The sequence below is a fragment of the Aptenodytes patagonicus genome, chromosome 1, assembly GCF_965638725.1.
Source record: "Aptenodytes patagonicus chromosome 1, bAptPat1.pri.cur, whole genome shotgun sequence".
Classification (NCBI taxonomy): Eukaryota; Metazoa; Chordata; class Aves; order Sphenisciformes; family Spheniscidae; genus Aptenodytes; species Aptenodytes patagonicus.
Genome location: NC_134949.1, coordinates 211,983,019 through 212,126,547, shown reverse-complemented (window position 1 = coordinate 212,126,547; position 143,529 = coordinate 211,983,019). Strand labels below are relative to the sequence as shown.

At 42.5% G+C, this 143,529-nt stretch overlaps 4 protein-coding genes, 2 long non-coding RNA genes and 1 pseudogene across 8 annotated transcripts; 2 read left to right on the top strand and 5 right to left on the bottom strand.

The window, feature by feature from the left end:
• Positions 1-28,331: 28,331 nt before the first annotated feature.
• Positions 28,332-31,078, top strand: LOC143156272 (uncharacterized). The gene is made up of 3 exons (XR_012994598.1): positions 28,332-28,480; positions 30,695-30,808; positions 31,048-31,078. It is a non-coding gene; the product is annotated as an uncharacterized LOC143156272 (long non-coding RNA).
• A 6,267-nt stretch (positions 31,079-37,345) lies between these two features.
• On the bottom strand, positions 37,346-41,817 carry MMP7 (matrix metallopeptidase 7). Its single transcript, XM_076329395.1, has 6 exons — positions 41,586-41,817; positions 40,831-41,054; positions 40,576-40,724; positions 38,803-38,928; positions 38,108-38,269; positions 37,346-37,552 (listed from the first exon to the last, which is right to left on the bottom strand). The coding sequence occupies exons 1-6, from the start codon at positions 41,691-41,693 to the stop codon at positions 37,530-37,532; spliced, it is 792 nt and encodes a 263-aa protein (XP_076185510.1). The 5' UTR covers positions 41,694-41,817; the 3' UTR covers positions 37,346-37,529.
• A 14,935-nt stretch (positions 41,818-56,752) lies between these two features.
• LOC143156162 (uncharacterized) lies at positions 56,753-103,149 on the top strand. 2 transcript variants are annotated; one of them, XR_012994579.1, is made up of 3 exons: positions 56,753-56,853; positions 72,530-72,594; positions 103,045-103,149. It is a non-coding gene; the product is annotated as an uncharacterized LOC143156162 (long non-coding RNA). The 2 variants fall into 2 exon arrangements; XR_012994577.1 differs by lacking the exon at positions 103,045-103,149 and adding an exon at positions 76,081-76,469.
• MMP20 (matrix metallopeptidase 20) lies at positions 76,915-93,833 on the bottom strand. The gene is given in 11 exon segments (XM_076328561.1): positions 76,915-77,003; positions 82,473-82,572; positions 84,693-84,829; positions 85,470-85,634; positions 88,646-88,807; positions 90,625-90,687; positions 90,690-90,868; positions 92,670-92,721; positions 92,724-92,834; positions 92,837-92,894; positions 93,723-93,833. Coding segments are annotated over 11 exon segments (1,227 nt in total).
• A 1,879-nt stretch (positions 103,150-105,028) lies between the features above and the next one.
• Positions 105,029-112,782, bottom strand: LOC143155456 (matrix metalloproteinase-27-like). Of its 2 annotated transcripts, XM_076328228.1 has the most exons (10): positions 112,599-112,782; positions 112,003-112,241; positions 111,238-111,386; positions 111,012-111,140; positions 108,815-108,976; positions 108,519-108,642; positions 107,671-107,801; positions 107,285-107,444; positions 105,623-105,726; positions 105,029-105,414 (listed from the first exon to the last, which is right to left on the bottom strand). In XM_076328228.1, exons 1-10 carry the CDS (start codon positions 112,758-112,760, stop codon positions 105,314-105,316), a joined length of 1,461 nt encoding a protein of 486 aa, XP_076184343.1. In that variant the 5' UTR covers positions 112,761-112,782; the 3' UTR covers positions 105,029-105,313. The 2 variants fall into 2 exon arrangements, with proteins under 2 accessions (XP_076184343.1, XP_076184344.1); XM_076328229.1 differs by lacking the exons at positions 105,029-105,414; positions 105,623-105,726 and adding an exon at positions 106,982-107,115.
• A 5,250-nt stretch (positions 112,783-118,032) lies between these two features.
• LOC143156110 (interstitial collagenase-like) lies at positions 118,033-124,260 on the bottom strand. Its single transcript, XM_076329125.1, has 10 exons — positions 124,134-124,260; positions 122,892-123,136; positions 122,467-122,615; positions 122,251-122,376; positions 121,359-121,520; positions 120,882-120,999; positions 120,070-120,203; positions 119,555-119,714; positions 118,532-118,632; positions 118,033-118,324 (listed from the first exon to the last, which is right to left on the bottom strand). Exons 1-10 carry the CDS (start codon positions 124,236-124,238, stop codon positions 118,224-118,226), a joined length of 1,401 nt encoding a protein of 466 aa, XP_076185240.1. The 5' UTR covers positions 124,239-124,260; the 3' UTR covers positions 118,033-118,223.
• A 10,260-nt stretch (positions 124,261-134,520) lies between these two features.
• Positions 134,521-142,509, bottom strand: LOC143155455 (stromelysin-1-like; annotated as a pseudogene).
• Positions 142,510-143,529: the final 1,020 nt, after the last annotated feature.

Here is a 143,529-nt window from a genome sequence, read left to right as displayed (position 1 = left end):
CACCTGAGCAGGAGAGAAGGAGCTGCAGACTTAGGCACAGAGTGGGATAAACTGCATCTATATCTGCAGGATGCTCTGCGTCTACCACAAGGTGTGTGTGTGAGCGGAGTTTTGAATTTTCATATGTGTTTTAGGTCCATGTTTACGCACAGATATCATGCCTACGTTCAGACGCGATGAGACTGAGAGTTTTTTGGTAGCCCATTTTAATGGGCAGAATAGAAACTGAAAATATCATAGCTTTTGAAATCCTTCCCTACAGCATACTTCCCAGAAGGCATCAACAGTTCACGATCCCGAGTAAACGCATGTGGTCTATCTATAGCACGCTCTTTTCCAGCCATACGAGCAGGAGAGACCGGCCCAGAATTTCAGATATTGCACCTCCAACCCGGACTTCCCTTAATAAGCACTGTACAGGAAGGCGACCAACACCTTGTCAGTGCTTTGTCTAGGTAAACCCCACCACGAGGGGTTTTTAAGAGGCACGGATGCAAAAAGAACTCCACCCTGATTTCTCAGGTCCTGCTGAAAAGAGGACATTGCCGTGAAACACAGACTCCTAGAATCACAGAATCAAAAGTTGGCTAACGTACTTTGGCAAAACTTTGATTCTACCGTGACCTGGGGAAGTTCCCAAGATATTATTAAGATACCAGTATTGTCTTAGCGTCATTGGCTGAGAATTATGGTTTTCTGAGAATTTGAGGGGTTTTAAAATCTATTTTTTTGATTGTTTTTTTTTTTTAAATTTAAAATAGAATGAAAAGTGGGGGAAAAAATCGTTAGTAATAAAGTCTGCCCCAGATTTGATGCAATATATGGTACTAGGACAATCAGTTACTTCAGAATGGCAGAACTCTGCATCTTTCTGTGCATCTATAGGGAATTCCATGGCTAATGAATGTTTTCTAGGAGAAAACAGGTAAGAGAGTGAAATGTTTTCCTTTGATGGCCTCAGGTGAAAATTCCCAGGGACAGAGCGCAGAACGTCCCGGTTGCGCACTTGACAAGAAATGCGCTCGCGGTGAGGTCTGCATGGAGCCCGTGTACCACGGGCTGACCTCTGCCTCCTGCCTCATCCCACTGACCCAAGGACACGGCTCTCGGCTCACACCCGACGTGTGTTCATCCTGCTGTGTGATTGGCTGGTTCCCGTGTCTTGAAGGCATCATAGCCACGTGATCTCAGAGCAGGCTCTGATTGGCTCCCCACTTCCTTCCCATAAGGAAGATACAGGTACGCTTTCTATATGTGTGTGTATATATAAAGATATACATGTATCTTGATAGGTATCTAAAGATCTAGACATTCAGTGTAATAAGGACAATAAGGAAGAGGCCCAGGAGGTTTCCCCCAAAAGGCCACACAAACCGGAAGAACCAGCCAACGGTTCATGAATCAGAGACTCTTATGTCAAGGTCAGTTTCAGAGAGAGAGGGCGGGTGGCGCGGAGCTCCCCTTGTCCGGGGCCGTGGGGAGCCTCCAGCTGCCTGTGGGACCATGGCGCGGTGCAGACTGGGGCTGTGTGCGCTTCCTTGTCCTTAGGTCAATGGCGTTGTCAAAAGCTGCAGAAATCTGTGGCTTAGTGGCTGCGGAGGGAGGGGACGGGAGTGCGCCGTGGTGTGGTGCTGTCCCTGTCTGGGGCTGCGGCTGGAAAAGGCAGGAGAACAAACACTGGCGCAGCCGCCCTGGCTCACCATGGGCAAGCCCTGCCCAGGGCTCCGTCAGACTCGTCATGCCTTAACTTAGTGTCAGCGTCCTTGTAGAAGTTAGAAAATCTCTCTGGCCGCCTGGCCGAGGACCGGAGTGCACCGTGGTCTGGTGCTGTCCCTGTGTTTCAGCCTGCGTCTGGAAAAGGCGGAAAAAGAAACAAAGGGAGCAGCCACCCTGGCTAACCATGAGCAACCCCTGCCCAGGGCTGTGCCAGACTCCTGACGCCTTAACTTAGTGTCAGCGTCCTTGCAGAAGGTAGTGAATCTCTCTGACTGTGGCCGAGAACAGGAGCGCGCCGTGGTGTGGTGCTGTCCCTGTCTGGGGCTGCGGCTGGAAAAGGCAGGAGAACAAACATTGGGGCAGCCACCCTGGCTCACCATGGGCAAGCCCTGCCCAGGGCTGTGCCAGACTCTTGATGCCTTAACTCAGCGTCCTTGTAGAAGATAGCGAATCTCTCTGGCTGTGTGGCTGAGGGCAGGAGCGCGCCACGGTCTGGTGCTGTCCTTGTGTGAGCCTGCGGCTCTGGAAGACAAAGGAGGAGCAGCCGCCATCTGTCGCGCCACGGGCAACCCCTGCCTCCCTGCCCAGGCCCAGCAGCCCTGCCCTCCCCTCCTTGCCCTCCTCCCTGCCCTCTCGCCTCAGCCCTCGCTCACCTGCCTGCTCGCCTCCAGTCTGGGCCGGCTCACCGCGCAGCCGTTTCGATACCCGTCCTGGGCGGCTGTGTCACCAACCCCCTGTGACACGGCCACCACCAACGTTCTGCCCGCTGTCACGTGGCCACCGCATCACTGGGGGAGCCAGGGCTGATGGAAGGCCCAGCACAGTACAACATTTCTTTTAAAAACCAGCTGCATTAAGAAAAGCACACTGCAAGCACTCCAAAATTCCAAAATTGAGGTTGTCTCTGCCAAGCCTGACTTGTCCCACCTTCTCTTCACTCCCATCCCTGCCTCTGCTGTTCAGGCTTCTCATTTCACTCCCAAACGCCTCCCAAACGTAGTATTCCCTCTGCCAACTCCTCATCTGACCTGAGCTTCCATTTACCTGGTAGCTGCCAGGCATTACCCCTGAGCAGGCGCCAGCTAATTCCAGTCTCCCCTGGACCGGGCTTCTCTGAATTTCGTGTATCCTGGCCCAGCTGATACTGTTTTGCCTCTGTCCACTGCCGACATCCTTTATTTCATAACAGCCTACGTACATCAGTCGACCTCCGTGCTCCTCACAGGCCTTGCTCTTCTACTTTCTGTATTTAAATCGGGTTTCTCCGTTCCTTGGGCCCAGAAGAACAAACGCTGAAAGAATGGAAAAGAAAGGTTCCTTGCTCTCATGCCATGCCGACTCAGCTCTACGAAGTCGCTAAGCTCATCTAGGCCTAAGGCTTTAAGGATGAAACGTGAATTGAAACGCTGGCTATCATAAGCACGGTAAAAGTCCTACTTTTGACATAAAGGATGCTTCTGCCAAACCGTTTCCAAGTCCCAAGTGTTTGTGGATGATAATTTTGCGAAAAAAAGGGTCACGAGTTTAATTCAGCATAGGTGAAAGGATGAATATGCTTTCTCCTCAGAGGCAAAAGGTCTGTTTTGAGTGGCTTTTTTCAGCAAAGCTTCGTTTTTGTCAGGCACGCCTTGTGGAACATCTCCATCCAAGGCTTTGCCAAAGTAGTGGGTTCCTGCACCGGGTATCTGTGAGTAGCCGTCCTCCTTAGTAACTGCCAGGGCTGTCAGGTTCTGTATCCTAAGCTTGATGCCTGCCTTTGGCCATAAAAGGCTCAAGGAGCTTCTTTCTTTTTTCCTAAGACGGCTGTGAAATGGAAGTGAAATCGATGCTGAAAGTGATGATCGCTACAGTTTCACGGGAGGAGGTTTGATCATCAGCCACCCCAGCGAAAGGAAGGATTCTGGACAGTATCGGTCTTTAACCACCAGCACGTTTGGCGGTCTGTTAAGCAGAGAGGCTGTTCTTCAGTGGTGGTGGCGGTGGCGGTGGCGGTGTTGCATGTGCGTAACAATTTTTTTTTAACGCAGGTAAATGAGATCGTTCCGTTGCTTGATAAGGTTCTAAGTTGTAGTTGGAATACGTTACACAAAAGTGACGCTGTCCACTGACTTTATTGGTTTAGGATCTCCGGATCAGGAACAAAATGCTTAGTGGGAAAGAGTGTTTTTCTGTGGACTTTTGACTTGGCAGAGGAACAGAACCAGCTAATAGGGAAAGCGACTCTAGTACAGGATCCCAAATGCTGTCCCTTACTGATGTACTTGAATACTCCCCAGTGATGTATTCACTCATTGCGGGTTTCCTGAAACACGTTATCATTTTGCCACACCACCTGAGCAGGAGAGAAGGAGCTGCAGACTTAGGCACAGAGTGGGATAAACTGCATCTATATCTGCAGGATGCTCTGCGTCTACCACAAGGTGTGTGTGTGAGCAGAGTTTTGAATTTTCATATGTGTTTTAGGTCCATGTTTACGCACAGATATCATGCCTACGTTCAGACGCGATGAGACTGAGAGTTTTTTGGTAGCCCATTTTAATGGGCAGAATAGAAACTGAAAATATCATAGCTTTTGAAATCCTTCCCTACAGCATACTTCCCAGAAGGCATCAACAGTTCACGATCCCGAGTAAACGCATGTGGTCTGTCTATAGCACGCTCTTTTCCAGCCATACGAGCAGGAGAGACCGGCCCAGAATTTCAGATATTGCACCTCCAACCCGGACTTCCCTTAATAAGCACTGTACAGGAAGGCGACCAACACCTTGTCAGTGCTTTGTCTAGGTAAACCCCACCACGAGGGGTTTTTAAGAGGCACGGATGCAAAAAGAACTCCACCCTGATTTCTCAGGTCCTGCTGAAAAGAGGACATTGCCGTGAAACACAGACTCCTAGAATCACAGAATCAAAAGTTGGCTAACGTACTTTGGCAAAACTTTGATTCTACCGTGACCTGGGGAAGTTCCCAAGATATTATTAAGATACCAGTATTGTCTTAGCGTCATTGGCTGAGAATTATGGTTTTCTGAGAATTTGAGGGGTTTTAAAATCTATTTTTTTGATTGTTTTTTTTTTTAAATTTAAAATAGAATGAAAAGTGGGGGAAAAAATCGTTAGTAATAAAGTCTGCCCCAGATTTGATGCAATATATGGTACTAGGACAATCAGTTACTTCAGAATGGCAGAACTCTGCATCTTTCTGTGCATCTATAGGGAATTCCATGGCTAATGAATGTTTTCTAGGAGAAAACAGGTAAGAGAGTGAAATGTTTTCCTTTGATGGCCTCAGGTGAAAATTCCCAGGGACAGAGCGCAGAACGTCCCGGTTGCGCACTTGACAAGAAATGCGCTCGCGGTGAGGTCTGCATGGAGCCCGTGTACCACGGGCTGACCTCTGCCTCCTGCCTCATCCCACTGACCCAAGGACACGGCTCTCGGCTCACACCCGACGTGTGTTCATCCTGCTGTGTGATTGGCTGGTTCCCGTGTCTTGAAGGCATCATAGCCACGTGATCTCAGAGCAGGCTCTGATTGGCTCCCCACTTCCTTCCCATAAGGAAGATACAGGTACGCTTTCTATATGTGTGTGTATATATAAAGATATACATGTATCTTGATAGGTATCTAAAGATCTAGACATTCAGTGTAATAAGGACAATAAGGAAGAGGCCCAGGAGGTTTCCCCCAAAAGGCCACACAAACCGGAAGAACCAGCCAACGGTTCATGAATCAGAGACTCTTATGTCAAGGTCAGTTTCAGAGAGAGAGGGCGGGTGGCGCGGAGCTCCCCTTGTCCGGGGCCGTGGGGAGCCTCCAGCTGCCTGTGGGACCATGGCGCGGTGCAGACTGGGGCTGTGTGCGCTTCCTTGTCCTTAGGTCAATGGCGTTGTCAAAAGCTGCAGAAATCTGTGGCTTAGTGGCTGCGGAGGGAGGGGACGGGAGTGCGCCGTGGTGTGGTGCTGTCCCTGTCTGGGGCTGCGGCTGGAAAAGGCAGGAGAACAAACACTGGCGCAGCCGCCCTGGCTCACCATGGGCAAGCCCTGCCCAGGGCTCCGTCAGACTCGTCATGCCTTAACTTAGTGTCAGCGTCCTTGTAGAAGTTAGAAAATCTCTCTGGCCGTCTGGCCGAGGACCGGAGTGCACCGTGGTCTGGTGCTGTCCCTGTGTTTCAGCCTGCGTCTGGAAAAGGCGGAAAAAGAAACAAAGGGAGCAGCCACCCTGGCTAACCATGAGCAACCCCTGCCCAGGGCTGTGCCAGACTCCTGACGCCTTAACTTAGTGTCAGCGTCCTTGCAGAAGGTAGTGAATCTCTCTGACTGTGGCCGAGAACAGGAGCGCGCCGTGGTGTGGTGCTGTCCCTGTCTGGGGCTGCGGCTGGAAAAGGCAGGAGAACAAACATTGGGGCAGCCACCCTGGCTCACCATGGGCAAGCCCTGCCCAGGGCTGTGCCAGACTCTTGATGCCTTAACTCAGCGTCCTTGTAGAAGATAGCGAATCTCTCTGGCTGTGTGGCTGAGGGCAGGAGCGCGCCACGGTCTGGTGCTGTCCTTGTGTGAGCCTGCGGCTCTGGAAGACAAAGGAGGAGCAGCCGCCATCTGTCGCGCCACGGGCAACCCCTGCCTCCCTGCCCAGGCCCAGCAGCCCTGCCCTCCCCTCCTTGCCCTCCTCCCTGCCCTCTCGCCTCAGCCCTCGCTCACCCGCCTGCTCGCCTCCAGTCTGGGCCGGCTCACCGCGCAGCCGTTTCGATACCCGTCCTGGGCGGCTGTGTCACCAACCCCCTGTGACACGGCCACCACCAACGTTCTGCCCGCTGTCACGTGGCCACCGCATCACTGGGGGAGCCAGGGCTGATGGAAGGCCCAGCACAGTACAACATTTCTTTTAAAAACCAGCTGCATTAAGAAAAGCACACTGCAAGCACTCCAAAATTCCAAAATTGAGGTTGTCTCTGCCAAGCCTGACTTGTCCCACCTTCTCTTCACTCCCATCCCTGCCTCTGCTGTTCAGGCTTCTCATTTCACTCCCAAACGCCTCCCAAACGTAGTATTCCCTCTGCCAACTCCTCATCTGACCTGAGCTTCCATTTACCTGGTAGTTGCCAGGCATTACCCCTGAGCAGGCGCCAGCTAATTCCAGTCTCCCCTGGACCGGGCTTCTCTGAATTTCGTGTATCCTGGCCCAGCTGATACTGTTTTGCCTCTGTCCACTGCCGACATCCTTTATTTCATTAACAGCCTACGTACATCAGTCGACCTCCGTGCTCCTCACAGGCCTTGCTCTTCTACTTTCTGTATTTAAATCGGGTTTCTCCGTTCCTTGGGCCCAGAAGAACAAACGCTGAAAGAATGGAAAAGAAAGGTTCCTTGCTCTCATGCCATGCCGACTCAGCTCTACGAAGTCGCTAAGCTCATCTAGGCCTAAGGCTTTAAGGATGAAACGTGAATTGAAACGCTGGCTATCATAAGCACGGTAAAAGTCCTACTTTTGACATAAAGGATGCTTCTGCCAAACCGTTTCCAAGTCCCAAGTGTTTGTGGATGATAATTTTGCGAAAAAAAGGGTCACGAGTTTAATTCAGCATAGGTGAAAGGATGAATATGCTTTCTCCTCAGAGGCAAAAGGTCTGTTTTGAGTGGCTTTTTTCAGCAAAGCTTCGTTTTTGTCAGGCACGCCTTGTGGAACATCTCCATCCAAGGCTTTGCCAAAGTAGTGGGTTCCTGCACCGGGTATCTGTGAGTAGCCGTCCTCCTTAGTAACTGCCAGGGCTGTCAGGTTCTGTATCCTAAGCTTGATGCCTGCCTTTGGCCATAAAAGGCTCAAGGAGCTTCTTTCTTTTTTCCTAAGACGGCTGTGAAATGGAAGTGAAATCGATGCTGAAAGTGATGATCGCTACAGTTTCACGGGAGGAGGTTTGATCATCAGCCACCCCAGCGAAAGGAAGGATTCTGGACAGTATCGGTCTTTAACCACCAGCACGTTTGGCGGTCTGTTAAGCAGAGAGGCTGTTCTTCAGTGGTGGTGGCGGTGGCGGTGGCGGTGTTGCATGTGCGTAACAATTTTTTTTTAACGCAGGTAAATGAGATCGTTCCGTTGCTTGATAAGGTTCTAAGTTGTAGTTGGAATACGTTACACAAAAGTGACGCTGTCCACTGACTTTATTGGTTTAGGATCTCCGGATCAGGAACAAAATGCTTAGTGGGAAAGAGTGTTTTTCTGTGGACTTTTGACTTGGCAGAGGAACAGAACCAGCTAATAGGGAAAGCGACTCTAGTACAGGATCCCAAATGCTGTCCCTTACTGATGTACTTGAATACTCCCCAGTGATGTATTCACTCATTGCGGGTTTCCTGAAACACGTTATCATTTTGCCACACCACCTGAGCAGGAGAGAAGGAGCTGCAGACTTAGGCACAGAGTGGGATAAACTGCATCTATATCTGCAGGATGCTCTGCGTCTACCACAAGGTGTGTGTGTGAGCGGAGTTTTGAATTTTCATATGTGTTTTAGGTCCATGTTTACGCACAGATATCATGCCTACGTTCAGACGCGATGAGACTGAGAGTTTTTTGGTAGCCCATTTTAATGGGCAGAATAGAAACTGAAAATATCATAGCTTTTGAAATCCTTCCCTACAGCATACTTCCCAGAAGGCATCAACAGTTCACGATCCCGAGTAAACGCATGTGGTCTATCTATAGCACGCTCTTTTCCAGCCATACGAGCAGGAGAGACCGGCCCAGAATTTCAGATATTGCACCTCCAACCCGGACTTCCCTTAATAAGCACTGTACAGGAAGGCGACCAACACCTTGTCAGTGCTTTGTCTAGGTAAACCCCACCACGAGGGGTTTTTAAGAGGCACGGATGCAAAAAGAACTCCACCCTGATTTCTCAGGTCCTGCTGAAAAGAGGACATTGCCGTGAAACACAGACTCCTAGAATCACAGAATCAAAAGTTGGCTAACGTACTTTGGCAAAACTTTGATTCTACCGTGACCTGGGGAAGTTCCCAAGATATTATTAAGATACCAGTATTGTCTTAGCGTCATTGGCTGAGAATTATGGTTTTCTGAGAATTTGAGGGGTTTTAAAATCTATTTTTTTGATTGTTTTTTTTTTTTAAATTTAAAATAGAATGAAAAGTGGGGGAAAAAATCGTTAGTAATAAAGTCTGCCCCAGATTTGATGCAATATATGGTACTAGGACAATCAGTTACTTCAGAATGGCAGAACTCTGCATCTTTCTGTGCATCTATAGGGAATTCCATGGCTAATGAATGTTTTCTAGGAGAAAACAGGTAAGAGAGTGAAATGTTTTCCTTTGATGGCCTCAGGTGAAAATTCCCAGGGACAGAGCGCAGAACGTCCCGGTTGCGCACTTGACAAGAAATGCGCTCGCGGTGAGGTCTGCATGGAGCCCGTGTACCACGGGCTGACCTCTGCCTCCTGCCTCATCCCACTGACCCAAGGACACGGCTCTCGGCTCACACCCGACGTGTGTTCATCCTGCTGTGTGATTGGCTGGTTCCCGTGTCTTGAAGGCATCATAGCCACGTGATCTCAGAGCAGGCTCTGATTGGCTCCCCACTTCCTTCCCATAAGGAAGATACAGGTACGCTTTCTATATGTGTGTGTATATATAAAGATATACATGTATCTTGATAGGTATCTAAAGATCTAGACATTCAGTGTAATAAGGACAATAAGGAAGAGGCCCAGGAGGTTTCCCCCAAAAGGCCACACAAACCGGAAGAACCAGCCAACGGTTCATGAATCAGAGACTCTTATGTCAAGGTCAGTTTCAGAGAGAGAGGGCGGGTGGCGCGGAGCTCCCCTTGTCCGGGGCCGTGGGGAGCCTCCAGCTGCCTGTGGGACCATGGCGCGGTGCAGACTGGGGCTGTGTGCGCTTCCTTGTCCTTAGGTCAATGGCGTTGTCAAAAGCTGCAGAAATCTGTGGCTTAGTGGCTGCGGAGGGAGGGGACGGGAGTGCGCCGTGGTGTGGTGCTGTCCCTGTCTGGGGCTGCGGCTGGAAAAGGCAGGAGAACAAACACTGGCGCAGCCGCCCTGGCTCACCATGGGCAAGCCCTGCCCAGGGCTCCGTCAGACTCGTCATGCCTTAACTTAGTGTCAGCGTCCTTGTAGAAGTTAGAAAATCTCTCTGGCCGCCTGGCCGAGGACCGGAGTGCACCGTGGTCTGGTGCTGTCCCTGTGTTTCAGCCTGCGTCTGGAAAAGGCGGAAAAAGAAACAAAGGGAGCAGCCACCCTGGCTAACCATGAGCAACCCCTGCCCAGGGCTGTGCCAGACTCCTGACGCCTTAACTTAGTGTCAGCGTCCTTGCAGAAGGTAGTGAATCTCTCTGACTGTGGCCGAGAACAGGAGCGCGCCGTGGTGTGGTGCTGTCCCTGTCTGGGGCTGCGGCTGGAAAAGGCAGGAGAACAAACATTGGGGCAGCCACCCTGGCTCACCATGGGCAAGCCCTGCCCAGGGCTGTGCCAGACTCTTGATGCCTTAACTCAGCGTCCTTGTAGAAGATAGCGAATCTCTCTGGCTGTGTGGCTGAGGGCAGGAGCGCGCCACGGTCTGGTGCTGTCCTTGTGTGAGCCTGCGGCTCTGGAAGACAAAGGAGGAGCAGCCGCCATCTGTCGCGCCACGGGCAACCCCTGCCTCCCTGCCCAGGCCCAGCAGCCCTGCCCTCCCCTCCTTGCCCTCCTCCCTGCCCTCTCGCCTCAGCCCTCGCTCACCCGCCTGCTCGCCTCCAGTCTGGGCCGGCTCACCGCGCAGCCGTTTCGATACCCGTCCTGGGCGGCTGTGTCACCAACCCCCTGTGACACGGCCACCACCAACGTTCTGCCCGCTGTCACGTGGCCACCGCATCACTGGGGGAGCCAGGGCTGATGGAAGGCCCAGCACAGTACAACATTTCTTTTAAAAACCAGCTGCATTAAGAAAAGCACACTGCAAGCACTCCAAAATTCCAAAATTGAGGTTGTCTCTGCCAAGCCTGACTTGTCCCACCTTCTCTTCACTCCCATCCCTGCCTCTGCTGTTCAGGCTTCTCATTTCACTCCCAAACGCCTCCCAAACGTAGTATTCCCTCTGCCAACTCCTCATCTGACCTGAGCTTCCATTTACCTGGTAGCTGCCAGGCATTACCCCTGAGCAGGCGCCAGCTAATTCCAGTCTCCCCTGGACCGGGCTTCTCTGAATTTCGTGTATCCTGGCCCAGCTGATACTGTTTTGCCTCTGTCCATTGCCGACATCCTTTATTTCATAACAGCCTACGTACATCAGTCGACCTCCGTGCTCCTCACAGGCCTTGCTCTTCTACTTTCTGTATTTAAATCGGGTTTCTCCGTTCCTTGGGCCCAGAAGAACAAACGCTGAAAGAATGGAAAAGAAAGGTTCCTTGCTCTCATGCCATGCCGACTCAGCTCTACGAAGTCGCTAAGCTCATCTAGGCCTAAGGCTTTAAGGATGAAACGTGAATTGAAACGCTGGCTATCATAAGCACGGTAAAAGTCCTACTTTTGACATAAAGGATGCTTCTGCCAAACCGTTTCCAAGTCCCAAGTGTTTGTGGATGATAATTTTGCGAAAAAAAGGGTCACGAGTTTAATTCAGCATAGGTGAAAGGATGAATATGCTTTCTCCTCAGAGGCAAAAGGTCTGTTTTGAGTGGCTTTTTTCAGCAAAGCTTCGTTTTTGTCAGGCACGCCTTGTGGAACATCTCCATCCAAGGCTTTGCCAAAGTAGTGGGTTCCTGCACCGGGTATCTGTGAGTAGCCGTCCTCCTTAGTAACTGCCAGGGCTGTCAGGTTCTGTATCCTAAGCTTGATGCCTGCCTTTGGCCATAAAAGGCTCAAGGAGCTTCTTTCTTTTTTCCTAAGACGGCTGTGAAATGGAAGTGAAATCGATGCTGAAAGTGATGATCGCTACAGTTTCACGGGAGGAGGTTTGATCATCAGCCACCCCAGCGAAAGGAAGGATTCTGGACAGTATCGGTCTTTAACCACCAGCACGTTTGGCGGTCTGTTAAGCAGAGAGGCTGTTCTTCAGTGGTGGTGGCGGTGGCGGTGGCGGTGTTGCATGTGCGTAACAATTTTTTTTTAACGCAGGTAAATGAGATCGTTCCGTTGCTTGATAAGGTTCTAAGTTGTAGTTGGAATACGTTACACAAAAGTGACGCTGTCCACTGACTTTATTGGTTTAGGATCTCCGGATCAGGAACAAAATGCTTAGTGGGAAAGAGTGTTTTTCTGTGGACTTTTGACTTGGCAGAGGAACAGAACCAGCTAATAGGGAAAGCGACTCTAGTACAGGATCCCAAATGCTGTCCCTTACTGATGTACTTGAATACTCCCCAGTGATGTATTCACTCATTGCGGGTTTCCTGAAACACGTTATCATTTTGCCACACCACCTGAGCAGGAGAGAAGGAGCTGCAGACTTAGGCACAGAGTGGGATAAACTGCATCTATATCTGCAGGATGCTCTGCGTCTACCACAAGGTGTGTGTGTGAGCGGAGTTTTGAATTTTCATATGTGTTTTAGGTCCATGTTTACGCACAGATATCATGCCTACGTTCAGACGCGATGAGACTGAGAGTTTTTTGGTAGCCCATTTTAATGGGCAGAATAGAAACTGAAAATATCATAGCTTTTGAAATCCTTCCCTACAGCATACTTCCCAGAAGGCATCAACAGTTCACGATCCCGAGTAAACGCATGTGGTCTATCTATAGCACGCTCTTTTCCAGCCATACGAGCAGGAGAGACCGGCCCAGAATTTCAGATATTGCACCTCCAACCCGGACTTCCCTTAATAAGCACTGTACAGGAAGGCGACCAACACCTTGTCAGTGCTTTGTCTAGGTAAACCCCACCACGAGGGGTTTTTAAGAGGCACGGATGCAAAAAGAACTCCACCCTGATTTCTCAGGTCCTGCTGAAAAGAGGACATTGCCGTGAAACACAGACTCCTAGAATCACAGAATCAAAAGTTGGCTAACGTACTTTGGCAAAACTTTGATTCTACCGTGACCTGGGGAAGTTCCCAAGATATTATTAAGATACCAGTATTGTCTTAGCGTCATTGGCTGAGAATTATGGTTTTCTGAGAATTTGAGGGGTTTTAAAATCTATTTTTTTGATTGTTTTTTTTTTTTAAATTTAAAATAGAATGAAAAGTGGGGGAAAAAATCGTTAGTAATAAAGTCTGCCCCAGATTTGATGCAATATATGGTACTAGGACAATCAGTTACTTCAGAATGGCAGAACTCTGCATCTTTCTGTGCATCTATAGGGAATTCCATGGCTAATGAATGTTTTCTAGGAGAAAACAGGTAAGAGAGTGAAATGTTTTCCTTTGATGGCCTCAGGTGAAAATTCCCAGGGACAGAGCGCAGAACGTCCCGGTTGCGCACTTGACAAGAAATGCGCTCGCGGTGAGGTCTGCATGGAGCCCGTGTACCACGGGCTGACCTCTGCCTCCTGCCTCATCCCACTGACCCAAGGACACGGCTCTCGGCTCACACCCGACGTGTGTTCATCCTGCTGTGTGATTGGCTGGTTCCCGTGTCTTGAAGGCATCATAGCCACGTGATCTCAGAGCAGGCTCTGATTGGCTCCCCACTTCCTTCCCATAAGGAAGATACAGGTACGCTTTCTATATGTGTGTGTATATATAAAGATATACATGTATCTTGATAGGTATCTAAAGATCTAGACATTCAGTGTAATAAGGACAATAAGGAAGAGGCCCAGGAGGTTTCCCCCAAAAGGCCACACAAACCGGAAGAACCAGCCAACGGTTCATGAATCAGAGACTCTTATGTCAAGGTCAGTTTCAGAGAGAGAGGGCGGGTGGCGCGGAGCTCCCCTTGTCCGGGGCCGTGGGGAGCCTCCAGCTGCCTGTGGGACCATGGCGCGGTGCAGACTGGGGCTGTGTGCGCTTCCTTGTCCTTAGGTCAATGGCGTTGTCAAAAGCTGCAGAAATCTGTGGCTTAGTGGCTGCGGAGGGAGGGGACGGGAGTGCGCCGTGGTGTGGTGCTGTCCCTGTCTGGGGCTGCGGCTGGAAAAGGCAGGAGAACAAACACTGGCGCAGCCGCCCTGGCTCACCATGGGCAAGCCCTGCCCAGGGCTCCGTCAGACTCGTCATGCCTTAACTTAGTGTCAGCGTCCTTGTAGAAGTTAGAAAATCTCTCTGGCCGCCTGGCCGAGGACCGGAGTGCACCGTGGTCTGGTGCTGTCCCTGTGTTTCAGCCTGCGTCTGGAAAAGGCGGAAAAAGAAACAAAGGGAGCAGCCACCCTGGCTAACCATGAGCAACCCCTGCCCAGGGCTGTGCCAGACTCCTGACGCCTTAACTTAGTGTCAGCGTCCTTGCAGAAGGTAGTGAATCTCTCTGACTGTGGCCGAGAACAGGAGCGCGCCGTGGTGTGGTGCTGTCCCTGTCTGGGGCTGCGGCTGGAAAAGGCAGGAGAACAAACATTGGGGCAGCCACCCTGGCTCACCATGGGCAAGCCCTGCCCAGGGCTGTGCCAGACTCTTGATGCCTTAACTCAGCGTCCTTGTAGAAGATAGCGAATCTCTCTGGCTGTGTGGCTGAGGGCAGGAGCGCGCCACGGTCTGGTGCTGTCCTTGTGTGAGCCTGCGGCTCTGGAAGACAAAGGAGGAGCAGCCGCCATCTGTCGCGCCACGGGCAACCCCTGCCTCCCTGCCCAGGCCCAGCAGCCCTGCCCTCCCCTCCTTGCCCTCCTCCCTGCCCTCTCGCCTCAGCCCTCGCTCACCCGCCTGCTCGCCTCCAGTCTGGGCCGGCTCACCGCGCAGCCGTTTCGATACCCGTCCTGGGCGGCTGTGTCACCAACCCCCTGTGACACGGCCACCACCAACGTTCTGCCCGCTGTCACGTGGCCACCGCATCACTGGGGGAGCCAGGGCTGATGGAAGGCCCAGCACAGTACAACATTTCTTTTAAAAACCAGCTGCATTAAGAAAAGCACACTGCAAGCACTCCAAAATTCCAAAATTGAGGTTGTCTCTGCCAAGCCTGACTTGTCCCACCTTCTCTTCACTCCCATCCCTGCCTCTGCTGTTCAGGCTTCTCATTTCACTCCCAAACGCCTCCCAAACGTAGTATTCCCTCTGCCAACTCCTCATCTGACCTGAGCTTCCATTTACCTGGTAGTTGCCAGGCATTACCCCTGAGCAGGCGCCAGCTAATTCCAGTCTCCCCTGGACCGGGCTTCTCTGAATTTCGTGTATCCTGGCCCAGCTGATACTGTTTTGCCTCTGTCCACTGCCGACATCCTTTATTTCATTAACAGCCTACGTACATCAGTCGACCTCCGTGCTCCTCACAGGCCTTGCTCTTCTACTTTCTGTATTTAAATCGGGTTTCTCCGTTCCTTGGGCCCAGAAGAACAAACGCTGAAAGAATGGAAAAGAAAGGTTCCTTGCTCTCATGCCATGCCGACTCAGCTCTACGAAGTCGCTAAGCTCATCTAGGCCTAAGGCTTTAAGGATGAAACGTGAATTGAAACGCTGGCTATCATAAGCACGGTAAAAGTCCTACTTTTGACATAAAGGATGCTTCTGCCAAACCGTTTCCAAGTCCCAAGTGTTTGTGGATGATAATTTTGCGAAAAAAAGGGTCACGAGTTTAATTCAGCATAGGTGAAAGGATGAATATGCTTTCTCCTCAGAGGCAAAAGGTCTGTTTTGAGTGGCTTTTTTCAGCAAAGCTTCGTTTTTGTCAGGCACGCCTTGTGGAACATCTCCATCCAAGGCTTTGCCAAAGTAGTGGGTTCCTGCACCGGGTATCTGTGAGTAGCCGTCCTCCTTAGTAACTGCCAGGGCTGTCAGGTTCTGTATCCTAAGCTTGATGCCTGCCTTTGGCCATAAAAGGCTCAAGGAGCTTCTTTCTTTTTTCCTAAGACGGCTGTGAAATGGAAGTGAAATCGATGCTGAAAGTGATGATCGCTACAGTTTCACGGGAGGAGGTTTGATCATCAGCCACCCCAGCGAAAGGAAGGATTCTGGACAGTATCGGTCTTTAACCACCAGCACGTTTGGCGGTCTGTTAAGCAGAGAGGCTGTTCTTCAGTGGTGGTGGCGGTGGCGGTGGCGGTGTTGCATGTGCGTAACAATTTTTTTTTAACGCAGGTAAATGAGATCGTTCCGTTGCTTGATAAGGTTCTAAGTTGTAGTTGGAATACGTTACACAAAAGTGACGCTGTCCACTGACTTTATTGGTTTAGGATCTCCGGATCAGGAACAAAATGCTTAGTGGGAAAGAGTGTTTTTCTGTGGACTTTTGACTTGGCAGAGGAACAGAACCAGCTAATAGGGAAAGCGACTCTAGTACAGGATCCCAAATGCTGTCCCTTACTGATGTACTTGAATACTCCCCAGTGATGTATTCACTCATTGCGGGTTTCCTGAAACACGTTATCATTTTGCCACACCACCTGAGCAGGAGAGAAGGAGCTGCAGACTTAGGCACAGAGTGGGATAAACTGCATCTATATCTGCAGGATGCTCTGCGTCTACCACAAGGTGTGTGTGTGAGCAGAGTTTTGAATTTTCATATGTGTTTTAGGTCCATGTTTACGCACAGATATCATGCCTACGTTCAGACGCGATGAGACTGAGAGTTTTTTGGTAGCCCATTTTAATGGGCAGAATAGAAACTGAAAATATCATAGCTTTTGAAATCCTTCCCTACAGCATACTTCCCAGAAGGCATCAACAGTTCACGATCCCGAGTAAACGCATGTGGTCTGTCTATAGCACGCTCTTTTCCAGCCATACGAGCAGGAGAGACCGGCCCAGAATTTCAGATATTGCACCTCCAACCCGGACTTCCCTTAATAAGCACTGTACAGGAAGGCGACCAACACCTTGTCAGTGCTTTGTCTAGGTAAACCCCACCACGAGGGGTTTTTAAGAGGCACGGATGCAAAAAGAACTCCACCCTGATTTCTCAGGTCCTGCTGAAAAGAGGACATTGCCGTGAAACACAGACTCCTAGAATCACAGAATCAAAAGTTGGCTAACGTACTTTGGCAAAACTTTGATTCTACCGTGACCTGGGGAAGTTCCCAAGATATTATTAAGATACCAGTATTGTCTTAGCGTCATTGGCTGAGAATTATGGTTTTCTGAGAATTTGAGGGGTTTTAAAATCTATTTTTTTGATTGTTTTTTTTTTTAAATTTAAAATAGAATGAAAAGTGGGGGAAAAAATCGTTAGTAATAAAGTCTGCCCCAGATTTGATGCAATATATGGTACTAGGACAATCAGTTACTTCAGAATGGCAGAACTCTGCATCTTTCTGTGCATCTATAGGGAATTCCATGGCTAATGAATGTTTTCTAGGAGAAAACAGGTAAGAGAGTGAAATGTTTTCCTTTGATGGCCTCAGGTGAAAATTCCCAGGGACAGAGCGCAGAACGTCCCGGTTGCGCACTTGACAAGAAATGCGCTCGCGGTGAGGTCTGCATGGAGCCCGTGTACCACGGGCTGACCTCTGCCTCCTGCCTCATCCCACTGACCCAAGGACACGGCTCTCGGCTCACACCCGACGTGTGTTCATCCTGCTGTGTGATTGGCTGGTTCCCGTGTCTTGAAGGCATCATAGCCACGTGATCTCAGAGCAGGCTCTGATTGGCTCCCCACTTCCTTCCCATAAGGAAGATACAGGTACGCTTTCTATATGTGTGTGTATATATAAAGATATACATGTATCTTGATAGGTATCTAAAGATCTAGACATTCAGTGTAATAAGGACAATAAGGAAGAGGCCCAGGAGGTTTCCCCCAAAAGGCCACACAAACCGGAAGAACCAGCCAACGGTTCATGAATCAGAGACTCTTATGTCAAGGTCAGTTTCAGAGAGAGAGGGCGGGTGGCGCGGAGCTCCCCTTGTCCGGGGCCGTGGGGAGCCTCCAGCTGCCTGTGGGACCATGGCGCGGTGCAGACTGGGGCTGTGTGCGCTTCCTTGTCCTTAGGTCAATGGCGTTGTCAAAAGCTGCAGAAATCTGTGGCTTAGTGGCTGCGGAGGGAGGGGACGGGAGTGCGCCGTGGTGTGGTGCTGTCCCTGTCTGGGGCTGCGGCTGGAAAAGGCAGGAGAACAAACACTGGCGCAGCCGCCCTGGCTCACCATGGGCAAGCCCTGCCCAGGGCTCCGTCAGACTCGTCATGCCTTAACTTAGTGTCAGCGTCCTTGTAGAAGTTAGAAAATCTCTCTGGCCGCCTGGCCGAGGACCGGAGTGCACCGTGGTCTGGTGCTGTCCCTGTGTTTCAGCCTGCGTCTGGAAAAGGCGGAAAAAGAAACAAAGGGAGCAGCCACCCTGGCTAACCATGAGCAACCCCTGCCCAGGGCTGTGCCAGACTCCTGACGCCTTAACTTAGTGTCAGCGTCCTTGCAGAAGGTAGTGAATCTCTCTGACTGTGGCCGAGAACAGGAGCGCGCCGTGGTGTGGTGCTGTCCCTGTCTGGGGCTGCGGCTGGAAAAGGCAGGAGAACAAACATTGGGGCAGCCACCCTGGCTCACCATGGGCAAGCCCTGCCCAGGGCTGTGCCAGACTCCTGACGCCTTAACTTAGTGTCAGCGTCCTTGCAGAAGGTAGTGAATCTCTCTGACTGTGGCCGAGAACAGGAGCGCGCCGTGGTGTGGTGCTGTCCCTGTCTGGGGCTGCGGCTGGAAAAGGCAGGAGAACAAACATTGGGGCAGCCACCCTGGCTCACCATGGGCAAGCCCTGCCCAGGGCTGTGCCAGACTCTTGATGCCTTAACTCAGCGTCCTTGTAGAAGATAGCGAATCTCTCTGGCTGTGTGGCTGAGGGCAGGAGCGCGCCACGGTCTGGTGCTGTCCTTGTGTGAGCCTGCGGCTCTGGAAGACAAAGGAGGAGCAGCCGCCATCTGTCGCGCCACGGGCAACCCCTGCCTCCCTGCCCAGGCCCAGCAGCCCTGCCCTCCCCTCCTTGCCCTCCTCCCTGCCCTCTCGCCTCAGCCCTCGCTCACCCGCCTGCTCGCCTCCAGTCTGGGCCGGCTCACCGCGCAGCCGTTTCGATACCCGTCCTGGGCGGCTGTGTCACCAACCCCCTGTGACACGGCCACCACCAACGTTCTGCCCGCTGTCACGTGGCCACCGCATCACTGGGGGAGCCAGGGCTGATGGAAGGCCCAGCACAGTACAACATTTCTTTTAAAAACCAGCTGCATTAAGAAAAGCACACTGCAAGCACTCCAAAATTCCAAAATTGAGGTTGTCTCTGCCAAGCCTGACTTGTCCCACCTTCTCTTCACTCCCATCCCTGCCTCTGCTGTTCAGGCTTCTCATTTCACTCCCAAACGCCTCCCAAACGTAGTATTCCCTCTGCCAACTCCTCATCTGACCTGAGCTTCCATTTACCTGGTAGCTGCCAGGCATTACCCCTGAGCAGGCGCCAGCTAATTCCAGTCTCCCCTGGACCGGGCTTCTCTGAATTTCGTGTATCCTGGCCCAGCTGATACTGTTTTGCCTCTGTCCACTGCCGACATCCTTTATTTCATTAACAGCCTACGTACATCAGTCGACCTCCGTGCTCCTCACAGGCCTTGCTCTTCTACTTTCTGTATTTAAATCGGGTTTCTCCGTTCCTTGGGCCCAGAAGAACAAACGCTGAAAGAATGGAAAAGAAAGGTTCCTTGCTCTCATGCCATGCCGACTCAGCTCTACGAAGTCGCTAAGCTCATCTAGGCCTAAGGCTTTAAGGATGAAACGTGAATTGAAACGCTGGCTATCATAAGCACGGTAAAAGTCCTACTTTTGACATAAAGGATGCTTCTGCCAAACCGTTTCCAAGTCCCAAGTGTTTGTGGATGATAATTTTGCGAAAAAAAGGGTCACGAGTTTAATTCAGCATAGGTGAAAGGATGAATATGCTTTCTCCTCAGAGGCAAAAGGTCTGTTTTGAGTGGCTTTTTTCAGCAAAGCTTCGTTTTTGTCAGGCACGCCTTGTGGAACATCTCCATCCAAGGCTTTGCCAAAGTAGTGGGTTCCTGCACCGGGTATCTGTGAGTAGCCGTCCTCCTTAGTAACTGCCAGGGCTGTCAGGTTCTGTATCCTAAGCTTGATGCCTGCCTTTGGCCATAAAAGGCTCAAGGAGCTTCTTTCTTTTTTCCTAAGACGGCTGTGAAATGGAAGTGAAATCGATGCTGAAAGTGATGATCGCTACAGTTTCACGGGAGGAGGTTTGATCATCAGCCACCCCAGCGAAAGGAAGGATTCTGGACAGTATCGGTCTTTAACCACCAGCACGTTTGGCGGTCTGTTAAGCAGAGAGGCTGTTCTTCAGTGGTGGTGGCGGTGGCGGTGGCGGTGTTGCATGTGCGTAACAATTTTTTTTTAACGCAGGTAAATGAGATCGTTCCGTTGCTTGATAAGGTTCTAAGTTGTAGTTGGAATACGTTACACAAAAGTGACGCTGTCCACTGACTTTATTGGTTTAGGATCTCCGGATCAGGAACAAAATGCTTAGTGGGAAAGAGTGTTTTTCTGTGGACTTTTGACTTGGCAGAGGAACAGAACCAGCTAATAGGGAAAGCGACTCTAGTACAGGATCCCAAATGCTGTCCCTTACTGATGTACTTGAATACTCCCCAGTGATGTATTCACTCATTGCGGGTTTCCTGAAACACGTTATCATTTTGCCACACCACCTGAGCAGGAGAGAAGGAGCTGCAGACTTAGGCACAGAGTGGGATAAACTGCATCTATATCTGCAGGATGCTCTGCGTCTACCACAAGGTGTGTGTGTGAGCGGAGTTTTGAATTTTCATATGTGTTTTAGGTCCATGTTTACGCACAGATATCATGCCTACGTTCAGACGCGATGAGACTGAGAGTTTTTTGGTAGCCCATTTTAATGGGCAGAATAGAAACTGAAAATATCATAGCTTTTGAAATCCTTCCCTACAGCATACTTCCCAGAAGGCATCAACAGTTCACGATCCCGAGTAAACGCATGTGGTCTATCTATAGCACGCTCTTTTCCAGCCATACGAGCAGGAGAGACCGGCCCAGAATTTCAGATATTGCACCTCCAACCCGGACTTCCCTTAATAAGCACTGTACAGGAAGGCGACCAACACCTTGTCAGTGCTTTGTCTAGGTAAACCCCACCACGAGGGGTTTTTAAGAGGCACGGATGCAAAAAGAACTCCACCCTGATTTCTCAGGTCCTGCTGAAAAGAGGACATTGCCGTGAAACACAGACTCCTAGAATCACAGAATCAAAAGTTGGCTAACGTACTTTGGCAAAACTTTGATTCTACCGTGACCTGGGGAAGTTCCCAAGATATTATTAAGATACCAGTATTGTCTTAGCGTCATTGGCTGAGAATTATGGTTTTCTGAGAATTTGAGGGGTTTTAAAATCTATTTTTTTGATTGTTTTTTTTTTTAAATTTAAAATAGAATGAAAAGTGGGGGAAAAAATCGTTAGTAATAAAGTCTGCCCCAGATTTGATGCAATATATGGTACTAGGACAATCAGTTACTTCAGAATGGCAGAACTCTGCATCTTTCTGTGCATCTATAGGGAATTCCATGGCTAATGAATGTTTTCTAGGAGAAAACAGGTAAGAGAGTGAAATGTTTTCCTTTGATGGCCTCAGGTGAAAATTCCCAGGGACAGAGCGCAGAACGTCCCGGTTGCGCACTTGACAAGAAATGCGCTCGCGGTGAGGTCTGCATGGAGCCCGTGTACCACGGGCTGACCTCTGCCTCCTGCCTCATCCCACTGACCCAAGGACACGGCTCTCGGCTCACACCCGACGTGTGTTCATCCTGCTGTGTGATTGGCTGGTTCCCGTGTCTTGAAGGCATCATAGCCACGTGATCTCAGAGCAGGCTCTGATTGGCTCCCCACTTCCTTCCCATAAGGAAGATACAGGTACGCTTTCTATATGTGTGTGTATATATAAAGATATACATGTATCTTGATAGGTATCTAAAGATCTAGACATTCAGTGTAATAAGGACAATAAGGAAGAGGCCCAGGAGGTTTCCCCCAAAAGGCCACACAAACCGGAAGAACCAGCCAACGGTTCATGAATCAGAGACTCTTATGTCAAGGTCAGTTTCAGAGAGAGAGGGCGGGTGGCGCGGAGCTCCCCTTGTCCGGGGCCGTGGGGAGCCTCCAGCTGCCTGTGGGACCATGGCGCGGTGCAGACTGGGGCTGTGTGCGCTTCCTTGTCCTTAGGTCAATGGCGTTGTCAAAAGCTGCAGAAATCTGTGGCTTAGTGGCTGCGGAGGGAGGGGACGGGAGTGCGCCGTGGTGTGGTGCTGTCCCTGTCTGGGGCTGCGGCTGGAAAAGGCAGGAGAACAAACACTGGCGCAGCCGCCCTGGCTCACCATGGGCAAGCCCTGCCCAGGGCTCCGTCAGACTCGTCATGCCTTAACTTAGTGTCAGCGTCCTTGTAGAAGTTAGAAAATCTCTCTGGCCGCCTGGCCGAGGACCGGAGTGCACCGTGGTCTGGTGCTGTCCCTGTGTTTCAGCCTGCGTCTGGAAAAGGCGGAAAAAGAAACAAAGGGAGCAGCCACCCTGGCTAACCATGAGCAACCCCTGCCCAGGGCTGTGCCAGACTCCTGACGCCTTAACTTAGTGTCAGCGTCCTTGCAGAAGGTAGTGAATCTCTCTGACTGTGGCCGAGAACAGGAGCGCGCCGTGGTGTGGTGCTGTCCCTGTCTGGGGCTGCGGCTGGAAAAGGCAGGAGAACAAACATTGGGGCAGCCACCCTGGCTCACCATGGGCAAGCCCTGCCCAGGGCTGTGCCAGACTCCTGACGCCTTAACTTAGTGTCAGCGTCCTTGCAGAAGGTAGTGAATCTCTCTGACTGTGGCCGAGAACAGGAGCGCGCCGTGGTGTGGTGCTGTCCCTGTCTGGGGCTGCGGCTGGAAAAGGCAGGAGAACAAACATTGGGGCAGCCACCCTGGCTCACCATGGGCAAGCCCTGCCCAGGGCTGTGCCAGACTCTTGATGCCTTAACTCAGCGTCCTTGTAGAAGATAGCGAATCTCTCTGGCTGTGTGGCTGAGGGCAGGAGCGCGCCACGGTCTGGTGCTGTCCTTGTGTGAGCCTGCGGCTCTGGAAGACAAAGGAGGAGCAGCCGCCATCTGTCGCGCCACGGGCAACCCCTGCCTCCCTGCCCAGGCCCAGCAGCCCTGCCCTCCCCTCCTTGCCCTCCTCCCTGCCCTCTCGCCTCAGCCCTCGCTCACCCGCCTGCTCGCCTCCAGTCTGGGCCGGCTCACCGCGCAGCCGTTTCGATACCCGTCCTGGGCGGCTGTGTCACCAACCCCCTGTGACACGGCCACCACCAACGTTCTGCCCGCTGTCACGTGGCCACCGCATCACTGGGGGAGCCAGGGCTGATGGAAGGCCCAGCACAGTACAACATTTCTTTTAAAAACCAGCTGCATTAAGAAAAGCACACTGCAAGCACTCCAAAATTCCAAAATTGAGGTTGTCTCTGCCAAGCCTGACTTGTCCCACCTTCTCTTCACTCCCATCCCTGCCTCTGCTGTTCAGGCTTCTCATTTCACTCCCAAACGCCTCCCAAACGTAGTATTCCCTCTGCCAACTCCTCATCTGACCTGAGCTTCCATTTACCTGGTAGCTGCCAGGCATTACCCCTGAGCAGGCGCCAGCTAATTCCAGTCTCCCCTGGACCGGGCTTCTCTGAATTTCGTGTATCCTGGCCCAGCTGATACTGTTTTGCCTCTGTCCACTGCCGACATCCTTTATTTCATTAACAGCCTACGTACATCAGTCGACCTCCGTGCTCCTCACAGGCCTTGCTCTTCTACTTTCTGTATTTAAATCGGGTTTCTCCGTTCCTTGGGCCCAGAAGAACAAACGCTGAAAGAATGGAAAAGAAAGGTTCCTTGCTCTCATGCCATGCCGACTCAGCTCTACGAAGTCGCTAAGCTCATCTAGGCCTAAGGCTTTAAGGATGAAACGTGAATTGAAACGCTGGCTATCATAAGCACGGTAAAAGTCCTACTTTTGACATAAAGGATGCTTCTGCCAAACCGTTTCCAAGTCCCAAGTGTTTGTGGATGATAATTTTGCGAAAAAAAGGGTCACGAGTTTAATTCAGCATAGGTGAAAGGATGAATATGCTTTCTCCTCAGAGGCAAAAGGTCTGTTTTGAGTGGCTTTTTTCAGCAAAGCTTCGTTTTTGTCAGGCACGCCTTGTGGAACATCTCCATCCAAGGCTTTGCCAAAGTAGTGGGTTCCTGCACCGGGTATCTGTGAGTAGCCGTCCTCCTTAGTAACTGCCAGGGCTGTCAGGTTCTGTATCCTAAGCTTGATGCCTGCCTTTGGCCATAAAAGGCTCAAGGAGCTTCTTTCTTTTTTCCTAAGACGGCTGTGAAATGGAAGTGAAATCGATGCTGAAAGTGATGATCGCTACAGTTTCACGGGAGGAGGTTTGATCATCAGCCACCCCAGCGAAAGGAAGGATTCTGGACAGTATCGGTCTTTAACCACCAGCACGTTTGGCGGTCTGTTAAGCAGAGAGGCTGTTCTTCAGTGGTGGTGGCGGTGGCGGTGGCGGTGTTGCATGTGCGTAACAATTTTTTTTTAACGCAGGTAAATGAGATCGTTCCGTTGCTTGATAAGGTTCTAAGTTGTAGTTGGAATACGTTACACAAAAGTGACGCTGTCCACTGACTTTATTGGTTTAGGATCTCCGGATCAGGAACAAAATGCTTAGTGGGAAAGAGTGTTTTTCTGTGGACTTTTGACTTGGCAGAGGAACAGAACCAGCTAATAGGGAAAGCGACTCTAGTACAGGATCCCAAATGCTGTCCCTTACTGATGTACTTGAATACTCCCCAGTGATGTATTCACTCATTGCGGGTTTCCTGAAACACGTTATCATTTTGCCACACCACCTGAGCAGGAGAGAAGGAGCTGCAGACTTAGGCACAGAGTGGGATAAACTGCATCTATATCTGCAGGATGCTCTGCGTCTACCACAAGGTGTGTGTGTGAGCAGAGTTTTGAATTTTCATATGTGTTTTAGGTCCATGTTTACGCACAGATATCATGCCTACGTTCAGACGCGATGAGACTGAGAGTTTTTTGGTAGCCCATTTTAATGGGCAGAATAGAAACTGAAAATATCATAGCTTTTGAAATCCTTCCCTACAGCATACTTCCCAGAAGGCATCAACAGTTCACGATCCCGAGTAAACGCATGTGGTCTGTCTATAGCACGCTCTTTTCCAGCCATACGAGCAGGAGAGACCGGCCCAGAATTTCAGATATTGCACCTCCAACCCGGACTTCCCTTAATAAGCACTGTACAGGAAGGCGACCAACACCTTGTCAGTGCTTTGTCTAGGTAAACCCCACCACGAGGGGTTTTTAAGAGGCACGGATGCAAAAAGAACTCCACCCTGATTTCTCAGGTCCTGCTGAAAAGAGGACATTGCCGTGAAACACAGACTCCTAGAATCACAGAATCAAAAGTTGGCTAACGTACTTTGGCAAAACTTTGATTCTACCGTGACCTGGGGAAGTTCCCAAGATATTATTAAGATACCAGTATTGTCTTAGCGTCATTGGCTGAGAATTATGGTTTTCTGAGAATTTGAGGGGTTTTAAAATCTATTTTTTTGATTGTTTTTTTTTTTAAATTTAAAATAGAATGAAAAGTGGGGGAAAAAATCGTTAGTAATAAAGTCTGCCCCAGATTTGATGCAATATATGGTACTAGGACAATCAGTTACTTCAGAATGGCAGAACTCTGCATCTTTCTGTGCATCTATAGGGAATTCCATGGCTAATGAATGTTTTCTAGGAGAAAACAGGTAAGAGAGTGAAATGTTTTCCTTTGATGGCCTCAGGTGAAAATTCCCAGGGACAGAGCGCAGAACGTCCCGGTTGCGCACTTGACAAGAAATGCGCTCGCGGTGAGGTCTGCATGGAGCCCGTGTACCACGGGCTGACCTCTGCCTCCTGCCTCATCCCACTGACCCAAGGACACGGCTCTCGGCTCACACCCGACGTGTGTTCATCCTGCTGTGTGATTGGCTGGTTCCCGTGTCTTGAAGGCATCATAGCCACGTGATCTCAGAGCAGGCTCTGATTGGCTCCCCACTTCCTTCCCATAAGGAAGATACAGGTACGCTTTCTATATGTGTGTGTATATATAAAGATATACATGTATCTTGATAGGTATCTAAAGATCTAGACATTCAGTGTAATAAGGACAATAAGGAAGAGGCCCAGGAGGTTTCCCCCAAAAGGCCACACAAACCGGAAGAACCAGCCAACGGTTCATGAATCAGAGACTCTTATGTCAAGGTCAGTTTCAGAGAGAGAGGGCGGGTGGCGCGGAGCTCCCCTTGTCCGGGGCCGTGGGGAGCCTCCAGCTGCCTGTGGGACCATGGCGCGGTGCAGACTGGGGCTGTGTGCGCTTCCTTGTCCTTAGGTCAATGGCGTTGTCAAAAGCTGCAGAAATCTGTGGCTTAGTGGCTGCGGAGGGAGGGGACGGGAGTGCGCCGTGGTGTGGTGCTGTCCCTGTCTGGGGCTGCGGCTGGAAAAGGCAGGAGAACAAACACTGGCGCAGCCGCCCTGGCTCACCATGGGCAAGCCCTGCCCAGGGCTCCGTCAGACTCGTCATGCCTTAACTTAGTGTCAGCGTCCTTGTAGAAGTTAGAAAATCTCTCTGGCCGCCTGGCCGAGGACCGGAGTGCACCGTGGTCTGGTGCTGTCCCTGTGTTTCAGCCTGCGTCTGGAAAAGGCGGAAAAAGAAACAAAGGGAGCAGCCACCCTGGCTAACCATGAGCAACCCCTGCCCAGGGCTGTGCCAGACTCCTGACGCCTTAACTTAGTGTCAGCGTCCTTGCAGAAGGTAGTGAATCTCTCTGACTGTGGCCGAGAACAGGAGCGCGCCGTGGTGTGGTGCTGTCCCTGTCTGGGGCTGCGGCTGGAAAAGGCAGGAGAACAAGCATTGGGACAGTCACCATGGGTCATAGTATCATAGAATCATTAAGGTTGGAAAAGACGCCTAAGATCATCAAGTTCATCCGTCTTCCCAACACCACCATGCCCACTATAACCATGTCTGTAAGCACCGCATCTACACGTCTTTTGAATACCTCCAGGGATTTTGACTCAACTGCTTCCCTCGGCAACTTGTTCCAAGTTTTAACCACTCTTTCAGTAAAGGAAGTTCTCCTCATGTCGAAGCTAAACCTGCCCTGGCGGAACCTGAGGCCATTTCCTCTCGTCCTATCGCTGGTTCCTTGGGAGAAGAGACCGACACCCACCTCGCTACAACCTCCTTTCAGGTAGTTGTAGAGCACGATAAGGTCTCCCCTGAGCCTCCTTTTCTCCAGGCTAAACAACCCCAGTTCCCTCAGCTGCTCCTCATAAGACTTGTTCTCCAGACCCCTCACCAGCCTCGTTGCCCTTCTCTGGACACGCTCCAGCACCTCAATGTCCTTTTTGTAGTGAGGGGCCAAAACTGAACACAGTATTCGAGGTGCGGCCTCACCAGTGCCGAGTATTGGGGTAGAATGGACATTTTTAGGATATTTTTTGTTAGTTTCTGTTGGAGCTCTGCTTTAGGATGAGATTAACTGCTCTTGAAAGTACCAAGTAGGGAAAGAATGCATCCTTGGTTGCATTCTTTATAGACAGCCTTTATTGATTTTAATTTATTACTTTTGTTTTAAAGCCCACCTCTAGTGATTTCAATGTTTTTGTGTCACTTGGCTGAATCCCTTCAAGGGAAGATTGACAGTCCTGATTCAGGCTCTTCCTGATCCCACATCCAATCACAAATGAGAAGAACATTGTGTTTGATCTTTTGCAAAGCTTATTTTCGTAATGAATAAATTGTTTGTTTATCGGGTAACTATTGATTTCAGAGTAATGGTTGAAGTCTGAGTGAATTATTTGTGTGTAGCATGTAATCAGGAATGCCATCCTGACACTGCCCTGTAATTGAAAATAAAAGATATTTAACATTAGTGACTCCAATTTGTGAAGAATTTTTGCACAAACAGCAGTTAATGGAATGGGCAAATGCTTTTGGCAATGTACTGTATTCTGTATTCCGTGCTTGATCTGGGTAAATTGGTGTTGAATGGAAACTGGTTTTTTGAGACCACCTTACTTTGCTCCTAGATATCTCCGCTTTGAATGTAAAGGTTCATCTAGAGAAAGCCCATAGTAATACCACAGATCCCTTTCGCCCTGACATGGCCTTTAGGGCAGGATGGTGTCTCTAGATGATAGGACAGTGATTCTGAAAAGGACTTAGAAATGTTGGTAGATAGCTAGTTGCACATGATCTTCCAGTGTGAGGCAGTAACTAAAATGTTTAATGCAATCCTTATGTAAATATATAAGGATGTCTGAGAAAGGAGCAGGAGGGGTAGATGGGGGGGTTCTGTTTTTTTCACCCTTTTATTTGACATTATAAATGACTGCTGGAATATATCCATTTCTGGGGCCTACAAGTTAAAAAGGATGTTGATGAATGGGAAAGGACTCAGTGGATTGAGTAGAAAACTGGAAAGTTTATTAAAAATTTTGTTTTGTTTAGCACAACAGAAGGTGAGCTCTAGAGTGAAAGGAGAGAAACCACCACCCACATCATCAACTCCTGGGAAGGACTTGGGACACTGGCGACTCACCGTAACACTCCCCTCGGACTGATGTCGAGAACTGTAGGATGCAGAGGAGCTGGGGAAGGGTGAGCAGAACAGCAGAGAAAGGGGTAAATAGTAGGAAGTGTGCTAATCATTTTGGCTATATCATTATTGAGACTTTTTCTGTATTAGTATTCTTTTCTTTCTTTTCCTCCCTCCCCCCTTTTTTTTCTATAATAAGTACATCTACAATAATAGTAACTCTCTGAAAGTTAACAATTCCTGGCTTTGCAGGAAAGGTGTTTCCTTTTGCCTATAGCAAGGTTTGCAATGTTAGCAAAACTGGTTAAATTTAGATTGATCCTTCCTTTGGTATTCAGAAAGATAGTGAGCCCCCTTTGCCACCACGCCCTCATGTTTAATAGCTGTTAGGCTGCATAAATATATCTAAACATTTCAGAATCCATTTATGAATTTGGGTCTCCACAGTCAGTGAATATCCTATGTTAGTGAATTCCACAACTGAGTTATTTGCTGTGTAAAAAAAGTACACCCTTCTTCGTTTAAAATCTCCCATAACATTTAATTGGCAGTACTTTACTTTTTGAGTTACAAGAAGTAATGAATAACTCACTACACTCAGTATATCAGCTCTGTCAGATCCCTTCATGTGGCCAAGCTGAAGACCTCTAGTGTTTTCTGTTTTTCTGATGTGAATGGGCTTCCATATATTCCTATATCCCTGAGCAGTCTGCTGCTTTTCTCTATGCTTCTTGTTTTATTGCCTGTGAACTTTATTTTTAGGGCTGACAGAAAACAGTAACAATTTGCACCCCCAGATAATTTTCCTCAGTCTTTTCCAATGAACAGTGATTATCTGTAGTTCTCTGGCTTGTGGTGGTTCCTGCTGTAACAATAATCAAAACAGATAGTAATTTCTCTAGTCCTTTTCTAATGTTTTTACTCTTATAGATAAATCCAAAATAGTTCCATTGATGTCAATGGAGCCACTTCAGATTGACATTGCTGAAACTGAAAACATAATTGTGATACCATTAAGAACATCCTGTTTGAGGTGGGTTTTGTTGAAGATATAATTTTATAAAAACAGGAAAAAAAAAAGCGCGTTTTCAAATTGGATGAAATTTCCAGTTAACACTACCAAGGAAAAACCAAAAGGATGGTACTGTGACAGGATATAGTTCATACTTTTGCAGCTCATCAGTTCTTTCCCATCATATATCCATGAGCTTTTTACCTGTGGCAGCTTTAATATACATTGCTAAGGCTGGAATTGCTGCTGCTGCTGTAATTAAATTTATTCTCCAGAGATCTTATTCCCCTGTTAATACCAGGTATCACTGACCCTCATCTAGATTATGTAGCAATTAAGCCCCATTATAGAATTAAAAGCTGAAACAACAGGAGCCTTTGTGTGAAGCCAAGTTCCTGCACAGAGCTGGGGTGGGAGCTCAGCTGCCTGATGGCAGGGTTTACTCTTGATCTGAATGCATCACAAGCAACAAGGTGCCAAGGCCAGTACCCTTGTTTCTCTTAGGAACAGCAGCCAGTAAAGGCAAATATATATTTTTACTATTCATCTGAGAAGGAAAAAGGGCCCTAGGTGGAACTGTATATAAATGAGAAAGAAAACGGAGAAATATTCGGAAAGCAGTGAGATAGACAGTTATTAAATAGCCAGATGAAGATAGGGTTGGCAAAATAACCTTGTAAAAGAAGTGTAAGAGAGAGCACTTGGGCAGATTGCAAAGCTTGGAAAAGCAGGTTGGATTTAAGGATATATCCTGTAGAAAGGAAAAAAAAAGTAGAACATAAGGACAGCTATACTGGATCCAAAAAATGTCTGTGTAGCTCAGTGTTTGGTCTCCCATAAGGACCACCTAGACAAGAATATAATAATAGGACAAACATACAGTAGTAATTCCCAAGAAAAACATATTAGCTTATAGTAATTTGTAGGTCAGGAAGTCCATGAGGTAGGGACCCATGAGGAATCATTTAATAGATTTTTTTTTCTCCATGAAATTGTTCAGACAGTATTTGAACCATATAAACTTTAAGTACTCAGTTTATAAAATAAAAGGAACTTCCTCAAGAATTATGGCCCTTTTGGAAGTGAAGGGTTATGAATATTACAGCACCAGGAGTGGATTCTCATGTGATGAAATCAGACAAGCTCCACTGAATGTCACTGTTAACACTGTGTGCAGAAATACCTCACTGCAAAACAAAACAAAGCTCTGGGAGCATGTACGGTTCATGGCATGACCTCTTTTTTTTTATTTCTTTGATCTCAGACACGGAGATACAGAAAATGAAGAGTTACAGGCTGCTATATAAACTTTAGAGCTGGACTGACTGTCACTTCATGTGTTGGAGGACCATTTTCGAGCTGGGAACTCTAAATGAAGGTGTATTTCTTACCTTGAGATGTTTTATCTAGTACTCTTTGTCCATCGTTGCAATGTCAAAACGGCCATCTCACTTCATTCCTGATGCACTGTCTTTGTATTCTTTTACTATTGTTTCTCTTTTTGGTACGCTGTTCATTGGGGAAATGAATAAATTAAAAGGTAAATGAAAGTGTCTTTATGCCCTGTATAACCTTCTTCCTGGCTTTCTTTGTATAATTAAATGTTTCCATTTCCAGGATTCCAGAAGAAACTAATCCCAAGGACACCATGCCATGCATTTCACAGAGAAGCTCTGGATTAAAGATGATTCTCCCTTGTCGGGTAGGAGAAATGGTAGACTGAAAGAAAGGCCTGAGGTTGTGTTTGAATGTGCATTTCCCCAGCATAGCCAAACGCTGTTACAATCACCAAGGAGAAGAGGAGACAATGCAGACACAGTAATTAAAAAAAAATCTAAAAATACCTAAAAAGAAGAAGGGATGTTATGTAAAGAGCTTAACGTGAAAGGAGAAAGCAGTGACATAAGACTAGAAAAGGGGGATTGGCAAGTCCCCCCTGCTCACCTTGAAATGGTATGTATTTAAACTGTAGAAATTGCTAGTGCTTTGAGTAAAATGCTGTTTCTGCTGTATTTGGCAAAGGCAGATGAGAAGAGACAAGGATGCTTCCTGCAGTATTTCTGATGGCTCAGGAAACAACAAGCTTCATCATTTTTTTTATGTCTTCAGATTTACAAACTGTTTCAAAACCTTATAAAATAATAAATATTTAAAAACTGGATAATGAAAAAAAGCTAAAGCATAGCATTGGGCTTTTATTCAGATGAATAAAATTACTAACCTGTGATACTGATTCAATTTATACTAATCAAATCTAATCTATACATACATCTATATGGACAGATAAATTTATATAAGATAATTATATTTAAAAGCACTTCTTAAAAGAAAGAAAAATTAATGAATGGTACAATTAAAATTATCCAAATGTGTATTTTGTCTTAAACTTTTATTAGCAGATGAAGTAGACTCAATAGTGTAGCGTAAATTAAAACTAGTATTTTCCTACAGGTCCTGTTCACCTCTTGTGCACAATTCTATCACATTTATATCGACTTTGCCCTCTCAGAATATCACTCTGTGTTTGATGGAGTAGGCTCAGGATACCTGAATGACTGCGTAAGTCCCAATAATAGCTTCTCTAGGGTAGCAACCATGACTTTTTTAAAACAGGAGTAAAGCTCATCCTTTATATGTGGATGGTCAAAGGACCCATCAGAAATGTTAACATGTCTTTTGCTGGGACTCAGGAAAAAAAGGAGAGTTTACCGCTTGTGGAAGAAGGGGCAGGCGACTCAAGAAGAGCACAGGGATCTCGTTAGGTCGTGCAGAGAGGAAATGAGAAAGGCAAAAACCCAGCTAGAATGCAATCTGGCTGCTGTTGTTAAAGACAACAAAAAAAGTTTTTACAAATATATTAATGACAAGAAGAGAGCCAAGGAGAATCTCCATCCTTTATTGGATGCAGGGGGGAACATTGTCACCAAGGATGAGGAAAAGGCTGAGGTACTCAATGCCTTCTTTGCCTCAGTCTTTAACAGGCAGGTCAGTTATCCTCAGGGTACTCAGCCCCCTGAGCTGGAAGACAGGGACGGCGAGCCCCCCCATAATCCAAGAGGAAGCAGTCAACGACCTGCTACGCCACCTGGATGCTCACAAGTCTATGGGGCCGGACGGGATCCACCCAAGGGTGCTGAGGGAGCTGGCAGAGGAGCTCACCAAGCCACTCTCCATCATTTATCAGCAGTCCTGGTTAACGGGGGAGGTCCCGGACGACTGGAGGCTTGCCAATGTGACGCCCATCTACAAGAAGGGCCGGAAGGAGGATCCGGGGAACTACAGGCCTGTCAGCCTGACCTCGGTGCCGGGGAAGATTATGGAGCAGTTCATCTTGAGGGCGCTCACAAGGCATGTGCGGGACAACCAGGGGATCAGGCCCAGCCAGCACGGGTTCATGAGAGGCAGGTCCTGCTTGACCAACCTGATCTCCTTCTATGACCAGGTGACCCGCCTAGTGGATGAGGGAAAGGCTGTGGATGTGGTCTACCTGGACTTCAGTAAAGCCTTTGACACTGTCTCCCACAGCATTCTCCTCGAGAAGCTGGCGGCTCACGGCTTAGACAGGTGTACTGTGCGCTGGGTAAAAAACTGGCTGGACAGCCGGGCCCAGAGAGTTGTGGTGAATGGAGTTAAATCCAGTTGGCAGCCGGTCACGAGCGGTGTTCCCCAGGGCTCAGTACTGGGGCCGGTCTTGTTCAATACCTTTATCGTTGATCTGGATGAGGGGATCAAGTGCACCCTCGGTAAGTTTGCAGACGACACCAAGTTGGGCGGGAGTGTTGATCTGCTTGAGGGTAGGAAGGCTCTGCAGAGGGACCTGGACAGGCTGGATCGATGGGCCCAGGCCAACTGTATGAGGTTCAACAAGGCCAAGTGCTGGGTCCTGCACTTTGGCCACAACAACCCCATGCAGCGCTACAGGCTTGGGGAATAGTGGCTGGAAAGCTGCCTGGCGGAAAAGGACCTGGGGGTGTTGGTCGACAGCCAGCTGAACATGAGCCGTCAGTGTGCCCAGGTGGCCAAGAAGGCCAATGGCATCCTGGCCTGTATCAGAAATAGTGTGGCCAGCAGGAGTAGGGAAGTGATCGTGCCCCTGTACTCGGCACTGGTGAGGCCGCACCTCGAATACTGTGTTCAGTTTTGGGCCCCTCACTACAAGAAGGACGTCGAGGTGTTAGAGCGTGTGCAGAGAAGGGCAACGAGGCTGGTGAAGGGTCTGGAGAACAAGTCTTATGAGGAGCGGCTGAGGGAACTGGGACTGTTTAGCCTGGAGAAAAGGAGGCTGAGGGGAGACCTCATCGCTCTCTACAGCTACCTGAAAGGAGGTTGTAGTGAGGTGGGTTGTGGTCTCTTCTCCCAAGGAACTAGCGATAGGATGAGAGGAAATGGCCTCAGGTTGCACCACGGGAGGTTTAGATTGGACGTGAGGAAAAATTTCTTTACTGAAAGAGTGGTTAAACCTTGGACCAGGCTGCCCAGGGAAATGGTTGAGTCACCATCCCTGGAAGTATTTAAAAGACGAGTAGATGAGGTGCTTAGGGACATGGTTTAGTGGGCATGGTGGTGTTGGGTTGACGGTTGGACTCGATGATCTTACAGGTCTCTTCCAACCTTAATGATTCTATGATTCTATGATTCTATGTTTGAGAGTTCATTTGCAGCTCATTGTACTACCTGGAACAGTAAAGCTGCATTTAAGTATATTTTTATTTAAAAGAACAGTAGTACAAGCAAACAAAAATCACTGTGTGATTACCCATTTCTTCTGTATAGAGGAGGAGGGAGCAGATGCTATTTAAGTGACATAATGCACTTTGATGTCCTCAGATATGTACCAGAGAGAGCATGTAAAAACACAGAATGCAGTAGAATAAAGTGAAGAAGGAAGAGGCAGCAGCACCCTTGCTAAATTTGCTCTTGTCCCTTATTTCCCCTAATGGTGGGATGTATAGTAGTAACTGCTGTGGGCTTGTGGACATGTAAGATGCATGTGTAAACATAACACGTAACAGTGTGTAAAGCCAGTGCAGTTTGCCGAGCTGTACCACTAGATGGAGGCAGATATTGCATAGTTCACATCCAGTAAGCAGGGTGAGGTGTGCCAGTGGCAGCTGTTTTCCCCAAAGGAAAGGTCCTGTATGTGAATGGAAGTGCAACAGGAGCTTGGCAAGAGGTAAGATGCTGCTGACAGCTCATCAGTGGTACCTTTGCCCTCTCTGAGGACAAAAATCCTGGCTCCTACTTTATTTCATGTCCTGTGGAGATGCTAGCCGAGTGCTGCTGCCTTTCAGAGATTCCTCCTTCAAGACAAAAGGGTGCCTCAGTCCCACCTTGTGCTGGCCCCTCTGCAGGCCAGTCAGCTTGTGTGCTTGCTGGAAGCTGTCTCCCAGATGCGTCCAGCTGTCAGGACAGTCTTCCTAGGAATACAGCTGTGGAGTTTTAGCCCATTCATCTCAGTTCATATGGAGATTAATTGTATACTAGAAAACAGATCTGCTACTTTCAGTCAAGTATTTGTTCTCGTGCCTTCCTCATTTGTCAGTACAGAGCCTCCTCCAGCATGGTGCATCATGGATTGTCCCATGCATCCTTAGGAATGGTTCTTTCTGCACAGTCTTTCCTCTGATGATGTCTGTCTTCTATGTCTGTTTTCTCTTTAAGAAGCACTAGCAAGTGACTTGAGCTCAATAAAGAGCATGGTGTGTCTCTGGTTTGTGCTATGCTCCCTGTGGGGACTTTGGCCAAGAGAACAGGGTACTTTCTGTGAACATTGCATCTTTCCAGGATCCCTCAGGTTGACCCAAGTTGGTCGAGCATCCACACAGGCCGTGGAGCTCACTAGTCCCATTCTTCATAGTCTTTAATGCAGTCTGGGATCTGACCCTCTATTCTGGGACTTCCTGTTTTTCTCGTACCTCAAGACACCTGTGCCCTCAGAATAATACCCACTTAGCACTAGCTACTTCATCTTTGAGCTTCATGTGGAAGAAAAGGCTAGTAACTGATGGGAATGTTTTCAAACTTCTGTCTTACCACAGGTGAGAAACCTTTCTGAGGGGGAAGCACTTGAAGGAACCATGCTTCATACCCTATCCTTACATATTCTTGACAGTCTGGATGTCTCAGTCAGTGACTTATTTCAGCCATCCCACCATCTGGTGCTGCTTCTTGCAGCAGATATTAGGTTAGACGGACTGGACTAACAGGAATTCTTTATGGAATAAACTGCTGTCCATCTGGCAGGTCAGGAGCTCTAATTCTCTCTCCTCCCCTCTTCAGCTGGTTGCTCCCTCTCCTTATGGAGGAGGTAGCTGTAGGGTTGCTGTCTTGCCATTGCTGGAGGCAATTCCAAGGCAATCACAGAGCAGTGGCGATCCCATGGATGGTGAAGATCCTTTTTCTGCTGCAGTACCTTGAAGGTAAAGTGTCAGCTAGTAAGGGAGTGATTAGAAGAGGTCAGACGGAAAGCATGAAAAGGTAGTTTCCCAGTGTGACAGAGAGGAATTGACCTTCCTTCCTTACAATTTGTTTCACATCCCTTCCAGCTCCAGGGAATCAGGAGAAGCAAACTCCAGAGATCAGTTGGTACCCAGAAACTTGACGGGGAATTAGCCTACCTTGGGAAGTGTATTAATGTTTAGATGCTATCCTAGGAAATGTATGTCTGGTGGCTGAGAGAGCAGGACATGAGTCTTCTGAGTATAGGTAGATGAAAATTGCTTCTCCTCCTTTCCACCCACCCTTTGAATTGCAAAAGATGCCACCACTTTCTTGTGTCCCAAGTTGCCCATCAGCAGACTTCCTTCTCTCAGGTGTCCTGCACCAAACCTGGGCCTGGGCAAAACTTTTTCCCAGTTTTATGTGGACTCAGACTCCTTGCATCATCAGGCAACAGCTCTTGAACTGGAAAAGGCTTTTGGATAAAGGCTGGGAAATACTGTCAAGCTTTTGAGAGACTAGACCTTTGTTCACATTTGACAAATGTGTTGAGGTAGAAGAAGCCTTCTCTCCCCATCAGGGAGCATAAAAAACTCCTAATGGAGAAACCATTGGTCCCATAAGAGTTTATCCTGTTAAATATGCAAAAAAGCTCCAGTGTTTGTAGACCAGTGCCTGTGTGCAAAGTAAGCTATTTTCATCACATCCTTCCCAACCTCTCCAAGGACTGAGCCCAGTGGAGAAGTTTCTCAGGTGATGCTTTGCTCAGGGAGCCAAGAAGGCATAGCCATTTTCTCCTGGGATTGAGAGACATGAATGCATTTTCCTGTGTCATTTCAGCTCTTCAGTTATGGCAGGAAGACAGGCATCACACCCTGCAGCAGAGAGCAGCTCAGGCCCCCAGGACAACTGACCAACTCCAGCAACCAGGAGGTCATCCTAGTTTTTCCAGGGTTACGTGTGTCTATGCTTGGTTTTGTTTTCTGTTTTCTGGCAATGTGGGATTAGTTTTCCAAAGGAGAGAAGGAGAATTCCTGTTTGTTTTCTTTTTTAAATTTCAAAATACTTGAGAGGTGTTTGAATATCACAGTGGACAATGGGAATCCTAGTTCACTACTTCTTAATCCTGCTTCTCTGGCAAGCCGGGGAGGGGACAAAATTGAAAAGCTGTTCCCTTTGGGAAAGCATCCCAGCCCATGCTGAAGGAAGCACTGTGGAGACCTTCTCCTCTATGTGTGAACCATATGGGAAGCACACTGTGATTCAGAGGAGGCAGCAGTAGGTACTGTGAAGGGCCAGAACTGAAAGCAAGCCAGGAACAGGGTTTGTAACTCCAGCAGTAAATGCACATAGGCCTTTTAGGTACCTATGCCTCTATTTGGAAAGTTATTTGTCTGTCTGTCTATTGCATATGCAGGAGTTATTTAACTCCCCAGTGAAATGCGAGAAGAAAAAAAACATTAGACAACAGAGTATACAAGTTTGGGGTTTTTTTAATTGTTAAGTGAAATTGTATAAAGTGCAAATAAATCAATACAAAAATTCAGGGAGAGAAAGTGCAGTCCAGGAGTTTACCACTTTATTTAGCTAGAGGATTAAAATTGTTTTGGAACACCAAAACAACCAGATGTGAATTCTTTGGTCTTTTTGAAGCACTTTCTTCAAGAGTTTGATGACTTTCTCCCTGTGGGAAAGAAGCACAAAACATAGAGACTGTACTGGAAATGGACAATGCAGACAACTATGTTTTATTCCTAGTGTTCCTCTAGTGTGCCCTGAGGAAGGTGATGCCTAAAGAAAAGCAAACCTGGCAAAGTTTACCCCGTGGGGTCAATTCTGGTTATGCTCCACTCCTACTGCTGAGTAGTTTCTGCCTTCACTGAACTGTCCCATTGACTTGGTAAGTGGCACAGTATCTCTCATTTCCCTGCCAGTAGCCCCACTCAGTGAAACAGCTCATTTGCAGAGCAAGGTCCACAGGATTTTTTTGGCAATATATAGGTGTGCAGGAAGACAGTGTGCCAGACCGCTGCACTGCTGCTCCATCACCTCTTGGTTGCAGTGGGGACACACTACAGAAGGAACATAGTGGATGGAGTATATGAGAATGTGTTTTTCCCAAGTTCGTTCCCCTTCTTTCTTTTTGGTAATATGACAAGGCCCTTGCAATCAGGGAGAGTAGTGAAACCTGTACACCTTTAGGTTTTATCTTGAAAATCAAATCTCATCATGAATTTACCATATAATTTCTGAATTCCTCGCCTATCGTCCTCTGAAAGTCTGAAGGTTGCTGGGTTCACATATGAGTAGATAGGGTACATCAGAGCTTCACGGACATTTGAATGAGCAAGTCCCAAAGAATGGCCAAATTCATGAGCAGCAACAAGGAACAAATTAACTTCTGCAACACAGAAGCATAGAAAAGTATGTTAAAGGTATGGCATTTCTTTTTAGCATACAAAGAATTGAAGTAGCAGGAGAATTTATATCTTTCATTCCCTTGGAATGAAACCTCAGAGTTTTGATCAGTTATTACTGAACTTTCTTATGTAACCAGTAATATTTTAATAAAAACATTACTGATCCCTTGCATACACATCTAGAGACCCTAAGCCTCTTTCCAACTCTGCTTTTAGTCAATCTTATTCCTACAAGCAATTCATTTTACCTTTTCATAATTTATGTAGAAAACAGAGGCTCATAGTCCTTGTTTAGCTTGTGAAAAGTGCTTTAAAATATGGACAGAACAGGCATTATGTAGCTGCTAATGATAATGAAGCACAAGTACTTAGAAAGGTAGTTGAAAAGAACAGAAATGTTTGTACTGAAATAGTACTGAAGCATGAGGAGTTATGGAAAGCATTTTCTATGTCTGTGTTCTTCTAACATGTACAATATTTGCCTTTCCCCTTCATACACACATGTGGGTTTTACCTCGATTGGACTCTGACCACCTTTCATCATCATCAAAATGAGCATCTCCACCCAGCCCTTCTCCAGGTGCAAACGCATGAGCTAGTGTGTTACCTCTTCCATCAAAAGGATATCCATCACCATGCTCTGCATTTGAAAAGAAATAAATGTCATCAGATGGCATCAGCTGTAATGTTTAAATTCAGCAAATTGAAGCATGTTGCTTGTTTGTGCTACTTTTGTTCATTAGCAATCCTTAAAAATAATCCTATGATAGCAGCAACATTGTAAAAACGAGGAGCAAGGCTTAGGAAACACTCTCCAAATTCATGACTTAAGTTCAAAACTTGTATTTGATAATTCAGGCTGCTGCATGTGTCAGAAAGAGCTGAACATTTTTTCTGAGCCTTTGTCAGAAATGTGTTTCTGAGGCAGCAATCAGGGATTATTTCAGAATAAATACTTAATGCTTGACAACATTATAAGCACCTGAATGTTTTCAATGTTGGAAAGTGCTGGGCAACATTAAGTTGTAGACATTCTCACTTGTACTGATTTTAGTGGAAGACAATGATTTGGGATAGATAACCACATTCCTGAAGAGCTAAGTTAATTTGTCCCCAGCCTTGGGGTACGGTCTATTACCTGCTCCTGTCACAGTGCATGTGGAATGTTACTGTTTCCTGTCTCGAGTGCAAGAGCTGACAGGATGGTATATTTGTACCAGCTCTGAAAATTTCCCCCTACCCCTTAGTGAGCTTCTGACTTGATTGAGGAGTATTTGGGGACTCGAATGCCATTCTGTGTCCTTTCCCTTGGACCATGTGGATGGACCTTGGGGCAGGCCTAACACAGGCAGAAGGGACCTAGTCCTAGTGTGTGATGAAGGATTAAAACCCATTCCAGCTTGCAGGATCCATTCTCACTTTGACTGGCACATTAGTTGACTCTTCGTGGCAACATAACATGCTTCCCATCAGTGAAGCATGAGCTTGGGACATTTTGGTGTTTATATGCAGTCATCTACATGTAAGCCAGGTGTCTGATCTTCACTTACAGTCAATGGAGATCTAGTAAATATTGTCAATGGATCTAGAGAACAAGTCAGCTAACCTTAAAGTAGGCATTTAGTTTGGCTAAGTTGAGTCAGTTTAGGTGCCAGGCACAAGTTAAAGGTATAGCTACATTCATGTATTAGTCTGGATCACAGGTGAGCTTCTGAAGTGACTCTACTGGTCATCCGCATTTACCATGCTTTGGCTTGCGCTTTGGTGCAATCTTGGAGTGCACCAATGGGATTCCTTCTAGAAGAAAATCAACCAGAAGATACTCTTTATGGCCAAACCTAATGCACCCCAGCTGACAAAGACTTTAGTCCAGGGAACCAGACTAGATCTAGACCAAAGTAAACCTGCCTGAACCTGCCTAAATCCAGCCTATGGAGGCTGGATCTTCAGAACCAGCTGGTTTGCTCTACAGATCTGTTCCCATTAGTTTGCACTATTTGGCAAGGCAGACAAAGCCTTGAACATCTAAATTTAGGTGTCTCATTCTGGAGCTGAATTCTCCCTCCATTTCACAGCTGTAACTCTGAAAGGATTTTCTAATGGTTTCATAGGAGTAAAACTGAATCATAACATATAAGTTTGGTGGCATGATAAAGAGAAGATAAAATTTATGCAGACTTCAGAATAATTTGAAACTCTTTGTTCTTTCTTAAAGCTGTGGCTATAAAAATACATGCTTTGAGTCAAATATGGACCATTGCATTTTAAAAATGACAGGTATTCTTACCACGACGTGCAAATCCAATCACAATGTCTGCATGTCCCTTGAATACTCTTCGGAACTGCAGTGGAGTCACATCACTCCATACCATAAAAGCCCTTCTAATTGCATCATCCACTTTCTTTTGGGGTAGATCAGGTGTATAATTGACAATCCTGTCAGCAAAAGAAAACAGATTAATGTCATTTAGGGTGTGAAGGAAATCCACATAGTTAAATACAAAGCAACCCCTTTCCTTGTAAAACCTGAAACATCACTAACTTGTAAGTCAAATGTGTCTTTTTCCATCTTGGATTTCCAGGAAATGTTTTGTAACCTGCTATATCAGGGACTCCACATCTGGGCTGTTTCATTATTTCTTCTGTTTCTGCATTTAATTTTCCAGTTACAGTCAGGTGGAAAAACCTCTGCATTTCTTTAATCCTCTCTTCTAAGCTTAGGCTTTGTGTTTTTGTAAGAAGTGGAAAGAATTTATCAAGATATGCCTGGAAGAAGAAAAGGAAAATAAAAATTAATACGTATATCTGTGATCTTTTGGTGATTGCATTTTACATTTGGTTGGATTGTTTCATCATCCTGCAGCCATGGCTAGTTTTAGATGTATTTTTTCTTCACATTTCAGTTTACCAAATGCAGTTCTCTCTCATAGATTAGCATATATGAAAGGAATTGTAATAGCAGTGAAACACTGTAAGCAAGCAATCATTTTAAGTAAACACAATTTACTGAGCATTCAAATCCACAGCCTTCCAACATAGTCTACATAATATTTTTGAGGTGTTTTACGAATGACATGCTCCCCTTTATTTATGAGGTGGAACTTGGTCTCTTTTGTAAGTTAGACTTAGGGTGTCTAAGCTAGTCAGCAAGTTTAAAATCTTTTATGTCACCTCTGCAAAAACTGTTGTGGTAATGTAAGATAAGAAGATAATATAAACAGATAGGAAAGGAAGTAGAAGCTGAATCAAAAATCAGGTTATTCATAATGCAGTTACATTGTCCCCCTGGTAACATACCTTTACATTCTCAAAGTCTGCGTTGCTCCATGATTCTGGTTTAAGTTGTGCTGGAAAAGCAAGTCTCCCAGGTAGGAGGATGGCAGCACAAAGTAGGAGGTACAGCATAGTACCCAGCTTGCCAAGGAGCCTTGCTACAGCAGAAAGGGTTTGACCTTCTGTGTCCCAAGACCACAGCTAAAATGCTTATATAGATCCTGATAGCTCCAAGCAGCAATTACATATGTGACTCACTTTTTGGTGGTGTTAATCTAATGTCATCACTATTCTAGGAAGTAAATGAAGGCATGTTAAACAAATCTTTCCTTTGACTTCCCTGTTGATGTCATGTCATAGCTAGCAGCCAGCTTTGGCTCTCTCTTTTCATATTATTCCAGTAGTGAAACCACAGGGTCATAGGGAAGTTCACTTTCTGTAACTTCATCAGTACAGTTACCATATAATCACTTCTTACTGTGCTTCCCCAAGCTCCTTATACACAAAGGCATTTTGCAACAGCCTTTTGGTCAGACAGCCTGCCTGTATTAGTTGATGCAGAGGCAGAGATGAGATGGGTGGGAGGGCTATCTCACTGAAACTACTGGCATTTCCTAGGGAGCATGCATAACACTGTCTAGGTAATTTTTCTGATTCAAATTCTCTTGTGAGGTATCCTATGCTGCAGGAAATCCAGTTTGGTGAAGTTAAAGAGGTTTCTGCTGTTTTTACAGAGATCAGAAGAGAGCTCTTTAAGTGTGCCCTCTAGAAATAGGAGGCCATGGGAAGCCTTTGTCCCTTTCTTCCCAAATGAGATGGCGTTTCAGGAGAGTCTCTTTACATTGGAGAACTAGATATAAAACATAATTTAAAAGAATGGGTGAAAGCGCTCAGGAAAAAAGAGAGGAACTTACCCTAACAAACGTGGAGCTATCTTCTACCTCTGGCTGTACCAGTACAATCTCGCAGAGGTCCATGAAGCACTGGCAGAGAAAACCAAAGCTAAGCAGGGCAGCCCCAACCTCCCTGGTCTGCTGAGACCAACACTGGTCTCAGCTTCACTCCACCAAACCCCACTGGAATTGATAGTTTCTGAGGACTGGAAACACCAGTCCACAGGCTGGCTTGTGATTTTTTTCAGGCTGTGCAGTTTCGTGACCATATTGCCTCTAATCTGAAAGGAAAGGCATATAAATGGGAAAAGACCATTACTGTTTCTCACAATAGGACAGCTCATATGGGTATAGCTGAACATGTATGGAAGATTTTGTGGATTACTAGCTTAAGTCCAATGTACTTCTGACTGATGTGACAACAAAGACTTTGATTTCAGAGAGAGATTTCTCTCTAAACTGGAGAGGTATGGATTTGATGGGTGGACTGTCCGGTGGGTGAGGAATTGGTTGGATGGTTGCATCCAGAGGGTAGTGGTCAACAGCTCAATGTCCAGATGGAGATTGGTGACGAGTGGTGTCCCGCAGGGGTCCGTACTGGGACCAGTACGGTTTAATATCTTCATCAATGACATAGACAGTGGGATCGAGTGCACCCTCAGCAAGTTTGCAGATGACACCAAGCTGAGTGGTGCGGTCGACATGCCAGAAGGACGGGATGTCATCCAGAGGGACCTGGACAAGCTGGAGAAGTGGGCCCGTGTGAACCTCATGAGGTTTAACAAGGCTAAGGGCAAGGTCCTGCACCTGGGTTGGGGCAACCCCCGGCATCGGTACAGGCTGGGGGATGAAGGGATTGAGAGCAGCCCTGCCAAGAAGGACTTGGGGGTACTGGTGGATGAGAAGCTGGACATGAGCCAGCAATGTGCACTCGTAGCCCAGAAGGCCAACCATATCCTGGGCTGCATCAAAAGAAGCGTAGCCAGCAGGTCGAGGGAGGTGATTCTGCCCCTCTCCTCTGCTCTGGTGAGACCCCACCTGGAGTACTGCGTCTAGCTCTGGAGCCCTCAGCACAGGAAAGGCACGGACCTGTTGGAGCGGGTCCAGGAGAGGGCCATGAAAATGACCAAGGGGATGGAACACCTCTCCTGTGAAGAAAGGCTGAGAGAGTTGGGGTTGTTCAGCCTGGAGAAGAGAAGGTTTTGGGGACACCTTCTTGCAGCCTATCAGTACTTAAAGGGGGCTTATAAAAAAGATGGCGGCAAACTTTTTAGCAGGGCCTGTTGCGACAGGACAAGGGGGAATGGCTTTAAACTAAAGGGGGGTAGATTTAGACTAGATATAAGGAAGAAATTTTTTACGCTGAGGGTGGTGAAACACTGGCACAGGTTTCCCAGAGAGGTGGTGGATGCCCCATCCCTGGAAACATTCCAGGTCAGGTTGGAGGGGGCTCTGAGCAACCTGATCTAGTTGAAAATGTCCCTGCCCGTGGCAGGGGTGTTGGACTAGATGACCTTTGGAGGTCCCTTCCAACCCAAACTATTCTATGATTCTATGATGATCTGTACCAAAACACTGCTGAATTATGCAGGAGAGGACTACATTACACAGTAATGTCTGAAACAGTTGCTAAAGGAACGATGCTTCCGCCTGATATTGAACATAGCCCAGCTAGATACCCACCACGTGATCATTTCTGTATATTTTGGTAGGCTTAGAGGAAATCTATCAATGTGCAAATTTTGAAGCTTGATGAAAAAAAGCTGGTTTATTGTTAGGAGCAGCTTCATCTTTTTCTTCCTTGACAACTGACTTTATGTCTGATTGCGGCAGTAAAGTAGGATCTGGACCAGTGTCTGGGTGGCAGGAGATGAGGATGTGTTTAAACCACTTTGAACGTCATGACTCTAGTGTGTGGTACTGATTATTTCCTCATATACACAAGAGGAATTTGAAAGCCTCCAGAGCCCCATTCCAGTTGACAGATTATTGAGCAACTCACATATATCTTTAACTGGGCCATGGGCAAAACTGAAAAGGAGAATTTAAACACAAAAGCTTGCTGAGAAAGGACAGGCGTCATGTTCCATTTTATTTTCTGCTGGAAATTTGTCAACTTCCCTCCTATTTTTTTTTTTTTTTCCAAAAAAGAGAGAGGGTTTTGATGAACATTGGGCTTGAGTTGAAATAAAAAAATTTCCATGAAAAGAATTTTCATTTCTTTGGGCTCAAAATCAGCAGGAATCAATCTAATTCTAGTAAGATCAATATCAAAATAAAGTGGATGCTGATTTTTAGATTTAGCTGTATGAATTTTGCAGACTTTATCTTTTTGTCTTGATCTTGAATGACAAAAGCTGTTGTGGGTCAGGAAAAATAATTTCCTGCCCAAACATCATAGTCATATCATTAACATTCAGCAGAGAACCTGTACCTATGCCAGAGAGTATGGCTTGTGTAGAGAAAGTTCAAGGAGGTCAGAAGAAATGCTGTTAGAGACTTTTAATAATAGAAGTTACTGTAGCCACACAGTGAACATAAAAGCACTCCATGATGTAAAATTCTATTAAGAAGACTCACAATATTGCCACTGAAATGTTCACACTGTGACATTTTCTGAGGTGAGTAACCCTGCTGTGAACAAGGATGCTTCATGAAACTGTGCCCTATGCGGAACTCATTGATGGGCATCAGAGCTTTTGTGGTCTAGAGAAAAATACATATATAGAAACTTAGACCTGAGCCTCCTTTGGACATGAGTGGGATGAAAAAGTGAAGTAGAACTGAATGATTCAGTGGTGAATGATCACTGTTTCTTGGTCATTTGACTTGGACAGGAGGCTCAGCTGGATTCTGCCCAACCTGAATGCAGCCAACAGTGGAGTTAATGCAAGTCAAGAGCTGCTCAAATGTCTTTGTGAATGTTATGGGTCTAGCTGGGATGGAGTTAACTTTCCTCATAGCAGCCTGTATGGTGCTGTGTTTGGATTTGTGGCTAAACCAGTGTTGATAACACAACAGTTTTTTGGGTATTGATGAACAGTGTTTGCACAGTGTCAAGGCTTTATCTTTTTCACACTCAGCCCCCACAGTGTATGGAAGAGGCTGGGTGGGAAAGAGGCTGGGAGGGGACACAGCCAGGACAGCTGACCCAAATTCTCCAAAAGGATATTCCATATGATATAATGTCATGCTTAGCAATAAAAGTGGGCTAGCAGAAGAAGAAGGTGGAGTGAGGGTTGTCTTCCAAGGTAGTCATTGCCTGGAGGCTGGCTGGACATCAATCTGCTTGCAGGAGGTGGTGAGCCCTTGCATCACTTCCCCCCCTCCCCCGCTGTCCCTTTCTTTCGCTTATTAAACTGTCTGTATCTCAATCTGTAAGTTTCCTCTCTTTTGCACTTCCTAATCTCTCACCCATCTCACTGTGCATGGGGAGTGAGTGAGCAGCTATGTGGGTGATTAGCGCTGGCTGTGGTCTACCTACTACAGTGAACATCAAGCAAAAAGAATGGCAAAAAAATCCTGGGAAATGTTTTGTTTGGGTCACTTGTGAATTGTGCAATATTGTATTTAAGGTCCTACCAAACCGGATATACCTGGATTCTTAAGGTCTCCAGGACACCTGATTTGTTTTGTTCTGTTATCTGATTATTCAATTTGACTAACAAAAAATAAAACTCAAACATGGCAAATATTTCTGCAGAGTAAAATGTTTTTTTGCATTGCGATTTCTTGAGGCTAAGCCCAGTGAAGCACAGTCTGCTTCAGAACCTTCCTGGTATTTTTCCACAAAATGAACCTTAATCCTCCTTCTTGTCTCAGCTTCATGTGGCACACTCCTTTTGGATGCAAAATGGCCTCTGAGCAACACAGATCTGAAGTCCCCTCATGGTTGTTATGGGCCATTTTTCTTGGCTGGGGCCTAGGCTATAGAGGGAGGCACATCTCCGTGGCTTCTGCACTCCATTTCCATAGATTTTACCCCTGAGGGGTCTCTCTTCAAAGGAGTCCCTTGGCACCTGGAATCCAGGGCTACGTATCCCCTTTGCAGGCTGTGTGAGGGTAAAAACCTCCAGTGATTCCTGCCTGGGTACTGAGGTCCTGCTGAGGCCCCTCGGCACTGCGTCAGCCCATCCCTGGAGAGAGGCAATCCAGTTCTTTCTTCCTGTTTGGCTGGATCAAGGTGCCTCGAGCTATTTCCCAGCAAGATCTACCTCACGTCCCACTGCTTTAGGGGAAGAAAGGCCCGAGGAAGGGATTAAATGTTCAGGTTCAGCACAAACAATGTGACAAGAACTAACACGTCTAAGTTACTAATAATGAAGCAATCAAACTTAACATATCTCAGCTCCTGGGTTTACCATCTTCTTACAGTGTCTAGAATAGCTTTGCATTTAATGACTTTGTATTTACAACAGTTTATTTCGGACATCGTGTGGGAAAAAGATGTAAATATAGAGATAAGTTTTTACAATCATAATCTTGAGCAATAAACCACAAGGGAAATGGCATTCCTGTAAATGTTACATTCCTGTGTTAGTTTTGACATCCTCCATTTTTTAATTTGTCTGCTCCTTCGGTGAATGATCAGCTCTTTCCTCCAGTTAACAGACACATGTGGATCTCTCAAAATTTTCCATATAATAATTTGCTTTATTCAGTTTAAATTGAAGTCATAAGATACAACCTTTAAGTGCATGCAGTCTTTCCTTCCTCCAGAAGCACATGTACAGGACAGGGGGAAGGGAAGAGGGCAGGAGGTCAGTCAGCTGCATTTCACTGCAGTGTGGGTCCAAACCTTGCTGGGCAGGAGCAGTGGCATAACCTCCTATAGCCACCTTTCATTTGTGAACTCCCTTTTTGTAGCTGTCTGTCCCCATCCATTTGTAAGTCTGGCTCAACACTGTCTTTAAAGGACTGAGTCAAGATGCAGTCTAAAGCCCTGTGTACATCTTGTTGTGACAAAACCATATCCTTTCATGTAGGAAACCTTTAACTTAGTACTTGGACTAAGGCAACCTCAGACTGCCTGTAATCCTGCAGCAAATCTCCGTGGTAAGCAGCATAGTCCCATCTAAAACAGACTGATCATGTAATGGTGTTGCAAGGGCAGGCAGAGTAGCTGTGACGGCATGGGGATGCATGCTGCACTCGGTCTGTCCACACTAAATGTAACCCAAACTAAGGATCAGTCAATGTCTGAAGCTTTTCCTGACTCATCCTGAGGATCTGCACATGTCTGTCCATGCTGGGACAGCACACTGAGTTTGGGCTCTGGTGATGACAGAGGCCAGGGTTTGAAAGGCAGGGTAGACACAGCAAGACTTTACCTTCTTGTGCCTTTACCTTCTTGTGCCTTTACCTGTGCTGAGCCTCATGGACTTGTATAGGTCTTTGGAAAAAGTGCTGGGACTATAAATAATGTTAATAAAAATTTTGCATTTAGCCTAATTTGCAAAATCCTATTTCTATCAAAAAATTAAACAGACCCGAAACACCAGAGGGTTGATAGACTTCATTGTAAACTGACATGCAGTAAAGCAATTCCAGAGGAATTACAGACTTACCACCAGGGTTTTATGCTCTAGTATAAAAGGTGTGAGATTGAATTTGAATGCAGTCAACCTAAGACCAGTGCAGAAGCTTGATTTACCTCATGTGTATTAGAGAGAACTGAGATTCAGCTAGGAGGATTGCAAAAAACTAAAACCAGCCATATGTGAACACATAGGTAAAAAAATCTTTTACACCATTTTTTCCCCCCTAGAAATTGTCAGGTATGATCATGTTATTGTCTCTATTCAAATGATTCCTGATTCACAGCACTGATTCATGGCTGGAAGCTGTCTGCTGGTCAGACAGGTCCTCTGGGTGTGGGACAGGTCCTTTTCTATTCCTCTGTCTGATTTCCAGTAACTGAGTATAAAGAGAATAACATCACCTTGTCGGTAAACATGGTTATACCACTGAGATGTTCTTTCACTAAAAATTTCCTTCCTTGAGCAGAGTTGCAGCCTCTGTTTCACACAAAGCGAGTTATGCTGAGTTTTCCAACATGGTGGATTTTGACTTTGGCACCATTAAAAAGCAACACAACCATTAAAAAGCAGCCCAACCAAATAAGGACCATTTACGCTCGGGTGGTGAAGAGTGAGTCACAAAGAAACCTCGCTAACTTTAGAGCAGTTATTCACGTAGCTGCTTGCCAGCCTGAGTGGTTGCTTAACCAAACCCCATGTGAGAAACTATTTTTCACTCCATTTGTTTGAAACTGAAGGATAACACTGGGCTTCATTGCATGTAACTAGATTCCTAAAATCACCTGGGTTGGTTGTGGCTTGTAACTGCCTATCAATCGCTGTCTGCCATAGAGAGCACTTAGCTGAGCAGTTCAGATGTTGCTACTTACGTTACAGACACCTGAAGTGTGCTATTTCCCACCCCACAGACTGTTATCCTTAGTTATAAAAAAACTCTTATTGTTACTCATGTTTTAGTAGTACTCCTGACTCCGTCTGTGATGCATTTATCTCAGATTTTTTCACAAAACTCAAGAAGAAATACAATCAGATATAGCCACAAGACCTCTTAATTGTTCTCTTTACTCTTTTATGATGAATATATAATTTAAAGGCAGTAAATTTGCCATTAAAAAATGCTTGCCTCATGAAAACAATATAAAAATTCTTGTATCATTGCCTCAAGGAGATCCATAGAGCATAGGAACATCCTCTCACCTTTTTTTGATTTTTATTTGCCATTTCTTTTTTATGGTCTAATATTTTACTTTTCCATCCTGTCTGCTTTTTCACATTTCAGTTTGTTTTTTTCTCTCAGAGGGTCTCTTCACTAAATTATATAAAATTTAACAAACTATTAGAGCGGCTTCCAACCAAACAATATTTGACAAATGAGTATGTTACAATAGTGTACAAAATTGTTATAATAGATACAGACTTGATGGGGTTGCAACTGATTATAGCAGGAGTTTGACAGTATCTAATTTGTAAAAAGCTTAATAAATACATTAATACACACACTTAGAAAGAACTTTGGTGTTCATCTAAAAAATTAGTGTCTAAATATCATTTCATTTTCTGTAAATACAACCTCCTGCCTTTTGTAAGGCAATAACTCAACCTCAGGCAAAGCATTACTCAAGTGAAGCCCTGTCCTTGTTCCCCTCTCCTTCTTCTCATTTTTCTTTGTTCCAAGAAATGAATTTTCCTTTGTTCTCACCCTCCCAAGGAGGCTACAGGCCAGAACCAGGAAACATATAAGACATCTAAAACAGGAGATAGGCAGATGTTAGTGTATTGGGTTTATGTGGCAAGGCTTTGGTAGCAGAGGGGCTGCAGGAATGGCCTCTCTAAAAAGACACCAGGAGCTGCCCCCCTGTCAGATACAGCTAGTTCCAGGAGGCTCCAATAGACCTGCCACTGCTCAAAGCTGAGCCCATCAGTGGCACCTCTGTGATAACATACTTAAGAAGGGGTAAAGAACGCTGCAGGGGAACTGCATGAAAGAGGAGTGAGAAAATGAGAGAGAAACAGCCCTGCAGACACCAAGGTCAGTGAAGAAGGAGGGGGAGGAGGTGCTCCAGGCGTCAGAGCAGAGATTCCCCTGCAGCCCATGGTGGAGACCATGGTGAGGAAGGCTGTCCCCCTGCAGCCCATGGAGGTCCATGGTGGAGCAAATATCCACCCTGCAGTCCATGGAGGACCCCACACTGGAGCAGGTAGACATGCCTTGAAGGAGGCTGTGACCCCATGGAGAGCCCACACAGGAGCAGGCTCCTGGCAGGAACTGCAGCCCATGGAGAAAAGCCCACGCTGGAGCAGGTTTGCTGGCAGGACCTGTGATCCTGTGGGGGACCCACACTGGAGCAGTCTGTTCCTGAAGGACTGCACCCCATGGAAAGTACCCATGCTGGAGCAGTTTGTGAGTAACTGCAGCCTGTGGGAAGGACCCACACCGGAGAAGTTCATGAAAGACAATCCCATGGGAGGGACCCCACGCTGGAGCAAGGGAAGAGCATTAGGAGGAAGGAGCGGCAGAGACGAAGTGTTACGAACTGACTCCAACCCCCAAGTCCCCGGTGCCACTTGGGGGATGGCAGGGAGGGGGTAGAGGAGTTGAGAACAAAGGAGTGAAATTCAACCTGGGAAGGAGGGGGAGTGGGAGGAAAGTGTTTTTAGTTTTGGTCTTATTTCTCACTATCCTACTCTGTTATTAACTGGCAATAAATTAAATTAATTTTCCCCAAGCTGAGTCTGTTTTGCCCCAATGGTCATTGGTAAGCAATCTCCCCAACCTTATCTCAACCCACAAGCTTTTTCATCTTATTTTCTCCCCCTGTCCTGCTGAGGCAGGGGAGTCAGAGAGCAACTGGGTGGGCACATAGCAGCCAGCCAAGGTCAACCCACTAGAGTTAGAGAGCTTTCAGGGCAAAAAAAGGGAAGGGGGAATTTCACATCACAATTTCATCACTGCCAAAAGTTTGCTTAGACTCTTTTCCAGGCACCAAAGTCTATGTCTATATTAAGGTGTAAAGTGGATATGGAGGGTAAAACAGCAGGTGCTGAGGTCCAGGCACCCATGTGGGAGGGAGCTGCTCCAGACCAACTCAGGTCTGGTCCAGCAGGCTGAGCGTCCATCAGTGGGGTGGTGTGCTTTTTGGCTCAGTACCATCTGAAAGGGACACAGTTTGCTCATGCCCAGCTGATCCCAGTGTGGATTCAAGTGCAATGAGTGCAGATGGTTGGGAGACTGGTTTTGAAAACACATGCCTGGTCTGGAGTGAAACACTCCTGGAGGCACAGCCAGCGCCCTGGCCCTTTAAAATCAACTTGACGTCATTACGTTTTCTCCAGAGGCAATTGTCAGTGCCAGGCGATTATGGCTGATCACAGGTCAGGAACAATAGGCTTTTGTGTATTTTAATCCTTTATGATCCTTTACATTAATGTGTAACAAAAAAAGATTACACATTAAAGGAAGACTCTCCCCAGTCCTGGCTCTGTATCCCAAAACTTTGCTGTAAGTAAGTTTGCATTTTTACATAATGCAAGTTTATATTTTTGTGGTAACTAAGGAGAAAACTAGCCTAGGGGTTTTTTACTACAAATAAACAGCCCTTTACAGTTAGAATTAATTTGTCACAACATCCTGTCTGAGCACGACCTGCCCCAGCCTGCTGTTACTCTGGCTTGCTCTGGAGGTAGTTGTCATTTATTGCTCTGCAAAGGGTGGAAAGAGTTTGACTCCATTGCACTAGTAACAGATCAGTGACCATACCATGACAAGGAGAAAAAAAAAAAAAGGAAGCCCAGTATGTTTTATACGATTCCAATACAGCTGGTTTTCTGTAGTTTACAATTAGTTTAAATTCATCGCTTGTGCACAGCGAAACCAGAGGTGTTGCACCAGGGATGTGCTCTCTGTCTAGGTCACAGCAGGACATTAGCCTGTATTGGCTGTTATAGCTCTTGCACTGTGGATTATGACAGCTTCCCAAATCCTGAGAAAAAAAGTAGTCGCTTCAGTAATGTGAATATTCTTGTTAAGCAAGGGTGGCTTTTCCTATGGTTAATACAGACAATAGTATCAGATCTTAAAAGCGCGAATGCAGCATGCTCTTGGTGACACCAGTATTTGTAGAATTAGTAGTCTTCATTCCTTGTCTTATTATCATAGTTCCTTGTGAAAAAATAAAAACTTCATATTGTTCTGCTTTCACTCAGGATGTCTGACCTAAACCACTGAGGGAGTTTACATTAATTGCAAGAATATATGAGCAGGTGTTAGCTTATGGGAAACTCTGCCCTGATTTGCCATACCTGTCCCCAGGTTTCAAAAAAACCCCAGCCCATACCTTCCCCATCAAAAACTGCAGCAGATCATAAAACAGCTCTATAGCTACTCACCAAGCCGTATTTGTAGACATTGTTGTATGAAAGCAAATTTCACATACTCGCACTAGAGGTCTTTAAGGTGAAAATTTCAATCAATGGTTGATCAACTGTTTTTAAGCTGATTGTCAGTTTTCTCTCTTGGACCCAATGTATAGCTGGCCTGTTATATAGCTTATAGCATCTTTTATACCTCTACAGAATTTGACTCTGTTGCAGTAAGACATTTCCCATGATTCTTTTATTTCTACCTATTATTTTTATGAATTTATATGGGCCTTATTTCTTTGCAAGTTTGTCTTGTAATATGTGAAATCAGAAAACATGACTATTTACTTATTTTTTATACAGAGTGCATACATGCTAGCAGGCATGTAATGTAATATTGCTAGCACCCCATGTAATATTTATAGTAGCATAACATTAACTTACAAAGTAAGTGTAATGGAAGAACATAGAAAGATGTTCTATCATTAGGGACTCTGTACATACAGGTAAGTGAAATGGATAGAGACTAATGCTATGAATGGAATAAAGTGTGACATGAGTATACCTCAAGATGGCAATGCACTTTTTCATATGGTGAACAAGCATGAAATGAATACACTAGGCAGCTAAGGGAATATTATGCTACATGAATGGTGAGACTTTAATGGTTGGAGATACATAGGAGCAGAAATTGTTGAGAGAAAAGATTTGAATGTGCCTACACTCAGTGGCAAAAATGTCATGGTTAACTGTAGAAAGAAAAAATTCTCTAATGATGAATTTGCTTGAAACATGCCAGTTTCTATTTTAGGGATGCAACCTCATGCAACTTTACTGACTTATCAGTTGAACTGTGTGGAGGCCTCACTTGGTTTAGCTATCATGTGATGTAAGCATCCTTGCAGAGATCGGGAAGCTATCCCCACTTCCCCAGTGAACTGGGAAACCAACCCACTTGAATATGAGTGTATCTTTTTCAGCAATTTTCTAGCCAATATCACACAATGACACTACAGTATATCTTCTTTGTGGGGGGAGGAGAGGTTTGCTTACTTTATCTGTACTAGCCAAAGCTACATTGCTGCCACTAACATCTTTTGAACAGTACCAAAGAAAATAAAATTCAACTTTCGTTTCACCATTACGGATGGGAGAAGTTTCAGACTAGGGTTAGTAACTAGCTAGCAGATGAATCTCTGAGACAGCTAAAGCTGCTTTTGAATGCATGACTGAGATAGCTGGATATTCAGAAAAAGTCTCTGGTTTCGTAGAAGTAGGATCTGAGAGACCTGCATTCTCAAAACCACATATCTGCTCTAGTTTGACAAGGAATATAATTGCTGTCTTGTGGTAAGGCAGGACCAAAGCTCGTGCATTTTGCCAGAATTCTTAGTTTTTTTGGAAAAATACAACATTCTGAATATTTATAACTATTTTTTTTCAAATTATGCTTACCTTGCAAACAGAGCACAGTTACAGCGTCTATGCTCTAGAGTGGGTGAGGATGGACAAGCAATCCATATAGCTCAGCTGGACTAGATCTGCTAAATCTGCAGACTGTGATGTACTTAGAGATGGTGTGGTGTGAAACTAGAACTTTAATCAGCTACTTTACAGCTTCCAGCCTCTTTTCCCAACAGCTGGATTTTTTTTCACGTAACATGGAAAAAACAATTGAAGTTACATTAGCTGTTAATGATTATAGAGTATATCCGTGTGGGACTGAAAGAAGAGAATCCTACAATAGTAGCTAGCCAGTATGAAATCACTGTAACAGAAAATAAGACATCCGAAGCTATCACTGTTCTGACAGAAGTGGCATGCAAGAGTTTTATAACAAGTGGAAGAGAGAGTACAGTAGAAAGCAGGAAAGCAAGCAAGCATGGGCTAAGAATATATACATGTATAACCCAAACTCTAGCTTTGCTTAAGATAATATCACATTTTGCCCTTCTCCATGCCCCCTTTTTCCAAAAAAAGACACACTGACTTGTGACACTTCTCCTGAGCCTCCCTTGAGCAGGAGAACTAACACCAAGCATAGAGAACTAGTCAAACTTAATCTTCTTTATTAGCTGGTACTGCTACACCACCCTCTGCCATAACACAGCCCATTCAGCTCAAGGTTGCATCAGATCTAGGCAACACACTGAATTCTGGCTTAGGACTTCAGCCTTGTCTTCTCCAGGCAGCACAGCATATTAGTAATCCTGTCCCTATCAATGCTCTTCTACAGGATTTTCTTTTATTCTCACCCTACTAATCACTTGACTAAAAGGCCTACTACAGCAACCTGATTCCTTCAATTTTTAGGTTCCCCCCCCCAAACTCTCATATCAGCCTTTTAACTTTCACATTGTCTGGCAATCTCAGCTGGCAGATACCTGAAGTTGCACAGATGAAGGTGGACTCAATTGCCTTTAAAAGGGCAACCACAGAAGTGGAAGGCATACTATATATTCACCTAGTTCAGGGTTTCTGAGGTTCTTGAAAAGATCAGGTATTGTTAAATTCAAAATTATAGCGATGAATGAACCTATGATTGCTGTAGAGAGAAGAAAATGACAGACAAACACCATAGCAAATATGTCCTTAAAAAGAGCTGCTGGAGTCATGTGAGGTGTGTGGAAGTTTGGTAGGAGTGACTAAACCCTTTGAACTTTGCATAATGAGGGCAGAGATCACAAAACAACAATATATGAAAGATGCAATTTTAGCAAATTGAGTAATTTAGTCAACATGAAATGTGGCAATATGGTCTTGAAACAGAGGCTGGCAAAACCTAAAAGGTATGATAAAAACTGGTAGTGTTTGCTTCCTCCGTGGGGATCACGTTGTCCTGTACAAGCTCAACCCCGCTGTGTGCCTCGGTTACTGATGACCAGAGCACAGGAATGGTCCCCAGCCAAGGATCAGTTCAGCAGGTGACCCGGAGGGTGTATGTGGCTCTGTAGGAAGCTGGTGAAGGGACGGGGGCTGACTGCTTACCAGCAGCTTGTGCTCAGCTGCAAAGCACACAGTGCTGGGCTTGCAAACCTGCTGCCTCTCCAGACCTGAGCCTGGTCTTGAGGACAGCTCTCCAAAAGGCAGCATTTCTGCAGCTGGTGACTGCTCCTGGTCTAGATACTTCTGCAGCTTCTGGTTGCTGCATGTGGGCTGTCAGCTCCTCCTGGGCTGTAAAAGACATGAACACCCCTCTGTAAAGATGTTCTGTGTTGTCTTCTGCTAACCTGAGCAAAGGAGATCCCTGGAAGTTTTCAAGCCCTAAAAGAAGATAAGCAGAGTTCATGATTGGTTTTGTTAAGGCTTATTAAGTCCAGCTCCAGAAGGGATAATGTTTGGTCCAGTGCAATGAATAATCAGTGTTTAGGAGTAAGCAAAAGATACCGCCCATGGGTGCCCTGTGTGAAGGTATTTGCATGAACAGACATTGTCTTCTACCAGCAAAAGCACATTGCTTTGTCTCTAGAAACCATTAATTAAACTGAGTTATTGTTAAGAAGTCAGTGTAGTACCACTCACTCCCTCCTTCAGTGCTTTGCTTAGTTTGGTGTTGTGGATTTAAATGCTGCTCTTATATAATGCTAAAGTCCTGTTGTGAGAGTTATGGAAAATGCTTAAAATGAGCAGGTGTGATACTAGACCTACCTATGCTATCAAATCTTAACAAAACAGACCTAGCCAAGTTCTGTCTGGCCAGGTTATTAAAAATTGGAATGATTTGTATTAGTGTCTCATTCAAAGCGATGGGAACTCCACAAACTCAAGTCCCCAGCTTACTCTTCTATATGGAGCAGAGAACAGGGTTTTCATGTCAGCATCCTGCATAGGATAACCCAAGGGAAGCTAAAATCCATGGAGTGCAGTATCTGTTTTATTGAGGCTTTATCTAGTAAGTTATTGTTTATTAAGTCCCTATTTGGAATAAACACAAGGACATACCAGCTCCTCATGGGCTAGGTAAATGATTAATATTAGACATAAGATTCACAGATGTAAAAAAAAAAAAAAAGATAAAAATGATTTTAAATACTGGAGTTAGGAAACAAAATCAGCTAGAGACTTTTTTAATGAAGCATTTCATGTGAAGTACAGGTGGATATTGTGGATAGAAGTGGTGAAGCCTTCTGGAATTTGCAGGTCACATTAAACCAGACTGTGATACACATTTAAATTGGAAACATATCATTTGACCTCCAAGACCACAGCAAAACAGGGTGCAGTTTAAAAAGGAATTGAAATCATGTGCGGTGGTTGTGGTTAAATATTGCACATTACCGTGCAGGATGAGGAACTAGTTAATAGTTGATCACAAGCTGAATGGGAGCAAAAAAAGTTGTTTTGCTCTTTTGAAAAAGGCAAACATCATCCTGCAAGTAAAACAAATGAAATCATCGTTCTGCTCTAACAGGTGCTGATATGTCCCCGAGGAAAGTTTCACATAGAGTTTTGTGCACCATGCATCTGGAAAGGTGGGGACCAACTGAAGGGAGCACAGAGGTAAGCCACAGGAGTGTTATTTAAAACATAACTTCTGTGAAAAGTTCAAGGCAATGGGGTTGCTAAGTTTGGAGAAGAGAGAGTTGAAGAAAGATGTGATACCACTCCACAGTTACATGCGTCATAGTGGCAAAGGGGAAGTGTCTGCTGTGAATAGATTTAGCTTAGCAGGTATGAAAAATGCTCTAACACCAGAACAGTTGAGGTTGCAGCAGATTGCCTGGTAAGGCTTCAGAATGTCCATTACAGTAAACTTTTAAGAACAAAAGGTTAAAAAGACATCATTCATTTATCTACCACTCTCCTTGGAGAACTGGACCTGCATTTCTAAGTGCCAGTTGGGAGCAGGATAACCAGAATTCCAGTATCTGAGTTTCAGGTCTGTGGCACAAAAGCAAGTGAGGGATTTTTCAGGTACTATCTTGTTTGACCAAATATACATTGCATGCATCATTTTCTTGCAGTGCCACAGGTGCTAGTATACTGAAAGGTCTTATGTAAAACACACATGCTCAAAGTTGCACGCATGCAAAGGAGTGCTCAGCATTCAGATCAACAGCTGCAGGCTGACGGTGTCCTTTTGATGCCTCTGGACATTAACATCCAGCCAGGACTTTTTCCTATTTATGGTTGCTTGCATGTTCTTGAGAGTCAGAAAAAAGGTAAATGAAATCTAGAAAAAAAAATTATTTAATTTTACTTGCTCATAGTTCCTATGAACTACGTGTAAGACTATGAACATTGTTGAGGTTAAGAAAATAAAGGGTATGCTGGACCACAGCCAGCATTGATTTTCTGGACTACAGACCAACGTGAAGGCAACATAAATGGCTGAGGAACATCTGTTTTTCCTTCTTTGTGCTCTGTAGTAATGATTGCAGAATGTCAGTGGTCTCAGCAGGCTCTGTTTGCCATTTTATGACCCTACAGCCATTGTAAAATAACCATGATTTTGTTTCAAGCATAATGGAAATAATTTACAGTCAATATTGATAGCTGACTGATGGAGTCAGTTAGTATATTCGGCAAAGTGAAGTGTACATGTGAAAAAATACTACATTTAAACTTTTTCCTTTGGCTTAACATTACATGTGCCACCCACCTCCTCTTTCACATGCTGCATTTTCTGCATTTTTAATCCCAGGGAAAACTTCCTGTTTTTCTTTACATTACAGTACTTTGTGAATTTTCATCAAAACTGAATGAAAATGTGTATAACTTTTTTTGCTTGAAAGAACTGGATCAGAATCTCATGAAAACAGCTGATTCAAATGAGCAATCTGCAACTATACCCACACTATTATTTATTAGGAAATCAGCAAAAGGATCTTAATACCATTCACTTCATTTATGTCTTAAAACTATGCCTGAAACTAAATGGACTCTTTAGTTTGGATTCTTCATTCACACATTGCTGGGAACATTCCTGCAGTGTTAGAGAGAGTCCTGAAGTGCTGGGGGCTCGCAGGAAAGGTCTGTGCACAGATGGTCTGCAGAGTCAGATCCCAGAGGTGTGAAAAACTGTGAAACAGGGATGAAACCCCACTGACAAACCACTGATTTGTCTTAAAAATAAAAAAGAATAGGCCAGAGCTCACACATCTTTTTGTAAGCCTGAGGCACTTGGCCCAAATGCAGAATATGGTTTTATTCTTTTAGATCTTGTTAAATTTCAGTACTTTCAGCTTGTAGAGATGACAGATTGCTTATCATACAGTTTATTGAATTATCCCTTCCCAACAGTATATAGTAAACATTCTCACCTAAAGGGGAGGTAGAAGGAAGCGATATTGTAAAGGGGAGTATGAATTTAATTTAAAGGATTTCAGTAAGGTCACTGTGCAAGTAGTCATAACAACAGGATTTTTCTTTTTTGGCTGGAGCAAAAATAGCTATATATAAATTCTTCTTCTGCATTCTGGATTTTTGTTCAATATGTTAAATATATTCCAAGATACCTGGATTCGTTCCAGAATGTTATGCAATGAAAGGTGCTCTTCTTGAGCTAATTTTCCAGAGGACATGTATGTTTTTCTCACTATTTAAGCATACTTTTATGATTTTTTTGAAAACGAGGACTAATATTGCTAAAGAACACTCACATATTCCATTTACCTATAATTACACTATTCCCTCCAGGCCTCAGCAAATTGTTCATCCAGTTTTAGACTAGAATTAATGTTATTATGTTATGATGTATTACAGGGGAGGAGTGAAGCTTAGCCATTCACATGGGGACCATTTCAGTGCAACTTGCCATACAAGGGCTATATGGCTCTTAGATCATCATGGGGAAGGTAGAATTCCTTTGAGCTGAAAAATTTCTATATCGTGAACATGAGAGAGTCTGCATCCTTGGAGTGCCCTTGTCCAAGAGAATGGTCAAATTCATGAGCTATCCTACCCTGCGGTACAGATCATGTCCTAACAAAAGAAAAAAAATCTGTTAGGCTTAACATCAGATTTGAAAGTATAGTTTGGCTTTCATAAGAAACTTACATCGTTTGACAGATGGCTAATTTCTGCCTTCTGTGATATATTGTAATAAACAAAACATATGGAACTTAGGATTTTAAGGCTAGAAGGTACAGCTGTGATCATCTATTTTTAATTTGTTCATAGCACAAAAAAAAAGAGTTTTGAACTTTTGTCCTTGAATTCTGTTATGTTTTTGACTGCAGTTTCCTGGGGTACCAGCCCTGCAGTCAGTTCCTTAGGGAAAGTCAGATTCGGCCTGAAATTAGGAACATATCTGGAAAAGGGTTTGAGAGGAGGGATATGTTTCAATGGTGAGCACTTCAAGGGAAATGTGTATTTTTGGTCAGATGCAGCAGCACCATGGATGGGGAGCTGAGAGGGGGTAATGAATGACAGCTACTGAGAATATGTGCAATAACCCTAAACCTTCCATGCAGATAAATCTGTTCCTGGCCTGAGCTAGGAAATGGAAGGAAGCAGTAAAAATCCTTCTTAAAAGGTTTCTTGTAAACTGATTGTTCTTCAACCCATTGGCATGTATAAGACAAAAACCTTGGTAAAAAACCCCAGTTTTAACTGAAGGTCGATGTGAACGTGCCTGCTGAGGGGCAGGGTTGTTAGCTGCTGCACACAAGCGGTTTTGGATTTTCACACTTCCTGGTTTGCCACATCATCACTCTGGGCAGGATCCAAAGCTCATGGAAATCAGCAGAAAGATTTCACGGGTAGGAGGTAGATGACTGAGCTTGTGGGACATAGTCCATCGTCCAAAATTCCTCTTCATCTCAGTGAGTATCGCCTCCTATATTCTCTCCTTCACATCCTTATACATGACCTAACACAAAATGACATCCATCAAATGGGAAAAAGTTCCCATGTTGTATCAAAGTGCATATTAGATTTTAGCTGGCAGTTCTTGTAGTCAGGTAAACAGTTCAACCAGAAACTACTGTAATTTGAACCCAGAGGATAATAACCCTTGGATTTTCCTTCCCTGTTAAACTGCCTTTCTTTCAAATCCTTTGTACATATTAAATCATATTCCCAGCTATGGTATGAGCAACATCTAGGGTTGCAGGAAATGAAAATTATATGGGCTAATTAAAGACTTCTTTCCCCCAACTTAGAGAGCTGCCAGGGTTAATTTCTAAGGGCAGTGGTAAACAGATTCTCCTGAGGTGTCTGTCTTCTAGCAAATAGTGCAATAATGCATCATGATTTAGCATGCTTGTGCCATGTCCCTCTCTCATTCTCACCCCTTTATACCCAATCATACTTACAAAAGGAATCTGTTTTTTTCCTTAATGCATATTTTGATTGCCTTGTGCCATTCAAACCAATGCAATTGGTTCAAGAGAAGGGAACCTACTAGAAGAGCCAGAAACATGTAATTTAAATATTTTGGTCATCAGACTTTAGTCATCTGAAATCCATCATATCTCATTCATCAGATTCTCTGTATGGTCAAATATAAAGGGAAAGTCATTGCCAAGAAGCAAATGATCCTGTTACACGACAAGAGGCACAATAGGTGGGATGAAGCACCCTCTCAATCTCTCGTTCTCTCACTAGTGGCCATTGATGGAATCTAGACTAGACACCAAACTTTTACATGTCTAGAAAAGAGATGACTATGATTGAGGTTGGATAAGAATTTCATCCTTTAAAAGCTTTTCTTTCATACATATGCATGTGTGTGTTTCTAAATATTGAAAACAATTTGTGTGAGTTCCAAGACTTAGGTAACATATTTAAATGTCTTCCCATTAACCTACTCGTTTGTGTGAGGATTCCTTTCCATCCTGGTAGAATTGCACTTTTAAAATCATAATATCACATAAAGGCCAAATTGTTCTCTTCCTCTGTTGTGGGGGGAAGATGAGCTGTGTATCTGAAGGACTTAAGGGCAGAGCATCCCCTGCCTGGTTCTGCAGACCTCCCTGCTCTGCAGGACACAGCAGGAGAGATGACAGCAGCTGGAGGGAGAAGAAAGGCAGTATTCAAGCTGGCACACTGGGGGGACTGCTTTGGGAGCAGGACCTGCTTGGTTCAATGGTATGCCTATTTATTGTGCATCAAAGACTCACAGATGAAATTCATTCTGAATGTTAGCCACCTTTAGGTACCTAAAGGTTTATGTGTAACTGAAACATACTGTGTACAATTAAGGACTTTTGTGCATTGCTTTATCTTAGATCACTTAGATTTGGGCTTCGGTATTTTGCTGCAGGTGGCACTTGAAGTTCTTTTGGAGCTTATGCCCTGTATGACTGAAACAAGTTGTCTTTCCTGAGCAGTGCTTGCATGAGAAGGTGACAGAGCATGAAGATGCTCATCACTTTTCTTAGAAGAAAACTGCTCACTTCAAAATGTCTTTTGGACAGGTGATTTACAAAAACACACAGGAAAAGCAGACACCTTTAGAAACAGTGGTTATTCTGATATCAGTATCCTCACTTTGCAGTTACACGGAGTTCAGAGGTGTCACGTCCCTTAAGTTCCTTAGAGATGCAACTATTTGATTCACCTCTTTCTGGTGCAGGTCTGTATCATTGCATATAAGGAAAGTTCCAAAAATATCAGTATTGATATTGAGCGGTGTTCCCCAGGGCTCAGTACTGGGGCCGGTCTTGTTCAATACCTTTATCGATGATCTGGATGAGGGGATTGAGTGCTCCCTCAGTAAGTTTGCAGACGACACCAAGTTGGGCAGGAGTGTTGATCTGCTCGAGGGTAGGAAGGCTCTGCAGAGGGACCTGGACAGGCTGGATCGATGGGCCCAGGCCAACTGTATGAGGTTCAATAAGGACAAGTGCCAGGTCCTGCACTTCGGCCACAACAACCCCATGCAGCGCTACAGGCTTGGGGAAGAGCGGCTGGAAAGCTGCCTGTCGGAAAAGGACCTGGGGGTGCTGGTTGACAGCCAGCTGAACATGAGCCGGCAGTGTGCCCAGGCAGCCAAGAAGGCCAATGGCATCCTGGCCTGTATCAGAAATAGTGTGGCCAGCAGGAGTAGGGAAGTGATCGTGCCCCTGTACTCGGCACTGGTGAGGCCGCACCTCGAATACTGTGTTCAGTTTTGGGCCCCTCACTACAAGAAGGATGTTGAGGTGCTGGAGCGTGTCCAGAGAAGGGCAACGAGGCTGGTGAGGGGTCTGGAGAACAAGTCTTATGAGGAGCGGCTGAGGGAACTGGGGTTGTTTAGCCTGGAGAAGAGGAGGCTGAGGGGAGACCTCATCGCTCTCTACAACTACCTGAAAGGAGGTTGTAGCGAGGTGGGTGTCGGTCTCTTCTCCCAAGGAACTAGCGATAGGACGAGAGGAAATGGCCTCAAGTTGCGCCAGGGGAGGTTTAGATTGGACGTGAGGAAAAATTTCTTTACTGAAAGAGTGGTGAAACATTGGACCAGGCTGCCCAGGGAAGTGGTGGAGTTCCCATCCCTGGAGGTATTTAAAAGACGAGTAGATGAGGCACTTAGGGACATGGTTTAGTGGGTGGTGGTGTTGGTCGACGGTTGGACTCGATGATCTTAGAGTTCTTTTCCAACCTCAATGATTCTATGATTCTATGATATACAAATATTTTATTCTCTGGTCTACGAAGTTCTGCTTTGTTTATAGCCTCATACAAGTAGTATTAAGTACATCCAAACCAGTTAGAAATTGACACTGGAAATTCCCTTTGTATGGGGGAAATTGTCTGCAGAGATAAGGAAGCTGCAAGTATTTTCCCTCCTTCATCAGATTTTAAAAGTTACTGTAATGTACTTTTAGGTATTGTTGAAACAGAATGACACAAAATGTCTTCTTTACCTTTTCCTTTAATATGAATTCATTGTGGTCTGAAGGTAATGGTGCATTTTAATCTAAAATCAAGGTGACAAAGATATGGACCACTGCTCAAAGTCTACCCATATCATAGAGAAGAGGTTACACTCTGCTTAATAGATAGGCAAAAAAAGTCAGCGTTTGGCCACATGCTTTGAAGTCCTGCTCCTGTTCTGTAGTGACCATGAAACTGACTATTCAAAATAACATTGCCTAATGGTATAATTACTCTGATCAATGAAGGTTGACCCAGGAAGGATTTTGACTGACTATGTGGCTTCAGGAAATAGTTTTTAAGACTGGCTTGTCAGAAACTTTCTTTTCCTTAAAAATGGTCAACATCCGTATCTCTTATTATTCTATCTGTAGAAGCAAAATACTCAGAGTTATTTCATATACTTACTTTGGACGATAATAATAGCAATGCACTAACTAACAGAGCAGAAGGGTCTTTGCTTTTGAATTACATCCAGTGGTATTTTATTGTTCAGTTCATTCTGAAAAAAAATCTAGCTGTGTCACTTTATGGATGTTTTGAATGATGTCATCATATTATGTCTTCACAACGACAAAGTAAACAGAGACATTGTTAGAGCTTCATCATCTCTCTTCTGACCAGCACTTCTGAGAGTCAAAACATATATTCAAATATTATATGTTAAAGGGAACATGTGCCTTCACAATGCAGGACCAGGAAGCGATGCTCAGATTGATTCCCAGGAAAATAGTTCAGGTAGAAGCAAATGCAATGGGGAATGAGAGAGGCCCAAGCAGAGAGCTATACTGGGTATACCAGCACGATGGTGGCATGACAGCATCAAACTGCTTTCATGCTAGAACAGGTACATTCTGTATAGTGTTCATCTGTACACCATGGTTATTCCTTTTTTCTCAATTTATTAATGTGCAAGTATATTTTCAACATGTATTTGTTAATGTTTCTTTAAGATTTTGAAAGATGTGACATGTGAGTATGACTATGGCAATCACAGTAACAGTGCAGAAGTATGATACCATATTCAATTTGCTGAATAGATTTTCCATTTCTTAAATTAATTTTTCATTGGAGTGAAGTATTTTAGATATTATCAAAAAGAGGACACCTTTCTGCTGTGTTACCTTTCTACATCTCTAAAGCAATGGAGTCAGTATTAGTTCTGCAGCCAATGTATAAGGATGACAAACAGCAAGCCCTCACATTCATATGAAACCAAGAGGAGAGAGAAAGAGAACTGCTATGTCTTCACATCAGGGATTCCACATTGAGACTGTTCATCTTTGTCGCTGTCTGAGCATCCAACTTTCCAGGGATATGAAACCGAAAGAAAGTTTAATCTTCTTTCTGACACATTGAACGTATCTGCTCTACCTGAAGAACTGTGGTCCATGCTATAAACCTGCTTCAGATATTTCTATATGAAAGTGGCAGGTTCAGAGGTTGTTCATATCAGGAACAAGATAGTTAAAACAAGAGGTAATATGTCTAGCATCTGAAAGAAAACCCAAGACTATTGACATTTTAGGCAAAAAAAATCAAATGCAAATTCAGAAGCAAATATATGCTTTGTAATTTCTATTTTGCATTGGCACTGACTGAAGAGAGGTGAGTAAGGAATGCAGCATGCAGGAAATCTCTGTTAACATGGGCTGGAGAACAGAGGAAACCTCATGCCCAGTCTACGTGTGCTCCACTCCAAGCCACATCTTGGGCTATCTCGTTAAAAGACACAAAGCCATTTCTGGATGTGAGTCATTGCTCAGTATGAGCATTGGAGGGAGTTGGAGGACACTGAGAGTACAGGAGGGAACCAGCAGGACCCAATTTGCCCCTAAGTAGGCATGTGTTGGTGTCAGAAGACACAGAAGCCAGTCTCGTAGAGATTCAGAGAAAATCCTCTCTCCAACCTGTGTTCATAAGGCCCAGCTACTTATATGCTACTATAGTATCTAAGGTTAATCCTGAAAATAATAATTAAAAAAATTACATAGTGTTTATCAATGGTTATTCCAAAATCAGACCATGACATTTAAAAGGATGACCAGAAATACTCAACATACTGTCGTGGTGGTTCAGTCTGAAGCTGACTCACTTGTTACTTGTTCTGCTTTTTAATTTCTGTAACCCAACCATAACCTTTGGCTTATGCGGGCTTCAACTGTATTTTTAGTCAACCAAAATGACCTGCTGGAGTCAGATCAATTCCTGGGAGCTAGTTCAGGCCCCTCCATCTGCTCCAGGCAAATTGTCCTTCTGTCTGGTTTGTCTGAGTAAGGACTACAGGCATTGCTTTACAGGTATCATCAACTCTTGCTGATGATAAACAGCTTCTTATTCCACACTTTCCCGCTAACTTGACTAGGGCTATTTGCAGACACCTGCAGCCTAGCCAGGGCAATGACATCAGGATCTGGCCCACAAAGTCCTCAGCATTCCTTGGAGCCCAATATCACACTTGTGGGACCTGGAGATCCTGCCACCTTTACTTCAGTGCCTCCCAGGCTGTGAAAATGTTTGCATCTACTTTGGCCGAGGGAAAATCATGATTTCTTCAGGCTTGTGTTGCAATGTTAAGCAAAAATACAGCCCAGAGTTTAAAAAAATGAGGAAAACTGACCTACTAACTTTGTATCTTCTAACAGAAATTCCCTCTCACAACCAGTTTCCCCCACTGCCTTTCTCTGGCTCTATGGATGTGATTCAATCTTCCTGTAAGTGACTTATACCAACTCATGTTTTGTATGAGCTTGAGTCTACTCCCGAGCCCAAGATTATTATGATTAAGATGATAATTATATTAAGATTAACATGATAATAGATGGATCAAATATTTTAGGAAGAATGTTGTGAATGTACTTTAAGGTTGATGACAAAAGCACTTACACATAATGGGTGATAATTAACTCCAAACACTGAGTCTGTCCAGTCAAATTCCCCCTTTTGTCTTTTGCCACTATAAACTGGTGATGTGTGGATACACCCTGTGCAAATGTACATGTAATGCAGAAACAGAGAAAAGTGTGTTTTGCTAATACATTTCAAACAGCTGCAGAAATAGAGTGGAGTGAACTTTCCCAGGGAAATAATTCATCTGTTAAAATAAAGCAGTTTCATTTCAGAACAATTTGTGAGCTCAGCCTGAATTCATTAAATAATTTCAGCCCTTCCCAAAAGTTTGGTTATTTCACAACTTTTAGATAAAATAGTTTTATGCTTTGTTACAAAATGATGTTTCAAAGCTACATGTAACTAAAGTTTTAAAAAAAGCAAATAAAACATTTCAGGTCTGACAAAATATTTTGTTTGACTAAAACACCAGGACACTTACGAAATTGTTTGCTTGATTTTAGTATTGAGGCAAATCAATTTATTCATAACCTGATGTCCAAATATAAGTTTCTACTACTGAGAGACTTTAGGTGAGGTATATTGCTTCAAACACATAGTGCTTATCACCTTATGCGGTAATCTTACCACTAAGGCAACTCCCCTGATAGTAAGTATCTGTAGAATTTGATTCTTGGGTATTTGGACATTTTTCTTGGAATAAAGCTGTACCTTCAAACATGTTCTTTATGCTTTGAAAAGGAAGGTACCTCAGTTTTCTAAAGGGATCTGACTGGGAAAACGATCGTGGGACTTTGGATATTTTGACTGGGAAATTGAGGTTTGTATAACCAGTTCCTTGTCTTTTAAATGAGATAACATGAATGTCAAAACTTTAAAAGGCTATGTCAATACATGGCTTGAATGCTTAACTCCTTGTGGTCTTACAGGCTCATCCCTGTGCATTGACTTAAACCAACCCAGGAAAGATAGTATATACAAGACTAACACCACACAAAAGGACAATTTCAAGTTGTATCTGGACAGTCAGCCCTAACTTGTAGTCTCTGCAGTTCAGCGTATCAGATGTACTGACCAACTTTCTCTTGTATAGTAACTTCTGTTAAAATATTTGCATTTACCATTTGTGCTGGATGAACTTGCTGTGGCCAAATGCATTTCATGGTAAACGAAGTGTTTTTATTTCTACTCAGTAGACCCAGAACAATCTTATTCCCTACTTTCTGGATTGTCTCCAGAAGAATGTAATCTACAGAAATTAGGACACATAGGTTTAGTGGGTTTTAATTGAAATTTAGTGGAAGAAGAATAACAATCTTCTTCTTCTTCTACCCTCCCTAAAAACCCAGCAAGGAGGAAACAAAAAAGAAGTTATATGCCAATGAACTGTTCACTAAAATCCGGTCCAAAATATTCAATAGATGTGCAGCTGTGTTATATGAAAATGTGAAGCAAGCACTTCCTCCAGTTGGGACCTAATCATGCAAAGCCCCAGTTCCCTCCTGAGAAATCCCAGACTTCCTAAGTTAACCAGCATTTAGTGTGTATGCCAGCCTTCTGTGGTCGAAAGAAAAGATTTCTGGGTTGAATTTCCCACTGTGAATCTTGGTCACGTTCTCAAATCAAATTTTCCAGCCCAGTTCCTCAACTCTAGATTTTACAAGAGTTACACAAATATGCCCAGACTAGAGATTTCTAAATGACCTTGTTATGGAAATGACCTGTGTATAGACCTGCAGTGTACTTAGATTTGACCATTAGATTGCTAATGAATGCGTTCATTCTTCACAGACTTACTGAAGACGCAGTTACAAACTATGTTTGCTTCCAAACTGTTTACTTTGACTAATCTCAGTTTGTCAAGTGTGATTTGTCACACCACTCATAGTGCATGAGTTGTGTTTCCTGACTTGGCAGTGAAACTTTTGAATGACACAGTGATCGTATTATGTTGAGTTTTGTGTTAAAAGATTCACAAGCGTAATTATGTGCAGCGTCTGATAAGAACTTTGCTGAACTCAAAGATAATGACAAGAGATACTTTTTTGTGTTCTCTGCTTCACAGAACATTTCATAAAAAAATCACATTTTATTAGTTTTAGTCTTCAGATGTGCATGCTTGTTTGCATGTGAATTTGGGTAATCTTTTGCACAATGAACAGCAATTAAATAGTCATTGTGTACTTATTGATTTGCATTAAGCAAAAGGAGGAATCAAGCAGCTATTTAGGAATGCTAATTACAATTAAAACCTATACCTTTTGACAAATTTATAACAATGAACTGAAAATGACAATTTTCTCTCTAAACGTGTTGTTGCTCATTTATAACACATTATCATGACCTCAACTCAGATCTAGAGGGTCACTAATCTTCAAATTCTTTGTCTTCTTGTTGAGCTTACTGACGAAGCAATATCAAAATTTCTTTCTTCCCATCCTTTATACTCTTCAGTGAATGAGCAACTGAGAGTAACCCCTTGATCCTGTGTAGTTTGATGTCACACCTCTATTCTTAGCAGCTCATCTTCAGTCTCTTCTCCTAGAACCTTATTTCATTTGTTCATGGACAGAATCTGAAATCCTTACAAGACACAAACTCAGAAATTACTAGAATGTTTAAATTGTCCCAATGGTCCCTGTTGGCTGTTGTAGTATTCCTCCATATTTATTCTTCAAAATACATTTTTATTCTTCTCTACATTCTGACCCCAGCCATTCAAAATTATGCTAGTTAAATTTACATGCCTTCATGGGTTTTTTTGGTTTTCCTTTGTGGATACATCACAGGAGGAGTGGGCAGACGAGCATGAATCAGTTAGATGGGGAACTTCCCCCCTGCCCGATTGCTACACCAGTGTCTACAAGCTCATGAGTAAGGTAGTCCTCTAATGTTAGCTGGTCACGTGAGCTTTCTCTATTGGCAAAGAATGACAAACAAACACCACTAGGAAATGATTTATCCTATCCTAAAATAGGTACTAGAAAATGCTTCAGTCACCTGAAACAAACAGTAGAAAATGTTAAGTCATGGATCATGCCTTCCTCCGTAATGGGGATTATATCATCCATTTCTGATCCTTAGTTCAGAACTTTTTCCAAGATTGAGACACCTTTCGGCTGCTACTACTGAAGCCACACTTTGAAAGAGGAAAGAGAACAAGCTGGCTACAATTGTGTAGCCAAGAGATTATTTCATGTGCTAGGTAGGAGGAGACCTAGAAGAGCTAGCCAGAGAAATTATTAACTGGGAGACCCTTTGGACCTAGAACATGGGAGAGGCACCTAGCTGCTGGACATAGTCAACACTGAGATCCTTATGGACATATTCAGAAGCCAACCTTTTACTGGGGTGTGGGTTTCACTTATACATCTACACTTAAGGTGTCCAATTTAAAATAACTACTGAATCTCTTTTTGTAGTCAATGGGAAGAGAGAGGCACCTCCTACCTGCCTGCTCAGCTCAGAGTAAGAAAAAGTCTCTCTGCATCCATTCCCATAGACACCATTAGTTTCCTATAGCCTTTCTGTGCCTTCAGAAACCATCAGACAACAAAATACCAGGATGAAGGATAGAAGAAAGGTTTCACAATATTCTTTGCAGGCAGAATCAGTAGTTGTCCCCAAAACCTCTGGGGAACATATCAGCTCTGAACCAGCATAGGACTTAACAAGCCTGCACTCCTACTGTTTAGAAGGTCCTGGTCTACATGCATGTGATGATGAGAGGTAGAGCTCTTCGCTTGCCCACTTTGCTCCAAAATGACCTCACCTGATCTTCAAAAAATTGCAAATATTGCTTCAGTCCTTTTTCTTTTAGGAAACCCATTGCATCTTGACAATGGCAACTTGAACATGTTTGAAGTTTGCGGCTTACTCATCTGATGGTTTTGATCCCATGCCCCTTCACTAGAAGCAACTGCCAGATGTCACTTCACCAACCTTCTTCCATCTCACATCAATCTCTTCCTTTTTTCAGCTCACCATCCATCCCTTCTCCCTCTCTCTTCCTAGGAGTTCTTTAGAAATTGTCACACTAGCCATAGGCTTGTTAAACAAATATACATTCTCTCTGTGTTTCCCATCCTCTGTATCATGCCTATTCTGATAGCCTAATTATTAATATTGTTAATGGGCAATGGAATAAATGAGAAGGTAGAAGGCATGGTGATTTGGCATGCCTTTAGGTACAATGCTCTGTTGTGTTTAGAATATTTCTCCATGTAAATGAAAAATAACAGTAGTAGTCACACTATTAAATTGACCTAGCACTTGAATTTCTACTTTTTTGATTCTTTTCTAATAATGGAGGAAAGCACACATGAAATTCTTAAATGATGCATTTTATTTCAATCATTTTTTTTCTCTAACATGGCATTTTGAAAACTTTCGCATTGCTTGATAGTTTCTGTGTTACAGGGGTTATAAAACATGTGCTAGAATCCTTGTATTCAGAAAAAAGTACCTTAATATGTTGCATGCAGTTTTAGTTTCTCAATACAGCATGCTGAAAATCACTTTTAACAGACAACTGTCTACGATTCAAACAATAGACAGATTATATCCGTTTATTTAAAGTCTCAGATAAGAAGAAACAAAACCACATCCTTTTTGTTTTGTCTGTTTTAAAAACAGATGAATTGGAAAACCTTCAGTGGCTGCTGAAAGTCATAGAGCAAACTGTATAAAGATCAGTGAAACATAGGTTAGTTTGCTTTCATTCTTAAAAACCTTCATCAGATACAAACTCACATTACTTAGCATTAAGGAGGCATCCTGTAGCCTTCTCCTGGCTGTAGGATTCTGGGTTCAGGGGAAAGTCCAAGGCAGGAGAAGAAAATCACTTCTCCCATAAAGCATGCTCAGGTAGATATTACCTTTTCTTCCTCACTGCTGATAAGAATGAATCAGAAAGTCCTGTTTCTGCTGGAATTCTCTCTGTTTCTCAGAATGAATATGGTACAATATTTACTGTACCCATTTGTGAAGGATACAACACTTTTCTCCCAAATTACTATTAAGATCAAATGTTAGATTGGTTTCACCTGAGGACTTGGATTGGTCATTCCTAGGTGATATAAAATGAATGAAATAATGAACATATTTGTCCAAACACTAAAGGTAGTTGCCAGGGCAAAAGCTATTGTCTACATGCTTTGCCTTGTACTTTCCAAGCATCTGCCTCTGGCTGTCATAGAGACCTTGAATCTCATCTAGTAAGGTATTATCATATGTTTCTTAAAGTCAGTGGCAGCTTTACTGGAGATTTTCAATGGGGCCAGGTTTTCGACCCAAGATGGATTTGATTCCTTATGAGATCTGTTAAGAAAGGAGAAGAAGATTTCTTGATTACACATTTGCTGTTGACTTTGCACAGCAGCCAGGAAGGGTAGAGAATATCTCTCATGCTAATGTTAAATAAAATGTGTTATTTTTGCAGCCTGAGGTGCTGTGCAGAGGATCTATGGTGGTGAGGATCTTGAGAAGCAACTGCATCTGTTGAATTTGATATTTGTGTCCACTGAACATTATTTTCTTTCCTGTGGTGGGTTTTAGTATTCTGGTCACTTCCACCTGTTTTATTTCAACTCCAGTGGGGCTGCATGAAATTTACAGCACCATAAACAAAGGAAGAATCAAGACAGCTTTTTTAAAAGAAGATCCGTGTTCTTCACATTCCTTCATGCTTACTTAGCTTTGCACACTACAACATTTTCAGGGAAAAGAAAGACTGCTCTGGGGAAACTTTTTTCCCTGTGTATGAGCGTTTCCAGAACTGGAGTCTAGGAAAGAACACTCCTCTACTTTTGAGTGCAGGTATAAAGAGTTATGTATCAGGAGGGATTTGCTGGGTTTGGCACCCTTTATTGGTTTCCTCAAACTTCATGTTTGCTTTCAGAATGAAATCGTTGGGTTCACAAACATAAGCTTTGTATTATTGTTCCCTCCACCCCTTAACTCATCTTTGTATTTCCGTATTAAACCTGATGATGCTGTTGGCAGCAAGGCCTGTTGGGTAACATAAAACGTGCTTTGATGCACTGAGTACAGAACTGTAAAACATAGCTCATATAATTCACTGTCATTCATTCATGTGCATCCTCAAGGGAATGTGGTGGCCCAGGAATGCTGTTTTTGGTATGTGGGTGCTTCAGATATGCTTGTTTTTTGAATGGGGAAGTCAGAGTAGTCAAACTCATGAGCAGCAACAAAGTTCAAGTTAACATCTTTGAAGGACAATGCAGTTAATGAAGAGGAGAAATAGCAGTTTCAAAAGCTGAAGTAAGAATGCGTCACAGGGAAGTAGAACATGGCTACGGTCAGGAAGAAATATGAAGCAATGACTGGGGAATTTTTGTTTTGATACAGGATGTTTCTTTGAACAAAATGTGATCAAGGGTTGTTCTAATCAGGTTCAAGCACCAAAGTAGAGTTTCCCCCCCCCCCATTTTTTTCTCCCCTGTTTTCATATTACACACCAGAAGACTTCATTTTTCATTCCCATCATAATGTATGTCTACTTCAGGTGCAGGTCCAAACACATGAGCCAGTTGCCTCCCTGACTGTCAAAAGTCTCCATGAGCTACAAAGGTATGTATAAAAACAGGCTTTCCTTTATGCTGTGTACTAACTATGCTCTTGAATCAGCAGACTAATCCACCACTGAGTTATCTGCAGTATGTGCTTAGAAAGAACCAAATGTAAAATTCAGTAAGTTTACAGAATGAGGACAAAAGTATGCCCTCCCCTTAAATATCTTTGAATTACCTTTCTTTCCAAAGTTTTAGCAGCTTTTTTTGCACTGTGTGGCAGAAATATCTGTGGGGTAATATCACTCAAGTCTCTTAAAGCTGAAGAAATGAAGTGCCATACAGTATATATATTGATATTCTGTGGAAAATAAGACAAAGAGAATCCTCGAAGACAAAGAAGTCTAGAAGTTTAGATGACAAAGTGAAAAAGAGAAAAAAGTTGAAGTTTTGACTGAAGAAAGACATGGTACTGATAATAGTGATATCTAAATACACATCAGTGATAGCTAAAATACACATTGCTGTAATTAAAAAATGTAGCTTGCAGGTATTTTTATAAGGTCAAGTTTGTTGGTAATTAAAGATGATTCATCTACAATGTGTTGCGAAGTAATTAATAACTGCATTGTTTTAACATAACTATGGCCTAATTCCACAGATGTTTGTCATATATTAAGCTGGACTTCTATTTCCCTTTACTGTCATCCTTACTGGTGTCAGCTGAGCTAAATCTGCTGAATTTTAATGGAACGGGTTCTTTGCTTTCTTCTCTGGAGCCATTTTGTATGCCTGTGTAATGGGAGAGCAGCTGCTAATTTCACAACTAAAGTCCAAACACCACTAGATGGCAGCAGTGATTTGCATTGTTGTAATGAAGAGGAGACATGATTATTTTCTTCAAGTACATCCCAGAGATTAAACTAGAGCAAAGACAATTGAATTTATAAGATATAGAAAATTATGTGGAAAAAAATAGAAGAGAAATAACAAGCAGGTTTCTAATCACCAGGGGAATGAAGCTCTGTAACAGCTCTCTAGTGAGAAGAGCAATAATTGAAGTGGCTTTAAAACAGGACTTGGTAAATTTATGAAGGGGACTGTGCAATGTGTTTGCCTGACAGCTCTGAACTCGGTCAACCAGAATGTCTTTCACAGCTTGGCTTTATAGGTTTAATTGATAAACATTTTACAGCCACTTTGCATTCATTTTGCACAATCTAAAGCCAGGGGTTTAGGTAGGTATAAGGCCAGTTTCAGGAGGTAAGGGACCAGCTGTGTCATTAAAACAGGATGCTATAAAGAAAGTAGTACCAGTAATAAGGGTTGGCAAAGGGGAGGTGAAATGGAAGGTTCCTATAGTTCATCTTTAAGCTACAAAACATTAATAAAAATCAAAATATGAAGGAGGGATTCATCTAAAAGACAGTCCTCTAAAGGTCTAGGTTCCCCAGCCTCTTTCTGGAGAGAAGTAGGCCTCTTCAGAGGTTGACCCAAACTAGGTACCTGAGAATTCAGCAATTTATGTTGCTTTGCCCCAGGGATTCACAGCTGCTCCCAGCAAGTAACTTCTGATTTGAGCTGTACAGCCAAAGACCCAGAAGTCTAGCAAGGACCAGAGTCCATGTGAAGGGGCAGGGTGTCCATACAAGAGCACTCTCATCTTGATTAGTGCCCAGGCTTGGGACAGGGCGTTTCAACAGAAAGCCACTCTTGCTAACGTAGACTCCAAGTGGACGTTTTGAAGGACATCTATGAAGAGATCTTTCTTGCCAAAAATTCTTTCTCCATGCTTTCCGTGCATGGGAGGGCCTCATCCTTTAAGTTCTTCCTTGCTGTGTATGCTCAGGTTACACTAGAAATTCTTTGTTTTCAGTATTTATTCTCAGATTTTATGATAAGGTACAACAGCAATAGAAAAATGTGAGATGACAGCAGTGACAAATATGCCTGTCCCGAACTCCTCTGTTCACTGGTATCTGGTAACATGAACTTGGTGACTGAACGTGCCTTTGCTTTCTAGATATGAGTGTGCTGTGCTGCAGTACCTGCCTGTGGGCTCTCTAGAGAGAGAACAAACATTTAAGGAAGGGCTAATACCAAGTGTCAGTGCCTACTTGGGCACAGTGCAGAGCCTTTCTGCGATACTTAAGTTGAGCTAGACCGCACAGTGCTTTCTTAATTTTCTCTGAGTTATACAACTTTGTACTACACAAGAATAACAGAAGAGCCATTATTATAATCCACATGGTATGAGAAACTTCAAAACAAGGAAAATACATACATAATGGATTTATTGTGCAGTATTTTGGTTACATAAGCATGGTACAACACACTTCAAATTACTATATGTGGGAATAAGGCTTTGGGATCCTGGCTTCCAAAAGTCTTGAGTCTCAGCGTGAAACCCCTGACCTCTTGAGGCCAGTGATAAAAATCACTGATTTCAATAAGGCCTGCATTTCCCTTCAGATCTCTTCACCCCACTGTTACCAGCTGCCACTCTGTCACAACCCATAGAGAAAAAATGTAAAGAACTATCTCATTATAACCTATCTGTGCATCAGCCTTCAGTAAGAAAAAAATGTCACTGAAGTAGACTGTCACAGTTTCTTTTTTAACTGTACAGAAATGAGGACAAGTTGAAAAGCAGACACAATACGTCTCTCCAAAGAGAAAGTTAAGAACAATGCAGATATTTTTTTCAATAAACAAAAAAATAATATCTTGCTGAAATTATTTAGTGGTAGTAGATGGGACCCTTTTTCACCTTGAAACTGGAAAACACATATATTTGTAGACAGCTTAGCAAATACTTCAAAAGGTTTTCACTGATGACATGAAATAAGCTTGTTAATTTCATAAATCATGGATATTAAAAAAAAATACCCTTCTTTGTGCATAGTCATAAACCAAAATATTAGGGAAAGATGTACTCCCATTGTGCAAGTCTGAATCTTTTGCAATCTTCTCTTTCATTCAAAAATTCTGGCATGAAAATAATTGGAAAATAATGGGATCTGGATGGTTCAGAGGTACTATGTTATGCTAAAATTCTCAAAATTACACTGAAAATCCCAACAAGAAAAATTACATAACAAAGAATAGATACCTTCTAATATCCTATTTAATTTTTAATTAGAAAATTACCATTGTTGATGGAACATCAGTGCACAGCATCTTGCTAGATTTATTAAAATCCAGTTAGCTCACAAGTTTCTTGGCATATTTACAAGTCCATGCAAATATATTTAAATATAAGAATTATAGATATGAACTAACTGTTAACTTATAAGTCCATAAATAAAGGTGTTTTCTACTGTGATAGTAGCGTCACCTGGAAGCTGTATTTTGATCGTTTGTAATTATAACACACATTTTCTTTATATTTATTTAGTTATTTATTTTGGTGTTTTAAAATGTTTTTATTCAATAACCTAGAATATGTACAAAAATCAAAGCAATCAATTGCTTAGTGCATATGATCCCAGAAGTAGTTTCATTTCCTCCACAGAGTAATTATTTCTCTCCTTTCTCTCTCCACAAGGCCAAAATCTGATTAAATGTCCTGTTTTCCTTGCATGAGTGGATTCTGTTCCCGTGGAGATATGGTGGTATGGCTTCTCCAAATTTGCATCTAGGAGGTGTATTACTGAAAAAATCAGATTCTCAATCTATGATGTTGATGACATGGAGAATTCATCTGTTAAAATGGCACCTGCATTTCTATCTTGGGAAAAGTAATCTGCCTTCATCTTAGACAGTCTTTTATGGACACTGTTGTAAAGAGTTACTGTGTTTTCTGATAGTTTTATGGCTTTGAACAAGCCTCTTAAATTCTTGACAACTGTTTCCTTGTGTGTTTATACTGATTTTCAGGATTGCTCAATAATGTCTGCTAAATTCAGTAACAGCAATAAATAGCTGTTCCCTTTTATCAGCATGTTTGACAAATCTTGCTTGCACTTTTTTGCTCAAAGAGCTAGATATGAAAAACGGTCTGGTTAGTCACAGCTTCTGCAATGGTTTCCCATTATGCCACCTTGTTCCTTAGAAATGCAGGTCTTCAGGAAGTGGTCAGAAAGGATTTCTCATTGAATTTCATTAGAATTTCATTGATTCTAGGTAGGAGAAAAGTAACAATATTCTCCGTCCAGGAGTTTCTGAGGTGAGACTGAAGTTCTTCAAAATGCCAACACTGATGTATTTATTGGAATAGTTTTATATTGCTAGGCTGAGTTGTAGCATTCCTCGTGCTCTGTGTTTACATAAAAGCAAAAGCTTAGAAAAGGAGTAATCTTTTTTCTGGTCCTCATGGTCCAATTTTCACTTTCTTCTACTTCCATCTGATGATCTGCTGAGGACTGTTATAGCAACCAGTCTAGGAACTGGTTTTCACAGTATTAATCACATTTTCCTTCTCTCTGTCATATTTATAGGCTTTTGGACCAGAAAAGAAGTAAATAAATCCTTAACAATGAGAAAAAGGAAAAAAGGAAAAAGGAAGTGTTCATTACAGGAAATAGCTCATTCTGAGGGCTGTGTTGTAATAGTTCGAAGCTACATATGCATGTTACATAGTGATCATAAAATCTGAGTGACTTAATACAAGTCCATATTTCCAGGCTTGTTTTCTAGCAGCTTTTTACATTATAGAGCTGTAACAGGCCTCATAGAGTTTTAAAAATACAGAATTAGCATATAATGCTACATTACTAGTGATAAGTTTTAGGTCTGGGGCTGCAAAGTTTGGGGAGTCAAGTTCAAGCACAAGTTCACACCCACACATTTGTTTGTTTTGTTACAGCAGCATCTAGTATAGTATTCTCAAATTTGCGATAGCAGCCCAATTAGAATTAGATGTTGAATTCTAGAGGTAAGCCTTATCTGCCAAGTGAAAGGTTTCATGAGTGGGAAAGTCCTGGTTTTGGAGCTTAGGCAGAATTGAGACCCATGATATCAGATGGCAGATAAACAAGAATAGACACTTACATTTGATCAGTTCTCTAGGCTCTTCCAGTGTAGTAATTAGATCTCCATTGAATAATTTACATGCAGACAGCTATATTAGGTTTAGATACCAAATCAAGTATCTGAACCTTGAATCAAAGCCAACTTGGGGGTGAGGTTCAATTGCCCATATATAAGTACGTAAGGAAATCTGACATGCAGCATCCCACATGGCTTCCAGGTGCTTCTCTAGAAAGACATGGGCCCCCATTTGTTTTGTGCCATGTCTCCCTGTTCTGTGTGGATGTCTTGGGTACCTGAGTCTTTGCCATTAAGTAGTCAGCACTATGCATGTAGATGTAGGCAACTGGATCTTGCCCCAGGTGTTTGACTTCTGAACAGCTAGTGCTTGATGCAGCTGTCTAAACGTAAGCATCAAGTGCTATTTGAAAGGCCCTAGAATAAATTACCTGGCCTTCAGGTGCCTGTCCAGAGGGCATGACCTTACCATATGTCTTGTCTCATACCTGCCAGCCCCATACGGGTGTTTTGAATACCCTCAGGCCTCTCATATGGCAAATGAATTTCTAAAGTTAGACAGGATGAACTTAACCTTAGTGATCAAACCAGTTTCTAACCTGATTTAAGATAGCTCTATAGTCTACTTTGAAAGCAGTGTAGTTTAAAGACAGCCAAGTCAGCTTTAAACTGAATTGCTTGGGTGCCATTTAGAGTGTAAGCGAGTAGCTTGAAGCTTGCTGTAGCTAAGGATTTACCCTGTTCCGATAGTACATGCTGAGCTTCATGCTGCTGCAAATCTAGGCTGTTCCTGAGGTGCTTTATCTAAACTTAGCCTGAATGTCAATTATATGTTTCAGACAGAACAGGCAAATTCACTCTCATGCATCTTTAGCTTGCTGTCATGAAGAAAAATCTTGGTGAAGAATTTCTGGGATCAAACCTCATGCTTGCCACATCCTGTCTGAGTTCATGAAATGCCCCTACTGCTATCTGTAGGCGAAAATGTCTGCTGGCAAACCCACATGTATGTATTTGTTGTTGCATCACTAAGAAGGGTTTCACAATCATCTCTAGACAGAGCTCCCAGAAGCAGTTCCTGCTGTTGGAGAGTAGATGTGAGCCCCAGTGAGCACCATCTGCTGTGGACTGATACATCTGAAAATCTCCAGAACGTGTTTTGCATTGAATGCATGTCATTAGCTATTGCTACCTGCCACAGGAAAAACTGTTTGCCTTGCTGTTACCAATTCTCTTTTCAATTTTCTCATGCTCTAGACAAGCTATTTGTATTTTGGAAAAAAGATCTTTCTGCTCTTAACTGTTTAATAACTAAATTCTTTTTTCTGAAAAAAGGTTGTTTATTTTATAGGGACTTCTTTATCTTTTTAGAATCATAGAATCGTTTAGGTTGGAAAAGACCTTTAAGATCATCAACACTGCCAAGTCCACCACTAAACCATGTCCCTAAGTGGCACATCTACATGTCTTTTAAATACCTCCAGGGATGGTGACTCAGACACTTCCATGGGCAGCCTGTTCCAGTGCTTGACAACCCTTTTGGTGAAGAAATATTTCCTAATATCCAATCTAAACCTCCCCTGCCACAACTTGAGGTCGTTTCCTCTTGTCCTATCGCCTGTTACTTAGGAGAAGAGACTGACACCTACCTTGCTACAACCTCCTTTCTTCATTGCAATGATGACTATCACCCCACTAGCATGCCTCAGAGACTCAGCTTACACCATTAGCCAGCATTGAAATCTGTGTTACCCCAACTCCGTTTTTAGCAAGACCTGAGCTGTTGACATGTAGTGTCCAAAGGTAACACAGGCTTGGTTATTTAGGATGCACTAATGGTAGCACATTGGTCCATTCATTGTCAACCAACTCAAATTCATTGTCAAATCAATTCTAAAATACTGATGTCAGTACAAACTACCTTCTCCACTTGTTATTAACATTTGTGGGTTCAATATGGGCCACTCACTTCTTCGTTATAGAATCATAGAATCATAGAATCATTGAGGTTGGAAAAGACCTCTAAGATCATCGAGTCCAACCGTCAACCCAACACCACCATGCCCACTAAACCATGTCCCTAAGTGCCTCATCTACACGTCTTTTAAATACCTCCAGGGATGGGGACTCAACCACTTCCCTGGGCAGCCTGGTCCAAGGTTTCACCACTCTTTCAGTAAAGAAATTTTTCCTTACATCCAATCTAAACCTCCCCTGCCGCAACTTGAGGCCATTTCCTCTCGTCCTATCGCTTGTTACTTCGGAGAAAAGACCAACACCCACCTCGCTACAACCTCCTTTCAGGGAGTTGTAGAGAGCGATGAGGTCTCCCCTCAGCCTCCTCTTCTCCAGGCTAAACAACCCCAGTTCCCTCAGCCGCTCCTCATAAGACTTGTTCTCCAGACCCTTCACCAGCCTCGTTGCCCTTCTCTGGACACGCTCCAGCACCTCAACGTCCTTCTTGTAGTGAGGGGCCCAAAACTGAACACAGTAGTCGAGGTGCGGCCTCACCAGGGCCGAGTACAGGGGCACGATCACTTCCCTACTCCTGCTGGCCACACTATTTCTGATACAGGCCAGGATGCCATTGGCCTTCTTGGCTGCCTGGGCACACTGCCGGCTCATGTTCAGCCGGCTGTCAACCAGCACCCCCAGGTCCTTTTCCGACAGGCAGCTTTCCAGCCGCTCTTCCCCAAGCCTGTAGCGCTGCATGGGGTTGTTGTGGCCGATGTGCAGGACCCGGCACTTGTCCTTGTTGAACCTCATACAGTTGGCCTGGGAATGGTAGGTCTTATGCCAAAATAAATATAGAATAGAATAGAATAGAATACAATAGAATAGAATAGTTTAGTTCAGTTGGGAGGGACCTACAACAATCATCTAGTCCAACTGCCTGAAAAGTTAGAGCATGTGTCCTGGTTTCAGCAGGGATAGAGTTAATTTCTTCCTAGTAGCTGGTACAGTGCTGTGTTTTGGATTTAGGAGGAGAACAATGTTGATAACACACCGATGTTTTAGTTGTTGCTAGGTAATGCTTACACTAGTCAAGGACTTTTCAGCTTCCCATGCTCTACCGACTGAGAAGGCTGGAGGTGCACAAAAGAAGCTGGGAGGGGGCACAGCCAGGACAGCTGACCCAAACCGGCCAAAGGGACATTCCGTACCATGTGACATCATGCTCAGTATATAAACTGGGGGAAAGCTGGCCGGGGGGGCCGCTGCTCGGGGACTGGCTGGGCATCGGTCGGCTGGTGGTGAGCAATTGCACTGTGCATCACTTGCTTTGTATATTATTATTATTATAATATTATTATTATTGTTATTATTATTTTATTTCAATTATTAAACTGTTTTTATCTCAACCCACGAGTTTTTCTCACTTCTACTCTTCCAATTCTCTCCCCCATCCCAGCGGGGGGGGGGGGGGGGCGAGTGAGCGAGTGGCTGTGTGGTACTCGGTTGCTGACTGAGGTTAAACCACGACAGCATGTTATTAAGGATATTGTCCAAAAGTCTCTTAAACACTGACAGGCTTGAGGCATCGACCACCTCTCTAGGAAGCCTGTTCCAGTGTTTGACCACCCTCTCGGTAAAGAAATGCTTCCTAATATCAAGTCTGAACCTCCCCTGGCGCAGCTTTGAACCATTCCCCTGCATCCTGTCACTGGATCCCAGGGAGAAGAGATCAGCACCTCCCTCTCCACTTCCCCTCCTCAGGAAGCTGTAGAGAGCAATGAGGTCACCCCTCAGCCTCCTTTTCTCCAAACTGGACAAACCCAGTGTCCTTAGCCACGCCTCACAGAACATACCTTCCAGCCCTTTCACCAGCTTTGTTGTTTTCCTTGGACCTCCTCTTGCTATTGACATACTTTAAAAAACCTTTCTTGTTGTCTGGCACAACACTACCCAGTTTCAACTTTAGTTGAGCTTTGGCTTTTCATGTCTTCCCCCTGCATATGTGAACCACGGCTCTGTGATCTTCCTGTGAAGCCTGACTTTGCTTCCAGAGATCATACAATTTCTTCTTCCTCTTGAGCTCCATGAGGAGCTCCCTGTTCAGCCAAGCTGGTCTGCTGCCCTGCTTACTTGACTTATGACACAATGGAATTGCCTGTTCCTGTGCTTTTAACAGGTCGTTCTTAAAAACTGACCAGCACTCGTGGACTCCTAAGCCCCCAAAAGCAGATTCCCAGGGGACACTGCTAAGTAGCTCCCTAAGCAGCTTAAAGTTTGTTCTCTTGAAAGTCGAGATAGCAACGCTGCTGACCTTTTTTCTCATTACACCGAAAATTTTAAACACAATCATTTTGTGATCACTATGGCGAGAGAGCCACCTACCATTACATCTCCCATGAGTCTTTCTCTATTCACCAATAACAAGTCTAGGAGAGTATCTTTCCAAGTTGGCTCATTGAGTACTTGTGACAAGAAATTATCTTCAACAAACTTCAGGAATTTCCCAGTCTTGCTTGTCACAGCAGTATGGTATTCCTATAAAGTCTAGTATTCGGGAAACTGTTGGAGTTATAATTGTATGAGATTTTCAAGTCATTTTTCAAGACTCAAAATGGTAATTTTTTACTTGTACAATAAATATGTAGACAACTTTTTCCTAATGGAAACCTCATAGTTTTTGTGTGCTGTGGCTTTTTCAGCAGAAAACTGGAGAGAATTTAAAACTAACATGGAGGAAAATGCTAAACTAAATGCAGAATTGTATCTTGGGATTTGAAATCATGTGATGATTTCATGGCTTGGGTGTGGAGCTGATACATTCCAGAGTCCTTGTTAAAGCAGCTGGACAGGAAATCTCATTCAGTTTCATCACAGAAATAAATCCATAAAAATGTTATTTTTGGAAACAGACATTGTGCTTATATTAACTTCCTTACTTCCACAAAGGATAGACTGGCAGGATCAGGCCTATTCACTGTGTAGTTAAATACGCACCATTCACTTCCAGTGCTGCATCTACTTTGCTACTGATTCCTCTGAACTCTTTATGAATACTTTTTGAATAGTCTTTTCCCATCTTTCTTTTCTTTTCATCCTAGCTTTGGAATAAGACACAAATATTATAAATGGACCAGCATTAATGCTGGTTTTTTTATACTTTTGAAAATGTATTTGGAATGGCAAGACTTCTTCACTGCAATCAATAAATGAGATCTAAATAGTGTGTTTGATAGAGGACTTTGAATATGCGATATCAGAAAGTGGGCAGAGGCAGCTCTTTTCAGCTTATCGGTGGTGTATGAGGAGCAATAAGATAATAAACAACCCCTTCCTGCCTCTTTCTGCTGTCTCTCCCTCAGGAAAGCATGCAACCCTTACACTTGCTTACTCCCAGTAGCCCTGCTATGGCTAACTAACATTTACTCCTCACCTATGCAATTGGTGTCAGGCAATTTCACTTGGATTGTGCAGTTTACATAATATAGTCTGCATGGATGCAGTTAGACATTCTCATACCTTAAAAAGTATGGACTACATAGGCCAGAAAAAGAAATGTCTGAAGATTTTGGTTAAATGTGATAAGTAGAAAACCTATAGGGAGCCATAGGAAACTGCTTGATCTGAAAAGAAAGCTATAGAAACTGCAAGAAACATCATTAGGTTTAGGATAATGTAAATTTTCTAGGACTGGTAGAAAAGGCTCATAAAAAACAACTCATGGTTGGTTTTCTCTAAGATTAGTATCCTACTGTTAAGTCAATAAAATGGAAAATCACATTAAAAGCTTTGATGCTACTTTTAATGTTAGTCTTCAAGGAAAGTCGGATGCTCTCCATAGCAACTATGGAAGGTACTGACTACAGTAGTGGTTTAGTTCCATCCGTATTTATTTTATTACCCATGCCTATGCCAGAAAATACACATGCTCTGTATTCATCAAGTCAAATGAATTTAATACCTCCTATGAAGATTTTATAGCTTTTCTGAATGTGGTTTCTTCAGAATGAATCAATGTGTTTGCTCAGTGGTTTGGACAGCTGTAATAATATTGCTTTCACTCTGCATCCTTATTTCATTTGCTTAGAAAGTGTGAGCTGATTTTAAGATAGGTGGGTCACAATTTTCCAGAAAATTTTTCTTGGAAAAGCCATGGATTTATTTTTTTTTTTTTAGTAACTGCCTCTTTCTTCAATTTTCAGTTACCATTTGTTTTTCCCATTTCATTAGTAAAAGCAAAGAAAGCAAATTAAAATTATTCAGACAGGTCAGAAAAAAAGCAATATGTTAGATAAGGGAGATAAAAAATTGAAATTGTTTAGGAAGGTAAAGATGTGAAAATATGTAGTTGTTTTTTCACTGACTGTCTTATCATTTTACCAATTTTAAGATATTTTTATTCTTTATTTCCTTAACTATTGTATTTCAAATTGGACTTCTACTTAGATGGAGCTACAAAATTTGAAGGATGATTGATTCTATTTTAAATGCAGGTTTGATTAGACTGGCTTCTGGGCTCTGCCTATTTCTCCCCAGCACCTTCCTGGAGAGAGAAAGAGCAGTAGTGAGGGTGGAAAAGGTGCTCATGGTAAGAAGGGATCTACTACATGTATCTAACACATTCTCTGCTGATTAAGGGCCTAAGACAGGATATCTCTGTGACCTCTCTTGCTCTCTTCTTCTGGTGTGGTTTGGTATTTACAGAAGATCTTTAGCTGAACAGTTTATTTCAGGACTATTTTGTGCCTTGTACTCTTTGGAAGAATATGGGATAAGTATTTTGTGGATCTTCTAAACATTGATACCTCTGAAACCGGAGGAGCCAAGATTTGATAAACCATGCCTGTGCTTTGTGTTTAACCATGGCATGAGAGTGTATCTCACTCCGCATATGAAATTGTCAGCCTTGGGGAGGCTGGAGAGATGGCAGAGCAATCTCTGGCTTTAGCTCTGTTCAGTGGAGGCACCCTCTAAATTACAATTCAGAGATTGGAGTAAATCACAGGTCCAGACTGAGTTTAATGGGAGTCTTGCTTGAAATACTCAAATACAGACATATACATTGTAGACGTCTACATTTTGTCAGACGTATCCCACCCTTCTAACGCTTTTAGTTTGTCTGCATTTCCTTAGTGAAAAATAAAATCTTTGTTTTCCAGAAGTACAGTCCAAAAGAGTTAGACAGTAATGACTGCGTGTGTAATATTCATCTCCCACAAAGAAGAGCATCTCCTTTTCAGCCTTTAGGTAGTCCACTGCAACAGTGTGCTGCATTTTTTTGGAAAACCCTAAGTCAGAGATGGTGTAAGGGGGGCTCTGCATCTGAAATCCTTGAGTTACCCAGTAATGAGGGCTTTAAAAAGGAAAGGTGTTATACAAAAATTGTCGGTTTCCTAGCAGTGCAGTTGCAGATACAGTTCTTAAATCTGAATTTGAAGGAAAAAGATGCCACTGCTACGATGCATAAAAGAAAATAAAACTACTACATGATGCAACTAGTGATGTATTTCCACGGGATTTTGTGCCACCAGTGCAGACCAGGTTGAGCACTGGTTTTCCTATTATAGCTTTAGGATCTGACTGATGATATCTAAAGCCCTAAAAGGCCTCGGATTTGATTAAAGATGTTTCACTTTTCTATGGAAATTAATAGAAAATAGTTCAAATGCTAAAACATCTCATTTAATGAGTTGGGAAATTCTTGAATTTGGTTTAATTCCCTGTTGTGATTGCTAAAGATAACCTTAACTGTTACATCTTTCTCCAGCAGACTGATCCACACAAAAAGACATTGAATTGACTGTTAGCTTTAGAGATTCCCACTCTCAGTGTTGGATCTGTACTCTAGTCAGCCAAACTAATGATCTAAGTTATGGACAGTTGTGTTCATCTTCCAAGAGACCAGTAGGCTTAAGAGCTTTTTCTTTGCTAAACAAATTTACTCTTTTTTTTTCCTTTTTCTTTTTTCCTTCTCCCTCCCCTGAAATAATTGACCTTTGAAAAAATAAACCAAACCCCTCTCTTCATAAGCAGCAACAACATTTAACATGAGCTGAGGAAAGGAAGGAATGGTCAATGAGCCTTGCAGTATTGTAGATGGCTGTGCTTTGATGAATGGCACATGCAGTGACTTCCTTGCCAGCTTCAACTTTGTGTTCCCTTCAAATAAAGAGATTAAAAAAGTTGTACCTAGCAACAAGGAGAACACTAATGTAGATCACGCATGAGTCTTTGTCATACTGTCAGAAGTAGGTTTTGATGTCAAGTACGGATTAACGTCTCCTGAGTTTAGCTGTCTGGTTTAGAATGAAACAGCTCACCCCCCAAAAGTGCTTGTTTCTCTGCACTGACACTAAGGATTAACTTTCATGTAATCACCTGTATAATAGATATCTATGGCTAAGTGAAAGGGATGTCACCCACTGATGTCCTGCCTATTCTTCACCATCTGCTGCTAGGATGGTCTAGCCCAAGACTCTTCATGACAGATAGCCTGGAGCAGCACAAAGTTCTGGTTGAGAAAGCATCCTCCTCCATGCTTACATCTGAACACATGATGCAAGTGGAACATACATAAAAGATTGATTTTGCATGACTTTCATCTGGCAGGCAGAAAACAGATTTACTCTATAGAGAATCTATCAAGAAGAGGCCATAGAAAATCTGCACTGAATTTACTGCAACAAGGACTGCTGCCTTGGTCATAGTAAACCCATAGCTACCTTGATGAAGGCTGTGTGGGGTGGGAGGAGGAACAGAAGAGAGTCAAAGGGCTACAGATTTGCTGAGCGCAGCTTGCCCATGTGCAGCTACCACACACACAGAGCACCTCTGCAGTATGTTGGCTGGATCCTTCTCAAAGTTATATAAATATACACATACATATATATATATGCATGTGCTTTTTTGTGGGTCTGTCTAAGAAGATTCTGTGCAATTTTACTGGGACAGCTCTCCAAGGTAATCTTGTGTCTGTTCATCCTACCACTAGAACAATGTGTTTCACATCTGTTTTGAATGAGCAGTAGCAGTGTCCAAAGGATATCCTGCTTTATAACTTCTTCCCTTTTTTATTGTGCTGTTGTGGCTGCCTGTAAGCCACTGTTATGTTGCCTCTTGTGAAATGGTTGCAGCAGCTGCAACTCTAATTCTAATTCTTGTCAAAGTAATCTAAAGTCTCTTGTCAGACTGCCAGGCATAAAATTAAATGGGAACTATCTAAATGGGCATAAAATTAAAAGGAAGGAGACTAGGTGAGAAGAGCAGAAAGCATTTTGCCTTGTGGGCCTCACTGGAAGCTGCTGCACTGGCATCTGTGAGCCTGGTGTTCGATGGAGTTTAAGAGCAACGGATGGATGCTCAGGCTACGGTTGGTATTAGTAAATTTTATGGTACCAAAAAACATTCCCAAGCACTAGATCTCAATCCTCTGTACTGCTAAATTGCTGGAGTGGCTCTTGGGTGGTTTCATTTTGGACCAACCCACTGAATGGTTCCCAGGCACTATTCAGGATATGTCATGGGTCAGGGACGATTCCCAATAACCAGTTTGGACGTAGCCAACCTATCTCAGAGATTAAGAGAGTTAAATAACATGGGCATGAGCTGTTTCATGCCTGTTGGCCTCCATGTCAGAGAATGGTACCAATTGTATTTTATTTCCTGCTACAGATGTAGCCTTAGGCTTTAGGCTCCATCTGAAATGCCATCTTATACACTTCAGTCTAGTAGCCTCATCATATCAGTCTTATGATTTCTCTTTGATCTGGTCATACTGGTTAGATCTACAGCTGGAGATCAGTCCCCAGCACTGATTAATGCATTAGTCCAGCTACAATCATGTTACCTCTGGTCTGCCAGGTGTTTTTGCAGGCAGTATCTTCTCTAAGAGCCTCAGAATGAAAGACTGAGTGGCAATAAAAAACTTTTTTAAAATAAATTCTTCCTGCCACAGATCTAGGAGATGACTCACAAGCCACAAAGGATATGGCAACCAATTTATGAAATCTGGGGCATTTTTCACTTCCTGATGAAAAAAGAAAATCACATAAATTACATTTTATTTTAGGAAGTTTTCTTTGTTTTCCAAAGTATTTTGCTGACAATCATTATTTTTGGCAAAGTGCTATTAAGGCACAAGTCCAATGAAATCCTGCATGACTCCCTACCATCTCATGGTAGGCCGTGGTGAAGTGTGACTGCAGTACATGGGATTTCAACGGACTGTTGCTCCAAAATGGTACAAACATGCTGACTGTTTTAAGACCGGAAAGCCCAAGGGAAACAGTGATCGTCACAGCTTTAAGCAGAATGCTGACTGATTGTTATCTGAAAGAACTTTAAATTTTTTTGCAGAAGAGGTTCTCTGTCCCCTTGGTCCCTGGTTTTGCAGTAGCTGAAGTGGCAGGCCAGCAAAGAGGGAGAAGTTGTCCCAGCTCAGCAGAAGAATTAGGGTTTGGGATTTCTGCTGTAAACTTGGGCTGAAATGGATCCAAGCAATCATTTGCTGCCCTCTTCTAAGCGATAATTTGATTGATGCTCTCACAGAAGAGGCGTGCATCCATCTTCACCCTCCCCAGCTGCTGAAGCGTCTGCTCAGGAGGTAACAAGTCCGAGTCAAACTGTGTCCTTGCTTTCAAAGGGCTCCTTTTAACAGGGAATGATCACCTGTCCCACAGACCAGATACAATTATCTCTCAGAGTGGTTTTTTAGTCAAGATATTGTAATCTTTTGAAGGCAGAGTCTTCCCCCAGATATAAAGGAATTTATGACTGACTTCAGTGCAGACATGATTTAACCTCTTTGGAGGAAAAAAAGTGTTCATCTTCTTTATCACAGCTGGACAACAAAGAAGAAAATATACAGTTTTGGTTTCTTCCAAAAGCCTTATTGCCAACAAAGAAACTCAGATTTCAGCTATTCCAAAATGAAACTATACAAAACATTGAGAAACTGTACAAAACAAAGAAACCATGCAAAACATCTAGAAACATTTCTTTAGTTGGGACTAACATATTGGATGACAGAGGGAGTGTAAACCTTACCCATCTCTGAAGAAAAGTATTACTTTTCCCAGCACTGTAACAGCATCAAAAGAGGAAGAAACTGCCTGCAATTCTTTTCATTTCATGTTAAGTAGATTGTTCTTTAAGAGGTATACAGAATGTACCATACAATGCTTGGATCCCTTTCGCATCTTCCTTTGGCAAACAAAATCCAAATGGAGACTAGTATGTGTAACTAGGATACATCAAAGCAGATGGAACAGTGGGATGGCTGAGGCCCAGAGCATGTCCAAATTCATGGGCAGCAACAGTGAATAAATTAACTCCTAAATAATAAAAAAACCCACCACAGGTATTTCCATCATGGGCAGATGATTGTATTTCTCACCACCTGAGGGTTAGGGGTCAGGATTCTGAGTTTACATTGATTTTTGGAAAAGGTAAAATTTTCCCATGTTTCAGAAGACCAAATTTGGTGAACATTCACAGAAACTCAGAGGAGATAGTAGCAATCTGTGCAAGTGGTGATGTTTGTGTCTTTGGGAATACGTTCACTTGGGTCAGTGATCTATGGCTGGAGATGGACCTATCTGGTAAACTGAAGGAGTGGAGAAATAATGTGGGATTGGGCTCTTATAGATCAGGCAATCTGTACGGATGCTGAAATTAGGCAGATGAAAGCTGAGCTCTGGGGCAGATTAGAAAAAAGATAGTCCAGAGCTTTGAAGAGACTGAGGCTTGGCAGAGAGGTCTGCAGACAGTGGCTTGCCAGATGCCTTGGACATGTTTAAAGTTGGTTGTTGTTTTGACTAGAGACCAGGTGACACGGTAATAGAAGACATTAGTCTTAAGTCTGCCTTGTAAAGAAGGTTTTTATAGAGCATGGTTGGACAAACAGCAGGCATTGAACAGGACCTCCCATGGCAGTAGATGTCAGTGGCACTATCGAGCAAACCCATCCAAACAGGACTGAGATGATTGAGAGGATGTGCTCTCAAAAAACCTATTAAGAAGTAGTGGAATATCCAGAAAAAAAGGCTTTTGCAATTTTTTACAGGGTTTTAAGGTTGGATCTCTGACTTCTAACTAAGAGTCAGGTTTATTTTCCTTATCAGCTCCCAAAAGAAAGGTTACTAAATGTGGATGTGCTATCAGAGCACCCTGAAGGGGAAAGGATTGGGTAAGACCCAGGTGGATGACAGACAACCTATCAGATGGGAACAAAACCTGATGATATAAACAAGAAAGCAGGGTCAGGCATGTCATGCTTATCCACATGAATGTGGCAAGCCATCAAGGTACAAAGAGCAAACACTGACTATCACTGTACTAATAAAATAAATAGGCCTGGAACTACTGTCCTTTTATCTAAAATTATCTTTCAAAACAGGGCAGGTACATGAAGGTTGCTTCTTCAGCAATTTAACAGTATAGATTATTACTTCTCTGATGCTGCTTAATTTACTCTACTGAAGACAAGGATCCAGCATGTCCCACAGACATTTCAGGATTTTTCTCCTCCACAATACAAGCTGATAAATGTTCCAGTGCTGATCTTGCAAAGCTTTTCAGGATGAGCTTAGCATTAAACTGACAATCACTTATATTAGGGTGATACAGCCTCCTGTCACACAACAGGGAAACTGTTATCCAATGGCTCCTTAGCAAAGCACAACAATAAGCAACATAATGAGTTTATATATACATATATATATATATATGTTGATCCTCAGTGGCCAGCAGTAAAAACTGTGGATTGTGCTATTTTATTAAATTATTGTCACAGATAATGGTGGATCAAATTTTGTTCTCCCACCTCCTACTACACAATGATAGGTCAGAAATAACTCTTTCAGGATTTATTGAGTTAGTCCAGTTTTGAAAGAGTAAGATTAGATCCTTTTCTTTATACTTGTTTCAATGAATTTGCTTGGGATTAAGGTTTATCAGTCTGTTCACGTAGTATTCACTTTCTAAACTGACCCCAAATTAATCCCCTAATGTAGGATTTCTGACATCCCACATCGTTATGTTGTTTCTCCCCAGCTAGCTCAGGAATAGACTGATTTCTGGATGTAAATTTCAAGGATTGTTTCATAGGAAGTCCCTGAATCTGCAAAATTTATAAGGTATTTCCATGTACCATTTGTTCCCATGGTCCACGTCTCTGTGCTGTCAAAATGATTGTCCCTTCCCAATCCTTCACTGGGGCAAAAGCATGTGCCAGGGTCCCATGTGGGCCATCAAAGGGATAAGAGTCACGATGATGTAGCAAATAATAGCAGAAGAAAGAGAAAGAAACCCCCACCACATAGGGTTTCAGAAACCTTATCCTTAATGAATACTGAGGCACCTCTTTCTGGAAGGAAAAATAACCTAGCATCAACCTAGGAAGCAGATAATGAGAGAAGGTGTCTTTTTACAGCTGTGACCATGAACAGCTACAGAAAGACTCTGGTGAAAAGGAATCATTTGGATGCTTTTGGGAAGGAAATTTAGGATCAGATTTAGAAAATCCAGTAGTACAAATGCAATGATTCGTGCCCACTTAGAGCATTCAGCTGAAGGGATAAGGCTGTGCAGTGCCATGAAATAGTGTTACAGCATGGTTCTGATGCAATTTGAAGTCCCTTTCTCACCCCAAGTAATTAACTCATGATTTCAATGTTTTGTGCATTCTGTCCCATGACTTTCCCTCTATAGTTAGGAAGGGATAAGTCTGACATCATCTTTGGTTTTAGTATCATTCACTGTGACCAAAATTTGTTTGCATTATTCCACTTTACACAAGGTATAGAAGAGAATTAAGTTCTCTGAAGCACTTTTTTTTTTCCCTATAAACATGGATAGAGCAACCAGATTAAACTGGTGTAATCACAGAATACAGAGCTTGTCCTGTATGCTGATGAAAGTGGGAAGCTTTTTTGTCCTGTACTTCTACACAGAACATTGCCTTTTCTCCATCCCTCCCTTTTCTAGCTCTTGTCCTGGGAGGTTGTGACCATGATGACAGAGGAGCAGGATTGACGGTCCAAGGCTGGTCCTTCTGTTGGGTACCAGGATGTGGTCCAGGGCTGTCTTCCTAGCTCTGATCTTTGCAAAAAGTCCCTTAACCTGCTATGGAGAGTATTCATCAACTCCATGACATAACATAGAGGATGTACCAAGTGTCCTTTTCTTTACAGTGTCCAGTTTGCCAACTTCGTTGGATGTAAACATAGCATGACATTTCATCACCAAGCCCCATAGTTAGTGTAATCTAGCTGTAAGCACGGGGTTGAAGGGCAAGGCCATTGAGCCAGCTGAATTGTAAATATAGGTAAGTCTATACTGACTGAAGGAATTAGACCTGATAACTTGTTTTTTCTTTATATGATTTTAATTTGCATTGGGTAAGCTCTGTGTCTTAATTTTCTATCGTTATTTAGTGTTAGCATTGTGGTAATGCTGAAGAGTTCCTGTAATGAATCAGGGTCCATTTTGAAAGATGCTTTAAAAACAGTGTAAAAGCCCAGAGGAAGTAGGTGGCATCAGGACATTTCCTGTATTCTTGTGTGTCACAACAGTGTGATTCTTCCCAGAAGACCGGTAGTTTAATACTGCCAAAAACTAAAGATCAATAAAGTTACCTTTTATTCCAGCCATTCCCCTTACCTTGTGCAATGCTTTCTTCTAATTCATCTGTTAACCAGTGGGGACTAGTGGGGCCCTTTAATAATCTGACATCTAGTGGCAACGTTGTGTATAGTAACGAGATAAAAAATAAAGCCAGAGAAGACTGGAAAAATTTTAGCCATTAACATATCATGAGATCATTTGGTTTTGTGATAGCAAACCTATGTTTTTAACTTTGTAGTCTTCTTAATGTAATGCAATGCACTTAGTGGGGCAGTAACAAATGTGTGCTTCTCACTAAAAAAGATGAAGAATTGTGCATTTGAACTTGCATTTTGCCCTTTTATAATACAGTCTTCCCTTAATTCTAAATACTAGTAATTTCTGGCAAAATCATAGAGACTCATTACAAAGTCCTCGCTGAATTTATAATGGAGATAAAAGATTTGAATCACAAATAGGAGACAACACTGATAAAAACTAAAAAAAATTAATGGTCCTTTTAAATCACCCAAGTGATGCCTACTCATTTCCAAAGCCAGAAAACCCACAACTCATCACCTGTGCTTTCATGTATTCTTTTCCCATTTGGGCTCTCCTGGAAAGAGCTGGTAGTTTGCTATTCAAGAACACCACACCATGGTCTCTGAGTCATGCCCATAGTGCTGTAGTCCACATTCATGGTCACCTGAACACCTAGGAATGCCTGCATGTCTCTAAGATTCCTTGTCATGCAGCTGCTGCCATTTCCACAGCCTGATGCCTTCCCTTTTATGTATAATACTTGTCAAGGTACTCCTAAAAATCCAGAAAAATCCAAGCAAATATTGCTCATTGACATGTCAATATTCTGATTGATGTAAACGGAGTATTTTCCACAATTTGTATTGTATGAAATGCTGATTAAAAAAAATAAAGTAGCTGAACATATGGTTAGTAGAAAAGTCTGGCAATGAAAACTGGGCAGTTATTAGCATAAAAAGAGTATAGTTTATTTATACTGAAATTAGGTCTTATGCTGAATTGAGGTTCAATTCAGAATGAAAGGAAATTGCAATTTTGGAGCTTTCTATGATATCAAACATTCAGGTATTGACAAGCTTAGTTTATTTGCATGAGCTTTCTCTAAGGCAAATAGAAATTTGGCAAAGTCTAAACAATAACTTTATTCTAATCTGTAGAGTGATTACTGTTTTGTAGATGATTACTGCTCAGCTTTTCTATTTCAAATACACAGATTTGCAGAGATAGAAGGGAATTGATGTGTATCCGTAGAATTGTTTAAGAAAAAGGCAAGGAGATAGCAAAGAGGTTACATGGAAAAAGCATGTGACATATTTGAGAATAGCTGGACCACAACACTTGCACATCCTTGACAATGAATAGTCCTGTAGATGTCTTTCTTTAGATGTCTGTCTGATCTAAAGGCTGAGGCAAGGTACCCCCAAGAATGATTCTTCTTATCCTAAGACAGGCATCCTGTGAAAAGCATCTCCATCTAGGATGATCAGATTAATCATCATCTGGAAGAACCTATCTCTTTCAATCATCTGCAAAGGAAGCCTATGCTTGCATAATCCTGGAAGTTTTTTGTTTTTTGTTTTTAATTATTACCCATTAATTTGCCAACATGTAGGCATCTAGTGCTATTTGAAGTTTCTTAGGGTATCCTGCTTGGCTGCCAGCTGGAGTTCTGGAAAGTTGTGGGTCTTCTCGAGACTTTAGGCCCTGCATCATGTCTGTCAGGTATGTGCAGAAATCTTGGATACCCTGTAATCAGTGGCACTAAATGCTTGCACTTAGGCAATTGAATTAGTTGACCCAGATTTAAGTTAGATGAATCTGCTGTGCATCTCTGTAGCTGAGGCTTCTACTACTCAGAGAACTTGTGCATTTATGATCTTTGAAAAGGAGGTTGGTGGCATGAGGCTCTTTGCACTGAAGGGCTCTTCTCCTCATATTTTACTGAAGTAGCTTCAAAGTATGACAGGTTACAAACCTCATCTCTCCTTCCAGGTTTGTAGTGGAAAGACTGAAAACAGCACAAGCATGTGGGATCTCGTTGCTCAGTGAGGACTGGGACAGAGCTGGTATTTGTCATCTTAATGGAGTAGAGGTGTGCTGAGGGTGAAAGCATATTCTGAACATCGCTAATGGCTGAGTCCCAGAAAGAGAACTGCTGCTTGTGTGTACAAATCTAAATCAGTAAATGCACAGCTGAATACAAGCATGACATGAAATCCAGTGAATCGTTTGGAGCTTGGCCAGCCATAGTGTTCGCTGGTATAGCGAGTTGGGTAATTAGAAATTAGTTGTGCCATAATGTACCCTGTGACTTGCACAGGCCCTTGTATAGCAGTAGCACAGGAAAGATACTGTTATTATTTCTACTATGTATTCTGTCAAAAGAGTGAGATAAACTTATTACTGTGCACGGAGATAAACTTACCACTGTACATGGTAATGAAACATGACCTTAGTCTCTTTATCAGATATCATAAGATGCTGGCAATTATAGCTGCCAGCCAAGTGGTTGTACAGGTAAATGGTTTGGTTTTACTGCTGGATGATGACAAATTAACTTTGTCTAAGAGAGAGGATTAGGAACCGCTCTGTCTTACACACCAATGGCACATAACTGTGCTGTGTTATAGAGTATTCACACTACAACCATTTTCTTCAGCGTGCAAAAAGAAGCAGCCCGGTATTTCTCTTACAACGTCAGCTCTGCTGTGGTGACTAGCAGTAGGTGCAGAGACCAGATTTTAAGCAGTCCATACCTCCCTGAGAATGGTTCCTGGCTGCCCATGCCAAAGGAGGGAAAGGCTCCCAGAAGAGGTGGCTGCAGGAAATAACTATGTGCTGGTTTTTGCTTAGTGTTGCAGAAGCAGATCAAAATGAATGCCCTTGATCAGCAAATTTATTTCATTTGGGGAGTTAGATAAATCGTCTTTGTTACTTGCCCATGAGTGTAATGAGTAGATGTTGTGTTCACAAAGCACTGAGTTCTATGCAAATGCAAACAAGAGAATGACTTGCCTGGAAAAGCTATTTGTAATTAATAATATAGAGGGGATGAATCCATTTCCACTGTGGAACTGGAGTGAATACTCTAAAGAGGAGCTCTAGGACTTTGCTTTAGTGAGCTTTCCTGTCTGCCAATCTTCACCAAAGACCAAAACATGGTTTGTTACAGGACCTCACAGTTAGTGGCCTATTTAAAGTGTGTAGTCACAGACTATTCCCTTTTTTTGTCTGTTTTAAGAGAATTTGCAGTGATTTCTTTTTTTCTCTTTACTTTAGCCCCTTAGCAGCAAGTGTCTGTCACATGTGGTGACTCTAAGGAGTGTTATGAAATTTTGGATTGTTGTATGCTTTATATAATTTGTCTATATCTTTCTCCCAGGAATGTTCCATGTTTCATATCCCATGGTTCGTTTCAGACAATGTATTTATTTCCTTTATTACAAGCATGGAACTAAGAATATAAAAATGTTATTTAAATGACAAATAAAAATTAATGTACCTATAATTTAACAACAATACTCTACATGTTATCAAGTTACTGTTTCATGTGATAGTTGTGTATGTTTTATTCTCTTGTACTTCATCCTGCACTTCTAATAATAAAGCCCTACTACACTGAAAGCAAGATGGGGAGAGCCCTTCTGTAAATGCCTATGTTTAGATACCCATGCTCATCCCCCTGCCACACACCTTCAGGCGCTCATCTGCAGCAATCCTCAGTGCCCTCCCTTGTCATCTTCCTGGTTTCCCAGCAATGTGGGTTAGGTTTGCAGTGGAAAACAAACAAAAAAAAAATCTAAACCAACTAGGAAGGGACTGATAATCATTGTGACACTCAAATCTTGAGAAAGAGAAGGGATTGGTCATGAATTGGGGTGGGTATGAACTCTGTGAAGTTCTCCTATCCGTGTCCTTTGAAGGGACAAGGATATCGGCTATCTACTGATCATAACAGTTATGCTTTGTATGCTTGCCAAGACAAAAATGCTAAGGTTTAATTTTTCAGCCTTACATGCTGATTTTTGGGAGGGGAGGAGCTCTGTTTTGCAGTTTTTGAGTTGCATGGACAACTAGTTTGAGTTGCATGGATAGCTACAGACGTCTAGATTACACTCTGAATTACTCTGTCTAATTACACTGTGGGGAATGTATTCGTTATTGTATCTCAAACACAATCAAGACCTTGGGAACTCTAATGTTACAGAAATCTTTGTGGAAACCCTGTGATTTGTCAGTGGCATGCTTTCTTCTGCTGATTTTCTTGTGATTAAGCATGGTGGAGGCAGGGCGGCACAGATGATTTTGAAAAGGAGCTTCCAAATCAGCACATACCCTGGTCAAAATCAGGGCAAATCTGACGTTCAACCAGGTTTCCCCAAAAAGAGTGCAAGCTCAGTGGGAAGGGGGAATAGGTGCCGTGTGACATGAGCCTGGGACTTGCTGTGTCGGACTGTAGGGATGGGGATGCTTTTGCCTGGTGGTGGTGGGGAAGCCCCAGCTGCCCCAAGGTAGAGGCGAGGGCCTGACATTATGTTACAAGCAGCCCTTTTGGCGCTTCACAAGCTACAAGAGTCTTTTTATTTAACTGTGAGACTCCAAGATTTAGCTTTTAAAGCCAAAAAAAAAAAAAAAGGATTGGGTGAGGAGTAGGGCAGGAGAGCAAGGTAGTGACTGGACGCAATCCATGAAAGAAGTAGGTCACATCTTGGACCCAGTATTAACTTCTAGAGAGAGGTCTGATAACCTGGGATGAGGGAATGGCCGTGGGAATGTGGAGGCTACATAGGGATTCCCAAGTAGGTTTCTTACACAGATTTTGGTGAGCAGCTTCTCTTTTCTTTGGCTCTGTTCCCTTCTGTGTAAAACTGAGCAATCCTTTGATTTTCCAGCAGGGTTATAAGAGAGGATTCAGTTAGTGCTTCCACACTTGGTTAATGACACAGTGGTTGTTCTTCTGGCTTTAATTTTGGACCAAGAATAACATTGCAAAGCACAGCCCTGAAATGAAGCTGTGGGATTTCAGATGGCCACAGGCAACCCATGTCGGCTAGTTACACCACCTGACTGTGCACGCAAACTCCTTATTTCTCCTCCCAGTGCATATTTGTTTTACCTGCTTAGTATCTATGTGTTACACTAAATGTTAACTCCTGCCAGACACTTTAGGGTCATGTTGCTGAAAAACTGACTTTGATTTTGTAATTTCTAAGTAAATAGAAAGGGTACAAGTGAATCGAGGCTTATACACTATATCAGTTCAGGTGATTGTGGTACCACCAGCAAACATAAACACTCAATTTTCTCAGGGAAAGCTGCCCAGACCAGGTATTCATCTGTTTGTCTTGAACACCACAAGCATATTCCAGCATGATTTGAGGCATGCACAACTACATTTTTTATAACTGCTGCTGAGAGAAACATTACTTGAGGGCTAAATTAATCTTTTTTATAACTCCCTGCTGTTAGCTACACACAGGCAAAGCATTCAGTAGGAGACTTGGGTCTGACTTCTGGTGCTAAAACACTTTCCCTTGGCCACATGGTTTGAAGGTGTCCAAAGGACAATTCTTTGGTCCGAGCTCAGATCTCTCCATTAGGCACGTGGGCAGCTGCAGCAGAGCCTTCCATATAGATTTCTCCACCAGGAATTTGATTTTTGTGGCCACAAAGTGCTCCACAAGATGAAACCATGCATGGCAAGTGAGGGCAATGAGGAGGCTGGCTTCAAAACCACACTGCTCTGAACCAAAATGCTAATGTACATTCAGCCTTTCTAGGCATCCTTATCCTAGTGTTAAAGTTTATAGTTCCTTTGTCCCCTGCCTCAAATAGGTGCTTTAAGAGATAAAATCTTTATTCCTGCCCATTGTCAGTATGTTCTCTAAGTTCAGGATCCTTTTTCCATGCGTGTTTTGTTTCATACTCACTTTAAAGCTTTAAAGATGGGGTCATGATAGTCAAATTCACCCCAAATTGCAGAGACTTATATTTTCCTGATGGTTAAACATCTTTAAAGGCTCAGATCCAGTCAGTAGGATGCCCAGACACAAGAATATAGGTGGAAATTAGATAATTAGAACTTGGCCTTCACAGTCTAAACAAATTCTTACAGAAATACCATGTGTGCAAAAATATCCCCCAGCATATTCAGAAATGAATGAATGACCTCTGTATTTCCCTTTGTACAATTTGCATTTTATTTAGCCTTCTGCCTTTTAATAGCACTGATTCCCAATATTATGACCTCCAATAATCTGCACCTGAGGATAACCTTTGCAAAACCAGAGGCAGAGGCAGAAAAGTCTGCAGGGTGGCAGGTGAAGCTCTGGGGATGAGAGTCGAGGGGACTGCAAGGGGACGGAAGATGGTGGCGTCCATTCTTGTTTCATGTGCAGATCATTTTGAATGTAACAGTGTGAATGCACATTTCTTCAGCCAAGTGCTTGAGGAATGGCCATGCTCTGTGTGAACTTTGTTATGGCAGTACATTTCTATAGTCATAATGAGCACAGATGTCTTCATTAGGACTCTGAGCAAAAGATTTCAAAAGTAGTGTTAGTTAAATACGTGTTTAAATTTTGGCATGAGTTTGAAGGCTTTGCTGAGTCAGCACCTTCTTCTCTAATTAAAGCTTGTCCTCTAGCTCATGATATACACAGGCTGCACTGTGATCCTGGAAATGAGAAAAGAGTTTATCACTCTTAGAAATGAAAAAGACATCTTTAATAATAGCCATCCTCCTTCCATAGTCTATGCTTGTTAAAATACATGTCCAGGTGATGTTTCTGTACACCTCTGTAAACAAACACTTGTTAACTTGCAGAATTTTGCTCCAAAACATACCTGTGGCAGTTTGGTCTCCTCCTGAGATCAGTGCAAACTTTCCTTGCTTTCTTAAACAAAATGTATTTCTTTTGCATTAAGAGCCTGGTTTGTTCACAATAATCCTGTTCACAGTGGTATGAAGTGATAAATACACTGTTCAGCTCCTTGGAAAAATATAATAACCTAAGCTAAATTACACCATGATTTAAAGAAAAGTGTTCATATATTTATTGTATAAATCACTTCCTCTGTAATCTTGGGTGAAAATCAAAAGCAGTGTTTATAAAAGTAATCATGATAGTCTGAAACATAGCTAGAGGTAAATGCATATATATTTGTAATATATACATACACACATTTGAAAAATGTTTTCCAGTGCTTTTTATAAACTATATATTTTTCATCTTTATTACCAAGTTCTTCTGTTTAATAACAGCATTTACCATATGTCTGTAAGCTATTTTTTTTGAAAACACCTTCATTTTTAAATATTGATTTTTCACCTTAACCAGTTCTCATGGTTTAATCCCACCAAGCAACTAAGCACCACACAGCCGCTTGCTCGCTCCACCCCGGTGGGATGGGGGAGAGAATCAGAAAACTAAAAGTGAGAAAACTCGTGGGTTGAGATAAAGACAGTTTAATAGGTAAAGCAAAAGCGGTGCGCACACACAAGCAAAGCAACACAAGGAATTTATTCACTCCTTCCCATCGGCAGGCAGGTGTTCAGCCATCCCCAGGAAAGCAGGGCTCCATCACGCGTAACGGTTACTTGGGAAGACAAACACCATCACTCCAAACGTCCCCCCCTTCCTTCTTTTTCCCCCAGCTTTCTATGCTGAGCATGACGTCATATGGTGTGGAATATCCCTTTGGTCAGTTTGGGTCATCTGTCCCAGCTGTGTCCCCTCCCAGCTTCTTGTGCACCCCCAGCCTACTCACTGGTGGGGTGGTGTGAGAAGCAGAAAAGGCCTTGGCTCTGTGTAAGCACTGCTCAGCAGTAACTAAAACATCCCTGTGTTATCAACACTGTTTTCATCACAAATCCAAAACATAGCCTCATACCAGCTACTATGAAGAAAATTAACTCTACCCCAGCCAAAACCAGCACACCAGTGCAACCTTCTCAATCTAGGGTAAAACAGCTTTTACCAGTTCCCATAATAGTTGCTGACAGTTTAGGGGACTGAGTCCTTCAGGACATAGTTTCTAGTTCTCTATCAATGTTTTATCTTTCATGATTTTGAATCACCAGCAATATGGTAAACACTGCTCGGTTTATTTAATTTAAATTACATTATTAATAGATTTAACAAAGAATTTTTCATTTTCAAATCTAAGTGCTTCTCCTTGCATATATTTTTCTCTTTAAAATACCTTTATGAAAACTATTACTTAGAAAATTATGAGCTGCATAACTGCACAATTAAGACTAAATGTCTGAGGAGATGAGCTGTCGGGAGCTAACCCAGAGCAGATGCCAAGACAGCTGTGACGCTGGGTGGCAGCTATGACGCCGGGTGGCTGGCAGCTGTGCCCCTCCGCTCCCAGCCTGGGGACCCTGACGCATGGGGTGGTGGGGAGCGCCGGCTGGTCCCTGCGGGCTGCCGCCATGGGATGTGTATGCTGTGCTCTGCAATGTAAGGTTCATAACTCCAGCCTGTGGCAAGAATCAGCATTTTCTTTGTCAGCCTGTGCTAATCTTCTGCATCCTCAGCAACTGTTTTACTCCAAAAGTAACCACCACCCTCATCAATCCAAGGTCAAAGAGACATCCCACAGTCATTTAATATATCAAAAGCCTGAGTTACCCACCCTGTACTTAGTCTTTTAGAGCTCATGTTGGCTTTTTATCTGATGGTTTAAAACCTTGTGTTGCTCATTTATGTGGAGGCTGTAGTGCCCTCAGTTCTACAGGCAGCTTTCATTCGTAAAACACACAAAAGGCATTTCCACACAGCTGGTGAGATCCCCTACTCCTTTAGCCTCCGCAGGCCTGCAGAGCCCCACAGAGGCTGCACAGACCTACATGCACCTGTGGGCAAGGCACTTTTGTGGGAGCACACAAACACTCACACACATGCATCTATGTCCACTCACTTATTGAAAGGTAGCAAGACACAGGGCTTACAGATCATAAAAACACATGAAGCACATGACGCATGAGGAAAAAACACAACAGCCCCCACCCCCCCCCCCCCCCGGGTGATTTAATTAATGAATACAGGCAGACCATAAAAAACTCTGATTCACAGCCAGAACGAGCGAGTGCAGGGAAGAACAGTTATATACATCCAGGTAATGACAAGTTCTTCCTCCATACATAAGCTCCCATGCTTGTCTTTTTTCTTCCTTTAAGGTACCAAACCCTTAGAAAGAGTTAGTATCAGTTTTCTCAAGGCTTTTGGGGCATCTGTCTGTCACCCAAGAGCACAGGGGACAGGTTGCTCACCTGGAAGAGTAAGCAGAAGAGATGGCATTTAAGCTCTGCTCTAGCAAGTATTTGATTATACACAGCTCCTGCTAAAACACTCCCATGCCAGTGCTGAGAGACCAGGTTCTTGCAGGCAGAGAAGTGAGCAGGACTTTTCAGGACAATCTATTAGGGATGCTGTACTTTGTGTGTCTCAGCAACACATTACATTAAGATGCATAATTTCCTCATTTCCTAATCCAGTCTCATCATCACGATCTCATGATCCATTTGAAAAACAGCTGTTAAAAAGACATTAATTGGCCGAGAAACAAATGAATGTTTTTTCTTTGTGATATGAAACAACTGGAAAGACAAGTATGTATTAGCTTTCTTCTTGTTTTTGTATGTCTTTTCTGCCTTGCCTTGTCTGCCCTTCCAAACTCCTCCGGTCAACAGTAGGGGAAATATGACATTACAAAACCAAATGGAAATGTGCAGTGGAAAGCAAGAAGGATGTTTAGTAAAAACACCAAGAAAATTATTTTAGCTTGACCATGTGGGATCCTGTTTTCTGTGTGTCTGTTTGTGTGTCCATCTGGTCCCACAGTAACTGAAGGTACTGGCCAACTTATCATAGAATGATAGAATCATAGGATGGTTTGAGTTGGAAGGGACCTTAAAGATCATCTAGTTCCAACCCCCATACCATGGGCAGGCACACCTTCCACTAGATCAGGTTGCTCAAAGCCCCATCCAACACTTCCAGGGATGGGGCATCCACAACTGCTCTGGGCAACCTGTTCCAGTGCCTCACCACCCTCATAGTGAAGAATTTCTTCCTTATATCTAGTCTAAATCTACCTTCTTTCAGTTTAAAGCCATTACCCCTTGTCCTATCACTATATGCCCTTGTAAAAAGTCCCTCTCCAGCTTTCTTGTAGGCCCTTCAGGTACTGGAAGGCTTCTGTAAGGTCTCCCTGAAGCCTTCTCTTCTCCAGGCTGAACAACCCCAACTCTCTCAGCCGTTCTTCATAGGAGAGGTGCTCCAGCCCTCTGAGCATCTTCATGGCCCTCCTCTGGACTTGCTCCAACAGGTCCATGTCCTTCTTATGTTGGAGGCCCCAGAGCTCAGCCAAGCCGAATTGAGACACTAGTTCCTACCGGTTTTGTGGAAAATAGCAGCTGGCTAGAGGAGAAAAAAACCTATTAATGGGAAGGTGGATAATTCATCCCTTGGTTGGGCTGTGGGGCCAGTGGCTGGTCAGCCCACAGGTAACTGCACAGCATTACTCAGCTGGTAACCTAAATGTAGAATGGGGACATGCATTTTGAGGACCTATAGGTGACATAAGAGAGTGCTGCGGAGGTGGTATTGGGAGCTCTCTAGGGCTGTGGGAGGATATGGTGAGGTGCGAGACGCAATTCCATGTTAGCCAGGCTCCTGGCAGAGATGGAGGAAAGGGACCACCACTAAGCACTCATCACTTACTGGATTTCTGCTGTGACACTCCTATTCCGGTTCCTATTCCTCCAAAGAAATGACAAGTGAAGAGGGAAAACTGAGTGACCAAGCTGTTATCACTAATCAAAGGTCAAGTCTTTTTGTGTTGGGAGTGACTTTTCAGGCCTTTTTCGCAAATAAAGGAAAAGCAGTACTCATTGCTTTATTTATTTTTGCAGGTGACCTGCGAACATGTACCCCATGCTGGTTTAACAGAATGCCAAAGCTGCCAGTCAGAAAACTTCATTAACAGCTTTTCATTGTTAAAGATTAACTTTCCTTAAGTCAAGGGATTTATATAAATTGTGAAGCAATGTTTCACCTGAGAAAAGAAGGAGCACAGAGTAGCTGCAATGTTTGTTTATGTATCTGAAGACAAAGGAACTTGACCATGTATTACGAAGAACTGAATAATCTCCTTCATGACTCAATGATTAAACTTTTCTTGCAGCTAAAATTACAGTTGTATTACACACTGAGCAGTGTTTGTGAAAGAGTAATCTTGCCTCTGAGTATAAACACTTGGGTGTAACTTGGCAGCTTTTGTGATCATGCTGTTAAAACTGTGCTTTCCACACAGCCGTCAATTGAATTGAATGCCGGAGAACAGTTTAGGGAGGCTGGAAATACAGGTAATAAAATACAGGTAAGCAACCGTCTCCATCCCACCTGCCTCCAGCATGTTCTGTTCTTGTCTCGTGGGATATCATGTTCACTCCACAGGCAGTGTCAGTCCAAGCAGGTGTCTTCAGACAACTTTATCACTGGCTTGTGGTCATATAAAAAGCTGCTGGTGTATCTTGCCAAAAAGTTAACATCAGAGAGGATAAAAGTAGGATGTCCTATTTTGGATCACATAAAAACTGAAAGATACCCAGCAAAGACACTATAAATTCCACCAAACTGTAGCCGTCTGAAAGTTAGCTACTCTAAGCTAGTTGGCTAGCCTTCCTCTGCAAAGAGATATTTTCTCCAGGGGCTGAAGATACTGGTTTGCCCCAGCACAGTCTTTGGATGAGATGAGATAAGTAATGTTGTGGAGAACTTCTCCTTCTTCTTTCAGTACAGGAATCTTCCCTAACTCTTGTAGAGTAGATATGTAGATAGACAGAAAGCTAAAGTTAAGTCAGGTCAGACGAATCTCACCCAAATGTCTACCATTTCACCCCACTTTAAGTTTAAATTTTGTTAGGAATCTAGAGTGTGATGGTGTTCACCACGATTAGTTTTGTAGATCAGTGAAACAGCATATCTGAGCCTCTATTTTGATTTCGTGGTGGGAACCAAGCTAGCGGAGTTCTCATAGCCATAGCAGCAACATAACGGTACTCTCACTGTTTACACCAAATCAGGTGGGTAAGGTTCAGGTTGGGATCATTGCATTATTGTATCTGGTACTGTAAAAGCACATAGCAAAAAGAAACTTTTTACTCAAACATGCAACAGGTGTGTAAAACAGCCAGATATGTGAGAACTAGGGAGCAGGAGGACAAGCCAATACTAATGAGACCATATTCTCATATATACCCAGCCATGCAGGCAGTATGTCCAGCTTTTTGGCAGTGTGTTCTGGGCCTGTTTCCAGAATTAAATGTAAAAGAAATACTTGGAGAGGATATGGCTGTGACTTTACAGATTTTGTTTGATTTTGTGAGGAGTTTGCTCCATGTGCGATGGCAGCATGTAGTAAATCTCAGATACATGTGCACTTGAAGCACATGCTTTGTGTTAGCGGAGCAAAGGTGCTCCATGACATGGTAATTAAATCTATTTCTTGAATAGGACAGGGCTGATTTGTGAAGGATGTCATTCATAGATTCACAAAAAATGGCCACTGATGAAATGCTAATTGTTTATGCTATAAAGACAGATCAGGGTGAGATAATGTATTTAGACGCTGGGGCTGGAGGGTGACTTTGGTGGCAAAATACTGGTATGTGAAAGGGACGAATCTGCGATAGTCAAAGAAGAGCAGCAGAAGATGCAGGAGAGAGGACAGAAAAACAAGTGATTAATGAAAAGCCTGGCTCCTGAAGCTGTTTGGAGAGAAAAGAAGCAAAATGCAAACATTGTATGTTGGAAGGATATTAGCATATTAACCTGAAGTCTTTCACACCTCAGAAGTATAGAATGTCTTCAACAGATGAAGCAGAAAATAGTTGACATCAACCTAAAACCGTTTATTGCCAAAATATTTGAAAACCCATCTGGAGTATAAAATAATAAATTGTGTTGGACATTTTGCACTTAATCAGGGGAAAAAATGCAGTTTTGTTCTAGCCTTTGGAGGTACGATTAGAGCTGACATGCCAATTTATTAAAATAGTAGACATATATGAAAACTAATCCTTTTGCCTCTTCTGTACAGTAGTGTATATATGAACAACCTTTGAGAAATCTAGAGTTATTTTTATTCTCATTTGCTGTGTGTAAGAAAGTTTAATGACATTAACAGTTAAACCAGCTGTTACTCTTTATTTCGCGGATAACTTTTTTAGCAGTAGGGTCGAACTCCCACTGCTTCGATCCATGGAAGAAGTAGAATAATCCTGGAAATAAAAAAATAAAACATTATGTTATGGATACAAGAAATAGCTTCATTCTGACAAAGCAGGGAACATCAACTTTGTACACACAGGAGAGCATATCTTCAGTTCTACCTTTTGCAGGATACAGCAATAATGACATTCATCATAACTCCAGAACTTATGTTCTTTACAAGTAAACCGATTTTACTTAAAAGCTCATTTCATTTACCTCTCTGTTGGAAAACAGCGTCAACCTTCTCGTTAATTCCTGGAAAGTCATCAACTGTCTGTCTAGGATAACCTTTCTCCATAGACTGACTGTTTTCATCAAACCTAAATCATATGAAGGGAGACATGTAATTTTACAGTGTTTAGATATCAATTCTGCAAAGAATTAAGTAGCTGCTGAAAGGTGTCCATCATCTGTAGTTTGACTGATTTCAGTGGGGTTACAGAGAGTAAATTTATCTACTTGAACAAATGTCTGCAGGATGCTGGCCATCATGTTTTCCATGAGGTGGCTACTTGTTTGCTCATAAAGGCAGGCACAGCTCCAAACAAGCATCTGGAGTGAGACAAATTGAAGGAAGACCCAGATTTTTGACAGCAGGGATGGGATTTACCTCCTCTAATGATAGCAGTGTGACAGGCAGTGCATGGAAACTGGCTGGGTTGATTCCCACCATAGCGACTGCACATATCTATTCCATGAATTTTAAACTCCTTTTAGACTTTGATATGATATTGTACATAGTCCTCTACTAGCTGACAGATTTGGATGGAGGAAAGGAAGATGACTTATTTCTAATACAATCAAGTTGTTCCTAACTGAGCCAGGACAATTTTTATGAGATAGGGCTGAATTTGGGGGCTGAAAGGAGGATCTAAAAGGTTCTTCAAGATTTGAGGAACCCTCTCAGGGGGGAAAAAAAAAAAAAAAAAAACCAAACAAATAAATAAACAAGCCTTTTTTTAATTCTCCTTGGATACAAGAAACACTTTTCACAGGGACATGAGACTGAGAGAATGAGTTACTAGGTAAGAAATTCTTGCTGTGGTTTACTTGCATGCCTTTGTCTTGTGACCAAGGCAGTAAAATAACAATGAAAGATATTGTAAATACTCTTTCCAAAATTATCAAAAACAAAGGACAGGAAATGACATGCAGCTCAAAATCCAGCTGACACTGTATGTCTCACTGAGGAACCCCACAATTAGTCACGATAAAGTCTGTTTGACCCATGCATACTCCTGGCTGCCTGCAGAAGGCTTTTGCAGCAGCTGTCCTTGCATGCAGGAGGAATCTATCAGCTTCCCAACGCTGACTTTTTGCTTCTGTTTGCCTGGTATTTGCATATCGGGAATCATTCGTGACAGCTTGGGAACAGGTTTAGAAGCAGCATGTTGCAAATCCAATGCTAACCAGCCAAAGAAAGGAAAATGAACTATCACTTCTATCTCTCTAAAAGAGATAAAATAATCCAGGACTTTTCAGAAATCAGAGAAATCCTGCACAAGCCATCCCAGCCAGCCTTCTGTTGAAGTAGGTTAGCTTTCAGATCTTTATTTTCTAGACATACTTTTGTCTATTGTACTTGCAAAAATTCTCTATGTGCTGGAATTTTTTCAGCTTCCAGGCATAATGCATCAAAACGGGTCCATATCTTGAATGCCCATCAGAACACCCTTAAGCTCTCAAAAGTCAAAGCTATATTCTTCTCCCTGTGCAGGAGTCAAAGAAACATTTCTATGAAAAGTAGGATTACTAGAGTTACCTAGTTACATACAGGTACCTAAAGGTCTACTTTCTCTTTTATCACATGGACGATTTTAATTGTATTCAGATTATATTGGAGTCAAACATAAGAAAACATTTGTCAATTTTTCTTACCTCCAGTACTTGTCACCTATGAAAAAGTCTGTCTTCCCTGTATTTTTATTACAAACAGCTGCATCAATTTTCTTGACACCTTTAGGGAAGCCCAGTGTGTTGATGTTCTTTGGATAACCAAGCAACACCTGATATCCGCTGATAACCCAGAATTTATTGCCTGTTAAAAAAAAAAAAAAAATTTAGTTTCACCAGTGATTTTCAGACATTAAAAGAAAAAATGCACTCCTTTAGTGTATGTTGTAAGAAAACTAGATGAAATGTCCTAAGTTTTTTTTAATTTATTTGAAAAGTGAATTTTATGCACATATAGCTACCCTTCCGTTCCTCCCATCTTCCCACAAAATTAAAGGTAAGAAAAATTTAAAGAAAACCTCATACTTCACCTTTGAAAAATAGAATCTGGTCTTTCATGTTCTCATACACAGCTTCAATACCAGGTGGCAGAGTTGGCCAGAAGGTAGAAATTAATTCACGTTCAACTTCTGAGTTATCAGGATAGACTCGCCATAAGTGCCTGATTTAAATATGAAACAGTTTTTGTAGTAAATAATAAACCACAGACATTTCTATATATGCACAAGAATGTGAACAACATTGTGATTACAAGCTCTTTCTTGTCCATGGAGCTACCTTGGTCGATGTGTCAGAAAGGAAAACACTCCCCTCAGTGGGAAGTGAGTGTTTTTTTTTATTCTGGCTTCTTCCTGGAATTACCCTTCTCATTGGTACTGATTGATTAATGGGATCAGCTACAAGCAGCTGAAAAATTCAGGTTGTTCCTGTACCATGTAGTAAGAGAGTTATAGGGTCCCAGATGAGCCTGACTGTAAGCTATTCCCTGGATGACTTACCTGGATGACTTTGGGCTTGCATAGGTGACTGTAGGAGAGATTGGCCCAACTGTATGGTAGAACACACTAATTTCTTAGGAAATGGTTGCAGCATTTAGTCATGTCACTACTTGGTGTAACTGTCTATACATTTGGGAATAAAGCTTTGTTGGGACTGAGATTTTTCTGGAAAAAATGAAGCATGTTTTTTCAGGGGATCCTGTAAAATTATTAATATAACTTGTATCTGCTAAAAGTTTTATTTCCATGAACAGAAATCTAACCATTTGTCTGATTATAAATCCCATAATCATAATCATGTGAACTACCAAAGTATTCAGTCTTTGTAGAAATTAAGAAAAAATAAACCTCACAGAGACAAATGTCATATCAATATTTACCTGCCCTTTAGAAAAATGACTTCTCGTCGGAGAGTAGTTATAGCATCGAAAGACATCCGGGAGCCACAGGTTTTAGGTGAGGTAGGGGTGGCTGGCCTTTTATCTGGGGCATTTGGTAGAGATCCTAAGTGAGACATTTTAGAAAGAATACACCAAATCTTTAGAAACATTAAGGTTTTCACATATAAATGGATTTTTGATATTATGAAAATACAATTTTTTTTATGGCGAAACTTTGTGAAAGAGAATATTTCTCTCCTGCTTACTTCTTTTTTTAAGCCATGGATTTTACTCACCATAAATGGACTGAATGCCACTTATATCATCTGGAGAGAGGGGAAATTCGCTGGGGCTGATGTAGGCGTAATTGGGGAACATCAAAGCCCTCTGGTCATTAGAATGGGAGAGACCCAGGGCATGGCCAAACTCATGAGCAGCAACGAGGAACAAGTTGAACCCTTAAAAAATGGATAGAGAGAAGAGATCAGTCTAATTTTGGTCTGCAAATGGCTGATATGAACACAGCAGGGCTATTGCTCGGTGACAGTTTTCATACAATGCATTGACATTCACTAAGACATGCATATATGTAAACATATTTTTTGTATAGGATAAGGTTGAGTTCTTCTCCCACTAGAAGGGAGTGACTTTTGGCCCTCTTTCCTGCTGTTCCTTCTGTTAGCTACTGAAAGTATGTGTGTGGCATGAGTAGATGTCTGGGGGTGAGTGTGGGTGCAGCTCTGAGGAATGTACTGGCAGGGTTTTCTGGCTGAGCTAGAACAGATTAGATAGTGAGTCAGATCAAACTAACAGCTTTCCAGGGCAAGGATAGGACAATGCACTCTGTGCTCACTCGAGGTACCAAAGTGTCACTCGGTGTGTCACCCTCCCTCCTACAAACCTGAGAAAGAAAGGTGAGATCATGAATAGGCAAAGAAAAACATAATGTTATCAGAATGATTTACCTTTTTATCATTAGGACTTTAAAGTGTATGGTTCCTTTATAGCCTTGTAAAATAAAATATCTTTTTAAAATATTATGCTTATGCATGCTTATTCCTAGTGAAATATGTTAACACAGTAAATAGATAAAAATGGAATATCCTTCAACATGCATCCCTCCAAGTAACACGCCTTTCTGAATTAGGAAAGAATGATCATCTGCCGGGCAGACCAAGAGCCAGCAATATCAACAGACTTAGTAAAGATCACAAGTCTGTGGCAGAGCAGAGGACTGGTCATCGATTGCCCAAGAAAGGCTGGCTGAAACCAAGATATCAATTTCTCAAAAAAACAAAGCAAGCCTCAATTTTTCCACACATATTTCCAGTCCTCCCCTCTCACGAGTCCTCCGAGCTCTCCAACGAGTTCTGCAATGCCTGGCCACTGGAGCCGTGCTGTTGAGGAACAGCAGAAAAACTGGGGTTGACCCATTCAGTCCCAGTGTGAGGAAAACATTACATTTTATCAACATGACATGTCCACCCCTCATCCTTCTTTTTTTTTCCCACCACAATAAACCTATACCTCTCCTCCTCGTGCAGTGCTCTTGCAGCACCTTCTCGTTTGTTAGCTCCTTGCTTTTCCTCCAGCGTGACCTCAGTTCTCCTGCTGCAGTTATCCTCTGCAGTTTTCCATCCCAAAAACTGGATGAGAAAAGGGTCTAAAGTACAACAGGGTAATGTGCCCGGGTACTGACATATCTGTCAGAGGCAGTATATGCTGCATGGCCAGCCTGGAGGTTGAGGGGAGGGAGTTGAGGGGAGCAGATGGGTCCCAGCCAGATGGTTGAGCACTCGCCGTTCCCCTCTCTTCTGGCCTAGTGGCACACATCTGTAGTCAGCTCTACACACTGCATCTCAGCCCATGGGTGGCCTGAACAGCATGTTCAGACTCTCAGCTGCTGGCAGGCAGCTGAAATTTCTTGAAATTGCACTTTCATGTATAAGCCCATCCTAGCTTGAATGCAGAGTAACGTTATAACAGCCTATAGTTGGACCTATCTTGGCATTATTAGTGAAGGCTTTTCATTATCACTGGTGGCTGTAATGTTTTTTAGGTGGTGGGGATCTCCTCTGAGGGCTGCTGCAAGTTACAGTGTGTTTCGTCTGCAGCGTGTGGTAGTGCCAGGCTTGGTGCCAGCATGTGCACCAGGAGGGGAAAAAGTCATAAAGTTTTACCAGGGGTTGTGAAACTCTGGAGGGCATGGGCCCTACCAACTCCCAGGTAAGAGTGGCCCGTGTCTGTAGCATTCATATCTGAAAAGGGTTGTCCTGTTGGTATCTTTACCAGTGTTAAATAAGAACTAGAGTAGATCAGGCTGATTTTATGTCAGCATCATTGTAAGTATCCCAGCTGGAGGATGGCCTGTAATATCCTCAAACTGCTCTTATGGTTAATGCTGTGTTTCATCTCAGTCTATTCCTCCACTTAAGTAAATCAGAAAGGAATTTACCCATCTGCATAACACTTCAGAAACCTTTTTTTACCTACCAGCTGAGCCTGTGGTCCAATCTTCATCCTCATCAAAATGCACATCACCACCAAAACCATTGCCAGGTGGAAAGGCGTGAGCGAGGACACCAAGGGGGCCATCAAAATAACGAGGGCAATGTCCATGAGCTAAATAATATGATGTTGAAACAACATTGGGTTTATGTTATGACTATTGGAAAATCTTTAAATTAATCTTACCGTTGGTATGCAGTCAGCGTATTACCTTTGGTCCCAAAAGCAATCATTATATCTGCTATTCCCTCATGAATACGAGTGAAAATCAGCGGGGTTACAGTGCTCCACACTTTAAATGCCTTCTGGATTGCTTTATCCACATCCTCCTTTCTCATATCTGGTGTGTGGTTCACAATTCTACGGTTATGAGGGTTCAAGTAATAATACTTAGTGTTTGCAGAAAGAATTTCTCTAATATTGTTAAGATGATGAACAGAGATGTATAAGAAGCAATTTAACCTGCAATCCAATAGCTCCCAAGATTAATCTTGGACTGAGTGAGTTTGAGGAATGTGATAACTGTCCAACATGCCTTTTTCATAATAATAATAATAATTGTGTACACGGTATCAGTTTTTCTCAAAATGGCCCTTAGCCAAGAGGTCGTCTCTTGTGCATGAGGAAAGTTGTCTCCTCAGGTTTCTGTGACTACTAAACTGTTGGTCTTAACAAATTTTGAAGATAACGGGGCTTGTACAGGGTGCAATTGATATTTCTCTTTGGCTCACAGAGTATTTGTCAGGATTGATATATGACAGGCAAAATACTGTGGTTGACTCAGAAAAAGTAAAATACCCAGCTTGGCTCTCAGAAATTCCTCTCAGGAATACTCATAGCTAACAGCTGGGGAAAGAGAAACATTTTTTTATTCCCAACTGGAAACAATTGCTACAGAAGTTATATTTAAATATAACAAATATGGATATCCACAAAACCAAAATTTAAACTCAAAAAGTAATTATTGAAATAGTACCTGTATGTCAGCTTATTTTTTTTCCATCCTGGCAGAGTAACACCATAGAGACCCACATCGGGAACTCCACACCTCGGTTTCTTCATCATTTCCAATGTCTCAGTATCTGGTTTTCCAGTCACTTTCAAACCAAAAAATTGTTGCATTTTCTGAAGTTTTTCAGCTGTGGATTCAGCATTTATTTTCCATCCAAGTTGATTTGGATCTGGCTCAACAGCATAGAATTTATTTAAATAGTCCTAGTGAAAAAAATAAAGCAAACACGTTTCACATTTTGATCTGTTTCTTAAATAACTTAGGACTGATATTTTTTGTGCATTTTGCTGGCAAAACCATCTGCTTGTGATTTTGGAGTACAACAGATGTTTTCCTGAGGATCACAGCTAAACAGAAACTGATGACGTTGTCCCTGACTCTTATTTACTTGACATTTCCAGTTTGTACAGATTTATCCTACTTTAGTAAAGTTTGGGCAACAGAGTTCTGTGTAATAGCATTGTCTCAGAAAGACAGCAAACTGCTGTGTAGCTGGAACATGCAGATTATATCTAAAAAGAGAGGGCTCAATAGATCTCAGATATGGACAATGTAGTTACCTGTACAAGCATTGCATCTTCTTCTTTGTTGTCTTTCTCTGGGTGGACAGGAAGAGCGTTAGAAACAGCTGCACACGTTAAAAGCAAAAGTGAAAGATCCTTCATTCTTACTCTCGTGTCTGTCCTGGTAGGAGAGCAGTCTGCTTTCTGCTCCGTGTGCATCCTCTCTCACATCCCAGTTCATATGGTTATGGGGTACTTTGTAGAGTCAGCTGTAGACTGACTCAGAGTTTATCATGCTCTGATTACCTCCACACATCCTATAACACTGTGCTGGCTGACACAATAAAACTTAACTAAACCCATCTGATTTCACAGACATCTGAAGTCAGTTAGTATTTGAATACTCCTAAGCTTCTTGGCTACCATTTCAAAACTGGCACTCAATTTTAGTTATTTTACACTGAATTTTAGCAAACCTTAGTAATTTCACGCCAGATGAAATGGCAGACAAACACAAAACCTTTTAAGTTGTCCCGACCCAGATGTGTGAAATGAGACCACCAAATGTACAGGGACTCTTAACCATTCTCAGCCTAGAAAATGGGAGTCATACACCAGATATGAATCCCATCCAAAAAAATTAAAACTTTGGGAGAAATTACTGTAAGCAGAAAGTTTTCTTTTTAAGTTGATCCATAAAGTGAGACTGGGTGTTTTGGAAAACGGATGAAAACCCCAAATCACTCCCCACCTCTTCCCTGCAACTCTTTGAAAAGGTGTGTTCTCTTTAAATTATACTGGTGAAATCCAAGTTATACATAAATGAAAAAGATTTTACCCTATAAATCCAGCCTAAAGGATGTAAATAATCTTATATCTCTGTCTGCATTTATCTAATCTATCTATCTATCTATCTATCTATCTATCTATCTGTCATCTATCTATCTGCCATTTCATCACAAAAGGTTTCTTCAGTTTAACCACATTAGCCACAGGGGATATGATTATTTCCTGTCTTAAGTAATTCAGAATAAAGGAATTTTCAAGACTCACACAAGCTGTGACAAATTATGGGATTTCACCCTGTGCTGGCCAAGCACCTTCCTCTTCCACTGGCAGCAATGGGAGCTGAAGGTGTTTGGCACCTCAGAGGAGGTCTGACAGCATGTACTCAACTTTTACAAAACAGTTGTAAGAAATACCCTCATGTTGGACTGTGACTTTTTCAGGAAGCCCTTGCTTCCGTGTTTTTGGCTTTTTTGCTGTCATTTGCAGCCAACTTTTCTCTAGCTGGAGGCGTTAATGACGAATTTTCTAGCCCAAATTTCACAATGTAGCCTTGTTAGTTAAACTTGTTTGTTAATGGCATTTCTCAGCTACCATAAAAAAAACCCCAACAAATCCTTCCCTTAATCTGTTTTTATCATCATTGCATTGTAAGATAAAAGACCTGTGAGGTCTGGATCCCATTCAGTTCTGCAACTGAGGTACAAACTGTGACAACAAATTTTCTGAGATGGAGAGCTCGACTGAACTGATACTGGAAATGACATGTGTGTTTATCCAGAAATACAGACTTTCTTTTCTGAGATCTGTTGTATGTTTTTAAATGGATATATTTGTTTGTCTCAAAGGTTTTAAAGCTAGAAGGAATGACCATGGTGCTATCATCTCACTATATACATGGCGTAGGTCACAAAAGACAAACCCCTCTTCAGTGGCTTTTGCACCAAGCATATTTTACAATGGCAGTAGAACACATTTTTGGAAAACATGTTTTGGCTGATATGAATTTAATTTTGTAAAAAATCAAGGCAGCACTATAAGCAGATTTGATAGGAACTGGGAGAAGTGGTTATCTTTTTTCCCGTTGTGGTTGGCCATCAGATCCCCACAGCTGTCTGCTGTGTAGCAGTGGAAGGATAGAGACAATGAGAGTAGCTAGGTTAAGATTAGTTGCACCTAACTTTATCCATTTATTAGTTAAACATTCTGCTATAGAAAATGGAGAAATACATATCTCTGGAGAGGGATTCAGCCAACTATCTTAGACTAGGATGAACTTGCCTCTATAGGTGCTCTCTGTCTTTACTGAATGTAGAGAAACTTAAACTAATTTAGACTACATTTCTAGTTTCAGCTAACAGCTCAAGCTACATTAGTGTTTGCTCAGAAGACATTTGAGTGACAGATGATAGAGGCCTATGTCACTCAGTTTTAGGGTTTTGCAACTTGACGACCTGCACAACATAGCAGCCAGTTCCCACTGCCCATGGGAGAGAGGCCTGAACACATTTTTTCTCAAGCAATGTTTCACAAGTACACCTATAGCTGGCCTTGAGGTCTGGGAAAAGAAGCAGCTGTATAAGCAACTGCTTGTTACGGTTTCCTAATGCTTATCTTTGACATTGGTTAAAGTTGGTGGATGTCGATCTACCTCGTGACTTCTTTTCTCATCCTAGAATTGGTTTTATCCAGTCTGCACTAATGTGACCTATGTTTTAACCCAGAAAGCTCTCTGCCTATCCTCATCACATCGGTAGTACCAAGTGGTGCTACACAGAGCATCACAGGAATCATCAACACTGCTGTACTGTGATGTTCTTAACACAATACCAGCAGGGATTCAGCTTTCCTAAGTGTTCACAACATGGGTGTCTGCACATGAGTTAACTGTCTAAGCTTGCATTATATCAACAAAAATCTAATCAATGTGGTCAAATAACACCTAAAGAGCATTTCATCCGACCACATGTAGGAGGTAAACTTAGGATGATTTATGCAGCTCTCAGGAGCTCACCAAATGCTTTGACCAACACCATTGACTATGATGAGAGCCTAAGCCTGAGATCACATGAAAACACTTAGGCTGCAATTAAGCTGCCTAAACAGTGATTTGTTGTGCTTTTGAGACAGTCTAGTGAACCTGAGACATTGACACAGGCCTGGTGGCTGTGACCCAGGACCTAGAGGGGACATGTAGCTTCTAGACTGGTAGTTGGAGGCCGACTGGAAACCTTCAGGCACCTTAAAGGCACTAGATACCTGTCCAGGCAGCTGAGTTGAGCCACTACTTTGCAGGCTCAATCCTACCATAGAGTCAACAAAGCTTAATCATTACTCAGCTTAAGTAAAAAACATGGGACAATGGTGAATGGTTCAAATAATGTATTTGACCCCTGGCAAACCTTTAGCAAAGACTGAAGCCTGTGAGGGCAGAATTCAACCACCCGAACATAGGTGCCTAGAGACAGTGTAGGCTCTGTGGGGCTTTGGGAAGTGCTGGTCTCCCAGAAGTCATGTTTCATACCTGTATGGGTGACTTGGATACCCTATAGCACCTCAAATAGACTAAAGACATGTTTAGGGAATTGGATTCCTGGCTAGGCAAATCTGTCTCAGTTAATAACGCTATGGGCTACGACTACATACAAAACCAGTAACCAGACACTAGGGAGTGGTACAGTACTCCACCAGTACAGTAATTAGCAAATAGGACTGTAAACTTATTAAAAGGGAGTAAGAGAATGGCAGGTGATTGTGTGGACTGAGCTGGAAACAACACCCAGATTCCAAATTACTGAAAGCGGTCCTTGTGCCTGCAGGCAGGCGGGAGCTGCCGGCACCAGCCGTGCCCTCCTCCTAATGCTGTGGCTGGAATGGAGCAATCACCACACTCACGCAGGAAAAGGAAATATTCACTCACATAAACATGGGGAATATTTCTTACACAGAAATCACTTCATTTTGAGCTCTCAGTCTTCCTGCTCAACGGAAATCCACAAAATAAATTTAAAAAAAATGTGCCTGGCAGCTAAAAATCAGAACTTCAAAGGATACCAAAAGGCATGGACTAAAAATATGCCATTATAAACATCATCCTCTCTTCAACTTCTTCATCTTCCATGGTTTGTAAATTAGCCTTTATCTCTCTCTTTCCTCCAAAACATAACCACCTCCTTACCCCTCATCTCCCATTTAACATTTTCTCTGCCCCATAAGTACCCACTAATTTTTTCTTCTAGAGAGGGATTAGTGTTCTACTCTAAATCTGAGGAGCTGTTCTGGCATTGCCTTGAGATCTTCTGCTTCTACTTCATATCTGAAGGGAACATGTGCCCCAAATTTTTATTTTTTAATATATAATTGGTCTAGTAAGAAATATTATCTTTTCCTGTAAATCTTGTGTTATATTTGTAGACCATCTCTTCTAAAGAAACATAATCAATTTAGATTTAGATACTTCTAAACCAATTTTTGGTTTAATTGTCATTAGTAGTTCAGGAGCACTGGCTTACACAAGAAAATATGTTTAAATAACATTGCTACTAAGCTTTCGAATTAAAGAACTGGTACCTAAATCACCTTGTGAGAACAGGATTCATATAAATTAACTTCTTCATTAAAGACTTTGATTTACTCTAATTTAATTTTATTTTTATTATTTTATAATTTTTTTAGGTTTTACAAAGAATATATTTGTTAATTTTCAATAATACAGTTTCTTATCTTTGAATAGTATTTAGACTAATTTTTACTCCTGAATTTAATAATCGTAAGAACTACCAAATCTGTTCTTTATTTATGAAGGATACAATTTAATAGGCTTCTAATACAGACAGCTAAGTAATGAAAAAAATTAAACAGATAGATATATTTTTATAAGGTTACACATTCTTTTCTCAAAATGCAGTTACTTCTATTACAATAACCTGAAACCTTCCCATGAAGTATGTCAAATAATACAGATGTTGTATGAGATAATACATTTTGTTATGGTCATATGGCTTCTAATGCCATCGGCTGAGCTACAAAGACTAAAGTGGATAACCCTTCAAACACCATTTTAATTGAGGATATTTGAAAAAAATGCAGTTAAGCTGGAAGTCAAGCTGTTTTTTTTCCATGAACTTTTTGTATCAGAAATATATTTGGCCAAGAATTTTCATTTTTTAACCAAACTTCTTCATCCTTTAACCCACTGAAATTAGGAAGGATTTACTGCTTACTGGAGTAGTAAGCACTTCAAAGAGCCTTGAGTAAAGAGGTTTATTTGTCTGTAATATGATGTGTCTGCCTGTGATAGCAAGGGACTGACTGGTTTCAGTGTTCTCAGGGGTCCGTTCTAATCTACATTCCCAGGCTTAAACCCAGTTTCTAAGCCCAAAAATGTAAGGAAAAAAACCCCGCCTACAGTTGCAAAGACATACACCTTGGAGGGAAGGCTAGGAGTGGAAGGTGGGGAAAGAGGAACAGAGAGTGGAAGTGTGATTTGTAGACTGATGCTAATGAGCCCCAACTGGCCTGATTACCCATAGGATTTTCAACAGGGCTTGTGTGGGGTGATGGAGTTCAGAGCCAGCTGGCTGCTCCTTTCTCTGGCTTTGGGAAAAAGATCTGATGTTTCATGCCAGAGTACATTTTTTTAGCGTTTGGAAGCTGGACTTGGCTCTTGAGTATTAGTAGAAATAAGACATCAAGGACACAATGATATGACAAACATAATTTGTTAGGAAACTTTAATGTAGCAGGTGAAATTGTGATAAATTATATAAATGTATTTGTTTTATAATAAATAATTATTAGGACTATACTCCCACAGAATTTGGGCCTGATAGTCATGAAATGCTGAAAAATTCAGCACATAAAAACATACAGTGTGCATATGGAAAAACATTGTAATTAACAATTAAACCAGCTGATGCTCTTCATTTGTCCAACAATCCGCTTGGCACGAGGATCAAACTGGAACTGAGTTGTTCCATGGAACAAGTAGACATAGCCTAGAAATAAAATTTAATCCAATTACATTTCATAGGTGACTTCGTTTCAGTACTTTGGGAAAAAAACCCAACATAAACAGCCCATGTATACTTGCCAATTTTCTATTTCCATCTCATGAAGGTTAATAGGTTTTTGAAAACAAATGATTCTATCTACAGAAACCCAAATATTCAGGTAAACCCAGATTAAAGGTATGTTTTACTTACCATCTTTCTGGAAAGCAGCATCAACTCTGCCAATTTTTCCAAAGTCGGAGACTATTTTCCTGGGATAACCACGATCCATGGATTTTTTGTTTTCATCGTATCTTAACACAAGAAACATCATTACAATTTGTGAGGAAGCAGACAATATCTTGAAAGTCCGAAGCACATTCATATACATAAGCAACTCTACTGTTACTATGAAGTCTTATAAAAATTAGCTAAAGTAGGTTTTTGATTTTTCCTATTATGTATTAAGGTTTTCACATTATGAGTGTCTTGAGATTTGAAAATCCTGCCTTTGGTAGAATTTGTAACAAGGCTCTCAAGGACCTTGGGAATGCAGCCCAGGAATTTATTAATGCATTTCTGGACTTTCAAGAGCCTTGGCTATCACTTGCACATAAAATGAGTTTCTATTTTGAGGCACTGGATATCCAGTTCAGTATAAAAGAAAAACATAAAACTTGCGAGTAGAAGACAGTAGCACAGTCCTGAAACATACTTGTATAGTGTCAACCATGTACTTATTCTTAAACAAAATTACTCTCTGAAATTTGTCATGAGCTACACTTGAATTATAAATATGACCAACTGTACAATTGGAGAATATTTATAGTTTGTTCATAGAGAAATTAAATTACAACACTTTTTATTAGCAGTTCATTTTGTTTGAAATGTGAATGAAAAGTGGACACTATCACAACATTGCACAGAAAAGCAGCACTTTTGTGGAGAAAAAGTGAATAATTTACTAGAAAATCACTCTTTTATTGGGCAGAAGTTTCATTAAGTTGCAAGTAATTACATTCCTGCTACAAGAATCTAATGAATGGCAAAAAAAATCTTATAGAAAAGTTGACATTTCCTAGCAAATGCTTAAAATTTTTAAACTTCCAGAGAATGCTGTTTAAATTCTGGAATATACCTGGTTTAAACATCATTGCATTTGAATTTTATAGTAATACATCAGTCCTCAAGGACAAGTGAAAATATGCCTTCTGGTAAATGAACATTAAATCTTACCTCCAGTATCTGTCAGCTCTAAAGAAGTATGTTTTTCCTGTGGTTTCATCACTGTAAGCTGCATTAACTCTTTTAACAGTCTTTGGGAACCCCAAACGATAGATTGGTTTAGGATAGCCGGGTGCAATGTCATATCCCCTGAGAACCCAATATTTATCCTCTGAAAAATATAAGCACATTTCATTTGTTTTTGCTATTTATAAACAGCATTTAATTGTGTTTTAGATGGGTGGCAAACAATGTGTCTTAGATATCAGTATTATTCCTTTCAGTTTATTGCTTTAGAAAATGGTTCTAATTCTTACACTGGGACTACATCACGAAGACAGTGGAAATGTCTTTTGTTTTTATGAGTAAAACATTAGAATCATAAGGTGTATGGATAGTACTTTTCCCAGATTTTTTTCAAATTAATATAAAGTATTTGTCTGGGTAACAACTTGGGGAGGGCTGGAGGTTGATGAGGAGCAGGGAGTAACTGGTCAGAAAAAGTAGAGAACTTCAGATTCCATTACCTTTAAAAAGTAAAACTTCATCCCTCTCAACATTTTCATAAGCAGCTTGAATTCCTGATGGTAACTTTGGCCAGAACAGTGAGATAAAATTGAGCTCTGTCTCTGTCCTCTCAGGATGTTTGCGCAGCATATATCTGTTTTAAACAAAATTTATGTGATAAAATAGTTCCACTCCTATCATAAGTGCAAAATAATTATTATAGCTCCTGGAGTATAACAGGGTAGGGAGATGGGTACCTGGGTGTGAATATCCCCCTCCACTAAATGTAAAGGAAATCTAGAGCGACTGCACTCTTAACTTTAGCACCTCAGTAACATGCTAAAAATCAGGCAAGATGAATATAAGCCCTTCTATTTCTCTGTAGGACAAGCAGGCTAAGAGTTGGCTTCAGTAACCACCTAACAGACATCTTTCTACATAACAGGTCTTTCAGTTCTGCCCCTGCTCTTGTATTGAGGAGTAGCAGAAAGGTTACAGTGTGGGACACATGGACACATTGCCAAGGGATATATGAATGCTCTTGCATTCAATTAGTTGAATTGAGTTCAGAGACAAGTCTGTTGCAGCAGTGGCCACAGCAGCAGAATAGTTGGAAAACAACCTACAAGCCCTCATCTCCTTCACTGCTCTTGTCAACTAGGGCTCTTGGGATTAATGATTTGAGAACTCTCACTTGTGTAAATACATGGTGGTTTTCTAGTGCTTCTCTTTGTACTACATTCCAAAAGGAGAGTTTTCCTTCATGGATTACAGATTTTTTTTAAACTACTGAATATTTTAAAGAGGTAATATATATATTTATTGTTGTTACCTGCCCTTGAAGAATATTATTTCTCCACGTAGGGTAGTAATAGCATCAAATGTCAAATTTGGGTCACAAGCTTGGGGAGTTATGGGTCCTGTTGGCTGCACAGCAGCATTAGAATGTCCTATAGGAAGAATATTTTATCTTTTAGTATGGAGAAATATAAAGACAGTGTTCAGAAGGTCTCTGAGGACACCAAGAACCCTCTTTACAGAGAATGAGAAGGCATATAGTTTTAAACTAAGGGTCTGTCACTAGAAGCAGGCTTTTAATCTTGATAAAACCCGTTGTGTTCATCTTTTCTAAAATGAGTTTTTTGCAGAACTGGACTTCAGCTTCCAGGGATTTTCTCTCTTTTGTTATCCATTGTTCAGCAACAGTTAAACTTCTCATTTTGGTGGAATAAGCATATTTTAAATATATTCTTATTACTGTTTACCAGCCTCCCAAGTAGAAATATTAAATAAAAATATTTTTTCTTACCATAGATGGCTTGAATGCCATCAATGTCATCCTGAGGAAGAAGGAATTCATTGGGGTCTGTGTAGGAGTAAGTTGGATACATCAGTGCTCCAGGATCATTTGAATGAGACAGACCCAGTGAATGGCCAAGCTCATGGGCAATAACAATGAACAAATTGTAGCCTGTAGGATAAAAATCATATGAAACAAGGTAAAACCTGTTTCAGTATTCAGCACAGTTGACTAAATGGGAAACACTTATGCATCTTCCCAAAATACACTACAGGTACAAGAGAGGCTGTAAGTAATGCTATCAACATCACAACTCAAAAATATTGTCACAGAAGAGCTATATGAGTACTTAAAGAATGTCTGGCCTTAATTGTGGTCTCATTGTCCTTTCTCTAGTGTCTTTGTGTCTTAAACAAAAACCTTGTTTCTCCTGCTATCAGATAAACTGCTCAGATCAAGGACCATGCCAATGACGAGGGGAGGTTCAGTGATCCAACAGAAAAAAACCTTCAAAACAAACACTGAGATGACAGTTTTGCTGATACTCGAATACCCTAGTTAACACCGAACTTTGAAGTGCTAGGTTAAGAAAGATAAAGGATTTGACTTGAGAAGTTTACCACCAGATCTTCCTGTATCCAAGTTTTAGGTTTCATTTGAACAAAAAAAGTATTTTTAAGTGCTGATTTAGTTGCCATTATAAACCACTATGACCTAAAAATCTCTTTTCTGTGAATTGATTCCTACAAATGGCAAAAAAAAGAGCAAAGCAATTTAAAAAGACAAGTTCTGCCACTTTTGCTCACTTTTTGCCTGTAATCAGTCTCATGAATGAAGCATCACATGAGCTAAGATTGTACAAGGTAAAATATATAAATGGATCCAGTTACAAAGGTCTTGCCTGTTCCATCTTTTGTCCAGGCTTCCTCCTCATCAAGATGCACATCTCCACCAATACCTTCACCAGGCTGGAAAGCATGAGCCAGCTGCCCATTGGGGCCATCAAAAGGAGAGTTGTCATAGTGGTCTAAAATGAAGAGGGAAAAAATCAGTTAGAATCCTAAATTATTTCTATGATTGCAGATGGCTATTTAATACGTAAAGATAGCAATGTTACCTCTATAAGCAAAAGAGATCATTATATCTGCTTCTTTGTCCTCAACCTTTTGGAATGTCAATGGTGTCACGTTGCTCCAGACACTGAGAGCTTTTCTGATTGCTTCATCTACATCAGCTTGTCTCATCTTTGGGGTGTAATTCAAAATCCTTCAAAGCAAACCAAACAAATTATATATTGTTAAGAATACAGCACTTTAGCTGAAAAATAATAACTTGTGCAAAAGTCAGAAACCTTAGACATATCTTTCATGAATGAAAATTAATAATGGCTTCATTTTATATATTGCCTTCTAAAGTGTCTGTCTTCCAAAAATCAGTTAATCACTCCGAATATCCATATATGGCATTAATGTACTTACTTCAGACCCCCCAAAGTTGGGATGCTATATTTATATCTTTTTGAACCAGATTAGGAAAGGTTACCTGTATGTCAGATTATTTCTTTTCCATTTGGGATTCCCTGCTGTGAACACGTATTGCCCTATATCAGGTATACCACATCTGGGTTTTTTCATCATCTCCAAAGTGTCAAGATCAGGTTTCCCGGTCACTTGTAGTCCAAAGAATGCCTGCATTTCCTTGAGCTTTGCAGCAAGGGCATTTTCACCCTTGTTTCTTAAATGAGGCTGGTGATCCCTTTGAAGATCGTAGAAATTCTGTAGATAACTCTGAACCAGAGTTTAAAAAAAGAAAAACATTATGGCATATCAGTACTGTCTTCAGTCGCACTTAAATTTTCTAAGTAATCTTGAACTATTCCCATATCGACATGCCCTGTGTTTACCAGGAGCAAGAATAGCCTATTTTCTCCAGGAACTGGTGTGAAGAGTCAGATATAGCTTACAGTTTTCATGTAGTTTTCTGAATTTCTTGTTTCACTGATGTAATATATGAAGAAATGACTTTAAAATCTAATATTTACTATTAATAATTAATTCCACATTATTTATGGTGCCCAATTACTCTAATGGCAAAACTTATGAGGAAGCTTATAACTGGTCTCATTCAAGGAAACAGAGATTGGCAGTGAGACTCCACACAGCCAGGACACCCAACGAAGCTGGTGACTACTACTAGAAAGTCAGCACTTGAGAAATCATGCCATTTATTTTTAGCTACGAAATATGATATTAGGAACACAGGTCTTCCTACTAAATTTCAACTATTTTGTCTCAAATAAATAGTGTTATGTGTATGTAAGTGTTGTATTTCTCATAGATGTCCCTTTTTTCCAAAGTATTCCATAAAAGACCCATTCAGCAAAACGTTGAAATACATGCCTGTTTCAAGCAAGTTTTCTCCCTTATGTTAGAGACCAGTCGTATCACAAGTTTCAAAGCACATTCTGAAATGTTAATTGTTGCTGAGTTTGACTATTTCTGCACAGCCAGAGCCTTGCTTCTAGAACTCATGCTTTGGTGGTTTTGTTATTACTTTACTAACAACATCAAAAGTGAAGTTATGCAATATTCAGATGACTTTTGGGTAAATAAGTTCCACATAATTTTCACACCTTTTCTAGATTGATAGGAAAAGCTTTCTCTTGAAACCTCTCCAAAATGGTACATCTTTAATTTCAAGCCATATTCTGTGAAAAGAATTGCAATTATAATTATCTCTCAGACTACCTTATGTTTCACTTAGAAATGCACTGAAAATATTTACCTCTACAAGTTGTAGGGTTTTTCCTTCATCTTCTGCTTCTGGAGCCACAGGAAAAGCAGAGGAGACAGCCACATACAGCAACAGGAGAAGCAAAAGGGTCTTCATCCTTGTCTAAGGTTGTCTGCCTCAGTTTCACTCGAGCTATTGAACATGCTTCTCAGCTCTGTTTATATAGCTAATCTGTAAATCAGTGACAGTCTGACTCATGCTGTATAACAACATCCTCTGATTAGTAAAAATGATGCATAACAGTTTCAGCATCAGGTAATGATGCAATGTGTTTAACTAATGTTACTGTCCTATTTTGCCTGAGCCTTCTGTTTTGGGCAATTTTGTAGTGTGTTTAATAAATAAGGAAATGCTTTTCAAGTAAAACATGGAGCTACATTTCGTAGGTTTTTCTTGAATCATGAATTTAGACTATGGCACAAGGTCTTAAACTGGAGAAATAATAGGAAATAACATATAACAGTAACATAACATATTGTATTATAATGAATAACATTATGCTATATATATGATACATATGTTTTAATATTTAATAAAATATAGCATATTATGTCATAATATGTAATAATAAACTATAAAAGACAGTACAAAGAACCAATCTTATCTAGGAATAATCAGCATCATAACTCCAGGAGGGCTGTCATCAGCTAAAAGTCCTATCTAAAACAATCTTACGATGCTAGCAAAACTGAGTGCTAAAATGATTCAACATTTTTTGACTGATATTAATAAAAATCAGTCATGTTACTGGAATGCATAAACTGGGTTCCCATATGTATGGTAAGTAAAATAACATTTATACTCTTGCCAGCACAGATAAGGTCTCGGCTGCAATTGCATGTTTGGATCCAGGCAGAGAGATGAGCTCTGGTCGGAAAGATTCCATGAAGCCTAACAGGAATTTTTGTGAGTCTGGAAAAGGAAGATTAAAGTAACCATTTTGTGACTCTGTGTTTACTGTTTCATGGAAGGAAGAGCAAGGGGAGCCATGATAAATGCTGTTAAATATATGAAAGATTTTTCCTAAAAGAGAAGCAGTGACTGTTCGCCAAGACTCTAGAATGGTCTTAAACAACAGTGATTAAGTTTAGTATGACGTTTGGGATTCAGCTGCCTGAACGTTAGTGCTATTTGAGATGCTCTAGGGAATCCCACCTGACCTCCAGCTGCCCTGGAAGGATGTAGGTCTCCATAGCTCCTGTGTCATGGCAGCCAGCCCCAGGTGGGTGTCTCATATACAGGTAAATGAGTAATGAGGTAGAATCAGCTTTAAATGTTTTGTCATGTAGATATCCATAAGTTATTTAGGTGTCTCAGCTCCCATTTTGGACAATGGATTCTAGAGAGTGATTCAACTGACCATATGACATGGACTTCAAGATGAGGTAAATTGCTCTCTATACTTCATTGACTGTATTGGCTAGGTCTCTATCAATGATAAGAGGAGTTTAAATACCCAGGACACATGTGGGAACCTACAGTGTAGACCCCTAAATTGAGGAAAACATTTCTAACTGCAAGGACAGCTAAGCACCAGAGTAGATGGCCTGAAGCAGCTATATGTTTGCTAACTCTGGAAGCTGTCAAGTACAGGCTAGACATCTTTCAGAATGGTTTTGGTGTTGCTGTCTTTGTTGGAGGTAAAAAGCCTCCTTGGAAACTTTAAAAGGGAAAAAGTAAATGTTAGTGTGAGAGAGAGAAATACAAATATGTATATTTGTATAAGCTCAATACAGGATGAAAATTTTAATTGTGCTGGGAAGTAATTAACTTGGTTTCCCCAGCATCAGGGAAAAATAATGTACTTAGTATATGATTCTACACTCACTGTAGTGTAGCACCCCCTAATTATATCTAGGTTCAACAGAGCAGACATCATTCCTGGGAAAAGCAAATTACTTTACACCTTCCAATGCGAGTCACATTGCTTGTCTAGAGTGGTTGACTAAAGCTAACACAGGACATTTCAAAAGCAGAAGCAACAGTCTAGTGCTGGTATTTGAAATGGCTAGGACAATAATTCTTCAAAGGGTACAGCTTTTGTAGATGTAAAGATATTCAGCCTCATGGTTCAAAGTCCAAGGAAACTTCATTGTTGATTATTCTTAATCCATTTTGACTTTCAGACATGAACAAAAAGAATTGTGTGTGTTGGATACTTCTCCAAAGTATTTGTTACAACTCACATGATCCTGGGATTTGTGAAATGCTGCTTAACTTCTGTAACTGTGTTTCTAAGCTAGTATTATTTCCCTGTAAATATTTCTCCTTCATGTGTTTTTATAGGCTGGTTTATATAGTTCCTGATTCAATACCTCTGTTTCTTTCTTCTTATTTTCTTTCCTACAGAGTAGTTAACTCGTTATTTCTTCTATCCCTTTTTCTTTTATTTTCCGAAGGCATCATAGGCATGTTTAAACACATACAGGCAAAGAAGAGATGCAGATTAATCAGATGCATCCGGTGGCTGAGATGGGAACATTAGGAAATCATGTGTTGCAGCTTGTGCAGAGAGGTTCTGCTACCTTGCACGTTTCTGCAAAGGGTCTATGGCCAAATTTTAATGCGACCAAGAGGATACTGAGTCAGGCAGAGGGTGAAAGGGGACATATGGTTGTTTTCCAATAAACTTTAAATAAATTACTTTCCAAGGCAGCCAGTGGCAGAACTAGAAAGTCCTGGACTCCAGCACTAGCTGTGGGAGCTGTTTATGTATTTGAAGAGTCATCAAGTGAAAAATAAACAGCATCAGGAAGGGGAAGCAGAAGCAGTGGCTTCCCTCCGTCTTGGGAATTTCCACAGTCTTGGGCTACAAAGTCATGTCCCATTTCACTGTCTGCATTGGCTTCCTACTGCGTGTCTTTTGGCACATCTCCCTCGAATGAGGGAAGGAGAGGTTTCAGTCATCTGCTCTTCCCACTGTGTGGCAGCTAGCACATTGCCACCCTCTCCTTTTCAAGCACTTGCCTTCAGACAAAAATCTCAAACGCAACAGAAGGAGACATGAATATGCCAAAATGAAACTGAGACCCCTTGAAATACATGAGAATTTTTACTGAGTGCCAACCGGTGTCTACACAGTCCCTCACTTTGCCTGCGGGACCATTGTGTTGCACCTGCACCTGACTGGCACAGTCTGTCCTGGCCTCTCACTAAACCCCATTTCTAGCTATTTTCCCAGGCCAGGGGCTCTGTCCTGTGTGCAGGGATGTGTGTGTGGGTCTCAGTGATAGCTCCTGGGGTGGGACGAGGGGCTGGAGGCCCCTGTGTCTGTGGTGCTGTGACTGGAGAAACTGGGGTGCATGCATGTCAATTGGCTACATATGTGTATGTGCGAGCACTAACGAAGATCCAGCTGGATGAGCCAGTGCATAGGGTAAGAGGTTGAGAGCTGCATGTCAAAGTGGCCACAAGCCAGGGCTGGATACTGGAGAGACCAGGGCTCTGTGGGTTGGCCACTTGAGGGACCGGGAGCCCAAATCAGCAACTGGAGAGGCTGTGGGATCTGGGGTAAGTGGAGAGACCTGTTTGTGTGTGTGTGTGTGCATGAGGCAGCAGGGGACACCAGCACATCCCAGGGCAGCTGCTGCATGGATGGGGTGCCCGAGCCCAGCTGCTGGTGGATCCATAGTGTCTTTGTGTGTGTGTGTGTAGTTGTGTGTATGTGTGTGTGCATGTGCCTACTGGGAATACACACTCAGCCTCGCTGCTGGCTGGACGTGGGGGCATGGAGCTGCAGCAGCTTCACCTCTATCAGGGTGCCAGATTTCGACAACTAAGACATTGGCCCTGCCTGAAGTTTGCCTAAAATCTCCATGTAGCCAATGGAGAGAGGTAAACTTTGCCCTTGCCTACTCCCAATTGCTCTTCAGAGGCAGCTCTTGCCTGGACCATGAGCTCACTCAGGGCACCCCGAATCATCCTGCCAGGTCTGGGACCCATCTGTTAAGTCACTGTTAAACCCAAACTGGGTGCCTAAGGAAGAGGGGGTTGACACTATTGTTAAGAAAGAGCCAGCATTTTCAAGGGTTTTTCCACTGTCCACCCAGGCAGTACAGGCTTGTGTCTCCCTGTATTAGCAATAATCCTGCTTTATTTGCACACTTCTTCCTCAGCAAAACTGCACCCTTGTTGTTCGTGTTGAGGCCAGAGACCTTGAAGTGTTCCTTTTCTAGGTACTCTACTCACTGTTCCTCATTCATTAAGTCTGCATAGGAATGTAAGCACTGCCAGAGGTCTATCCAGCATGTTTCCTCTTTCAGCATTGACTGAAAAGGACATTTAGGCAGAAGCATAAGAGGAGACATACTTCCCCAGAAGAGTTTCCCAGCCTCAAACCATTTTCTGTCTCAGTGATTTCTATTTACTTTGTACCTCACTTACCTAGGGCTTGCATTTGACTCTTCAGGCTATTTCCTTTTCCCCCTAGTTATATCTGATAATATTTTAAAATGTTCTAATACCTTTCATCCTTCTCTCCCTAAGGAGAAACTTCCACCCACACCCCTGACTAAATAATGGAAAAATAAATTTACAGTGTGAATCATAATGGGGTTTTCCTAAATCAAAGTTTCTCACTACAGAATTACTGTAGAAAAGGGAACTTTGATTGGTAGTTCTGTAATTTTAATATTACAAAAATTAAAAGTGGTACTTCATAATTTTAAGAATTGTTTACTGTTATAATTTGACACAATGATGTTTGAAATTGCTTTCTCAGTAGCAGGTGGCACTACAAAGTACAGTCATCATTCTTGCAGGAAGTACTTTTGTGTCCATTCTGGGCTATTATGCATATCTTAACCTCATCATGTGTTTCCAATCTATTTTGAAGCAACAAAGTAAAAATCTTTCTGAAAACCCAGAATGTTATCCTGAAACAAGCTATTTTCCTTGGAGGATGTCACTTTTCACGCGAAGGCTGAAATCATGTCACTGTGCAGCAATATTCAACTGGTTGCCAGATAGTCACATGAAGTTAGAGAATTCATTAGGAATTTTCTCTTAATGAGCCAAGTACATTTTAATATCGAGATGAAAAAGCCAAAGGCAACCCTCCAAGTCAGACGTCTTAAAGTTTGCACAAGCTCATGGCTTAACATCACCCAATGTTAAACATTTTCTTTCTAGAAATGCTGTTAATTCTGCTCCAAGAGAATGATCAGTCACTCCATTTACGAACCAGAGTGCTGTGCTGGGCAGTGTTAGGAGCACAATGGTATAGTTCAAACCATGCTGAAATCCAAAGGCCACCACAATAGGGCTCAGGATATCAGGTTGCTGAATCAGTCCTGATTATTCTATTGTAAAAGACCAATTCAACGTGACAAGTCACAGACTGGGGCAGTGTCTGAGTTACACCTCAGTGACTTGCACAGTCTCAGACATGGCATCATCAATGATTTTGGTAAAAGGAGAAGGGAAGGAGTGCCACTTTCCATGCCAAGCACCTGTTTCCTGAACACACAGGAAAACCAAATCACATTCTTCATCCCTGCAGCTGAGCTGTGGCCTGGGATGGGAACGTGCTCTGTTGTGTCCCGGGCATGACTTCCCTGATGGCAGACAGGCCCTGGGATGCCTTGCAGAGCCAACCTTACCAGCTTGAAGTCCTTTGCCTCTAAACTTAGCAGTTGTCACAAAAGCTGTGCAGATATAAAACTTGCCCTGAAAGAGGCAGCAAGAAGAGATCAATGTCTCCACACTGATCTACAAAATAAATCTGCATGTGCCCTGGGGCTCTGGACCATTTGGGACATACTGGAATTGCTACAGGCTTACAGACCCCCAGTTGGATGCATGGCACCAACGCTAAAACATCCCATAAGACAGCTACTGCTTGTGAACCTGCGAGGGCAGTTGTCTTGCTGGCAGGGAGCAAACATGAACAGGCTGATTGGAGACCAGCCAGATGGCAGTTCAGAGGCTGCCAGGGAATCGTCTGGAAACAAAGTCTGCACCTTGGCAACCTTTAATTATTTTCTTTGGAAAACCAATGGCAGCTGAGAGATGCATCTTTGCAGTTCTGAGTTACCTTCAGTGCTCCTGAACCCACGAATCTGCTGCTTCTGTCACCAAGAAAGGGTGCTTTTTTTTCTCCCATTTCCTTAAACCCAAGCCAACATTTCAGTAGGAACAACTTCCTGCAAACAGTAGTTAAATAGACTCATTTTAATTTTACTCTTTTCTGCCAGGATGTATCAGTTACCTTTGTCTGTTTTACTTAGGTGGTAAACTCTCTGGGGTCTTTTAGTTCTGGGTGTCCAAATCATTACACAATAACTTTTCAGTTCACTACCACAGCCCTACCTATTGTGATAATACGTATGTAATCATGCCAAGAACAATATCAAAGGGCATTTGTCCCTTCCAGGCAGGGTGAGTGTGTGAAACCAAGAAAACCAATAAATGGTAAGAAAAAGAACATCCAAACCAAACTGGTTTTCCCTGGGGTAGATGGTGTTGGGCCTTCCATGTTGGACATCCTGGATTGTGTCTGATGGACACACTATGGAGTCCTTGGCAAACAAAAGGCAAATAGATACATTCAGAGGTAGGCAAAATGTCCTCCAAGACAAGATGGTGAAAACCGCAACAAATGACACTGTTATAAATAAAACATTGAAGAAAACAAAGTAATTTTTGTGATCTGAATTCTAGAGAAGAGTCACATGATAAGCCTGTTCCTTGTAAAGAGACTTTTGTCTTCACCCAACTTTCCATGCAAACAGCCTAGAAATTTGCTATAGCATGGAAAAATCTGATGTGTTAGAAGACTGAGAAAACCATAACTGAAATGGTTAGACTGAGTGTACCACAGACAATGAATATATCAACTTAGAGTACAGGTCTCAAACTGTATCTCAGAAGAGCACAGGATATTGAATATAGGTCAATGACCTTCAGTTCAAAAGCCTGCTTTCACTCAAATGATGAGGCTGACTTGTCAGTAGTACCAGAGATTTTCAAAATAAGAATCGTGAAGCAAAAAAAGACACCAACATCCAACACTAAAACAGCTAAATTATATTAAGATAGATAGTACTAGGGTCAGTTAAGCTCTACTTCTGCTACAGATCCAAGACTTCATATTCAACAATTAGTGTGATTATCTGTGTGGATAGTTAGTGAAATAAGGAAGGAAAGAGTCCCGACTAATCAGAAATCACCAAAACCAAGGAAGAACTAGTCAGATAAGTATTTGGGAGCCAGAAAACTACAAAACAATCATGGAAGGTCTAGAACAAGCCAGCTTTGCTCTGAGAACTATAATCCCATCTGAAAGAGAATATTTCCAAAAAAAAGTTGGAAAGATTGGAGCCAGAAGAGATTATCCCATTTAAAATAACACGGTCTAGTGCAGTTAACCACAATGGCAGTGCTATGGAGGGCACAGATACTGTAGAGGAGGATCAGCAGTAGGAACAACTGAAGAAAACCACTCAAACACAGGATGGTTAGAAACTTCCTTAAGGAACTAAAAATCTATAAAGTGTGATCCAATCTGTTCATGCACCTTTTTGACTTTTACTGTTATAGCTGAGACCATGGACTGATTAAGTCTTGCAGTTGTGAGACCACTCAAAAAGCCATACCAGAAATGTGAAGGAAAACTAGAATTAGAAAACAAGAACAGCATGAGGGGAATAATAAGGAATAAATAAACAGCACTGAAGTATTTCCTACTAAATTCAATAGAAACATTCAAGTTAGAAGACTTAAACCTGCTTCCCTGACCTTGGCAGTATCAGACACCAATCAGAACTACTAATTTCCTTTTCTGGAGGTGCTGTAATTAAAACTAATCATTTTTACTCTAGTTCTGCTTGGTCAGCAAAGTCTTGTTTGCCACCTCCACAGCAGGGTGTGGCAGCAGTATTTGTCTTGCAAGACTGAATGTGCCAAAATATGTTTTGGACCTTGATAGAATTGAGATAAAATTTGCTCAGTGTCTAGCTGAGAACTGGAGTGCCCCATTTGAGTAGTCCTGCTACTAGGGGTTTTAAAAATGCATCAGAAAAAAGATTCCATAAAGTGTGTTGAAATATCTCATTGCATTCATACAATACAATTGTATGTATAATTGTATAAATATAATACAATTGCCTTGTCCTGACAGGACTAGAGGCAATGGGCACAAACTGAAACACAGGAGGTTCCCTCTGAACATCAGGAAACACTTCTTTACTATGAGGGTGACCAAACAATGACACAGGTTACCCAGTGAGATGGTGGAGTCTCCCTCTTTGGATATGTGCAAAAGCAGTATCTCCAAAAGCCACCTAGAGCCTTGGCAACCCACTCTAGGTAGCCCTGCTTGAGCAGGGCGGTTGGACCAGATGACCTCCAGAGGTCCAACCAACCTCAGTCATTCTGTGATTCTGTGATTCATGGAGAACAGGAACCAAATAGAAGAACTATCTATTTAGGATGAGAGGAAATGGCCTCAAGTTGCGCCAGGGGAGGTTTAGATTGGACATGAGGAAAAATTTCTTTACTGAAAGAGTGGTTAAACATTGGAACAGGCTGCCCAGGGAAGTGGTTGAGTCATCATCTCTGGAAATATTTGAGAGAGGTGTAGATGAGGCGCTTAGGGACATGGTTTAGTGGGCATGGTGGTGTTGGGTTGACAGTTGGACTTGATGATCTTAGAGGTCTTTTCCAACCTTAATGATTCTATGATTCTATGATCTTTTCTCTATTTTTTTCTTTTTTTAGGGAAGATGTCTAATGAGGGGGAGACTGGGTACTGAGCAAGATTTTTTACATGCATAAAAGAAAAGATACCTTCTCTAAGATCTTAGATCTTGCTAGCTGTCCATCTGAATACTTACGGGCCCCTGTAAGTATTCAGCAGCAGGGAGATTATTGTCAGCAGTACTGAACTGGCAGCTGCTGCACATCTGTTCCTCAGGTCCAGAGAGCCATGAGACTGGCCACAGATATCATCACAGATAGAAAACATGGAGCACTTGCACAAATATGAAAATGACTGGTGGCCCCATTCCATTCCTCCCCTCTGGCTGATGAGGACTTCCATCCACTGGTGAAACATTGACATGGAAATACAAACAGTGTGGATGTCCTCAGCAGTTGGGCTCAGACACATAGTCCTCCCTATAGCCGCCCCCGCACTTCCTGTATCCCCAGTAACGTATGAGTCCCCACAGCTTGCAGCCATGCTCCAGCTGCTGGTACTCAGACCTCTTAACCTACTCAGCAGCCAGTCCAGCTTGAAGTTCACCCAAACACATGTAGAAAGAGCTCACCCACACATAAGATACGATTTACTGAGAAGACAGGACCAAATGTGCAGGGCATGGCTAAAGAAGCACACTGACCTGCAGCCTGTTTGCATGCAACCAGCCCCCTTCAATCACTTATCCCTCTATTTTCCCAAACCTGTTTGTCCCCAATCTACCTTGATCCTTCCATTTCCCTGCCTTTGGTCTTTCCCGTAATCAACCCACAACAAATTTTGCACATTCCCACAGTCCCCTTCAAAAATTACATAATAAGGTTTATAAAATCCCCAAATGCTCTTCCCCTGGATACTGATCTCTGTCCCCCTGGCAGTGCCCCTCAGCCTGTGAGGTGATGGGGACCCTCTCCCATTAACACATGGTGACACATGTCCCCCAGCCCATGGGGGCTCCCCCAGGACAGCTGGAGAGGAGTAGAGGCAGGTCAGGGATTACTGGGGTTCCCCTACATGCCAATGTGCCCCTCTGCTCCTGCGTTTGTAGAGATGAGCCTTTAATCACATATTTATCAATAAATATCTTAGGGTAGGGTTCATCACACTTAAGCTTAGCCTTCTATAATCAGGTGTCTAACATAAATGGCTCAAACAGGCTGCCTCTCCAGTCAGTAAGGAAAAGGAGCACTTCCACCCCTAGGTACCCACCTCAGGCTGGGAGGGATTGCTTTCTGGAGCTCCTGTCTGCCTCTCTGTAATTATGAGCGGTAGCTTTGATTAGCCTGCTTGCTTAACTTTGAAATATCTAGAACTGGTTGAAAGCAATCCTAGCTCTAGGAACAGAAATGCTCTTCCTCATGGATTCCTGGTGGGTAGAGTTCTGTGTAGGGTGATGTACAGCACGAAGAGTGAAAAGAAGACAGTGGAAAAAATAAAGCAAGACACAATTTTGTATCAAGTAAAAACTGCATTGTTCTTTGGTAAGCTAGAAATCCTGGTGTTAATTACATACATATATACACATCAGTATGTTAAATACTGTTCTGTTATTTACAGAAACACAGATTGTGCAGGGTCTGAGGTCTGCTGACTTATATATTCTATATATTTATAAAAGAAAAAGTGTTTCTAGTGCAATAACATGACATTCTTTCCAACACCATTACAGATTTCATTTTCTTAACATGGGAACCAGAAGTTTGTCTTTAGGAGGCATGTAGCTCTCTTCTTATCAGGGTCAAACTCAAATTGCTTTCTTCCATGGAAGAAATAAAAGAAGTCTAGGTAAAAAAACCAGATGAATTATGATATTGCAGGTGTAAAGATTAGTATGCTTTAACAACACCTAGAAAGAGCTCAAAAAAACTTTGGATACACTTACGCTGCCAACAGCGTCTTCTCCCAGGTGTAACCTCTGCAAAATGGTGCACGGCAACATGGGGACACCTTCCATAGCAAACCAGCCATGCACACATTGCATAATATACTTAATGAATCCTATGAGGTGACCCTACAAAAAAATTTAACCTGTGTGTTTCTGCAGTTTAAAATGTCTGCTGTTATACAACGGCTGTGTTAAAACCCTCCAGAAGGGTGTATTTCTAGCCACCTGTGGGTAGGTATTGCACAGCCTGAAGTGTGGCACAGAGCACGGCAAGGTGTGAGTGGGTACAAGCTTGCTGGGGTGCTGCCAGATACCGTGCAGGGAAGGAGAGATCCAGCCTGGGGCAGCCGCATCCACACTTCCCTCCGGGAGTTAAGGATCCTGCTGCAGTTAAGGATCCCCAGTACCACATGTAAGACTCATTTTGGAGGAAGCTGACAGATTTGCTAGGAAGCAATTAACATGCATGTGTTTTGATGATCAGGAGATGAGGAGCCAGGAGACAACTGGGAAGCTGTGCCATTTGGCAGTGTGGACATACCCTTGAGTCTGTTCCAGCATCTCTGTGTCTAAGTAACATTCTCACTCATGCAGGAGAAGCTAGTGCCAATTATTATTCTCAAAGCTATTTTATGCCAGAGGGCCAGGCTGTTATAGCCTTGCTCACAGTAGGTAGACCTTATGTTGTTGAGACATCACTGTCTTGAGTGGTGCTCTTCATGGTATGAGGTGCATGTCAAAATGAATACAGATATATCAATCTGTCCCTTAGAGCTGGCCTTTCCAGCTGTGAAGCTGTCACCAAAGGTATATTATCACTATTTTTCAAGGGGGTAAAGTGAAGCATGGGAGTGTTACGTGACTATTTCAAGGTCTTGTTGGTAATCCTGAGGGCTATGAACAGCATTTAGAAGTGCCTCTCTCCATCCAAGCACTCTCATCCCTATGACCCTGAGCATTTCATACAGATTTTAAGATCAGTTACTCACTTTCATGTTGAAAAACAGCATTGATCTTTCCATTCATTCCTGGAAATGCATCTCTTATCAGTATGGGCTTCCTGTCCATAGACTGACTTCTTTTATCATGACTAAGAAAAATTATGAACAACCTGGTGTCAATGAAAACTGCAAACAACTCATGATTAATTCAGCTCACCTCATTACCTTCTACCTACCGACAGGTAACTGAGTTCATTGAAGACTTTCAGTATCATTTAGGTAGCATTGAGACAGACACTATGTGCCATAAATAATTATTACTCTACTAGCTGCACTGGAAGAATTACTTCTGTTTACATCAGCTCAAGATATGTCTAAGGATACCTAATATTTGAACCATCTTCATAAACCTGCTGAATATTTTTTCTAAGAGACTGTACCTAAAGGAGAGGTAGATAATCTTATCTCAAACATAGATTAGATTTTTAAGATTATAAAAATATTGTTTTCATGTTCCTTCTCTGTAAGAAAAGTTTATCAAGAAAAATCTGATTTTTTTCTTAGGTTATAAGTTATTTTAAGTCATTTTACTTAAGTTACTTATAGCAGGCTGTTACATTTTTAGTGAAGTGCAGTTTATCTGTCAGTGCTGGAATAAGAATGCTTCTGAAAGCATTTTCTTTCTGATACCTTTGCTCAGTAAGAGATTTAATGATCAGATAAATGGCTCAGCTGAAGTCCTTCAAGCTATGAGAGTTTGAACTAAAATGTGGAAGTCTGATCTTCTGCTTAAACACATGGCTGAATAGTTACTTCAGGATGATCTCTGCATGTACAATGACTTGGACATTGTGGTGGCAGGAAAGAGAGAAGTTGTGTCATTTGTGTGCAAAAGTTCAGGTTATCTACTGCTTCTATTATAGGAGCACCTCCTTCAGTTGTTAGAAATATGTCCTGTAACACAAACCTGAGCAGTAGGGATTGGATTGGAAAGAGGAAATAATAACCATGCACAGCAGATAATTCTTTGCAGTACATGGCATTTATCAGCAACTTTATGAAACTATCTGTCAGTAATTGGAAAAAGGGTGGGATACTCCTTCTTACCCCACAGAAATGTTTTTGATATAATTAGTGAGGTTCTGACTGATTTCCTGAGCTGACTTGTGGAGCTGTAGGATAGCTTTTTTTCCCAAGGCAGTTAAATGAAAATAAATAAATAAATAAATAAACTGTTAAATAATTAAATCAATTAAAAGGAAAGCTAAGACCACTGTTTCACCTCCCTTTCAAATATTTTTCCATAGCCAGTTGTGGCACTGAAAGAGATTACCAAAAGTGTATGACTAATGCAACTTAAATCATGACAGGATATTGATCATGTGATTATGTTTGCTCTTGTTTAAGAAAGTAGCACAGGAAATACTACCTCCAAAATTTGTCTGCTATGAAGTAATATGTTTTCCCCTCATTTCAATTATAAAAAGCAGCATCAATTTTGGTAACATCTTTTGAAAAGCCCAGGGTGTAGTCTTTTTGGGGGTATCCAGGAAGTATGGTATCTCCTCTCACAACCCAGAATTCATTCCCTATGAAGAAAAGTTGATGAAAACATGTTATCAGAATCTTCTTCTGGGAATGACACAATCTTTTTCATGAAAGCTAATCTTTTACTGGAAAAATGAAGAGAGAAAATAATCGTTACTTGAAAACATTCTACACTAGTTTTAGAGTCCAAAAAATGCAAGAATAGTTCTTTGCACCACATTTATGAAAACTGAAATTTCAGTCTTCCTTCATATTTATGTTAGTTTTCCACAAGCTAGGAAGCAGCATATGTTATAATTTTTAAATTCAATAGATAATTTTCCAGAAAAAAAGGAAAATAATGACATTTATTTTGGCAGGAAAACTTTTCTATATTGACATTAAAAGACAAGATACATGTTCCTTATCTTGGATAATATTTTTGTTATCTCTGTGATTGAAATACACAAATTTATTGAACTAAATTAAAGCTTGGGGAATCCTACAGAAAGAGCTTAAGTGTTTTTTAAGCCAGACACAAACTCTCAAGGCTACTTGGAAAGACAACTTAGGAAAATAAAACTACAACATTTTACCTTTAAAAAAGACAGTTTTGTCTTTTTCAGGAATTTCGTATGCAGCATCAACACCAGGTGGCAGCCGTGGACAGAATGAAGATATTAAATTAAAATCAGTTGTTCGGACTGCAGGATGCTTGCGCCAAAAATGCCTTACATAAGTATAGAACAGGTTTCAAATAAAATCAGACTTCACACACACTAATGCATGAAAACACATCATGGCAACCAGGGCAGGATTTATCTGCTAAACCCAGCCATGTCCCCTGAGTTAGTTACCCTAAGCTCCCGTAATGTCAACGGAAATAAAGTTATTTCCATGATGAGATTCCTCTCATCTTGATGCAGACATCAAAAATAGGTCAGATGAACTGTTTTGTCAAAACAGTTATTGTTTTCCCTTACGCAGAAAGGGAGCCTAGAGAGATCTGGCTCACATGGCTGATATGGGGTAAGATTTTCGGAATGAAACCCCACCCTGGGGTTACCAACAACAGTCTAGAGAAGCAGTTGGTGTGCGTGAGGATCTTCTGCAAAATAAGACTTTACTGGCTTTGTGGACTCCAAACTCTGAGGTCAAAACTCACTTTAACGTTGATTTTTGGGGAGGATCTGAAGCAGGGGAAGCACAGCCCTACCACATGAAAAGGAAGGGAATCAGCTCTTTTACCCCTTCTTCTCAAGACTTTGGGCTGTCATGCCCTGGAGAGGGACAGTTTGTCTGAGTTTAGCACTGAATCAATTATCCTTTCCTTTTATTGTTATACTAAATCACCACTGCAGGGGGTCTTCAAGCAGGTATTGTGTCAGGACTGGTAAACCCTCAGCTCTCTGAAAGCAAGGACAGCAATGAAAGTGACAAATGTCCCAGGACTGGTGGTACCTTTTGCCAGAGCTGAACTCTCCCAGATGCCAAACACCTGGGACTTGCTTACAGCCTAAAGTGAAAACAGCCCATGTTTTCAGAGGAGCCATCTTTCCCCATCCTACTCATAGCATGCCCTGTTTCAAAGGTGATCTTCCTCCTTATACTTATCTCTCTTCATTTCTCTACCACCCTCTTTGCTTTTGCCTCCCACCTCTTATCCTGATTCCTTGTCTCGCCTTCCTGCCTAAAATGGCTGATACTCTGGGTAAAGTTATTTTTCCATGCTGCGGGGCATAATTCAAAAATGATACCCAGCTATTTTACTTTTAGAAAGCTGACTTACTTGTCTTTAAAGAACATTATTTCTCCACAGAAAGTGGTGACAGCATCAAAAGTTAAATCGGGGCCACAGGCGTTTGGCAGTGCAGGATCTTTTGACTCAGTTGTGTCTTTTATCTCAGTAGATTCCCTTTGGTCATTGTGGGTGTTAGAAGATGGTCCTAAAAGAAGCAGTTTATGGAAGAAATTAAAGTGAGAACTCATTCAGGTATATCCAGTACATAAAAATGTCACTGAAAGGTATTCTAAAGTCTTTGAAATTGTAAGCATCGTTGATTAATAATTGTGAATTACCATAGAGGCACTGAATGCCATTAATATAATCCTGATGAAGAGGGAATACTGAAGGGTCAAATTTCCTATAAACTGGGTACATCAGAGCATTGGGGTCTTTGGAATGGAAAAGTCCCAGTGAATGGCCAAACTCATGAGCAGCAACATAAAACAGGTTTGTACCTGAAAACAACAAACAAAACACATAATAGGAGAGCTGTAACTTTTCATTTGTCCTGAAAACATGAAGGACATAAAGTATGTGAGAAGCTTTCAGAACTGCTTGCCTAAGCAAGTGAAGCTGATATGGGAAATTCAGTTAGAAATTAAATTCTGCTCAGAAAGAAAAATAATGAAATCAGACTATTTCCTTGTAACTCTACTGTAATGTAGATCCTGCAGAAGTCAGTGTGGGAGAAGGACCCTGGAAAAGTGCAGGTGATGTACCTGTGTGGGGAGAGACAAGCAAGTTGGAGGAGTGGAGAGAAGGGGGCTGCCAGGTCCCTCAGCTCCCTCCCAAATAAATCTCCACCCAGTCCATGGCAGAAGTTCAGCTGGGGTCTTAGCTTTCAAAACCAGAGGGCTCAGAGGCTTTTTATAGCTATGGAAACCACCTGGCCCAATGTTTCTTCAAATCAGCCCCATTTTTAAGCCCTTCTTAAGGAAGAGAGGAGACAGACACTGCACCCTTGATTTTACGTACAGCCTGCTTCAGGAAGGACTTGGAGAACTTAATTTCCTACCCTCTGTGCTTTTGGTCCAGGTTTCGTCCTCATTGAAGTGAGTGTCTCCGCCAAAGTCCTTGCCAGGTGCGTAGGCATGAGTAACGGACCCTCCTGGGCCATCAAAGGGAATGAAGTCATTGTGACCTGAGGAGCAAGTCCCATACACCGCTGACTGGGGGTTATGGAGGTAACAGATCTCAGCCATGCACAGAGCTCTCTGTTCTGCTGATTTTGTAAACTTTCAAGTTCCCCTTCCACACAGACTGCCAAAAGCTCTATTTTTCACAGGGAAAACTTAGGAAAATTTGAACTGTTGCATCAGGAGTGAAATCTTGGTTTCCTCAAGAAATGGGTGGACATTTACATACTGCTGCTGCAAGGGAAGAGGAGGACATGGTTTAGGTTGGAATATATTTCTTTTTTTGCTCATAAGGTAAAATTTTCATAAACTCTGTGTCAGCAGCCATCAGGTGGTTACCTGAACTGGACTGATAATTTAAGCGTTGATGGCAGAAGCAAGATCCTGGGAAAACTGTAAGCCCTTGAATGTAGTCTCCAGAAAAGGATTCAAGGACATAGAAGTTACGTGTGGTGCCTGCACACCCTGCATAGCCCAGATGAGTGGATATGTTTGGGTGGGAACAGAGGAGCCAACTAGAAGAGTACGTGTGTGCATGATTGTTAATGAAAGAGGGAAGGCTGCTGGTAAGCCTACCCTGAGGGCAATGTCAAAAATATAAGCCTTGAGTCTGTCTAGAACTTATTTAGCTCACACAAAGCACATGTCTAATCCCAAGAGTGTAACTGGGCTTATAGCCTGGGTATATCCCACAAGCCCTAAGCCTCTTGTGGTTCACGCACACATTGGGCATCATATACTAAGTATAGATCCAGTGAACTACAGGCAGCTCGTTACATTTGTTTTCTCCCTCCTTCTCTTCATCCGCCCCTATACCCTCCCCCAAAGATTGTCAAGAATTATATAGCCATAGCACCTTGAGCAGGAACTGTGTTTTTCTGCCTGCTTGTTCAACCTGACACTGAACCTTGCACATGCTATGTATGAGAAGAAATCATTAGCATTTCAGGTTAACTGCTCCATATAGGCAGTAACTTGACAATAACTTGTAATGGTTGCATAGAGTTTTACCTCTGGCTGCAAAGGAGATCATTATGTCTGCATCACCTCTGTCCTTCTTGATGAATTTCAGTGGGGTTGCACTGCTCCAAACACAACGCTTTCTTGATCGCTGCATTGACATCTGCTGGACGCAGGTCTGGTGTGTAGTTTAATACCCTTTAAAATACAAGATAGAAAAACAGCTGTGTTTTTACAACTTATGCTGTGTAATACACTGTCTTTACATTAATAATTCCACTATAATTACCTATATGTCAGAACTTGTTTTGCCCATTTTGGCTCTCCTGCAAAGGTGGAGAACCCAGCTACGTCAGGGAATCCACAGTGATGTTTCTGTACCAGGGCCAAAGTGCCAGAATCCAGTTTCCCCATCACCTCGAGCCCAAAGAATTCCTGCATTTCTTTTAATTTTTGGGTCATTGGACTATTACTTTTCCAAATGAAATATTCCTCATCTTTCTTAAAGCCATAATAATTTTCCAGGTACTTAAAGGAAAAAAAAAAAAAAGCATTTTAGGACAGTCAATAGTGTTTGCTTTTGAAGCTTATAAAAAATTATACTAACACCACTTCAGACACGTACCTTTGCTGCTTTTCTTTCTGTTTCATGGGAGCATGGGTGATAGAGTTTGTTAAAGCCTGTATGAATATTTTTCTCTTAATGATAGTTTTTTGCACTATATTATCACTATAAATGTTTTGCAGTTTACTCAGAGTACATTCAAAATTAATATTTTTCTAATAAATTGATTATTTTCTGGTAATGTACGCTCCAGTTACCCTGTGCTCTAGAGTTACTCAGCGTCCTTTAGAGCAGGCGGTGGAGAAGCTGTTTGAAATATATGACTGTACACAAAATTTCAGCAGTAGTATCTCATTTTCCCACATTTTTTGACAGTAATAATTCAGACAAAATAATATCCTTATTTATGAAGAGTTATGTCTCACAATACCAGAAGTCACATAAATAACCACATTTCCACCTGAACTACAAATCAAACATAGACTGACTCAGGTGTTTAATTATTTGTAGAATCAACACATAAGTGAATGCATCATCAGTTTTAATTGTTGTCTACAAAAAAATAAAACAAGAATGAGTCAGGGTTAAAGAAGCCTTTGTCATCATGGTACAGAATGCAGCCCCCTCTATTCTGAGAAATACTCAATCACGTTATGCATTCTACTGGAATTTGAAGAACTAGCTCCTCGGCCACTATGTACTAGTTCCAGACGCTCAACAGTTGCTAAAGATCTCCTCCCCAGAGGTCTACCTTCCTCGCCTGGATAAGCTGCATGCCTTCTTCTTTCTTCTGCCTTGTATCTGCAGGAAAAGCACAAGAAAGTGCTGCACATAAATAACAGGAGAAATGGGAGGTTCTCCATTCTCATTTTCACTCCCTTTAGAAAAGTCTTCTTTGTAGTCTGCCACACAGCTGCTTCACCTTTACATAGTACTCATTTGCTTTGTAAAGCTTTCCAATCCCTGACTCACTGATTCTCACAATTTCTAGTTAGCAACAGAACACCTGCAAAACAATGGTTTTACCATAAAAAAGATTGGTGCTGTCTTTCATCCGGTTCCACCCTTGTGCAGGTTTTGCAACATGGAAATATGATTAATGAGGAGATAATAGACCTGTAGTTCTTTTTAATAAGCTCATTAACCTTTTAGTTATTAAAATATAGTCTTACTCTCCAAAAACTTAAAGCATATCTCTTTAATGTTTTCCATTCAAAGTTTGTATTGATTTCAGATGGGTTGTTGAAGTACCTAAAGGGAAAAACATTCATAGAAGGTTACAAGATTGTAGACTATAAGTTGAAAATTTGTTTTCTAGGTCTTTTTGTAGTTGTTTGTACAGGAGCATGCACTTTTGGAGGCTATTATAGTGCCATTATCTTTCCCTTTGGTAGAGTCCTTCAAAATTAAAAGGTCAGTGCTGTAACTCCCTGTTTGCTGAAGCAGTGCTTTGTTTATGCAGTTTTTCTTTGATATAGTTCTCACCTGGATGAAGCTTCCTTTTTTTCTGCAGGAAAACACAGAAGTCCCACAAGGAAATGAAAACACTTTCCTCAGCATAGCTAAACTCATTATAAAAATTGAGTGAAAGTGTTTGCATGACACTTTTATTCAGCAGTTTCCTCTGTTCCTCTGTCCTCTGTGAATTACTTCGTATTTCACAGTCTCCTTCTTTTATACTTACTATAAGGTTTTAAAAAACAGTGAGGTTTTCTGGATCAAACTCTTTGATGGCTTTCCCAGTCAGAGGAGAGGGTCCTTTGTTCCTCATGTCTGCCGTTGGTGGTAAGAGCTGCTGAGATTTAACATCAGGTCTACTCTAGCATTGGGTCCACTTTTCCTCCACGCCCAATCACACCCTCCATGCGCTGTCATAAATAAGGAGAAAG

What these genes read in the sequence shown, in the direction of transcription:
- LOC143156110 (XM_076329125.1), bottom strand. Translation starts at nt 124,238, where the DNA reads ATGAAGACCCTTTTGCTTCTCCTGTTGCTGTATGTGGCTGTCTCCTCT. An exon ending in GATCTCTTTTGCTTATAGAG is followed by an intron (nt 122,377 to 122,466) that starts GTAACATTGCTA and finishes TCTTCATTTTAG; the next exon opens with ACCACTATGACAACTCTCCT. An exon ending in TGGCATTCAAGCCATCTATG is followed by an intron (nt 121,000 to 121,358) that starts GTAAGAAAAAAT and finishes TTCTTCCTATAG; the next exon opens with GACATTCTAATGCTGCTGTG.
- MMP7 (XM_076329395.1), bottom strand. Translation starts at nt 41,693, where the DNA reads ATGCTGTACCTCCTACTTTGTGCTGCCATCCTCCTACCTGGGAGACTT. An exon ending in CAGACTTTGAGAATGTAAAG is followed by an intron (nt 41,055 to 41,585) that starts GTATGTTACCAG and finishes TTCTTCTTCCAG; the next exon opens with GCATATCTTGATAAATTCTT. An exon ending in GTGGTCAGAGTCCAATCGAG is followed by an intron (nt 38,270 to 38,802) that starts GTAAAACCCACA and finishes TCTGTGTTGCAG; the next exon opens with AAGTTAATTTGTTCCTTGTT.
- LOC143155456 (XM_076328228.1), bottom strand. Translation starts at nt 112,760, where the DNA reads ATGCACACGGAGCAGAAAGCAGACTGCTCTCCTACCAGGACAGACACG. An exon ending in TTGGACCACAGGCTCAGCTG is followed by an intron (nt 108,977 to 111,011) that starts GTAGGTAAAAAA and finishes CCATTTTTTAAG; the next exon opens with GGTTCAACTTGTTCCTCGTT. An exon ending in GTCATTTTTCTAAAGGGCAG is followed by an intron (nt 107,802 to 108,518) that starts GTAAATATTGAT and finishes TATTTAAATCAG; the next exon opens with GCACTTATGGCGAGTCTATC.